Source organism: Pan troglodytes, chromosome 21, assembly GCF_028858775.2.
Source record: "Pan troglodytes isolate AG18354 chromosome 21, NHGRI_mPanTro3-v2.0_pri, whole genome shotgun sequence".
In the NCBI taxonomy this organism is placed as follows: Eukaryota; Metazoa; Chordata; class Mammalia; order Primates; family Hominidae; genus Pan; species Pan troglodytes.
Window position 1 is genome coordinate 58,114,099 of NC_072419.2, and position 144,179 is coordinate 58,258,277.

General features: G+C 45.2%; 1 long non-coding RNA gene and 2 other non-coding genes across 3 annotated transcripts; 2 read left to right on the forward strand and 1 right to left on the reverse strand.

The window, feature by feature from the left end:
* Positions 1–13,334: 13,334 nt before the first annotated feature.
* Positions 13,335–43,948, reverse strand: LOC104003621 (uncharacterized). The gene is made up of 3 exons (XR_676303.3): positions 43,860–43,948; positions 23,790–23,854; positions 13,335–15,511 (listed from the first exon to the last, which is right to left on the reverse strand). It is a non-coding gene; the product is annotated as an uncharacterized LOC104003621 (long non-coding RNA).
* Positions 43,949–83,314: 39,366 nt separating this feature from the next.
* Positions 83,315–83,417, forward strand: LOC112206550 (U6 spliceosomal RNA). Its single transcript, XR_002940974.1, has one exon. It is a non-coding gene; the product is annotated as a U6 spliceosomal RNA (small nuclear RNA).
* A 2,574-nt stretch (positions 83,418–85,991) lies between these two features.
* LOC112206567 (U7 small nuclear RNA) lies at positions 85,992–86,053 on the forward strand. Its single transcript, XR_002940986.1, has one exon. It is a non-coding gene; the product is annotated as a U7 small nuclear RNA (small nuclear RNA).
* Positions 86,054–144,179: the final 58,126 nt, after the last annotated feature.

The following is a 144,179-nucleotide window of genomic DNA, read 5'->3' on the forward strand; positions in this document are numbered from 1 at the left end:
TCTCTTTCTTCTTTCTTTTCTTTCTTCTTTCTTTTCTCTTTCTTTCCTTCTTTTCTTTTTCTCTTCCTTCCTTCTTTTCCTTCCTTCCTTCCCTCCTTCTTCTCTCTCTCCTTCCCTCCTTCCTTCTTTTCTTTGTTCCTTCTTTCCTTCCTTCTCTCCTTCCCTCTTTTCTTTTCTTCTTTTCTTTTCTTTCTTTTCTTTTTCTTGAGATGGAGTTTCACTCTCATTGCCCAGACTGGAGTGCAATGGCGTGATCTCGGCTCACTGCAACCTCTGCCTGCCGGGTTCAAGCGATTCTCCTGCCTCAGCCTCCCGAGTAGCTGGGATTACAAGCCTGTGCCACCACGCCCAGCTAATTTTGTTTTTTTGTTTTTTTTTTTTTTTGAGACAGAGTCTCTCTCTCTGTTGCCCAGGTTGCAGTGCAGTGGTGCCATCTCGGCTCACTGCAAGCTCCGCCTCCTGGGTTCACACCATTCTCCTGCCTCAGCTAATTTTGTATTTTTAGTAGAGACGGGGTTTCACCATGTTGGTCAGGCTGGTCTTGAAGTCCTGTCCTTGGGTAATCTGCCGACCTTGACCTCCCAAAGTGCTGGAATTACAGGCGTGAGTGGACTATTTCTTCATTTTTCTTAAAATTATATATATATATATTTAAATAAATAATTATATATATATTTAAATAAATATTTATATATTTAAATAAATATTTATATATATTTAAATAAATATATATATATATATTTTTTTTTCAGAGGGATTTGCTCTGTTGCTCAGGTTGGAGTGGTGCGATCATGGCTCACGGCAGCCTCCGCCTCCCAGGCTCAAGCAATCCTCCATCCTTAGCCTCCTGAGTAGCTGGGACTACAGGTGCACAACACCACACCTGGCTAATTTTTTTATTTTTTGTAGAGACAGGGTCTCGCTATGTTGCTCAGGCTGGTCTTGAACTCCTGGCCTCAAGTGGTCCTCTTGCCAAAGTCCTGGGATGACAGGCATGAGGTTCGGCACCTGGCTATGGTCATGCATTTGAAGGGAAACCAGTTAGCTGTGGTAGTGCTTTTTTTTTTCCCCTCAGACATTTTCAGTGGTACCTGTCCAGGTGCAGAATGGACTAAGAGTTGGATTGAAAAGGAATGAGGTTTAGCCAAGCAAGTATGACAGAGAATAAAAGAACAGGGGCACTGAGGCTGAATGTGGGGGATTACAATGATGGACCCTAGACTCAAAGCCTGGTAAGAGAGGCAGAGCAGGAGGAAGTGAAGAGGAGTAAAACAGGTTTGTGAGCATGGAGGTTGGGGGAAAATCAAGGGATTATTGGACTTGGGGTCCCAAAGGGACAAAGCCAGAAAGATTTTAGGGGATAGTCGGAGGAAAAGATGCTTGAAATTGAGATGGTGGAGCCGATGTCGTGGCTGGAAAGGATGAGGGTATGGAGCACCTGCTCAGGTGGGGTGGATGACAGGAGCCTCATGGAGAGGAGGACAAGGAGCTGAGCAGCTGAGGTATCAAAGGGTCATCTTACCAAATACTGAAAATGTCAAGAAGTATTGTAGGTGAGCAAGACAGTCGGGTGACAGTGTCTTTAGGAACTGAGGAGCAGGCTCTCGGGTCTGCAGAAGAGGCAATGAGGAGGGGGCATAGACAAGAACAGGTGAGTCTGAGCTTCTGAGTCTCAGCTGAATGCTTTGGGGAGGAAGAATGGATAATTGAGGCCTCAAGAGGCAAGAAACTCACTTAGCCCAACTCCAGTCAGTGCACCAGGGTGACAGAGGGAAACAGAGCCCCTGGAGAGAGCTGGGGGAGAAGCAGTGTCCCCAGGGGAGAACCAAGGGCCAATTAGGGCAAGAACATTCCAAAAAAAAAGTGAGGATAAAGGAGATTTTGCCATGACGAACCAGAAGACACTGAGGAGGTGTTGGGGGCCGGTGACAGGGCTGGGGATTGGGTCAGATAAGAAACAGGTTTATGGGCATGGCGCGGTGGCTCATGCTTGTAATCCCAGCAGTTTGGGAGGCCGAGGTGGGTGGATCACAAGGTCAGGAGTTCAAGACCAGCCTGGCCAATATGGTGAAACCCCATCTCTACTAAAAATACAAAAATTAGCTGGGCGTGGTGATGCGCGCCTGTAATCCCAGCTACTCGGGAGGCTGTGGCAGGAGAATCACTTGAACCCGAGAGGCAGAGGTAGCAGTGAGCCAAGATCACGCCACTGTACTCCAGCCTGGATCCAGCCCAGGCTACAGAGCGAGACTCTGTCTCCAAAAAAAAAAAAAAAAAAACGGGTTTATAGAATTGGTCACGTAGGACCAGACGCTGTCTGAACCACTTTGCTTGTATCTAATCGTTTACCCCATGGGATAATTACTATTATTAACAGATGCATTTTCCAGATGAGAACTTTGAGGTATAGAAAGTAATGACCAAGATTCAGCTATAGAACTAGGCCACCGCCTCAGGACCATACTGGGTGTCAGCCCCTGAGCCAAATCCAGCCCACCACTTGTCTTTGTATGACCTTCGAGCTAACAGTGGGCTTTAGAGATGAACATTTGAATCTATTTGATGATGAACATTTACTTTGAATCCCAGTTAACCAACATGTCATCCCCTCTAAAAGAATTCCATTCTTCTCATTAGTAGACCTATATTAGGAGAAAATTAAATTGTTATTATATTTTGAATTTCATCAATTGCAAATTTGTGAAAATTTGTTTTCTCACTTGTGTACCTACATCATATTCTTGATTGTGCCTCTTGGTCTGTAAAACCTAAAATCTTCCCTTTCCTTCCTTCCTTCCTTCTTTCCTCTCCTTCTTTCCTTTTCTCCTTTCTCTCTTTCTGTCTCTTTCTCTCTTTCTCTCTCTCTTTCTTTCTTTCTTTCTTTCTTTTTTGAGATAGGGTGTCACTCCATCACTCAGGCTGGAGCGCAGTGGCACAAACATGGTTCTGCAGTCTCAACCTCCTGGGCTTAAGCGGTTCTCCTACCTCAGCCTACCATGTAGTGAGACTACAGGCACACTACCATGCCTGGCTACTTTTTTTGTGTGTGTGTGTCTTTTTAGACGGAGTCTCGCTCTGTTGCCCAGGATGCAGTGTAGTGGCACGATCTTGGCTCACTGCAACCTCTGCCTCCCAGGTTCAAACGATTCTCCTGCCTCAGCTTCCTGAGTAGCTGGGACTACAGGCACCCACCTCTACGCCTGGCTAATTTTTGTATTTTTAGTAGAGACGGGGTTTCACGATATTGGCCAGGCTGGTCACAAACTCCTGACCTCAGGTGATCTGCCCGCCTCTGCCTCCCAAAGTGCTGGGATTACAGGTGTGAGCCACTGTGCCTGGCCTAATTTTTTATTTTTATTTTTTTGAGGCAGAGTCTCACTCTGTTGCCCAGGCTGGAATGCGGTGGTGCCATCTCGGCTCACTAGAACCTCCTCCTCCTCCCAGGTTTAAGCCTGATTCTCCTGCCTCAGCCACCCAAGTAGCTGGGATTACAGGTGCACACCACCATGCCAGGCTAATTTTTGTAGTTTTAATAGAGACGGGGTCTCACCATGTTGACCAGGCTGTTCTCAAACTCCTGACCTCAAGTGATCTGTCCACCCTGGCCTCCCAAAGTGCTGGGATTACAGGTGTGAGTCACTGAGCCTGGCCTAATTTTTCTTTTCTCTTTTTTTTTTTTTTTGAAACGGAGTCTCGCTCTGTCACCTAGGGTGGAGTGCAGTGGCACAATCTCGGCTTACTGCAAGCTCCGCCTCCCGGGTTCACGCCATTCCCCTGCCTCAGCCTCCCAAGCAGCTGGGACTACAGGCACCCGCTACCATGCCCGGCTAATTTTTTGTATTTTTTAGTAGAGACGGGGTTTCACCGTGTTAGCGAGGATGTTCTCGATCTCCTAACCTCGTGATCTGCCCACCTCAGCCTCCCAAAGTACTGGGATTACAGGCGTGAGCCAGTGAGCCACCGTGCCGGGCCTGGCCTAATTTTTCTGTAGAGACAATGTCTTACCATGTTGCCAAAGCTGAACTCCTGGGCTCAAGCCATCTTCCCGCCCTGGCCTGCCAAAGTGTTGGTATTACAGGCATGAGCCACCGTGCCCGGCCCCTAAAATATTTCTGTCTGTTCCTTTACAGAAAGAGTGTGCCAACCTCCGTACTATATTCACATATCTCTCAGTGGAGGAAATGCTCAATAAATGTCCGATATTATTGTTGATATTATTATCATCATTGACACCTAATTCACAGGACTTCGAAACAAGCTAACTATGATTCCAGCCCTGTGCTGTCACGCAAAAGATATTAAACAAATGTTGGCTGGGCACAGTGGCTCACACCTATAATCCTAGCAGTTTGGGAGGCTGAAGAGGGTGGATCACCTGAGGTCAGGAGTTCGGGACCAGCCTGGCCAACATGACGAAACCCCGTCTCTACTAAAAATACAAAAGTTAGCCAGGCGTGGTGGCGCATGCCTGTAATCCCAGCTACTCGGGAGGCTGAGGCAGGAGAATCGCTTGAACCCAGGAGGCAGAGGTTGCAGTGAGCCGAGATCGTGCCACTGCACTCCACCCTCGGCGAAAGAGTGAAACTCCATCTCAAAATAAATAAATAAATAACAAAAAACAGAGGTTAGCTATTGAATGAATGAGTGAGTGAATGAATGAGTGGGTAGGTGAAGTGGAGGAGGATGTGAAGTTGGTGGGAGTGAGGGTGCTAGAAATCTCCACATCTTTCACCAAGGCAGAGAGCTTATCGGGGGAGGAGGAGCAGAAGCAGTGAGTTCATTTCCAGAAATGTTGCTGGAGGTGAGTTGACTAGCTCCACATAAACCCTGGGAATGATCACTGAAGCTGGGTAATTTCACCATTGTCCTCAGTATCTGACTCCCGATGGAAAATTCCACAGCTTCACTAAAAGACCTGTATACCTCTGGAATATTTTTATAGGGAACATAAAAGAAATGAATGTGGGATTTGGGGGACTGGGGAGCAGATTCTGAGGAGCTGGTCCTCTGAGAAGAGTTAATCAGGCAAGTCCAGTAATTATCTGGTTCCAGCTACATTTGAAACACTGTGCTGGGTCCCTTATGTAATTGTCCTTCCAACTCTGAGAAGTAATTTTATCATTCCCTTTTCACATATGCAGAAATTGGGATTGAAAGAAGCTGTGCTCCATCCCAGGGCATTGCCTCCTCCAGCACTGGGTCTAGGCTTTGCATCAACCTGTCTACTGCCGGTTGGCCATTTGTGTCTTCATGCTACCCACAGGGCCCTCGAGGCTCTACCTCTGAGATTCAGCAAAGGAGGTCCTGCCTCATGGAGCTCACAGTCCAGGGAGAAAGACAGACAATAAACAAGCAAACAATACACAAATAAAATAGGCCAGGCATGGTGGCCCACACCTGTAATCCCAACACTTTGGAAGGCCGAGACGGGTGGATCACTTGAGGTCAGGAGTTCGAGACCAACCATGGCCAATGTGGCAAAACCCTATCTCTACTAATAATACAAAAAATTAGATGGGACTGGTAGTGAGTGTCTGTAATCCCAGCTACTGGGAGGCAGGAGAATAGCTTCAATCCAGGAGGCAGAAGTTGCAGTGAGCCAAAATTGCGCCATTACAGTCCAGCATGGATGACAGAGCAAGACTATGTCTCTAAAAATAAAATAAAATAATAAAAAAATTGGCTGGACACAGTGGCTCACACCTGTAGCACTTTGGGTGGCCGAAGCAGGCAGATCACCTGATGTCAGGAGTTTGAGACCAGCCTGGCCAGCTTGGTAAAGCCCCAACTCTGCTAAACATACAAAAATTAGCCGGGCATGGTGACACGTATCTGTAATCTCAGCTACTGGGGAGGCTGAGGCATGAGAATCGCTTGAACCTGGGAGGCAGAGGTTGCAGTGAGCCACGATCACACCATTGCATGATCAACTGTCTAGCACTGAGCAACAGGACTAGACTCCATCTCAAAAAAAAAATAAAATAAAATAAGAAATGCAAAATTGTTACAGGCGTTGTAAGGGAATAACAAGATAATAGAATTAGGGAGAGACTGCAGGTGGAGGCCAGATGAGATGTTCATGGGTGCCCCCTTGGAGCAGAGACCTGTAGAGCTACAGGAAGGATGTTCTAGAAAACACCAAGGGCCCTGAGGTAGGAAGGAGCTTTGAGGCATCAAAAATGAAGCTACTGTCCTTGGTGTACAGCCAAGAAAAAAGATGGGAGAAGTTGAGGTTAGGGGTGGGTGGGACCAGATCACAGGGGCCTTGTAGGCCCTGCGTGTGATTTGAATTTCATTCTAAGTGATGGGGGCTTTAAGCTGGGGAGGGAGGTGACCTGATTCACCCTGGAAAAGAGTGCCCTAGATGCTTGTGGAGAAGAAAATGAAGAGGGCGAGATGGAAGGCAACCTGGAGACAGACCTCAAGGATGCCATTCCCTGCCTCACCCCCATCGCTCCCCAGAAGCTTGGGTGAAACCACCTTCCATCTGGTCCTTCCAGTTCCTACCTCTCTAGTTGAGGGGGAGCCTAGCAAGTTGGGGTAGGGCCTGCTATATAATTAGTTAGGCCCAGTGCGAAATGAAAATAAAGACTCCAAGCCGGGCGTGGTGGCTCGCACCTGTAATCCCAGCACTTCGGGAGGCCGAGGAGGGCGGATCACAAGGTCAGGAGATCGAGACCATCCTGGCTAACACGGTGAAACCCCGTCTCTACTAAAAATACAAAATATTAGCCAGGCGTGGTGGCAGGCGCCTGTAGTCCCAGCTACTTGGGAGGCTGAGGCAGGAGAATGGCGGGAACCTGGGAGGCAGAGCTTGCAGTGAGCCGAGATCGTGCCACTGCACTCCAGCCTAGGCGAAAGAGCAAGACTCAGTCTCAAAAAAAAAAAAAAAAAAAAAAGAAATGCAAGATGCTAACAGCAGAGTGTTCAGCCAAGCATGATGCCCTTCTGAGCACAGACCCCATGAAGTTGACCGTGGGGAGAAGACTTTGGACCCAGTGGTTAGGGAGGCTGCTCTGAGAAGGTGACACCTGACCTCCTTCAGAGATCATGGCCTTCTTGGGCCTGGTGCGGTGGCTTACACCTGTAAGCACTTTGGGAGGCCCAGGCAGGAGGATCGCCGGAGGCCAGGAGTTCAAGAGAAGTCTGGGCAATATAGTGAAACCCTTGTCTCTACCACCGTGCCCAGCCTACAAAAAAATTTTTAAAAATATTAACTGGGTATGGTGGTGCATGCTTGTAGTCCCAGCTTCTCGGGAATCTGCAGTGGGAGGATCCACTGACTTCAGGAGTTCAAGGCTATGCTCTCACTGCTGCTCTCCAGCCTGGGTGACAGAGCCAGCCCCTTGTCTTTAAAAAAAAAAAAAAACAGGCTGTGTGCAGTGGCTCACGCCTGTAATCCCAGCAATTTGGGAGGCCAAGGTGGGTGGATCAACTGAGGTCAGGAGTTCGAGATCAGCGTGGCCAACATAGTGAAACCCCATCTCTACTAAAAATACAAAAAATTATCTGAGCGTGGTGGTGGGTGCCTATAATCCTAGCTACTTGGGAGGCTGAGGCAGGAGAAACTCTGGAACCTGGGAGGCGGAGGTTGCAGTGATCCGAGATCGCACCACTGCACTCCAGCCTGGGAGACAGAGTGAGACTCCATCTCAAACAAACAAAAACACAGAGAGAGAGAGAGAGAGAGAGAGATTATGACTGTCTTGGTACCAGCAGATGTTGCTTTGTAATCACCAAGTGGGGAGAGGGGGTGGCAGCCTGTCTTACACACCTGGACCACATTGCCCAACAACACTGCTCCACCCAGTCCGTAAAACCTCCCTCGGTGGCTATCTTCACCTAACATAGACACCTATTCAAAGCATCTGATGAGGTTATGTGCGTGCTACCACTTGGGAAAACGAAACTAAGAGCACTATAGGAACAATGATGAATATCATCATCATCATCATATTTACAAAATGCTTGCATATCACACCTGTAATCCCAGCACTTTGGGAGGCTGAGGCGGCGAATCACCTGAGGTTGGGAGTTCGAGACCAGCCTGACCAACATGGAGAAACCCCATGTCTATTAAAAATACAAAATTAGCCATGCATGGTGGCAGGCACCTGTAATCCTAGCTACTTGGGAGGCTGAGGCAGGAGAATCGCTTAAACCCAGGAGGTGGAGGTTGTGGTGAGCTGAGATCGCGCCATTGCACTCCAGCCTGGGCAACAGGAGCAAAACTCCATCTCAAAAAAAAAAAAAAAAAAATGCTTGTGTAAGTATTTATTATGTTAATACAAAATATTTATTATCAAAAAATAAACAATACATTTTATTGAACCATCATGTATCATCCTTCTTCTTAGTGGAATTCATTGTATAGATACTGTATCTCTTATATTTCTCCTGATAATACTACAAGATTGATCCTTGTCCAACAGATATTTCCTGAACACCTACTATGTGCTGCAAGTACTGAGATCCACAGTGCAATCTGGCAGCCAGGGAGCACCCCCGATCACAGACACTGTGGCCCCGCAGTGGATGGGTGCTTCCATTGCTGGAGCTCACTTTTCCTGCTCTACAAGTACTGAGATCCGCAGTGCAATCCGGCAGCCAGGGAGCACCCCCGATCACAGACACTGTGGCCCCACAGTGGATGGGCACTTCCGTTGCTGGAGCTCACCTTTCCTGCTCTGCAAGTACTGAGATCCACAGTGCAATCCGGCAGCCAGGGAGCACCCCCGATCACAGACACTGTGGCCCCGCAGTGGACGGGCGCTTCCGTTGCTGGAGCTCACTTTTCCTGCTCTGCAAGTACTGAGATCCACAGTGCAATCCGGCAGCCAGGGAGCACCCCCGATCACAGACACTGTGGCCCCGCAGTGGATGGGTGCTTCCGTTGCTGGAGCTCACTTTTCCTGCTCTATTGTTGTCATAGAAGAAAGTTCCATACCCAACATCACATTCTCTACTTATTTGTTTGTCTCTCTTTTCCTCTAGAACTGCAGGAGCTGGGAATTTGAACTGTTTCTCTCACTTCTGGATCCCAGCATTTAGAACAGGGCTCCACTCACAGCAGCCACTATTGCTGAAGAAGCAAATCCCGCGGGATTGCTTGAGAAGGTCATTGGACTTCACAAGAGATGTCTGGGGTGGAGACGGGACTTGGGAAGATGCTGGTTCATGGATGGTGTGGGGGCTGCAGGAGGAGATGCCTGGGGAGAGAGTATCTAGTAAGAAGTGACAATGTTGGTTGGGCACGATGGCTCATGCTTGCAATCCTAGCACTCTGGGAGGCCAAGGTGAGAGGATCACCTGAGGTTAGGAGTTTGAGACCAGCCTGGCCAACATGGTATAACCCCGTCTCTACTAAAAATACAAAAAATTAGCCAGGCGTGGTGGTGGGCGCCTGTAATCCCAGATACTTGGGAGGCTGAGGCAGGAGAATTGCTTGAACCTGGGAGGCGGAGGTTGCAGTGAGCCGAGATCATGCCACTGCACTCCAGCCTGGGCGACAAAGTGAAACTCCATCACACAAAAAAAAGAAGTGACAATGTCCTTGGGTCTGCCTTGGTGCCGCAGGGGAGTGTGGTCATAGGTCGAAGACAGAGAAAGAGCCATTAAGAAATGGGAGTAGGCTGGGCGCAGTGGCTCATACCTGTAATCCCAGCACTTTGGGAGGCCGAGGTGGGTGGATCACCTGAGGTCAGGAGTTCGAGATCAGCCTGACCAATATGGTGAAACTCTGTCTCTACTAAACATACACAAAATTAGCTGGGCATGGTGGCGCATGCCTATAATCCCAGCTACTCAGGAGGCTGAGGCAGGAGAATCACTCGAACCCAGGAGGCAGAGGTTGCAGTGAGCTGAGATGGCGCCATTGCACTCCAGCCTGGGGGACAGAGCAAGACTCCGTCTCAAAAAAAAAAAAAAGAAATGGGAGTAGCCCAAAGGGGTGAGTGATGGTTACCTGAGGGCTCTCTCTGGAAAGCAGGACTTATCCACACTCCTCAGTATCTTGATGCTGCTGAGAGATCAACATCAGGGCTGGGAAAAGGGCTGTTGGATTTGAGAGAAGGGATGAGAGTCAGGAAGCACACTGGGGGGCCGCTTCCAGGGACAGGAGACATCAATGGAGGGGAAATGAGAAATAAGTGGACCTGCACCTTTTGCTAAGGGAGGCTGTTAAGGGAGGAGAGAGACCGGACAGTTGCTAGAGGGATGGTGGCCAAGGGAGGGTTTCGTTTTTGTTTTAAAGATGGGAGAGATTATAAGTGCTGAAGGGAAGGATGAAATTCAGAAGGAAAGCTTGCGTATTCATGGGGGATCAGGAGTAAGGAAGGTTCTGAGGTGGCAGGCAGGGCTAGGAGGCGGCGGGATTGGTTTTTGGAGGGACATCCGTTAACAGGAGGAGAGAAGCTGGGGACCAGGAGCAAAGCCCAAGGCCTTCCCAGGCCCTGGAAACCCTCCGTGCTGGGCCGGTCCCCTGCTGCTTCTCTGGTTTCACTTCCTTTCTCAGCCCTGTTCCCACTTCTGCTCTGGCCCCCTGGCTCCCTGGCTTTTCCCTGAGTCCTCCCACCAGGCTCCTGCCTTTGCCTCACTTTCCTCTCTCCCTAGGATATTTTTGCTGCAGAGATCCACGCGGCTCAGTCCCTCGCTTTATCTGGGTCTCTGCTCTCCTGTCCATCTTTCAGAGCTCTTCCCTGACTACCACATAGGCAACAGTATCCTCCTATTACCTTCCATTCAGACCCTCTCCTTTACCATAGGGCCTTTGCACCGGCTATTCTCCCTGCCTGAAATACTGTGCCTTGCCTGATTATTATTATTATTATTATTTTGAGACAGAGTCTCACTCTGTCACCCAGGCTGGAGTGCAGTAGCACGATCTCAGCTCACTGCGACCTCCACCTGCTGGGTTCAAGTGAGCAAGCATGGCTAATTTTTGTATTTTTAGTAGAGATGGGGTTTCACCATGTTGGCCAGGCTGGTCTCGAACTCCTGACCTCAGGTATCAACCTGCTTCAGCCTCCCAAAGTGCTGGGATTACAGACATCTGCCACCACACCCCCGGCCCCTGATTTTTTGTTTGTTTGTTTTTTTGAGACAGACTCTCCTTCTGTTGTCTAGGCTGGAGTGCAGTGGAGCGATCTTAGCTCACTGCAACCTCTGCCTCCCGGGTTCAAGTGATTCTCCTGCCTCAGTCTCCTAAGTAGTTGAGATTACAGGTGTCCGCCACCATGCCTGGCTAATTTTTGTATTTTTAGTAGAGACAGGGTTTCACCATGTTGGACATGGCTGGTCTTGAACTCCTGACCTCAGGTGAGCTGCCTGCCTTGGCCTCCGAAAGTTCTGGGATTACAGGCATAAGCCACTGCGCCTGGCCTGATTTTTTTTTTTTTTTTTTTTTTTTTTGTAGAGATGGGGTCTTGCTTTGTTGCGTAGGCTGGTCTCGAACTCCTGGGCTGAAGCTATCCTCCCGCCTCAGCCTCCCAAAATGCTGGGATTACGGGAATGAGCCACCAAGACTGGCCCCTTCCCTGATCTTGTTAATGACTCAATCTTCACCCCTAGCTCAAGCATCTGTCTTCAGTCTTGTCTCTTCTTTCTCCCCAACTAGGTCAGGTTCCCTCACACAGGACCCTTGGAGAGCTGGGCACTTCTCCAATAGCATTCGTTGAAGTTACTATTTTTTATCTGTGAGATTGGCTAAGACCTCTTTCTTGCTCCAGACTACAGGTACCATCCAAGCAGAGGCCACATCCATCTTACCCAAATGTGTATTTTCAGTGCCTGCTGGAGTGCCCGGCACCCAACGGGTACCCAGAACTTAGGGTGTTGGGTGTACTCATGGATCAGAACTTCAGTTCAGCCCGAGCTGTAGACCTGAAGACTGAGGCTCAAGATATTCCATCATCAGATATCGAGGGTCGGAGGGTAAAAAAAAGAAAAAGAGCCAGGCGCAGTGGCTCCCGCCTGTAGTCCCAGCACTTTGGGAGGCCGAGGCAGGCAGATCACTTGAGGTCAGGAGTTCCAGACCAGCCTGGACAACACTGTGAAACCCCATCTTTCCCGAAAATACAGAAAAGTCCCAGCTACTCAAGTGGCTGAGGCAGGATAATTGCTTGAACCTGGGAGGTGGAGGTTGCAGTGAGCCGAGATTGTGCCACTGCACTCCAGTCTGGGTGACAGAGTGAGACTCTGTCACGAAAGAAAGAAAGAGAGAAAGAAAAAGAGAGAGAGAGAGAGAGCAAGAGAGAGAGCAAGAGAGAGAGCAAGAGAGAGAGAGCAAGAGAGAGAGCAAGAGAGAGAGAGCAAGAGAGAGAGAGAGAGATCATCGATACTCATTTATCAAATACTCAAACCCGTATCTGTCTACACATGCTATTGACCTAAACTATACTTTTCAAGAATATTCTTCGCTGCCAAGGCTGGAGTGTAGAGGCATGATCTCGTCTCACTGTAACCTCTGCCTCCTGAGTTCAAGCGATTCTCCTGCCTCACCTCCCTAGTAGCTGGGACTACAGGCCTGCACTGCCACACCCAGATAATTTTTGTATTTTTGGTAGAGATGGAGTTTTGTCATGTTGGTCAGGCTGGTCTCAAACTCCTGACCTTAGGTGATCTGCCCGCCTTGGCCTCCCAAAGTGCTGGGATTACAGGCATGAGCCACTGCGCCTGGCTTCAAGAATATTGTTCATTTACAGAGGCATAGAGGTTAAGAGTACCCTCTGAAATTACACAGCCTGGAATTGACTGCTAGCTCTCCCCTCTGCAATCTTTCTGGCACCAGTCATGTTGGTTCAGCTCCCTCTGGGCCTCACTTACCCATCTGTAGAATGGGGATATTAACACCTGCATTGTACATCTATTAGGAGGATGAATGTGATTATCACATGTAAAAGGCTAGAGCCATGCTTGACACATGATACATATTCAAATTCCAGTCAAGCTTCTCTCTTTTTTTTTGAGACGGAGTTTCACTCTGTCACCCAGGCTGGAGTGCAGTGGCACGATCTCGGCTCACTGCAAGCTCTGCCTCCCGGGTTCAGGCCATTCTCCTGCCTCAGCCTCCCGAGTAGCTGGGACTACAGGCGCCTGCAACCAAGCCCGGCTAATTTTTTTTTTGTATTTTTAGTAGAGACGGGGTTTCACCGTGTTAGCCAGGATGGTCTCAATCTCCTGACCTCCTGATCCGCCCGCCTCGGCCTCCCAAAGTGCTGGGATTACAGGCGGGAGCCACCACGCCCGGCCCAGCTTCTCTTTTTGAATGCCAGGCTTTGTGCTAAAACTCTTACTGGTTTTTACACTGAGCCCCCAAAGATTATCAACCTAAATTTCAGGACGCATGTGTTTTTATTAATGTCTCAGAAAAGTCAGATTGGAAGTTGCATGCACAATTCCTGCCAGAACAAAGTACAGCCATCTCTCTGCACTAATGCATTTCCAGCTGGTGGAGTTCAGTTTTTAAAGAGCAGTAAATACTTGCAAGAGACGAACGGCAGGAAGTGAATGAAGGAATAGATACATTTTTAAGATCCACTGACAGCTTGTACATTCTGGAAGCCATGTGGGTCAGGGGGATGAATTTATTGGCTTTAACGTCAGACGCTCTGCAGGCCGTGAGATGTGCCTTTTGTCCTGACGTCAGCTGAGAGCAGATCTTTGGAAGGATTTGCCCATTGAGCACATTTGCTGAAACATCTTGGCTTCATTACATTTATGAGTTTTAAAAGCGTGTAAAATATTTTATGTGGTTCTTGCAAAAGGGTAACAACATAAATAACCTGCAGGGATAGGATGATTTTCAAGAAATGGGGTCAGCCGGCAAGCCAGTGTTCACTCTGTGGACATTCTGAGTGTACAGAATATTAATACTTCATTTGCCCCTCCGGATCCACTCTCCATTTTCTCTTCCCTCCTCTGTGCCCAAGAGGCCGGGCAGTGGGGACCACATCTCCTGGTTCTGTGACATCTGGTTTCTTGCTGGGTTCAGCCAATAAGGAGCAGGAATGGGAGATGGGAGGGCCAAGGTGGGGCTGGGGTATTAACTCCCTGGCTGGCCATGGTCTGGCAGTGGCTGTGTCCCTCTACTGAAACCCACAGCTCCCATGGGGTGGCCTTTTTCCTATGGATCTTGCCATTTTCTGATAACCACTCCCTCCTGCTGCCTTTGGAGGCCTTGGAGAGGGAAGGGCTTTTGGTTGTTGGTAGCCCCGGGGTGCTTCATCAACCCTGCTGATTTCTCTATAACTTGCTTATATCTTGGTAAATACCCCTTTTATTAAACATTCCTCAGCCGGACATGGTGGCATGTGCCTGTAGTCCCAGCACTTTGAGAGGCCGAGGCAGGAGGATCTCTTGAACCTGGGAGGCGGAGGTTGCAGTGAGCCAAGATTGCGCCTCTGCACTCTAGACTGGGCGACAGAGTGAGACTGTCTCTAAAAAAAAAAAACCAAAGAACCCCAAAAGACTCTCCTCAGTTACTCTGCTCAAGTGAGCCTTTTAATTATCTTGGGGACCTTGTATAGGTACAGTTATTATTTTGTTTGTTTGTCTGTTTTGAGACAGAGTCTCACTCTGTTGCCGAGGCTGGAGCGCAGTGGTACAATCTTGGCTCACTGCAACCTCCACCTCCTGGGTTCAAGCAATTCTCCTGCCTTCGCCTCCCAAGTAGCTGGGATTACAGGCATGCACCCCCAAGCCTGGCTAATTTTTGTATTTTTGGTAGAGACGGGGTTTCACCATGTTGGCCAGGCTGGTCTCAAACTCCTGACCTCAAGTGATCCGCCGCCTCGGCCTCCCAAAGTGCTGGGATTGTAGGTGTGAGCCATCATGCCCGACGGGCACAGTTGTTAATATCATGTTAGATTGAAAATCAAAATCTTACAGAAACTTCAGCCTTTATATCACGATGGCTTCCTGTCCCTATGGCAAGGTAATCCTTAAGAGAGAGGCCAAGCTCAAAGCTGTAGCCAAATAATTTAATATCTATGAGGTGACTTTCACATACCTCATACTAAATATGCAAGCCACACATGACCTCTACAATCCAGAAATACCTGTTTTAGCAGCGAAGATAGACTATCTGATGAGAAATCGTACTATGGGAGGAACATGGCTTGGCAATTAAGAGTCTCTATTTGTTTTCTGGGGCTGCTGTAACAGAGAGCCACAGACAGAGCGGCTTACACAGCACAGATGTATTGTCTGAAGGCTCTCTGGGTGCTGTGAGGGAAGGATCTGTGCCAGGCCTCTCTCCTTGGCTCGTAGATGACCGTCTTCTCCCTGTGACTCTGCCGTCATCTTCCCTCTATGTCTGTCTGTCTCTGTGTCCACATTTCTCCCACAGGTCACCAGTCCTATTGGAATAGGGTCTCGGTAAAGACCCTATTTCCAAGTAGAAACACATTCTGAGGTGCTGGGTCTCAGAGCTCCAACATCTCCTTTTTGGGAGGATACAATTCAACGCAGAGCAGAGGCCGACATCCATGAGTTTAAATCCAGGTTGTGTCACCTTGGGCAAATTATTTATTTATTTATTTATTCATTTTTGAGTCTCGCTCTGTCACCCAGGCTGGAGGGCAATGGCGTGCTCTCAGCTCACTGCAACCTCCGCCTCCTGGGTTCAAGTGATTCTCCTGCCTCAGCCTCCTGAGTAGCTGGGATTACAGGCACCCGCCACCACGCCTGGCTAATTTTTGTATTTTTTAGTGGAGACGGGGTTTCACCATATTGACCAGACTGGTCTCAAACTCCTGACCTCAGGTGATCTGCCTGCCTCAGCTTCCCAAAGTGCTGGGATTACAGGCGTGAACCACCATGCCCGGCCACCTTGGGCAAATTATTTAAACTGCTCAGTGTTTGTGTTTCATCACCTAGAAAATGGGGATAGCCTGGGCTTGGTGGCTCGCACATGTAATCCAGCACCTCGGGAGGCAGAGGCAGGAGAATCACTTGAACCCAGGAGGCAGAAGTTGCAGTGAGCTGAGATTGGGCCACTATACTCCAGCCTGGGCTACAGAGCGAGACTCCATCTCAAAAAAAAAAAGCCAGGCATGGTGGTATGTGCCTGTAGTTCCAGCTACTTAGGAGGCTGAGGCTGGAGGATTGCTTGAGCCTGTGTGGTCAAGCTGCAGTGAGCTGTGATGGTGCCACTACACTCCAGCCTGGGCAACAGAGCAAGACCTATCTAAAATATAAAGTAAAATAAAATAGGGATAATATTTTTACAATCACTTTGCAGGATACTGTGAAATAAGGGGTGGGAGACTGCTTAAAAAGTGCCTGGCATAGGCAGGGCGCGGTGGCTCATGCCTGTAATCCCAGCACTTTGGGAGGCTGAGGTGGGTGGATCATGAGGTCAGGAGATAGAGACCATCCTGGCTAACACAGTGAAACCCCGTCTCTACTAAAAATACAAAAAATTAGCTGGGCGTGGTGGTGGGCACCTGTAGTCCCAGCTACTCAGGAGACTGAGGCAGGAGAATGGCGTGAACCCGGGAGGCGGAGCTTGCAGTGAGCCGAGACTGCGCCACTGCACTCCAGACTGGGCGACAGAGTGTCAAACAAACACAAAAACGTGCCTGGCGTGTGGCAAATGTTGTCGGTGTGGGCTTTCGCTATTATTAACCTGAAGTGTTGTACTTTCACATAACAACTCCATTGAGTGTCTTCAGGCATCTCAAACTTCCCCGTCCAGTTGGCTCGTTTTCCAATCCTACCCATCTTGGAAAATGGCACCCTCACCAGCCCAGTTGCTCAAGCTGTCCATGATCCTTCTCATCATTGCCACTTTCACTCCACCAGTGAACCTGCTGTATGCCCCTCCAAGGACACGCTGCATTCTGAATTCATTGCTTCTCTTCATCTCATTAGTTAGATCTGATGAGACGGCCCTGCCATCCTCTCTTGGACACTCTCTTGAACAAAGCAGTAACCTCTTAGCTTGTTTTCCCGCTTTCACTGCACCCCTTCTAGAGATCATCCTCTGTACAGGAGCCAAGGGATCTTTAAAAACATGGATCCCGGCCGGGCGTGGTGGCTCACGTCTGCAATCCCAGCACTTTGGGAGGCCGAGGAGGGCAGATCTCTTAAGGTCAGGAGTTCGAGACCAGCCTGGCCAATATGGTGAAACCCTGTCTGTACTAAAAATACAAAAATTAGCCAAGTGTGGTGGCGGGCGCCTATAGTCTCAGCTACTTGGGAGGCTGAGGCAGGAGAATCGCTTGAACCTGGGAGGCTGAGGTTGCAGCAAGCAGAGATCACACCACTGCACTCCAGCCTGGGCAACAGAGCGAGACTCCATCTCAAAAACAAACAAACAAACAAAAACAAAACATGGATCCCATCATGTCTTTTCCTGCGTAAGGCTCTGGATGGCTTTCCATTGAAACTAGAACAAAATCTACACATCTTTGTTCTAAGGCCCTCTTCCAAGGCCCTAATGATCTGGTCTCTGCCTGCCTCTCCAATGTGACTTCCTACCATTCTCCCCTGGATCACTAGATTTTAGTTACATGGGTCTTCCTGCTTTTCCTCCAATATAACAAGCAGATCCAGCTTCAGTGCCTGTGCACTTGCTGTTCTCCGGGCTTGGAATACCCTTCCAAGAACTTTCTCCCTCACTTCATTCAGGTCTTTGCTCAAATGTTACCTCTTCAAGGAGGTCTTCCTTGCCCACCATTTTTTGTTTGTTTGTTTGTTTTCTTTTTTTTTTTGAGACAGAGTCTTGCTCTGTCACCTAGGCTGGAGTGCAGTGATGCGATCTCGGCCCACTGCAACCTCTGCCTCCCAGGTTCAAGCAATTCCTGTGCCTCAGCCTCCCGAGCAGCTGGAACGACAGGAGACACAAGCCACCATGCCCAGCTAACTTTTGTGTTTTTAGTAGAGACAGGGTTTTGCCATGTTGCCCACTCTGGTCTCAAACTCCTGAACTCAAGCAATCTGCTCACCTCAGCCTCCTAAAGTGCTGGGATTATAGGCATGAGCCACCGTGCCTGGCCGAGATTCCCTATTTCTTTTTTTTTTTTTTTTTGAGATGGACTCTTGCTCTGTTGCTCAGGCTGGAGTGCAGTGGTGTGATCTCAGCTCACTCCAACCTCCACCTCCCGGGTTCAAGCGATTCTCCTGCCTCAGCCCCCTGAGTAGCTGGGACTATAAGCGCATGCCACCACACCCGGCTAATTTTTGTATTTTTAGTAGAGATGGGGTTTCACCATGTTGGCCAGGATGGTCTCGATCTCCTGACCTTGTGATCCACCTGCCTTGGCCTCCCAAAGTGCTGGGATCACAGGCGTGAGCCACTGCACCCGGCCAGCTCTTAATTGCATTATTTTATATTACCATTCTCACAGCATTAAGCACCCTCAGCAGTTCTATTTACGCACTTCTTTGTTTTGCTTACGGTCCACCTCTACCAACAGAATGTAATTGATCTGATAGTTGAGAGGTCTCCCATGCTCACTGCTGAATCCCCATCACCTAGAACAGTGCCTGGCACTTAATAGGCATCTAGTAAATCTTTGCGGGGGCAGGATGGGAAGCAAACACAAAATGATATGTGGTTCTCTTCTCTCTTTTCTGCCCCCTCTCCAAACAAAACCACCAGCAGAGGAAAGAAACAAAAAGTCTATGAGTTGTCAAGATTTCTGCTTTGGGGCACAGTGGTCATGCCCGTGATCCCAGCTTTTTGGGAGGCTGAGTTGGGATGATCATCTGAGCCTAGTTGTTTGAGACCAGCCTGGGCAACATAGCAAGACTCCATCTCTAAACAAAAATTTTTTTTTTTTTTTGAGACAAGGTCTTGCTCTGCCACCTGCATTGGAGTGCAGTGGCACTATCATAGCTCACTGCACCCTCAACCTCCGAGGCTCAAGTGATCCTCTTACCTTAGCCTCCCAAGTAGCTTGGACTACCGGCGTGCACTACCACACCTGGCTAATTTTTTTGTAGTGACGAGGTTTCGCCATATTAACCAGGCTGGTCTTGAACTCCTGGCCTCAAGTGATCCTTCCTTCTTGGCTTCCCAAAGTGCTGGGATTATAGGTGTGAACCACCATACCTGATTCTACAAAATTTTTTTAAAAAAGTTGGCCAGGCATGGTGGCGCATGCCTGTAGTTCCAGCGAGGTGAGGTGGGACCATTGCTTGAGCCCAGGAGTTGGAAACTGCAGTGAGCTTTGATCCTGCCACTGTCTGGGCAACAGCATGAGACTCTGTTTCTAGAAAAACAAAACAAAACAAAACAAAAAAAGATTCCCGCTTTGGAACAATGGCTAGGGGCTGGGAATCTAGGATGGATCCAGAGTGGGCAAGTCTTGGCTTCTTATAACTGCAGAATCCCACGATGGATGTGTGGGTGGGCTGGGGTAACAGATCTACTCAGGTTGGGGGCTGGGGGTATCGCGAGGTGTTTAAGCCTGTCAATAAAAAAAGTGACCGCTGCTTTGTATCTGCAGCTACTCAAGGGAAATAAAGCCGTTTGCTTATAAAGAATTTCCATAAACATTTCTGAGGATGTGTATTAGGGGTAATCTTGGGATGTGCATTAAACTAAACAGGGTAGTATAAACACAGGAACAGGCTGAAAGGGGGAGAATAAATGGCCCAGGTTTGCCCTGGCCCGATGGCCTTAGGCAACTTGTGCAGCCTGCAGAAACCCAGAGACTTCAGTTCATTATTTAAAGAAGGCGGAGACAAAGAGGGAAAACCAAACGCAGCCCTCCCATGGGTAGATAGATTCTTGAACAACCTCTGGAATTAAGCTTTTTTTTTTCTCTCCTCCTGGTGTTCAATGCTTTGGATTCCTGAAGTTATCTATGTTGAAATACTCGAGAGATGGTAAGGAGAACAGGAACAGGTAGCTTTGGGAGGCACGTGCTCTGGGCTAGGCATAGTTCTTTTTTTTGGGGGGGGCGGGGGAGGGAGTCTCGCTCTGTCGCCCAGGCTGGAGTGCAGTGGCGCGATCTCGGCTCACTGCAACCTCCACCTCCCGGGTTCAAGCAATTCTCCCTTCTCAGCCTCCAGAGTAGCTGGGACTACAGGCACCTGCCACCACGCCCAGCTAATTTTTTTGTATTTTTAATAGAGACTGGGTTTCACTGTGTTAGCCAGGATGGTCTCGATCTCCTGACCTCATGACCCACCCGCCTCGGCCTCCCAAAGTGCTGAGATTACAGGCGTGAGCCACCGTGCCCGGCTGCCTAGGCACAGTTCTAAAAGCTGCGTGTGCACGATCTCATTTCATCCTCCCGGTACCACTTTGGGGAAGGTAACACTATTGCCTCCACTTTGCAGAAGAGGAAACTGAGGCAGAGAGAAGGGTGATGACTTGCTGAAGGATACAGAGCTCATTACAGTGGAGGTTCAGGGTCTGAGCTCTAGAAAAGATGCTCCACCCTATGAAGGAAAAGGTTCATTGGTATTATCTATCTATCTATATATTTTTTTCTGGGATGGAGTCTCACTCTGTTGCCCAGGCTGGAGTGCAGTAGTGCGATCTCAGCTCACTGCAAACTCTGCCTCCCGGGTTTAAGCTATTCTCCTGCCTCAGCCTCCTGAGTAGCTGGGATTACAGGTGTGTGCCACCACACCTGGCTAATTTTTGTATTTTTAGTAGAGACGTGGTTTCACCATGTTGGCCAGGCTGGTCTCAAACTCCTGACCTCAGGCCTAAATCACGCCCGGCCTAAATCATTTGAATTTGCTAACTCATTCATGTGTTGATAATATAAATAAATAATTTTTAAAGTGTCCCCTTGCGCAAACCAATGATGAAAGCAGGCCATGAATAGAGGCAGGTGATCAGCTCCGCTCTGTGCCCCGGAGTACCCTCAAAATAAACCCCAAGGCTCAGGACCAAATATAGATGATGACAGGCTAGGCGGTGGCTCACACACAAAAAATCAGAGGTGGATAAGAATCTATATCTGCACCTGCCAGGAGCCAGGTCGAGGAGGATTAAGAGTTGGGGGAGACTTTCCACTGTGCCCATTCTTTCTACATTTTGGGTCATATGAATGTATTATTTTTTCCAAAGTTGAATTATTATTTTTGTTTTGTTTGTTTTGTTTTTTTGAGGCGGAGTTTCACTCTTGTTGCCCAAGCTGGAGTGCTATGGCACGATCTCGGCTCACCGCAACCTCCGTCTCCCAGGTTCAAGCAATTCTCCTGCCTCAGCCTCCCAAAGTGCTGGGATTACAGGTGTGAGTCACCGCATTCAGCCTGAATTATTTTTTAAAAACTTTGATAGGATATAAATGAAACAAAAAATTTTTTTTTTTTGAGATGGAGTCTTACTCTGTCACCCAGCCTGGAGTGCAGTAGTTCAATCTTGGTTCACTGCAAGCTCCGCCTCTCGGGTTCACGCCATTCTCCTGTCTCAGCCTCCCAAGTAGCTGGGACTACAGGCACCCTCCACCCCGCCCGGCTAATTTTTTGTATTTTTTTAGTAGAGACGGGGTTTCACCGTGTTAGCCAGGATGGTCTCGATCTCCTGACGTCGTGATCCGCCCACCTCGGCCTCCCAAAGTGCTGGGATTACAGGCGTGAGCCACTGCGCCCGGACTAATAATTTTTTTAAATAAAAAATATGAAACTGGCCCGGGCACGGTGGCTCATGCCTGTAATCCCAGCACTTTGAGGGGCCGAGGTGAGTGGATTACCTGAGGTCAGGAGTTCGAGACCAGCCTGACCAACATGGTGAAACCCTGTCTCTTCTAAAAATACAAAATTAGCTGGGCGTGGTGGCGCATGCCTGTAATCCCACCTATTTGGGAGGCTGAGGAAGGAGAATCGCTTGAATCCAGGATCTGGAGGTTGCAGTGAGCCGAGATCACGCCATTGCACTCCAGCCTAAGCAATGAAGAGCGAAACTCTGTCTCAAAAAAAAAAAAAACAACAACAAACAAACAAAACAAAACAAAACAAAAAACTGAAAAGGTTTCAGAAATGCAAAGGCAACATGTCCCAAAGTATTAAAATGGTACAACCTTGCTTTTGACGTGAAGGTCAGTTACAGAACGAAATTAGCCAGCAAGCAGGTGAGAGCAGAGATTAAAATGGTAATGAAGATGGCCATTCCACAGCCTTTTCTAACTACATGGAAATTATCTTCCTTGACAGTAGCCAGCCTGTGCTTACTACATTCTCTCTCTCTCTCTTTCTCTCTTTCTCCTCCCACCTGCTTGCCATGACCTATTTCATAGTCCTGGCACGTGTGAAATGCCTGCCAAGAACTGCAGAAGACAGAGACACAGTGCTCCAAAAAGGTTGAATGGCAACTTTATCATGGACATTTTGGTGATTACAATATCTACATTTCCTGGGGGGTCTCAGAATCACAGAAATTATTTCAAGTTAGTCCGAGGCTGCTCAAAGCTGACGTCAAAACATCTGAGAGAAAAGGTTAAGTAAAAAATCTGGTTGTTTCTATAAAACTGGACTCATTCGTTCAACGGCTATGTACTGAATACCTACCACGTACCAGACCACGCTGAGGACCAGCCAGAGGCAAGGCAGGCACCTCAGGCACAAAAGGCAAGAAGGCCTCACTCTCTGTCGCTGCTACACCTGCAAAACCCCTAGCGTAAGGTTCCCTTTGCATTTCCTGCCCGTGGTGCCTGCCTGGCCTCATCCTAGTGCCTATTCCATACCAGACGCTGTTCTAAGCACTGACGCTGCAGCAGTGAACAAAACAAAAAGAAGCTGGACAAATGCTCAAGTCTCCACATTTCAGAATTGGATATTTTGGTGCTGAATTGACTGTGTTAAGAAACAGAGGTTGGCTGGATACAGTGGCTCATGTGCGTAATCCCAGCGCTATGAGAGGCTGAAGCGAGAGGATGGCTTGAGCCCAGGAGTTTTGAGACCAACCTGGACAACACAGTGAAATCCCAGCTTTACAAAAAATATGAAAATTAGCTGGGCATGGTGGTACACGCCTGTAGTCCCAGCTACTCGGAAGGCTGAGGTGGGAAGATCACCTGAGCCTGAGGAGGTTGAGGCTGCAGTGAGTTGAGATTGTGCCACTGCACTCCGCCTGGGCAACAGAGTGAGACTCTGTCTCAAAAAAAAGAAACAGGTCAGACGCGGTGGCTCACGCCTGTAATCCCAGCACTTTGGGAGGCTGAGGCGGGTGGATCACCTGAGGTCAGGAGTTCGAGACCAGCCTGACCAACATATTGAAACCCCGTCTCTACTAAAAATACAAAAATTAGCCAGGCGTGGTGGCACACGCCTGTAATCCCAGCTACTTGGGAGGCCGAGGAAGGAGAATCACTTGAACCTGGGAAGCGGAGGTTGCAGTGAGCTGGGATCATGCCACTACACTCCAGCCAGGGCAACAAGAGCGAAACTCCATCTCGGGAAAAAAAAAAAAAAAGAAACAGAGGTCTTTGCCCACTCTTCAGCTTGGAGTTACTAAGTGATCTCAGTCTTGCTTCAGTTGACTTCTTACTCTGCATCCCCAGGTAGCCCTTTGTTGTTCAGGACTAGCTTGGACAATGGAAAGCCCCATCTTCTGAGTGCTCCCCAATGTCTGGGGCTATAGATAGATTGACCAATGCAATCTATGTCATGCCCCATGAGGTGGGACCAGTGATTCTCACCACTTTCCAAACTGAGGTCACAGTTGGTCTGAAAGCTGGGAGGGTTCACCCATAGAGAAAACTGGCCAAGACAAGATTCAGATCTGGCGTGGGTCCGAGAGACTCCTGCAAGGGTGTACTCTAGCACTCCACACATTACTTAAGGTTGGTTGAGCTCTGAGGTACAGATATATGTTGGCGACTTACTGAAGGCTGCAAAGCTCATTAAGATCAGGGGTCCAGGGTCTGAGCTCTTCAAAAGATGTTCCACCCTAGGAAGGAAAACGCTCATTGTTATCATCATTGACGTTTGGTCACTTGGGGTTTATTTTTAGGAAACTCCTAAAAATAATGTGTTTTAGGACACACAGTGAAACTGATCATGTGTCTCCATTCATGGCCTGCTTTCATCATTGGTTTGTGCATGAAGACACTTCTAAAATTATTTATTCATATTATCAATATATAGATATATTAGCCATTGCTTCTCCCTGTCAAGTATAAGACCTGACAAGACTATCATCCCCGAGGTGACCCCCGAAGTGCTATCATTACTCACCATCCTACCCTCTGGCCCAGCTGCAAAGAATGGGTCTAGCTTAGCTTTCTGATCCTTTCTGCCATCCCAACCCAATCTGCTCTGATTCGTCACTTCCTCCCTAAGCATCCTCACCAAAGCCCTTCAGCACCAGTGTCAGCAACAACAGCCAATATGCCCTGGGTCTTCCTTCCTGTGCTCTTTCAAATAACAAGATTATTACTGGACTGCCTATTATATGCCAGGCCCTGTGATTGGCACTGGAATGCAACAATAAGCAAAAACAGACATGGTACCCATCTTCATTTAGCCCACAGTCTAGTGGAGGGAGGTGGACATCAGTTAAATAATCACCCCCAAGTACGCAGAAAGATCTTATTGCACACTATGATAATGGATATGGAGAAAAAGTGCCAGGCACCACCACCAGGAGTTGGAACTGGTCCAGGAGGGCTTCTCTGAGGAAGGGACCTTGGACCTGAAACCTGTAGGATGGGGCAACTGGGTAAAGTGGGCAGAGATAGCCTCTGGGCAGAGGGTTGAGCAGTGACACTGGAGAGGAAGCCAGAGGCCCACTTGGGAAAGACCTTGAGATGGATCAGAGGCAGGTGATGGGGGGCATCCACGGGGTCTTACTCTGAGCATTCATGGGATTCAGTTTGGGTGCAATGCAGTCGCTGCCGGCTACAGTTGGAGAACTCACTGGAGGGAGGTGAGAGTGCATGGGAAGACCAGTGAGGAAGCTCCTGCCCGTCTACAGGTGATGGACGATCGGGATAGTGGGGTGGTAGCGAGGTGCAAACAAATGGACTCATGATGTACTTGGAGATTTGGTGATGGAGTGCACGAGGGATAAGGAGCAGAGTGAGGGGTCCCTGACCTCCTGCTCGAGCAAATAGAGCAACAGTAGATCCTCAGGTGATCTTCACAAATTCAAACCATCCTTCCCTCCCTTGCACAGGCAAGAAACAACATTGAAGTATCTACATTGAAGACAGAACTTTGTGTTCCTATTTGTTTTTCTCTATGCTAATTAAAATGCCCTTTGTAATGGCCGGGCATGGTGGCTCACACCTGTAATCCCAGCACTTTGGGAGGCCGAGGCAGGCAGATCACCTGAGGTCAGGAGTTTGAGACCAGCCTGACCAATATGATGAAACCCCGTCTCTACTGAAAATACAAAAATTGGCCGGGCACGGTGGCTCACGCCTGTAATCCCAACACTTTGGGGGGCTGAGGTGGGTGGATCACCTGAGGTCAGGAGTTCAGGACCAGCCTGGCCAACATGGTGAAACCCCATCTCTACTAAAAATACAAAAAAATTAGCCAGGCGTGGTGGCAGGCGCCTGAAATCCCAGCTACTGGGTGGGTGGGGGGCTGAGGCAGGAGAATTGCTTGAACCCGGGAAGGGGAGGTTGCAGTGAGCCGAGATTGCGCCATTGCACTCCAGCTTGGGGGACAAAAGCAAGATGCTGTCTCAAAAAAAAAAAAAAAAGTACAAAAATTACCCGGGCATGGTGGCATGTGCCTGTAACCCCAGCTACTCGGGAGGCTGAGACAGGAGAATTGCTTGAACCCGGGAGGCAGAAGTTGCAGTGAGCCCAGATCGTGCCATTGCACTCCAGCCTGGGCGACAAGAAAGAAACTCTGTCTCAAAAATATATACATAAAAACAAAACTAATCACCCTTTGTAAATCAATCCAGAGGAAACTTTTCCTTTTTTTGCCAATGAAATTATGTCGAGAAACCTGAATCTCATCTCTTTTGTCTTCATGTCTGTTACATTCTCAAAAGACACACTATTGCTCAGTGTCAGGGTAGGATAATGAGCTGATCAGAAACAATTTTCATGTCATTTGAAGCTTAATTTCATTAGCAAATAAAAACTGTTTGAAATACCACCATTGGTCCTCTAAAGTTGATTTAATCAATTTAGGAAGGTCTCAGCTTCTCAGGTTGAAAATCGATTAAAGTGATTTTTCCTTCATAAAAGTTTATAGCTCTGCAGGCACACACAGACTCCTTAGACTTGCAAAGCCACATCCATATTATTTTCCAGAATGATCGTTACCGAAAAAAAGTGAGTTGCAGAGCAATAAGTAGATATGATCTCGTTTATGTATAAACAAAACAAAGCAGTGACAAAAGCTAAAACTGAAAATCACTCCAAATTCAGCAGCATTGGCATCACAGTGGAGCTTGCTAAAAATGGGGAATCTCGGCCGGGCGCAGTGGCTCACGCCTGTAAATCCCAGCACTTTGGGAGGCCGAGGCGCGTGGATCATGAGGTCAGGAGATCAAGACCATTCTGGCTAACACGGTGAAACCCCGTCTCTACTAAAAATACAAAAAATTAGCCGGGCGTGGTGGCGGGCGCCTGCAGTCCCAGCTACTCGGGAGGCTGAGGCAGGAGAATGGCGTGAACCCGGGAGGCGGAGCTTGCGGTGAGCCGAGATCGTGCCACTGCACTCCAGCCTGGGCGACAGCGAGACTCCATCTCAAAAAAAAAAAAGAAATGGGGAATCTCAGATCCTACCCAAGACCCATTGAATCATTTTAACAAAATCAACAGCTGATTCTTCAGCACATTGAAGTCTGACAAGCACTGCTGTAACAGTTCTTTTTCTTTTCTTTTCTTTTTAAGACAGGTTCTCACTCTGTCACCCAGGCTGGAGATCACAGTCCACCACAGCCTCCTGGGCTCACGCAATCCTCCTGCCTCAGCCTCCCGAGCAGCTGGGACTATAGGTGCATGCTATCATACCCAGCTAATTTTTTTCTTTCTTTTCTTTTCTTCCTTTTTATTTTTATTTTTATTTATTTTTTATTTTTTGTAGATACAAGGTCTCACTATATGGCCCAGGCTGGTCTCAAACTCCTGGACTCAAGCAATCCTTCCACCTCAGCCTCCCAAAGGGCTGGGATTATAGGCGTGAGCCACCACACCCAGCCTATATTTATATTTCTACACACACACAAACACTTGTGTGTGTTATATATGTAGATAAATATATTATCTATGTATCTAATATATCTATTATCCTAGACATACATAGATATGTGTATATGAATAGAAATATAAATGCATAGAAAGGTCTGGACTAAACTGCTCACGGTGGTTAATTTTGAGAAGTTTGGATTTCAAAGTGAATGTGGTGGTGAATAGTAAGTGGGAAATTCAAAGGGGGCTTTCACATTTTACCAGATATACCAGATAACCTAGATTTACTGATCTAGGCGCCCACCACCACGCCCGGCTAATTTTTTTTGTATTTTTCAGTAGAGACGGGGTTTCACCGTGTTTGCCAGGATGGTCTCCATCTCCTAACCTCATGATCTGCCCGCGTCTGCCTCCCAAAGTGCTGGGATTACAGGTGTGAGCCACCATGCCCGGCCAGACAGAACTGCTTAATGCATTACTTGGGTAATTTAAATTTAAATATTAAGATAGTATAAAGCTGAGGACCTAAAAAACTAATCTTACAAATAACACGGACATCTCAAGTCCCTCCTCTCTTTGACCTACCAATTCCTCCTGGGGGGAGGTGCCCTCAGAATTACTCACACATGTGAGAAATGATGTGCAACCGAGATAATTCACAGGAGCACTGTTTGTAATAGCCCAATATTGAAGACAACTTAAAGGCCCATCATAGCCCGGGCACGGTGGCTCACGCCTGTAATCCCAGCACTTTGGGAGGCCCAGGCAGGCGGATCACTTTAGGTCAGGAGTTTGATACCAGCCTGGCCAACATGGTGAAACCCCGTCTCTACTAAAGACACAAAAATTAGCTGGGTGTGGTAGCGCATGCCTGTAATCCCAGCTACTTGGGAGGCTGAGAGAGGAGAATCGCTTGAACCTGGGAGGTGGAGGTTGCAGTGATCCAAGATCGCATCACAGCACTCCAGCCTGGGTGACAGAGAAAGACTGTCTCAAAAACAGTAAAGGCCCATCATTTGGGAATTGGTTAAATAGAATAAAGGACATTTACAGCGTAACACTATACAGTCATAGAAAAGAGAGATCAAAGGGCTGGGCGTGGTGGCTCATGCCTGTAATCCCAGCACTTTGGGATGCTGAGGTGGCAGGATCACCTGAGGTTAGGAGTTTGAGACCAGCCTGGCCAACATGGTGAAACCCCGTCTCTACTAAAAACACAAAAATTAGCCGGGGGTGGTGGCACACATCTGTAATCCCAGCTACTCAGGAGGCTGATGCAGGAGAATCACTTAAACCTGGGAGATGGAGGTTGCAGTGAGCCGAGATCGCGCCACTGCACTCCAGCCTGGGTGACAGAGCGATACTCTTGTTTCAAAAAAAAAAAAAAAAAAAAAACAAGATCAAGCTCTATATGTGTTGAGATGGAACAATGGCCAAGAGCAATGGTTCATGCAAGGACAAAGGTGCTGAGCCATCTGGATGATATGTTGACAACTGTGTAGAAAGGGAGCGGGGAGTGGAATACATATTTATATTTGGTTGTATATGCACAGTGTAGCTCTGAGTATCATATTATACAACATAAAGGAGTAGTGGTTGACTATGAGAAGGGGAACAAATGGGTGGCTGTGGGACAGTGGTTAAGGGACTTTTCACCATTTGTTAAACTTGGTGATTATTTGAAGCACTTGGATGCATTACCTATTCAAAATCTTACTAAAACAAGAACAAAACAAACAAACAGAAGCTTCTAGGATTCTTTTATTTCTCTGAGAATCCTTACTCCTGGGAACTACATCTGGAGAACTCATTGTGAGCCCAATAACACAGGGGCTTGGTTTCCCATGAAAAGAAGGCTGCCTTTCAAGGAAGGAGAGGGACATTCTCCATCCTGAGGGGACACCCCCCACACACCCCATGCTTCCTTTATTGCCATTTCGTCCTTTGCTGCTCTTATTTGATGTGGCTCAGCTTTTTTTTTTTTCTTAAAGTTCCCACCAGTTCTCTTTAAAGACAGCACCAAAACTAAAACTAAAAACCAATTTAATTTTACTTTTAAAGCACTCCCCCCCTTTTTTTTTTAATTTTTACAATAATGAAGATCTTATTCTAGGATGAAAGTAACGAATAGGAAAGAGCTGTTTATTCTTCCTTCTTCCCACCCCTGAATATTGAAGTAAAACTAAATAACAATGAAAGTGACTAGGAACAGCAGACAAGGGGAAATATGTCAGAATGAGAACATCTCATGTCATCTCCAGGGCTGGGGGAGAAACATCTTTCCTGGTACAAGGTCCCAGTACCGAAGAAATACAATTTTTCAAAAAGTTCTGTAAGTGATACATGCTCGTTACAAAAAATATCTACCATTTTCAAAGCTTAGAAGGCAGAAACTCCTTGTTAGTTGGTAATTTCTTTATCTCTCTCATGCTTTCCTGATATCTGAATTACGCTTGAGAAAAAGAGGAAAATAAAACAAGACAGAAAATAATGCTTCCTTAGGTAAATACAATCAGCTAAGAAAGGCTTCCAAGAAGAAGCATAATTCACTGAGTCCCAGTTTATTGAGAGAATCCCCAAACAAACGACTTTTGTGAAGGGATCAGTCTCAGCCACCATAACTTAGCATACAATAGGATGGCTTAATAAAAGAGGTTTCCAAAGGCCAAGATGGTTATCAAAGATCTCCCAAGGAGAGAGGGAGAAGAAGAGACAGAGAGAAAAAGAGAGAGAGAAAGAGGGAAGGAATAACCTTCTGGAATGTTCCCAACTATCTTTCCAGTTAGCATTCATGAATACGTGAAAGGTTTCATATCACTTGGAGTCCCACCCATTTTTCAAAATAGGAAGCTTCTGCTATTTTCTTCTGGATCCGTTATTGGGTCAAGAGAAGTCTCTGCCTCTTGTCCAGGACATTTGGATATTTCTTATTTGTTACTTACTTATTTATGAGATAGGGTCTCACTGTGTCGCCCAGGCTGGAGTGTAGTGGCACAACCATGGCTCACTGCAGCCTCGACCTCCCAGGTTCAAGTGATTCTCCCGTCCCAGCCTCCTGAGTAGCTAGGACGACAGGCACCATTGCACTTGGCTAATTTTAAAATATTTTTTAGAGATGGGGTCTTGCTATGTTGCCCAGCCTGCTCTCAAACTCCTGGCCTCAAGTGATCCTCCCCCACCTTGGCTTCCCAAAGTGCTCAGATTGCAGGTGTAAGCCACCCACTGCACCTGGCCTAGATTTGTAAGTTTATATAATTACTTTTCAATGAATGTTTTAATGAATGTCGCAATGAATGTCTCCCTCTTTACCTTAGATGACTGGGTGAAATAAACAACTCCTCAAATTTTGTTATGTTATTCTGCCATATTATATCACGTATGACCTATATTGTTATATTATATTACATATGTATGTCTATACATATGTTTCTGTGTATGTAGATGTTTATACATACAGCATATTAAATCCATAAAGCTTTTCGACAAAGGTGAAAGGTTGTAGGCTTCACAAACTTAAATAATGTAGGTTGTAGAGTCAGAGCAACTTCTGGTTGTCCCAGTGAACTTGGATAAGTGACTTAACCTGACTGGGCCTCCATGTCCTCCTGGCAAGTAGGGGTGGTAACCGCCCATATGGAGGGGGTTCCACAAGATAAATTTGGAAAGACATAGGCAAGTGGCACAAAGCAACGGTAGCTGTGGTTGTCCCCTCCGGACAGTGGTTATTAAAAAGACTTATAGGTTGGGCGCGGTGGCTCCTGCCTATAATCCCAGCACTTTGGGAGGCCAAAGCGGGCAGATCACTTGAGGTCAGGAGATCCAGACCAGCCCGGCCAACATGGTGAAACCCCGTCTCTACTAGAAATACAAAAATTACTGAGTATGGTGGCGCAAGCCTGTAGTCCCAACCTACTCAGGAGGCTGAGGCATGAGAATTGCTTGAACCCAGGAGGCAGAGGTTGCAGTGGGCCAAGATGGCGCCACTGTACTCCACCCTGGCAACAGAGTGAGACCTTGTCTCAAAAAAAAAAAAAAAAAAAAAAAAGATGTATGTTCCCAGCTTTAGGAGACTAACTTGGGGGCTGTGCAAACACAGGCTACTCTATTCAAATTCTGGATTTCTTTAAAAAACAAAACCACAAACACCAAAATACTCTGATAGTGCTTCAAAACCTCAAACTGGCCAGTGTGTGGCTCATGCCTGTAATCTAGCACTCTGGGAGGCTGAGGCAGGTGGATTGCTTGAGCCCAGAAGTTTGAGACCAGCCTGGGCCACATGGTGAAACCCCATCTCTACAAAAATGATAAAAGTTAGCCAGGCGTGGTGACTGTGGGCCTGTAGTCCCAGCTACTCAGGAGGCTGAGGTGGAAGGATCACCAGAGCCCAGGAGGTCAAGGCTGCAGTAAGCCAAGATCATGAGATCATGCCACTGCACACCAGCTTGGGTGACAGAATAAGACCCTGCCTCAAAAAAAAAAAAAAAAAGCCCTCAAATTCAGTGGTCTCAAAATTTAGAGTATATTCAGCTATTCAGCAAAAAAGAGAAAAGAATAAAATTCTTACTTGAGGCCGGGCATGGTGGCTCACGCCTGTAATCCCAACACTTTGGGAGGCCGAGGTAGGTGGATCACTTGAGGTCAGGAATTCGAGACTAGCCTGACCAACATTGTAAAACCCCATATCTACTAAAACTACAAACTTAGCCAGGAATGGTGGCACATGCCTGTAATCCCAGCTACTTGGGAGGCTGAGGCAGGAGAATCGCTTGAACCCAGGAGGCAGAGGTTGCAGTGAGCTGAGATAGCGCCACTGTACTCCAGCCTGGGTGACAGAGTGTGTGAAACTCCATCTCAAAAAAAAAAAAAAGAAGATTATGGTGAGCATTGCAATGACTGTGCGCACACTAAAGACCACTGAATTGGTCACTTTCGATAGGTAAATTGAGTATGAAGTATATCTCATTAAAGCTGTTATGAAACACATTTTAAGGCCGGGCGTGGTGGCTCACGCCTGTAATCCCAGCACTTTGGGAGGCTGAGGGATCACCTGAGGTCGGGAGTTCCAGACCAGCCTGACCAACATGGAGAAATACAAAATTACCCTGGGGTGGTGGCACATGCCTGTAATCCCAGCTACTCGGGAGGCTGAGGCAGGAGAATCACTTGAAACTGGGAGGCGAAGGTTACCGTGAGCCGAGATCGTGCCATTGCACTCTAGCCTGGGCAACAAGAGCGAGACTCCGTCTCAAAAAAAAAAAAAAAAAAAAAGTAAGAAACACATTTTAGTGCACTTTCATATGCCCTGGGCACGCTTGTTTAAAATGCAGGCTTGTACACTTTCTTCAAGGGATTTTGCTTGGAGAGACCATTCTGATGCCACCAGGGGCCTTTCAAAGCTTTGAGAAACACCGCAGGAGGCCTGACCCAAGTCTTATCCACCATCTAGACATCCACTGTGCCTGATGTTCCATCCTGAACACCTTGTTTTGTCCATCCTTTCTGAAATTTTATGTCCAGGTTGCTATCATTGCTTTATTTTACAGGGGAGGAAATGGAAGTGGTATAAAACAAAACAGCGAAGCTCAGGGCTGTGGCTTCAGCGGGCCTGGAAATGGGCAGATGGGGACTATAGGTCAAGTGTGTTCTCCTGCAGCCCACACCTGATCACTGCAGTTCTTTTTTTTTTTTTTTTTTTTTTTGAGACACAGCCTCACTTTGTCACCCATGCTGGAGCGCAGTGGCACGATCTCAGCTCACTGCAAGCTCCGCCTCCCAGGTTCACATGCCATTCTCCTGCCTCAGCCTCCCGAGTAGCTGGGACTACGGGCACCCACCACCATGCTAGGCTAATTTTTTTGTATTTTTAGTAGAGACAGGGTTTCACTGTGTTAGCCAGGACGGTCTCGATCTCCTGACCTCGTGATCCGCCTGTCTCGGCCTCCCAAAGTGCTGGGATTACAGGCGTGAGCCACCGCGGCCGGCCTGGTCACTGAAGTTCTAGCGGCACCTAGGAATGTGGTTGACACAGGCTTTTCTTGCTGTGGTGGGCCTTACTATATACGACACCTAATATAGTAAAATACGACCATATTTCACATTCAGTTAAACAAATGTGTGTAATTTTTGAAATGTTCTGAAATGTGCAATTACTAATTTTGCTCAGATAGAATATTTTGCTCTTGTGATTTTTTTTTTTTTTTTTGAGATGGAGTCCCGCTCTGTCGCCCAGGCTGGAGTGCAGTGGCGCGTTTTCGGCTCACTGCAACCTCCGCCTCCCAGGTTCAAGTGATTCTCCTGCCTCAGCCTCCCAAGTAGCTGGGTTTACAGGTGTGTGCGATCACACCTGGCTAATTTTTGTATTTTTAGTAGGGATAGGGTTTCACCATATTGGCCAGGCTGGTCTTGAACTCCTGACCTCAGGTGATCCACCCGCCTCGGCCTCCCAAAGTGCTGGGATTACAGGAGTGAGCCACCACACCCAGCTTGCTCTTGTGATCTAAAGACCTCTAAAAACCACCAGTTGCAGATGCCAGTTAGTACAATGTAACAATTTGTAGCCATTTGTGAATTCTCTGTATATATTTTATCACTTATTAAATTTTTATTTAATTTTTAGAGAGGAAGGGTCTCGCTCTGTCACACAGACTAGAGTGCAGTGGGGTGATCATAGTTCATTGCAGTCTCAAACTCATAGGCTCAGGCAGCTTCTCACCTCTGCCTCCCAAGTAACTAGGACTACAGGCATGCACCACCACACCAAGCTAATTTTTCAATTTTTTGTAGAGGCAGGGTTTTGTCATGTTGCGCAGGCTGGCCTCCAACTCCTGGCCTCAAGTCATCCTCCTGCCTTGGCCTCCCAACATGTTGGGATTACAGGCATGAGCCACTGCATCAGCCTCTGTCTATTTTTAAATTTGTTTTGGTAAGCCAGGATTTGATATTTTTCTTTGGTTCTTGCAAAGCTCTTGCGTCGTTGGATCTAGTACCGCAGCACCCTGTAAAAATATCCCTGAAAGTGTAGGCAAAGTCATGCTCGGTTTTGTGGTGGACGTGATCCCACTTGTTGTCTGGTTTCATTCACTATTTATCTCAAAGCGCATTTCTGATTTCTCTACTTCATTCTGTCCACTGTAGCCTGAGGAGGTGGAGGTGGGGCTCTGAAGATGGCTGAGAGGTGGGGACTGTGTCCAGGTGTGTCTAGTAATCTGAATATTTCTTAATCTTCCACTGTATGCAAATACTTTACTGAGCTACATGATAGGAAGAAATATAAAACAAAACCCCTTTAGAAGATTGCAAATGAATACTGTAGAAGAAGCTAGCAGGCATGTATAAGAAAAGATTCTTGACCTCAGGCATTATAAGAAAAATGCAAATATAATTAGTATATCTTTTTTTTCCTTATCAGATCAACAGATATCCAACCTTTTGATAATGCCGTCTTTGCAGGGTGTGGGGAATCAGGCTCTGACATACACTGCCAAGAGGGTGGGAGTTAAAAATGCTTTAGTCTCCTTGGGAGTATTTGGAAACATAAACTAAAATAGAAACTGTACACATTCCTTTTTTTTTTCTTTTGAGACAGGGTCTCGCTCTATCGCCCAGGCTGGAGTGCAGTGGCACGATCAGCTCACTGCAACCTTCACCTCCTGGGTTCAAGTGATTCTCATGCCTCAGGCTCCAGAGTAGCTGGGGCTACAGGCACGCGCCACCATGCCCAGCTAATTTTTTTTTTGTTGTTGTATTTTTATGAGAGACGGGGTTTCGCCATGTTGGCCAGGCTGGTCTTGAACTCTCAAGGGATCCACCTGCCTTGGCGTCTCAAAGTGCCGGGATTATAAGCATGAACCACCATGCCCGACTGAGATGTACATACTCTTTGACCTAACAATTATTCTACTGGAAATTTATCCTATAGACCCCCACTCAGGAATATATGATAAGTGATGTACGTATAAGGAAATACATTGCAACATTGTATGTAAAAGCTAAGTAATAGAAACAACCCAAATGTCCATTAGAGGAAGCTGTCAAAATAAGTTATGGTCATCTATGATATGGCATTGTATTTCTGCAGCTGGAGGCAGCTGTGTTTGAACTGATATTCTGTGAGAGATAGACTGAAATTAAAAACACAAGCTGGGGCCAGGTGCGGTGGCTCACGCCTGTAATCCCAGCATGGGAGGCTGAGGTGGTTGGATCACCTTGAGGTCAGGAGTTTGAGACCAGCCTGACCAACGTGGTGAAACCCCGTCTCTACTAAAAATATAAAAATAACCCGGACGTGGTGGCACATGCCTGTAATCCCAGCTACTTGGGAGGCTGAGGCAGGAGAATAGCTTGAATCCGGAAGGCAGAGGTTGCAGTGAGCCAAGATCATGCCATTGCACTCTAGCCTGGGAGACAAGAGTGAAGAGTGAAACTTTGTCTCAAAAAAGAAAGAAAAACACAAGCTGCCAGACTGTTTTGGATGCTACCAACTGAGTAGGAAAAAATATTAGGTTGAACCATGTGAAAGTACCAATATGAGACCATTTTTGACATATAAACACGACAGTTTCATGTACTTCAATGTCATATATAGGTATGTAGGGTTTTTTTCGTTTTTTTTTTTTTTTTTTTACTTTTTATTTTGAAGCGAAGATTCACATATTTTTTAGTTTTGCTTTTTTTTTTTTTTTGAGACGGAGTCTCGCTCTATTGCCCAGGCTGGAGTGCAGTGGTGTGACCTCAGCTCACTGCAAGCTCTGCCTCCCGGGTTCACGCCATTCTCCTGCCTCAGCCTCCCGAGTAGCTGGGACTACAGGCGCCTGCCACCACGCCTGGCTAATTTTTTGTATTTTTAGTAGAGACGGAGTTTCACCGTGTTAGCCAGGATGGTCTTGATCTCCTGACCTCGTGATCCACCCGCCTCAGCCTCACAAAGTGCTGGGTTTACAGGTGTGAGCCACCTCGCCGTGCCCGGCCTCACGTGTACTTTTAAGAAATAATAGATACTGTGTAAACTTTACCCAGTTCTCCTAATGGAAACCTCTTACAAAACTTTAGTACAGTATCATAACCAGGATGTTGACATTGATACATTCAAGATACAGAACATTTCCATTATCATAAAGATTCCTCATGTTATACTTTTATAGCCACACCCACTTCCCTCCAGGCCTAACCCCTCCTTCATCCCTGGCAACCACTAATCTGTTCTACATTTCTATAGTTTTGTCATTTCAAGAATGTTACATAAATGGAGTCATATAGTATATAATCTTTTGAGATCAGCTTTTTCTCTGTATTTATTTATTTTTTGAGATAGGGTCTCGCTCTGTCACTCAGACGGCAGTACAGTGGCACTATCTGGGCTCACTACAGCCTCCGACTCCTGAGCTCAATCAATCCTCCCACCTCAGCCTCCTGAGTAGCTGGGGCTATAGGTATGTGCCACCATGCCCGGAGATTTTTTTTTTTTTTTTGAGACAGGGTCTCATTCTGTCACCCAGGCTGGAGTGCAGTGGTGCGATCTTGGCTCACTGCAACCTCTGCCTCCCGGGTTCAAGTGATTCTCCTGCCTCAGCCTCCCAAGTAGTTGGGATTACAGGCACCTGCCACTGTGCCTGGCTAATTTTTGTATTTTTAGTAGAGACGGGGTTTCACCATGTTGGCCAGGCTGGTCTCAAATTCCTGACCTCAGGTGATCCGCCCATCTCAGCCTCCCAAAGTGCTGGGATTACAGGCATGAGCCACTGCTCCCAGCTGAACACAGTTTTTATTTCTCTGTGATAAGTGCCCGGGAGTGCAACTGCTGGGTCATGTGGTACTGCATGTTTAGTTTTTTTTTTTAACAAACTGACAGTTTTCCAGAGTGGCTGTAACACATGACATTACCTCCAGAAATGCATGGGTGCTATGTACAGAGTGGTAAAAAAAAAATCTCTGTCGCCAAACCATCTGAACTCTACTGAAAGTGGGGTGGGTGTGAACAAATGAACAAAATCTACATTGTATTAGACAAGGATAAGTGCTTTGGAGAGAATGAGGCAGCCACTGGGGGTGGGGTCTGCAAGGGTCTGGATGGATCAACTGCAGTGGTGAAAAGGGAAGGCTTTGGAGGGAAAGTGACACCTGAAGATAGAATAAATGTGTTATTGTGGAATGCAATGCTGCTCCACTGCCCCCCCACACCATTTTTTTTTCAATGCCTTGAAAAGACTTAATCCAGCCGAACTCTCTTCTCGCCTGCTTTCTTTTTTTTTTTTTTTTGAGACAGAGTTTCGCTCTGTCACCCAAGCTGGAGTGCAGTGGCACAATCTCAGCTCACTGCAACCTCTGCCTCCTGGGTTCAAGTGATTATCCTGCCTCAGCCTCCTGAGTAACTGGGATTACAGGTGCATGCCACCACGCTCAGCTAATTTTTTGTATTTTTAGTAGAGACAGGGTTTCACCATGTTGGTCAGGCTGATCTTGAACTCCTGACCTGAAGTGATCCACCCGCCTTGGCCTCCCAAAGTGCTGGGATTACAGACATGAGCCACTGTGCCTGGCTTGATTTTAGATTCCCATCTGATGTTCTCTATAACTTTGATGACTCCCCAAACAAAGGCTCCCAAACACACTCTGAGGCTTATGGTAATGAATTTAAATAAGCCAGCATGTGTACTGGGTGTAGCACATGTCCAGAAGCAGGAAACCCTCACTGTATAAGATGCTGTTCTGTCAGGAACATTGTAACATTACTGCTGCTGATATTATCATTTTCATATCCCAGAATGGGAATGGTTTCTTGCCATCCTCAGACAGAGTTGCCTCATCTTGATGACAGTGGTAGGATGAGTAATAATTATCTACCATTGTCTAACTTAGATATCAAGCACTTTGCACCTATTCTTATTGGGTGCTCAAAGAAACCTCAGGAGGATTATGCTATCAGTATAACTCCCTTTTTATAGCTAAGGCCATAAAGGCTCTGAGTGGCGAAGTGGCCCATGAGGGTCTCAGAGCAATAATGGGGAAGAATGAGATTTTGAATCCTAAAGCACTAGAGGAAATGTTCTTCAACTCTGCCTCAGAGGTGTCCTGGAAAATCAGACCGGAAGAGTATTCACCAAATTTAGTATTTGTGCTGCAACGATTGGAAATCCATAAGTAAAAGAATGAAAGTGGACTTTTCCCTCACACCATATGCAAAAATTAATTTGAAATGAATCAATAACCTAAACAGAAGAGCTAAAGCCATAACACTCTTAGGAGAAAACACAGGAGGAAATTTTCATGAACTTGGAATTGGCAATGGGTTCTTAGATATGAACACACAAAACATGAGCAACAAAATAAAAAACAAAGCACAAGGAACAAAAGGAAATAAATTGGACTTCATTAATTTCTTTTCTTTTTTTTTTTTGAGGCAGAGTCTTACTGCTATCTCAGCTCACTACAACCTCCGTTCCCCAGGTTCAAGCAATTCTCCTGCCTCAGCCTCCCAAGTAGCTGAGAATACAGCTGTGCACCACCACACCCGGTTTCACCATGTTGGCCAGGGTGGTCTCAAACTCCTGACCTCAAGTGATCGTCCCACCTTGGCCTCCCAAAGTGCTGGGATTACAGAAGTGAGCCACCACACCCGGCCGGGACTTCATTAAATTTAAAAACTTTTGTACATCAAAGGACATTATCAAGGAAGGAAAAAGACAACTCACAGAATGGGAGAAAACATTCACAAATCAATCATAAATCTGATAAGGGTCTGGGATCTAAATTTTTTTTGTAGCCACCACGCCTGGCTAATTTTTGTGTTTTTAGTAGAGATGATGTTTCACTATGTTGGCCAGGCTGGTCTTGAACTCCTGATCTCAGGTGATCCAACCACTTCGGCCTCCCAAAGTGCTGGGATTACAGGTGTGAGCCACCACTCCCAGCCTGGGATCTAAAATTTGTAAGGCATTCTTGCAAAGCAACAAGACAAACAACTCAGTCAAAATATGGGCAAAGGACTTGAATAGATATTTTCTTCCAAAGAAGATGTACAAAAGGCCAGAAAGCACATGACAAGATGCTCAGCATCATTAGTCACTAGAGAATGCACTTCAAAATCACAAGGCATCATTTCACATCCACTAGGATGGTTATTATCAACAAAACCAAACAAAACACAAAAACAAACCCAGGCCGGGTATGGTGGCTCATGCCTGTAATCCCAGCTCTTTGGGAGGCCAAGGTGGTTGGATCACCTGAGGTCAGGGGTTTGAGACCAGCCTGGCCAACGTGGCAAAACCCCATCTCTACTAAAACTACAAAAATTAGCCAGGCATGATGGCACACGCCTGTAATCCCAGCTACCCAGGAGGCTGAGGCAGGAGAATAGATTGAACCCGGGAGGCGGAGGTTGCAGTGAGCCAAGATTGCTCCACTGCACTTTTGCCTGTGCGACAGTGAGACTCCATCTCAAAAACAAACAAACAGGCCAGGCGCGGTGGCTCATGCCTATAATCCCAGCACTTTGGGAGGTCAAGGCAGGTGGATCACAAGGTCAGAAGACTGAGATCATCCTGGCCAACACGGTGAAACCCCGTCTGTACTAAAAATACAAAAATTAGCCTAGCTTGGTGTTACACACCTCTAGTCCCAGCTACTCAGGAGGCTGAGGCAGGAGAATCACTTGAACCCAGGAGGCAGTGGTTATAGTGAGCCGAGATCGAGATCGCGCTACTGCACTCCAGCCTGGGCGATAGAGCAAGACTCCATCTCAAAAAAATAAACAAACAAAAAAACCAAAAAATAAGAAAACAGGCATTCAAATACACGTACATACGTGTTCAGAGTAGCACTATGCACAATAGCCAAAAGGTGTAAATATCCCAAATGTCCATCAACTGGTGAGTGCAGAAATGAAATGAAGTACTGTATAAGTTCTGTTGTACAACAGACTATTATTCAGCCATAAAATGGAATGAGATACTGATACGTGCTACAATGTGGATGAGCCTTGAAAAGATTACAGTAAGTAAAAGAAGCCAGACACAAAAAGCCACATTTGATTTTGTTGATAAGAAATAGGAATCTGAATCTGTTCACGTTAACCAGAATAGGCAAAGCCATAGCGAGATGCCGATTGGTGGTTGCCAGGTCCTGGGGGCTAGGGTAGAACTGGGGAGCAACTGCCTACTGGCTACAGAGTTTCCATTTGGGGTGATGAAAATGTTTCGGTGCTGGACGGAGGTGGTGATAACACAATGCCGTGAATATACTAAATGCTCCTGAATTGGTCACTTTAAAATGGTTAATTTTATGTTATGTGAATTTCATGTCAATTTTTTTTTTTTTTTTTTTTTTGAGACAGAGTTTCACGCTTGTTGCCCAGGCTGGAGTGCAGTGGTGCGATCTCGGCTCACCACAACCTCCGCCTCCTGGGTTCAAGCGATTTTCCTGCCTCAGCCTCCTGAGTAGCTGGGATTACAGGCATGCGCCACCATGCCCAGCCAATTTTGTATTTTTAGTAGAGACAGGGTTTCTCCATGTTGGTTAGGCTGGTCTCGAACTCCCGACCTTAGGTGATCTGCCCGCCTCGGCCTCCCAAAGTGCTGGGATTACAGGCATGAGCCACCGCACCCGGCTTCATGTCAATTTTTAAATTTCACGTTTGATTCCAGGGGTTGGGAGTTTGCTGCCCCTCATCATGGAGTTTGCTGTAGCCAGTGCAGGGGTGAAAAGGGAAGAGCAAAACAGGCAGATCTTGTTTAGGAGAGATACTGCAATTTATCTGATGCTGATCTTTTAAGTCACTTCTGGTGCCAAAGAGCACTGGACTTGGAGCCTGAAGAACTGAGACTTCCCGACATTTGGCCTTAAGCAAGCCTGAGCTTAGACTTTCTGAGCTTTTCCCGATGTTTTGTGTTGGGCAGCCCCATTTCCCTGGACAGCTGCAGGGATGGAGGGAAGTGATGGATGTATGCATGTGGGCTTGTTCCTTCCTTCTCTATTCCACAGGCTGTCAGTGTACAGGTATGTTTGCACACAAGAAAGATGTTGGTCCTGGGGTCTCAGAGGCACCAAAGAACGGGCCAGCTTTGTCCAATTCATCCAAAATCCAGTCAGTGGGGTAAAGAGGAAGCCATCACACCAGGCCTTTGCCAACAAAGCAGACAGGCTGCCCAGCCCAGGAGCTGCCCACTCTTACTCGCCTGTTGGTTTGAGCAGATGCAGCCATGACAGCAGGGTTACAAAGGCCACCCCAGCCAGGCCACCACCCTCCACCAGGGCTCTGCCAGGATGGATTGAACCCTGGCCCTCATGTGTTACTTGATGACAGCAAGATACCTGATAAGAAACTGTTTGGATGTCACAGAGAACACATTTTAACAGCCCAGAGAGGTGGGATTATCACAGAGTGGTGTAAAAGTAGCAAAATTATTTCGGATAAACCATGAAGGAATTTTATTACCCAGTGCAGTTATAAATCAAGTTCTCTGTAAATGCAATAAAACAATTGTTTAGTCTGCATGATTCATACCACAAACCTCAGGATTCTTGGTTTTGATCTTATTGCCGCAATAAACTGTCTAGACAGCAATTAACAAACTGTTTTTCCTTCAGATGTTTGGAGTGCTGGTACAGCGGGAATCGGCACTTAGAAATTCAGGGGCTTCTTCCTGGCTCCTATTAATTATCAGGTTGGGTGAGTGGGAAAAGCCCAGAATCTTCTCAGAATTAGCCTTCTGGAAGTGTCCTTCCCCTGTGAATGCGCCACTTCACCACATAATATTCACTTATAACTGGCAGGAAATCCAAATGTACAGATTTTCTTAAACCTTGGCCTGTCACTTTAGAGAGAAGTGAGCAGAATTAACTTTTTTTTTTTTTTTTTTTTTTTGGAGACAGTCTTGCTCTGTTGCCCAGGCTGGAGTACAATGGCATGATCTTGGCTCACTGCAACCTCCACCTCCTGAGTTCAAGTGATTCTCCTGTCTTAGCCTCCCAAGTAGCTGGGATTACAGGCATGCACCACCATGCCCTGCTAATTTTGTATTTTTAGTAGAAACAGGGTTTCATCATGTTGGTCAGGCTGGTCTCGAACTCCTGACTTCATGTGATCCACCTGCCTTGGCCTCCCAAAGTGCTGGGATTACAGGCATGAGCCACCATGCCACGCCTGGCCTAGCTTTTGTATATCCTTGGAGCAAAATTTATATACAGATAAGTCATTTCTTCATGTATTCATTCATTTATTCAGCATTAGGGTATAATAGTTTAGAACACTCACTCAGGAGTCTAATTGACTTTCGTGCCATTTCAGGTATATGATTTCACCTTCCTGAAGCTTATTTTGCATATGTTGAAAGTCATGGGGGGAAATTAAATGAAATTATCTGTGTAAATTGCCTGGAACATAATAAGAGCTCAAAACTATTCACTATTATTGTCTATCATCCATCATCTGTCCATCCACGTATTCACCATCCCTCTATCTAGCCATCCATCCACCCACCTATCCATCCATTCCTTCACCCTTCCTTTCTTCCTTCCATCATTTATTCACCTATCTATCCATTCTTCCTTTTTTTCTTTCCTTCCTTCCAACATTTATCCATCCATCCATCCATCCATCCATCCACCCACCCACCCACCCGTCCTTCCATCCCTCCCTCCACCTGTCCATTTATCTACACACTCACTCATTCATTCCTTCTTTGCCTGGTACTCTATGCCAGATTGTTGAGATTATAAAAACAAATAAGATATATCCCGACTTCATGGAGATCCCAGTTTAGATGGAAAGACAGCATTAGGTCACTGGCTGCAGGGGGCATCTGATCCTGAAGGACATAGTGAGAGAAAACCTGGGGAAGTGTTTAGTTTCTGGTCTAGCCCTGGTGATTTAAGACGATATGTGAGACGCACTCACCTCCCAGGGCTTCTGATGGCTCAGAGCTCAGTGGATGAACGTGGCTTCATCCACACAGTCAGTTACAGGGTGAGACTACACATTTGGCAAATGCCCCAAACAAACAAACAAACAAAATAATTTGGGTTCAAGGTAACAGTAAATCACACTCTTCAAACCTAAATGTTCTTCTCTAGGCTTCTTCCCACCTTTTCTTCCCTTCTTTCTGCCAACTCCTTCTCCTCCATTTTGCGTCAGACACCATGTGCATTGGGAGGATGTTGCTAGGTCACAGTGGGGACACTTGCTCTATTTACAGAGAAAACAGGGCTCCTCAGATTCACAGGGTTTGCAAAGGAAAGCCCTCCCAGAAAGGAATTCCAGCCTTCCCTTCTGAGGCTGGTGCAGCAGGGCTGGGGGCTGCAGGAACAGACCAGAGAAAGTGACTCAGAATTCCCTTCGGCTACAGTACGATTGCGAGAACCATTTTAAGTATGAGCTGTGGCTCCCCTCTCCCTTTTTCCTCAGCCTCCAGGGAGCTGCCATTTAAAAAATCTTGGCCTGGCCAGGGGCAGTAGCTCATGCCTGTAATCCCAGCACTTTGGGAGGCTGAGGTGGGCGGATCACCTGAGGTCGGGAGTTTGAGACCAGCCTGACCCCTGACCAACATGGAGAAACCCCGTCTCTGCTAAAAATACAAAATTAGCTGGAGGCTGAGGTAGGAGAATCGATTGAACCCGGGAGGCAGAGGTTGTAGTGAGCTGAGATCACGCCATTGCACTCCAGCCTGGGCAACAAGAGCAAAACTCCATCTCAAAAAAAAAAAAAAAAAAAAAAAAGAAAGTAAGTAATCCATTTCTTTCTCATGTACCAACATGCAGATAGAAGCAGTCCAGGATGGGTAGAGCAGCTCCTTTGGTAGAACCCACCTCCATTGCGCTGCCATGCCTGGCACGTTGCTCCCATCCCCATGGTCCAAGGGTCCTCTCCTCCACATCCCCATCCAGCCAGCAGAAAGGGGAGACAATGAAGGGAAGGCACACCCCAGAAGGATGTGCCTCCAAGGCCTCTCACATCACTGGAATGCTCTCCACATAGCCTAGGATTTAGTCACGAGGCCGCACAGGGGAGTTGAGCTCTTTGTTCTGGTTGGCCATGTGTCCATGTCTATTACTACACAAAAGTGGGGATGGCCATGGAGGGAGAACCAGCAAACTCTTTCATACCCTCCTATGGCCTTGATCCATCCAGTGGGTAGATTTCTGAGCCCCTCGCTTTCTCACTGCCTCTTCTGCTGGGAGCATGACTCCCGGGCTGCAGAAGGACAGGCTGGTGCATTGAGAGTCTTTAGGCTTTGCTTGAATTGCAAACGCTCTGGTTTTCTGGCAAGACGGAGGTAGGTCCCTGGGCAGAAGTGTCAGAAGACCTGGGGTTGCCTCTGAACCTCACTGTTTCTGGGTCTGAGACCTTGGACTCAGAAATGAAAAAAACCTCTGAACCTCAGTGAAATGGGGGAAAAAATAAATGACTTCCATAGAGTTATTGGGAAGACCAAATTGCATTACCAAATACATTCTGAAAAGGTAAAAGTTCTCCAAATGATTGTGTGTTTTATCATCTCCACCACCACCATTTTTCTTTTTCTATTTTTTTTTTTTTTTGAGACAGAGTCTTGCTCTGTTGCCCAGGCTGGAGTGCAATAGCGCGATCTCGGCTCACTGCAAGCTCCGCCTCCCGGGTTCACCCCATTCTCCTGCCTCAGCCTCCCGAGTAGCTGGGACTACAGGCACCCACCACCACGCCTGGCTAATTTTTGTATTTTTAGTAGAGACGGGGTTTCACCATGTTAGCCAGGATGGTCTTGATCTCCTGACCTCGTGATCCACCTGCCTCGGCCTCCCAAAGTGCTGGGATTACAGGCGTGAGCCACCGCGCACGGCCCATTTTTCTTTTTTCTTTATGCATGTATGTAGCTGAATTTGTGTAAGTACAATGGATCCATGATGAGAGTCTATTTATTGAATTTTTTTTTTTTCAGATGGAGTCTCACTCTGTCACCCAGGGTAGAGTGTAGTGGTGTGATCTTGGCTCACTGCAACTTCCGCCTCCTGGGCTCAAGTGATTCTCCTGACTCCCAAGTAGCTGGGATTACAGGCACCCACCGCCACGCCCGGCTAATTCTTGTGTTTTTAGTAGAGATGGGGTTTCGCCATGTTGGCCAGGCCGGTCTCGAACTCATGACCTTAAGTGATCCGCCCGCCTCCCAAAGTGCTGGGATTACAGGCGTGAGCCACTGCGCCTTGCCTAATTATAGAAATTGTATTTGGAGAGAAAGGTATAGTCTTTCTCTAAGCATTTCCGACATTACATTCTTTCAAAGCAACGCGAACAACTTCTGAAGGTACTGGTCTGGGCTCCAGGCTCAGATCTGGGTGGGGGAAGATTCTATGAACAGGTCCTGGTCAGGTTTGGGGGAGGCCCATGAGCAGGTCTTCTCACCAGAAGCAATATCCCCAGGAAACCAACCCACAGAATAGAAATTGAAAGAGCAAAAAGGCTTCCTTTTCTAAGAAAGGCCATGATGTCTCCAGGAATAGCATAAATATCCCCTGCAGGGCTTATCCCAGAAAAGAACATTCAGACGGGCCTCTGAGTTGCTCTGCACCCCCAGCAGATGCCCTGCTCCAAATGGTCTCTCGTGTCTCCAGCTCTCCACCCAGGCTCTACCTGGAAGGCTCTTCTCTGACTTGTCCTCACACAGCCCCTTCAACTGAGCCACAGTGACTTCCCCCATAGGCATCCTGGTGAGTCCTGGTGGGGTATTGTAGACCCCACCAGGGGTCTTTAAATGACCTTTAAAATGAGTTCAGGCCAGGCACGGTGGCTCCCACCTGTAATCCCAGCACTTTGGGAGGCGAAGGCAGGCGGATCACCTGAGGTCAGGAGTTCAAGACCAGCTTGACCAACATGGCGTTTCTACTAAAAATACAGAAGTTAGCCGGGTGTGGTGGTGCATACCTGTAATCCCAGCTACTCGGGAGGCTGAAGCAGGAGAATCACTTGAACCTGGGAGGCAGAGATTGCAGTGAGCCAAGACTGGCCACTACACTCCAGCCTGGGTTACAGAGCGAGACTCTGTCTCAAAGAAAAAAAAAGTCAGTTCAAACTTTGCGATTCAACAACTGGGTGACTCTCCGGAGTCAATGAATTCGCCAATCCACGGATACTGATGAGCTTGACCTGAGCTGCTTGGGAAGCTGAGCTGCAGTGAATACGATGCAGCAGATGGAGCCAACGCTGCAAAGCAGAGCTGCAGGCAACACGGAGTTCCCGGGACTCCCTCAAAATCCTCCCCTTTATCTACACTGGCTTCCGCAGACCCGCGGGCAACATAGAGAGTGCTTGGGACTCCCTCAAAATTCTCTCCTTTGTCTACGCTGGCTCCCACGACAGGGTCTCAACCCTGGTTGTACTTGAGAATCAGCAGGGAAACTTCTAACAGTTCTGATGCCTGAGTCATGCCCACAGATCAATTATATCAGAAACCCCGTAGCTGGGACCTGGGCATAAGTATTTTAAAGCTCCCCAGGTGATTCCAAAGTCCAGCCAAGGTAGACATCCACTGCTCTGGGGAACTTGTCCATCCCACAGGTAGAAGGCCCCATCTGTGACCACTTTTCTGAGGTCCAGACTTGCCAATTTATTTTCTCAACATCACCATTTCACTGCCTAAGAGACAACTCATCTTGCCAGAGTAAAGTGGATTGTCCCCTCCACACCTGCTTCTCTTCTCGCCAGGGTCCCCCAGCTGTTTCAGGGCAAAAACTGAACACCTTCTGATTCTTTTCTTTGTCTCACAACCCATAGCCAATTTTTTTTGGAATTCTCATCAGCTATAATGTCAAAATATATCCCCATTCTAATCTCTGCTCCCCACCTCCCCTGCTAGCCTGAAGATCCCCTATTCTTCTTTTGAATCCTTCTAGTTTGGTCTCTGCCAACAGCTCATGTAAAATCTATGAAAAAAAATGAAGCTCCGGGTTGGGTGTGGTGGCTCATGTCTGTAATCTCAGAACTTGTTGTTGTTGTTGCTGTTGTTTTGAGACTGAGTCTTGTTCTGTCGCCCAGGCTGGAGTGCAGTGGTGAAATCTCGGCTCACTGCAACCTCCACCTCCCAGGTTCAAGCAATTTTCCTGCCTCAGCCTCGTGAGTAGCTGAGACTACAGGCGCGTGCCACCACGCCCAGCTAATTTTTTCTTTTTTTTGTATGTTTAGTAGAAGCGAGGTTTTACCATGTTGGCCAGGCTGGTCTTGAACTACTGACCTCAAGTAATCTGCCTGCCTCGGCCTCCCAAAGTGCTGGGATTACAGGCGTGAGCCACCACACCCGGCCAATCCCAGTACTTTGGAAGGCTGAGGTGGGAGGATTGCTTGAGCCCAGGAGATGGAGGCTGCAGTGAGCCATGATTGTGCCACTGCACTCCAGTCTGGGCAACAGAGCAAAACCCTGTTTCCAGAAAACAAACAAGCCCAAAAACTCAGCATGAAAAGATGCTCAGCTCATTAGCCATTGGGGAAATTCAATTAAAACCAAAAGAAGGGCCGAGCACGGTGGCTCATACCTGTAATCCCAGCACTTTGGGAGGCTGATATGGGTGAGTCACCTGAGGCCAGGAGTTCAAGACTAGCCTGGCCAATTTGATGAAACCCCATCTCTACTAAAAATAAAAAAATTAGCCGAGTGTGGTGATGCGCGCCTGTAATCCCAGCTGCTCGGGAGGCTGAGGCAGGAGAATTGCTTGAACCTGGAAGACAGAGATTGCAGTGAGCCGAAATTCCACCACTGCACTCCAGCCTGGGTGAAAGAGCGAGACTCCATCTCAAAAAAAAAAAAAAGATATGTTGAGATACACAAATACCATTGTGTTACAATTGTCCACATCATTCAGGGCAATAACATGTTGTACATGTTTGTAGCCTAGGAGCAATAGGCCATATATAGCCTAGGTGTGTAGACTCACTCCATAATGTACCCATAATAATGAAATGCCATAATGTACCAACAGGAGAACAGATGAACAAATTATAGTATGTTTATACAATGAAATACTACTCAGCAGCCGGGCGCGGTGGCTCATGCCTGTAATCCCAGCACTTTGGGGGGCCGAGGCGGGCGGATCACGAGGTCAGGATATCGAGACCATCCTGGCTAACACAGTGAAACCCCGTCTCTACTAAAAATACAAAAATTAGCCGGGCATGGTGGCGGGGCGCTTGTAGTCCCAGCTACTTGGGAGGCTGAGGCAGGAGAATGGGGTGAACCCGAGAGGCGGAGCTTGCAGTGAGCCGAGATCACGCCACTGCACTCCAGCCTGGGTGACAGAGCAAGACTTTGTCTCAAAAAGAAAAAAAAAACAAAAAACTACTATGCAGCATACAAGAAATGAATTACTGACACAAGCAGCAACGTCAATAAATCTTATAGACATTCCTCTGAGCAAAAGAAGCTGGGTAAACTTTATGAATGCATTTATAAGAGGTTCTAGAAAAAATGATTCAAGGGTGATATGTTAGAATATGGCTCCTAGCTAGTGGGATGGTCAGGGGATTGACTGGATTGATTGAAAAGGAGCATGAGGGAGCCTTCTGGAGTGATGGAAAGGATTTTTATCTTGTTTTGGGTGGTGATTACAGGTGTCCAAAGTTACTGAACTCACTTAAGAGCTGTAAGTCTTGGCTGGGCATGGTGGCTCGTGCCTGTAATCCCAGCACTTTGGGAGGCTGAGGTAGGTGGATCACCTGAGGTCAGGAGTTCAAGAGCAGCCTGGCCAACATGATGAAACCCTGTCTTTACTAAAAAAAAAAAAAAAACTACAAAAATTAGCTGGGCATGGTGGTACATGCCTGTAGTCCCAGCTACTTGGGAGGCTGAGGCAGGAGAATTGCTTGAACCTGGGAGGCGGAGGTTGCCCACTGCAGCCTGGGCCACAGAGCAAGACTCCATCTCAAAAAAAAAGAAAAAAAAAAAGGAACTGTAAGTCTTACTGCATGTAAATCATACCTTAAAAAGTAATTTGGGGGCCAGGCGCGGTGGTGCATGACTATAATTCCAGAACTTTTGGAGGCCAAGGCAGGCAGATCACTTGAGACCAGGAATTTGAGACTAGGCTGGGCAACATGGCAAAACTCTGTCTCTATAAAAAATACAAAAATTAGCTGGGTTTGGTGGTACACACCAGTAGTCCCAGCTACTTGGGAGGCTGAGGTGGGAGGATTGCTTGAGCCCAGGAAGTTGAGGCTACAGTGAGCCATGAGTGCACCACTGCACTCCAGCCTGGATGACAAAACAAGACCTTGTCTCAAAAAAAAAAAAAGAAAAAAAAACTCAGAGTCCCACAAACCTCTGCTCAAACTCCCCCTACCCTCACCCCCAACCTTTAGGACAAAATCTGGAGCACCCACTCTGGTCTTCAGAGCCCTGCATGAACTGCCCTTTTTTCCCTCCTTGGCAGTGTCTACAACCACCCTTCCCTTTGCTCTTTTTTTTTAGACAGAGTCTCACTCTAACACCCAGGCTGGAGTGCAGTGGTGCCATCTCAGCTCACTACAACCTCTGCCTCCCAGGTTCAAGCGATTCTCCTGCCTTAGCCTCCATGTAGCTGGGATTACAGGCATGTACCATCGCTCCCGGCTAATTTTTTGTATTTTTAGTAGAGACGGGGTTTCACCATGTTGGTTATGCTGGCCTTGAGCTCCTGACTTCAAATGATCTGCCTGCCTCAGCCTCCCAAAGTGCTGGGATTACAGGCGTGAGCCACCGTGCCCGGCTGACTTTTCTTTATAGAATGCCTGCCGGTGTATACATCACTAAGCAATCATTCTTTTAGTTCTCACACACTTTTTGGAAACACCATGCATTCTTTTGTACTTAGGGGCTTTGCTTTAATATTATGTTCCTGAGATTCATCCAGGACCACTATTAATTTTCATAGTTGTGTTCTAATCTATGATGATCACGTAATTTAGTCACCCATTTTCTTGGGAAGGGGCATTTAGGTTGTATCCAGATTTTTGCTGTTACTCACAATGCTGCCAAGAGCATTGTTGTACATGGCTCCTGGGACAAGTATGCCAGAAATGTTTAGGATATTTATCTATGAATGAAATTGCTTGGTCAGAGGGTATGTGCGTTTTCAGCTGTATCTGATATTTCAAAGCTATTTTTTAAGGTGGTTGTACCAACTACACTTTTCACCAACTGTGTAAAAGACTTTCCTTTTTGTCCTATATCCTTATCAGTACTGGGTGCCCTTAAATTTATTAATTTTTGCCAATCTTGCGGTTTTAATTTGCATTGTCTCAATCATTAATAAGGTTAATCATCACTTTATATATTGGGCATTTATCAAAAAATAAAGCTGTGTATTTTTAGATGGGAACGAATGCACAGAAAAAGATCTAAAACCGTGATTCTAAGAAGGGGAGTGGAAAAGGAGGGGTGGGATGTGAACACTTTGTTCTGTGTGATCTTCACATTTTTACAACAAAAATTATTTAATATGCTTATAAAATTAATATAAAAATGGCCAGGCATGGTGGCTAATGCCTGTAGTCTCAGAACTTTAGGAGGCCCTGGGTGGGCGAAATCACTTGAGGCCAGGAGTTCGAGACCAGCCTGGCCAACATGGCAAAACCCCATCTCTACTAAAAACACGCACACAAAAAAATCAGCCGGGGGTGGTGGTGCACACCTGCAGTCCCGGCTACTTGGGAGGCTGAGGCAGGAGAATTGCTGGAACCCAGGAAGTCAAGGTTGCAGTGAGGCAAGATCATGCCACTGCACTCCAGCTTGGATGACAGAATGAGACTCTGTCTCAAAATACAGAAAAAACTGGCTGGGCGCGGTGGCTCATGCCTGCAATCCCAGCACTTTGGGAGGCTGAGGTGGGCAGATCACAAGGTCAGGAGATCGAGACCATCCTGGTGAACACGGTGAAACCCCATCTCTACTAAAAATACAAAAAATTAGCCAGGCGTGGTGGGCGCCTGTAATCCCAGCTACTTGGGAGGCTGAAGCAGGAGAATCACCTGAACCTGGGAGGCGGAATTTGCAGTGAGCTGAGATCATGCTACTGCACTCCAGCCTGGGAGACGGAGCGAGACTCCATCCCCCCCGCAAAAAAAAAGAAAAAATTGATATAAAAATTAAGCAAGATATAGATCAGTACGCATCATTAATTTTTTATTAAAAAAATTATATGTAAACACACACATACATGCATTGCTTTATATGTGTGTGTGTATGTGTGTGTATAGAAGAAGGCCTGAACTAATTTTCTCAGAGTTTTTAAGGGTGGTTTTCTGTGTGGAGGTGGGGATGCAACTGTGCAGTGGTGGAGTTAAGGAGGGTAGGGGTAGTAGGGGGCGGTATATAATTGTTCCTTTTTAATTTTATGCACCTTTTAAATTGGATATTTTCTTCAGTCTTTAAAACAAAATTCACTAGTTCTGCGATTTAACATTTTTATGTTATTTTACAAAAATCTTTCTGATATTTCCTTCATTCTCAATATCCAAATTTTCTTTTTTTTTCTTGAGACAGAATCTTGCTCTGTTGCCCAGGCTGGACTGCAGTGGCACGATCTCGACTCACTGCAAGCTGTGCGTCCCGGATTCATGCCTTTCTCCTGCCTCAGCCTCCTGAGTAGCTGGGACTACAGGCGCCCGCCACCACACCTGGCTAATTTTTTTTGTATTTTTAGTAGAGACGGGGTTTCCCTGTGTTAGCCAGGATGGTCTCGATCTCCTGACCTCGTGATCCACCTGCCTCGGCCTCCCAAAGTGCTGGGATTACAGGCATGAGCCACTGCGCCCAGCCTAAATATCCAAATTTTCTGTGGACTATCACAGGTATAAAGTAAAGTGCCCCATCCCCACACCCACCATGTCCAAAAAAAAAAAGAAAAGAGTAAACAAGTTTCCAGTGACCTGGACTATACCTAACTCCGCCTCAGTTGGTAACTCTGATGTGAACAGCACACATCAGAACATAGGGCCACCACTGAGATATAGGTGGCAAAATTCCCTTTATCATAAACATGTACAATGATTACATATCCATAATAATTAGAAATAAAAACATTTTTAAAGGTAAAGCTAAGCAGAAAAATTAAAAATAAAGGTTCCTTTATGTTCTTGAGATCTGAAAAGGAAATTATATGTTCAGTCTTTACAATACCTTTTATTATAAATCTGTTTATGAGTTTAAAACTATGCTGTCCAATATGTAGCCACTAGCCATATGTGGCTATTTAAATTTAAATTGACTGAAATTAAATAACATTAAAAATTCAGTTCCTTAGTCACATGGGCCCACTATTTCAAGGGTCCAACAGTTACTTTGGGCTAGTTGCTATTGTATTATATAATGCAGATTAAAAATATTTATACCAATGTGGAAAGTTCTGATGGACAGTACTGGATTAAAACCTTATACAGATACTATTCTTGTTTACCACCATGTGAGAAGGTTTTTACCACGGGAAGGAATTCTTGTTTGTTTGTTTTTTTGTTTTTTTGTTTTTTAAATTGAGGTAGGGTCTTGCTCTGTTGCCCAGGTTGGAGTACAGTGGCACAATCACAGCTCACTTCAGCCTCGACCTCCAGGTCTCAAGTGATCCTCCCACCTCAGTCTCCCAAGTAGCTGGAACTACAGGTACCTGCCACTACACTCAGCTAATTTTTTTTATTTTTTGTAGAAATGGGATCTTACTATGTTGCCCAGGCTGGTATGGAACTCCTGGGCTCAAGTGATCCTCCTGCCTCAGCGTCCCAAAGTGCTGGGATTACAGGTGTGAGCCATCATTCCTTGGGCCATTCTTGTATTTTAAGTACTCAGAGACATCCAGGAAAGGTAACCGAGTGGGTAACTCCAGCACTTCGGAGAGTGCCTAGTGTGTGATTCTAAGCTCATCACTCCAGGGACCCAGCACCCAATTCCAGCTGTGTCTTTCCTCCATTTAAATCACCCCCTGTGGATCCTATTAAGTATTCTCCCATTCTGGTCAAACTGGTTTATGAAACTACTATTTGAGAAGTCCAGTCTTGCAGGCCGATGGGACCCTGCCTTTGTGTGGCCGTAATAAGGTTATTTATGAGGGCTGGAGCCGATTCTCTTGATTCTCCGGGAAGATGAAAGGTTTGGTGGTAAAGGAAAGCAGAAGCTTGGGGAGCAGGTTTCTCCTTATAGCAATGACTCTCCAGATAGGATAAATCACCCAGGACCATTAAACCTTCAAGAAGAGTGCTCGTAAACCTCCACTGGAAACTCACAAAGCATCTTCTCTCTTGGAGCAGCCTATGTGGAGAGGGACTCGCCTCTTTTTCCAAACCACCAGCCAGTCACAGATTAACCCTGCTGCCATCTCTGCCCAGGACACTGAAGCAGAAAATCACTTTCTTTTTTTTTTTTTGAGACAGAGTCTCACTCCGTCACCCAGGCTGGAGTGCAGTGGCGCGATCTCGGCTCACTGCAACCTCCACCTCCCGGGTTCAAGCGATTCTCCTGCCTCAGCCTCCCGAGTAGCTGGGATTACAGGCACCCGCCACCATGCCCAGCTAATTTTTTGTATTTTTAGTAGAGATGGGGTTTCACCATATTGGCCAGGATGGTCTCAATCTCTTGACCTCATGATCCGCCCGCACTGGCCTCTCAAAGTGCTGGGATTACAGGCGTGAGCCACTGCGCCCAGCCGAAAATCACTTTCAAAGTCATCCTTTCAGGTGGCCAACTGTCCCTGTTTGTGTGAGATGAAAGGGTTTCCTGGGACAAGAGATCAGGAAAGTCCCAAGCAAGTCTGGATGAACTGGTCACTCTATTTCCTCCGTACCTTGGGGGCAAGCAATGCCTGCGACTCAACAGGACAAAAACATTTGTTCATATTTAGCTCCCATTTATGAGGCTCTGCAATGTGTCAGGTGCTGGGCAAAGTCAGTGCTTTACCTGACATGTCTCGTTTCATCTTAACAACCAAATGAGCTTGGTGTTATTATTATCCCCATTTGACAGGTGAGGAAACCGAGGCTCAGAAAGCTAAAGTGACTTGTCCAAGGTCACACCTTAAATGGTGTCTGTGTCTCCATAGCTCATGCTCTGAACTGCTCCTCTAATTCTTCCTCATCTTTCCTTTTTTTTTTTTTTTTTTGAGATGGAGTCTCGCTCTGTTGCCCAGGCTGGAGGGCAGTGGTGCGATCTCGGCTCACTGCAACTTCCACTTATGGGGTGCAAGCGATTCTTGTGCCTTAGCCTCCAGAGTAGCTGGGATTACAGGTGTGCACCACCACATTCGGCTAATTTTTGGATTTTTATTTGTAATTTTTTTTGAGTTGGAGTCTCACTTTATTGGCCAGGAGTACAGTGGCACAATCTTGGTTCACGGCAACCTCCATCTCCTGGGTTCAAGCGATCCTCCTGCCTTAGCCTCCTAACTGAGCTTACCAGGCGCGCGCCACCACGCCCGGCTAATTTTTGTATTTTTAGTAGAGATAGGGTTTCACCATGTTGGCCAGGCTGGTCTCAAACTCCTGACCTCAAGTGATCTGCCCGCCTCAGCCTCCCAAAGTGCTGGGATTACAGGCGTGAGCTACCGTGCCCAGCCTGTATTTTTAGTAGAGACGGAATTTCGCCATATTGCCCAGGCTGGTCTCAAACTCCTGAACTCAAGCGATCCACCCGCCTCGGCCTCCCAAAGTGCTGGGATTACAGTGTGAGCCACTGCACCTGGCCTTCATCTTTCTTAATCTGCCTTGGATTTCTGGGGTTCCAGAAGCTTCCCACAAAAAGAGTCATTGGAGATACTTATATTGTTAACCAACGGGGTAGGAGAATGACTTGCAGCTGAACTTTATTTGCACGTTAAAAAGTCAAGTCTAATTTTCTAAAACTATCTGGACTCTTTCACTGGCAAATGCCGAGTTGGAAGGAAAGTCCATAAATCACTCACAGACCTACATTGGCCGTGGCTATATGCAAACCCAGTACTGCTGGTCTGGCTACCTGGGAGCACCAGGCATAGGATGGGGTGAGATTTCCCCACCAAATTCAGGGCATATCAGAGCTCAGAGTACCTGCACCCAAAGGGAAATACCCCAAACACTGGCTTCAGGAAAGTTCTCATTAGATAGACACAAGAAAGTTTTGCCCTAATTCTCAGTATTGGCTAACAGATCACTTTTATTGAGGGATTACTATGTGCCAGGCAATGCCTGTTTTCATCCACTTCTCATGTCCAATTATCTGCGAAATAGATAAGATTATTATCCCAGCCCAGAGATGAGGAAACTGAGGTGTGGAGAGCTGGCGAGATTGATCTAGACCAGTGGTTCTCAAGCAGGGGAGGGTTTGCCCTCCATGCACATTTGCCACTATCTGGATACATTTTTGATCATCACAACCTGGGATGGGGTTGCTGCTGGCATCTAGTGAATAGAGGCCAGGGATGCTGCTCCACATTCTACACTGCACAGAACGGCCTCCCTCTACCCCAGTAAAAAAAATTACGTGGCCCCAAATGCCGATAGCTCTGAGGTTGAGAAACTCTTGTCTAAATCAAGAAAAGGGTGGCAACTCCTGGGGAACCCTTCACTCCAGAGTTTGAGGGGCTCACATGCCTAGCAAGGGGTAGAGCAGTGATTAGATCCCACTTGCTTTTACCTTCCTATGCACTGGAGAAGGATTACTGAAAGGTCAGTTCAAGAGGGTATGAACTTGTTGTGTGAAGCTAGAACAGTGCTGGGCACAAATAGGTGCCCAGTAAATATTTGTTGAATGAATGAATGAATACTAAGTATTAATACCACTTATTGAGGGCTTTCTGTCAATGAACACACCAAGTATATTGCCAGCATCATCTCATTTGATTCTTGGAGTAGACCCCAGAGGCAGGTACCACTCCCCACAGTCTTATTTTACAGAGTAAGAGACAGAGAGGGCCGGGCGCGGTGGCTCACGCCTGTAATCCCAGCCCTTCGGGAGGCCAAGACGGGTGGATCACGAGGTCAGGAGACCAAGACCATCCTGGTTAACATGGTGAAATCCCTTCTCTACTAAAAATACAAAAAAATTAGCTGGGCATGGTGGTGGGCACCTGTAGTCCCAGCTACTCCGGAGGCTGAGGCAGGAGAATGGTGTGAACCCAGGAGGCGGAGCTTGCGGTGAGCCGAGATCATGCCACTGCACTCCAGTCTGGGTGATAGAGTGAGACTCTGTCTCAAAAAAAAAAAAAAAAGAGACAGAGAGAAGAGGTCTCATGCCAGAGTCATACAGCTTGGCCAGTGACTGAGGTTTTCCATTCAGGGTGGTCCAAGTTTAACTTCCAATTACATTGCCTCATACCAGAATCTCTGGAAACAAGAATAATTTCCAGGGCTTACATCATGTAGCAACTTTTTTTTTTTTTTTTTTTTTTTTTTTAGACAGAGTCTCACTCTGTCTCCCAGGCTGGAGTGCAATCTCAGCTCACTGCAACCTCTTCCTCCCAGGTTCATGCCATTCTCCTACCTCCGCCTCCCAAGTAGCTGGGACTACAGGTGCTCACCACCATGTCCAGCTAATTTTTTTGTATTTTTTTAGTAGAGACAGGGTTTCACCGTGTTAGCCAGGATGGTCTCAGTCTCCTGACCTCATGATCTGCCCGCCTTGGCCTCCTAAAGTGCTGGGATTACAGGCATGAGCCACCGTGCCCGGCCCACATGTAGTAACTTTTTTCACTGTTCCAGGTTTTATAAATATATCCCCTTTTTCAGCACTTGCTCTCGCTTACCTTTTTTCTTTTGTAGGCAGGGTCTCCCTTTGTCACTCAGGCTGGAGTGCAGTGGTGCGATCATGGCTCAACCTCCTGGGTTCAAGTGATCCTCCCGCCTCAGGCTCCCAAGTAGCTGGGACTATATATGTGTGACACCACACCCGGCTAATTTTTTAATTTTTTGTACAGACAGGGTCTCACTATGTTGCCCTGGCTGGGTTCAAATTCCTGGGCTTAAGCTATCTCTGCCACCTCAGCCTCACAAAGTGCTGAGATTACAGGCATGAGCCACTGCACCCAGGCAGCCCCTTTCTAAAAAAATAAAATGGGCCGGGCGTGGTGGCTCACACCTGTAATCCCAGCACTTTGGGAGGCCGAGGAGGGTGGATCATGAGGTCAAGAGACCGAGACCATCCAGGCCAACATGGTGAAACCCCATCTCTACTAAAAATACAAAAATTAGCTGGGCGTGGTGGCGGGTGCCTGTAGTCCAGCTACTTCAGAGGCTGAGGCAGGAGAATCGCTTGAACCTGGGAGGCGGAGGCTGCAGTGAGCTAAGCTCATGCCACTGCACTCCAGCCTGGCGACAGAGTGAGACTCTGTCTCAAACAAACAAACAAACAAAAACGAGTTTTACACTATTCTATAAATAAAAGGGTTTCAGGGTTAGCCATGAAAGGCCCCAGTGACAAAGTTGTAATGTGATCAGAAATGAAAAGCTCAAAAAAAGATTTCAGTTGGTGATGAAACAAGGCAAGGATTATGAATCTCACAGGCGTTTCCTTTCTCCAGAAACTGAAGGCACCTTTGCCAGGAGAAAAAGGCAGTTTCCATGGCAGGGACCCAGCCTTGACTTCCCCAGGATCTGTCCACATGAACGTTGTAATGAGTCCACCCGAGATGGGGACTCTCCATTGTATTTCCATTTTATGACATCTTTTTATATTTCACAGGAGAGGATTCTGAATAAAAATGAGCCCAGCTTTTAGGGCTGTTTTTTATTATCAGCATTTGGTAAAAAACATCCTTAATGAGGTGTTAAGAGTCATCCTGCATCCTATTGTGGAGAGGCCTGGGAGCTCATAAACCCCTGAAAAGCCACAGGGTAATTTATAATCCTTGATGCCACCCCTTCCTGACACAAGCGCTTCAGAGGGAGCATCTTTAGTTCTCAGGCACTTCCTGTAATTTACACGCCCAAGCTGCTTCGACCACAATCTGAATTCAACCTTATTAAATAAAGTTCAGCCCAGGATTCTTCTTGCCAAGCTGTTCACCTCTGAGAAACTCTGGCCAGCCTGCCTGAAATTAGTTAGAGTTTCCGTTGAGTTTGGACTGAAGGTGTGGCTCTAGAAAGTGTTCACATTTCTCTCCTTACTGGTGAGGAATTTAACAGTTATGGTTCTGGGGAAAAACAATAACATAACAACAACAACAACAACAAAAACCACTTTTGCTTCTCTGCAAGAAGAGGAGTTTCTTGATACTGTGATGTTTTACTCATAAGTTCATATCCTTTCTGAAATAGACTTCAATTAAGACTGAGGGTGTCCTAAGCCCCAGAATGATATACTACTTCATTGATAAAAAAATACTGCCACTTATATAAGGGATCTAAAAGAGCCAGATTCATAGAATCAAAGTGTGGAATGGTGGTTGCCAGGGGGTTGTGGGAGAGGGCAATAGGGAATTACCAATCAGCCAATAATCAATGGGCATAAGGTTTCAGTTATGCAACAGGAATAAGTTCTAGAGATCTGCTGTATGACATTTAACCTAGAGTCAACGACAGTGGATTATACACTGAAAAATTTGTTAAGAGGGCCAGCCTTGTATGGCTGGGAGCAGTGGCTCATGGCTGTAATCCCAGCACTTTGGGAGGCCAAGGCGGGCGCATCACCTGAGGTCAGGAGTTCGAGACCAGCCTAACCAACATGGAGAAACCCCGTCTCTACTAAAAATACAAAAAAATTAGCCAGGCGTGGTGGCGCATGCCTGTAATCCCAGCTACTCGGGAGGCTGAGGCAGGAGAATCGCTTGAACCCAGGAGGTGGAGGTTGTAGTGAGCCGAGATCGCGCCACTACACTCCAGCCTGGGCAACAAGAGCGAAACTCCGTCTCAAAAAAAAAAAAAGAAGGGCCAGCCTTGGTGGGTCACACCTGTAATCCGAGCACCTTAAGAGCCCAAGGCGGAAGGATTCCTTGAGCCCAGGAGTTCGAGGTCAGCCTCGGCAATATAGTGAGACCCTGCCTCTATTTTTCATTTAAAAAAAAACCAAAATTTGTTAAAAGTGTATATCTCATGATAAGTGTTCCTCTCAATCAAATAAAATAAAACGACCGCCACAAACCAGACTTTGTGATGGCGACAAATATCTCAGGTTTAATCTTGAAATCTATAAATTGAAGAATAAAGAAAATAATTTAATCCTTTCCTTTATATCCTTTTTTGTTTGTTTGTTTTTGTTTGAGATGGAGTTTTGCTCTTGTTGCCCAGGCTGGAGTGCCATGGTGCGATTTCAGCTCACTGCGACCTCCACCTCCCAGGTTCAAGCAATTCTCCTGCCTCAGCCTCCCCAGTAGCTGGGATTACAGGCATGTATCACCACACCCGGCTAATTTTGTATTTTTAGTAGAGACGGGGTTTCACCATGCTGGTCAGGCTGGTCTCGAACTCCTGACCTGAAGTGATCCACTCACCTTGGCCTCCCAAAGTGCAGGGATTATAGACATTAGCCACGGTGCCTGGCCCTTTCCTTTATACTTTATATCCTTATTTGGGGATCTCTTTTTTATTTTTTATTTTTTTAAGAAAAGTACACATGACATGGTATATATTGACCCTTCCTGACTTTATTCAATTAAATATTATAATTGACTATTAGATGGTTATTTCTTTATTGCTATTAATTTTTTTTTTTTTTGAGACAGTCTCTCTCTATTGCCCAGGCTGGAGTGCAGTGGCGCAATCTCGGCTCACTGCAAGCTCCGCCTCCCTGGTTCACACCATTCTCCTGCCTTAGCTTCCCGAGTAGTTGGGACTACAGGTGCCCGCCACCACGCCCGGCTAATTTTGGTATTTTTAGTAGAGACGGGGTTTCACCTTGTTAGCCAGGATGGTCTTGATCTCCTGACCTTGTGATCTGCCTGCTTCAGCCTCCCAAAGTGCTGGGATTATAGGCGTGAGCCACTGCGCCCGGCCTATTGCTATTAAATTTTAACATCAGCATTTCACATAGTCCCTATTTGGCTTTCATAGTTCCTGTTGACTGAATATCATTTATATTTAACTTGAAAAATAGATATTTATATTTCACTTGTGTGGACATAGTTGAAAAAGTGTAGGAATTATAGATTTTATCATGCAACATTTTATGTTGTTTCCAGCCTCTGAACGAATAAATAATTTATATGTGCAATGTATATGTTTGGTTCCTAGGTCCTCTGGGGAGGCATTGTAGGGGAAAAACCCACAAAACCTGGTGTTGGAGGGTCAGGGTTCAAGTTCTGTTCTTAGCAATAATGTGATCTTGAGGCCATCAATCATTGTTTCTGACCCCACATGTCCTTATTAGTAAAGTGAAACTGATAATACATATGCCACTGCATTGTTAAATTATTATAATAATAATTATTATTATTATTTGAGACAGAGTCTCACTCTGTCACCTAGGCTTGAGTACAGTGGCGCAATCTTGCCTCACTGCAATCTCCGCCTCCCGGGTTCAAGCGATTCTCCTGCCTTGAGTAGCTGGGATTATAGGTGCATGCCACCACGCCCAGGTAATTTTTGTATTTTTAGCAGAGACAGGGTTTCAGGGTTTCACCATGTTGGTCAGGCTGGTCTCGAACTTCTGACCTCGTGATCCGCCCGCCTCGGCCTCCCAAAGTGCTGGGATTACAGGCATGAGCCATCCCGCCCGGACTGTTAAATTAGTATTTATTTTCTTTTTCCTTTTTTTGAGACGGAGTCTCACTCTGACGCCCAGGCTGGAGTGCAATGGTGCGATCTCGGTTCACTGCAACCTCCGCCTCCTGGGTTCAAGCAATTCTCCTGCCTCAGCCTCCCGAGTAGCTGGGACTACAGGTGCACACCGCCACACCTGGCTAATTTTTTTCTATTTTAGTAGAGACAGGGTTCACCATGTTGCCCAGGATGGTCTGGAATTCCTGAGCTGAGGCAATCCACCCTTCTCAGCCTCCCAAAGTGCTGGGATTACAGGTGTGAGCCACCATGCCTGGCCCTTCTTTTTTTTTTCTGAGACGAATTCTTGCTCTGTCACCCAGGCTAGAGTGCAGTGGCGGATCTCGGTTTACTGAAACCCCCGCCTCCCAGGTTCAAGCAATTCTCCAGCCTCAGCCTCCTGAGTACCTGGGATTACAGGCATGTGCCATCACGCCTAGCTAATTTTTGTATTTTTAGTAGAGACGGGGTTTTACCATGTTGGCCAGGCTGGTCTTGAACTCCTGACATTGTGATTTGCCCACCTCGGCCTCCCAAAGTGCTGGGATTACAGGCATGAGCCACCATGCCTGGCCTATTTATTTTCATTATAATTGACAGTTATTTAATTAAGTATAAACTTTTAGCTACGTGTTGTGAATGTGTGTTATGTCACTTGACTAACCTATAAAGTGTGAACAGTTATTAGCATCACAGGTGAGGTTCTTGAGCCTCAGAGAGGTTAAGTGACTTGCCCATGGTCACACAGCCTGAAAGTGGCAAACCTGGGATATGAACCTAGGAACATATGACTGCAAAAACAGTACCCCAAGTCATTTGACGTGAAGCTGCCTTTTGATGATGTAAATGAGATTGACTGCGACTTGTAAAGCTGTCTGTAAATGCCTAGTTAAGAGAGATATGGCCAAGACATCAGAAATTTTGAGCAGAAGAAGGTTCTAGGAATCAACTAATTAAATAACGTGATTTTAGAATGATGAGGCCGAGAGTCTACCTTGGGTCAGAAACTAAGATAGAGATGTCAGATGAGAAGACAGATGCCCAGCTGCACCCTGGGCTCCCTGTAGTGCTGTGTTTAGGTTCTCAGACCCGGGAGTCAGAGCCTGGGCTCAATATTGAGCTCCGGTTCATACTAGCTGTGTACCTTGGACAAGATATGTAAATTCTCTATACCTTAGTTTCTGCATCTCTAAAATGGGATAGCTAAGAGTAATTACAGGCTGGGTGCAGTGGCTCATGCCTGTAATTCCAGCACTTTGAGAGGCCAAGATGGATGGATCACACGAGGCCAGGAGTTTGAGACTAGCATGGCCAACATGGAGAAACCCCATCTCTACTAAAAATACAAAAATTAGCCGGGCTGGTGGTGCATGTCTGTGATTCCAGCTACTTGGGAGCCTGAGGCAGAAGAATTGCTTGAACCTAGGAGGCAGAGGTTGCAGTGAGCTGAGATTGCACTGCTGTACGCAAGCCTGGGTGACAGAGCAAGACTCTGTCTTCGGAAAAAAAAAAAAGGTGTAACTATAGAAAGATTAAACAAGTTTAAAATGTGTGACATGCTTAAAATAGTGGTAATTTATAAATGTATCATTATTCTGGCCACCACTGATCGTCTTTAAAACTGCACCATTCCTATTTGATGAGCTGAACATACAAAAACATCCATGGATACCATTATCATCTTTATCTCTTGCGAAACAGCAAATGATGAATAAATCTGTACAATTCATTTTTCTTTTTTTCTTTCTTTTTTTTTTTGAGATGGAGTCTCACTCCGTCGCCCAGGCTGCAGTGCAGTGGCGCGATCTCAGCTCACTGCAACCTCCGCCTCCCGGGTTCAAGCAATTCTCCTGCCTCAGCCTCCTGAGTAGCCGGTACCACAGGTGTGCACCACCATGCTCGGCTAATTTTTGTATTTTTAGTAGAGATGGGATTTCACCATGTTGGCCAGGATGGTCTTGATCTCCTGACCTTCTGATCCGCCCGCCTTGGCCTCCCAAAGTGCAGGGATTCCAAGTGTGAGCCACCATGCCCGGCCTGTACAATTCATTTTTCTAAGCCACTAATCTGATCAATTATTTCACTGCCTTGATTAACACTTTTCCATGAAGTATTTACAAGTCACATATCTGATAAGTATCCAAAATATGAAAACAACTCTCACCACTTGACAATTGTATTAATTGTTTTTAAGACAAAAAATCCAATTAAAACACGGGGGAAAAAATGGAATAGACATTTCCCCAAAGTACATATACAAATGGCCAAAATGTACATGAAAAGATGCTCAGGATCATTAGTCATTAGCGAAATGCAAATCATAACTGCAATGTGATGCCACCTGAGACCCTGTAGGGTGGCTATAATAAAAAATATGGAGAGTAACAAGTGTTGGCAAAGATGGAGAGAAATTGGAACTCTCATACATTGTTGGTGGGAGTATAAGTGGTACAGCTGCTTTTGAAAAATCTGGTAGTTTCTTAAAATATTAAACATAATTTTCATTTGATCCAGAAGTTCTACTCCTAGGTATATATTTGAGAGAATTAAAAACATATGTCTACAAAGAAACTGTTTTTTTGTTTTTTGTTTTTTGTTTTTTGTTTTTTTTTAGACAGGGTCTTGCTCTGTTGCTCAGGCTGAAATACAGTGGTGTGATCTTGGTTCACTGTAGCCTCTTCCTCCAGGGTTCACACAATTCTCGTGCCCCAGCCTCCCAAATAGCTGGGATTACAGGCATGTGCCACCATACATGGCTAATTTTTTTTTTTTTGCATTTTTAGTGGACATGGGGTTTCACCATGTTGGCCTGGCTGGTCTGAAACTCCTGGCCTCAAGAGGTCTACCCACCTTGGCCTCCCAAAGTGCTGGGAGCCACTGTGCCTGGCCCTCTACACAGAAATGTGTATACAAATGTTTATAGCAGCATTATTCCTAAACTCCAAAAAGTAGAAATAACGTAAATGTCCATTGACTGATGAACTGATAAACAAAATATGCTCTACCTATACAACGGAATATTATTCAGCTGTAAAAAGGGAAGAAGTAGATCACTGGCACAGAATAGAGAGCCCAGAAGTAAACCTTCATGTATATGGGCCAATGATCTTTGACAAGGGTGCCAAAACTGCACAAGGGGAAAAGGATTGCCTCTTCAACAAATGGTGTTGGGAAAATTGGATATCTACACGCAAAGAACTAAAGACATACCCTTTTCTTCTTGTGCCATATACAGAAATTAATTCAAAATGGATTAGGAACCAGGGCTTTGTGTGGTGTCTCACGCCTGTAATCCCCTCACTGTGGGAGACCCAGGCAGGAGGATTGCTTGAGGCCAGGAGTTTGAGGCCAGTCTGAGCAACATAGCAAGACCACATGTCTACAAAAATAATAATTGTAAAAAAGATTAAAAACCTAAACATAAGACCTGAGATTATAAAACTTCTAGAAGGAAATATACTGGGGCGGGGCGGAGTGGCTCATGGCTATAATCCCTGCACTTTGGGAGGCCAAGGAAGGCGGATCACTGGAGGTCAGGAGTTCAAGACCAGCCTGGCCAACATGGTGAAACCCCGTCTCCACTAAAAATACAAAAATTAGCTGGGCATGGTGGTGGGTGCCTGTAATCCCAGGTACTCAGGAGGCTGAAGCAGGTAGAATTGCTTGAGCCTGGGAGGCAGAGGTTGCAGTGAGCCGAGATCCTGCCACTGCACTCCGGCCTGGGCAACAAGAGCGAAACTCTGTCTCAAAAAACAAAACAAAACAACACAAAAACAGAAAACAAATATTGGCAAGAAATTGGTACCCTTAGATACTGTTGGTGGGAGTGAAAAATGGTGTAGCCACCATGGAAAACAGTATAGTGGTTCCTCAAAAAATTTAAAATAATTGGCTGGGCGCAGTGGCTCACACCTGTAATCTCAACACTTTGGGACACTGAGACGGGCAGATCACCTGAGGTCAGGAGTTTGAGCCTGGACAACATGGTGAAACCCCGTATCTACTAAAAATACAAAAATTAGCCAGAAATGGTGGTGCGTGCCGGTAATCCCAGCTACTCTGGAGACTGAGGCAGGAGAATTGTTTGAACCCGGGAGTTTACAGTGAGCTGAGATCGCACCACTGCAACCCCAGCTTGGGTGACAGAGCAAGACTTCATCTCAAAATAATTAATTATTAAATTAATTAATGACCATAAAAAACTATCACCTGATTCGGCAATCCCACTTCTGGGTATATATCCAAAAGAATTGAAAACAAGATCTCAGAGAGAGATTTGCAACATGTTCATTGCGGCACTATTGACAATAGTCAAGATGTAGAAGCAACCAAAATGCCCACTGGATGAATGGATAAAGAAAATGTGGGCCAGGTTCGGGGGCTCGCACCTGTAATCCCAGCACTTTGGGAGGCTGAGGCAGGCAGATCACTTGAGGTCAGGAGTTTGAGACCAGCCTGGCCAACATGGTGAAATGCCGCCTCCATTAAAAATACAAAAATTAGCCCGGCATGGTGGTGTGCGCCTGTGGTCCCAGCTACTCAGGAAGCTAAGGCAGGAGAATACGATGAACCCAGGAGGCGGAAGTTGCAGTGAGCTGAGATCGCGCCACTGCACTCCAGCCTGGGTGACACAGCAAGACTTCGTCTCAAAAAATAAATAAAAATAAAATAATAAATAAATACACCCAGAAAAGGCACTTGTTGATAGAATGAGAGCTGCAATTAGAAGGTAGCATATTGGCTTGTCCATGTTGGGCGCTGCTCTGTGCACATCTGCAAACGACCTTAAGAGCACCAGAAGCACTAATTTGGGGGTTACAAATAAATTTCAGTGAGTAGGTGAATTTGAAAATATGCAGGCCTCAATTAATGAGGATCACTGTCTTTTGAAGACCATTATTGCATAAGTGCATTTGGAAAAGCCAGCCTCATTCTGATGAAAAACCGTGGGAGTATTGCTGGAGAAATGTTAGAGTCGAAATTTTTCCCGATTTGCAGCTGAGAGTCTCCTAACTGATCCAGAATCCCAGATTTCACCAAGAATCATGAATGAAAGGGAGTGTTTTCCATAGCATTTGGGAGACAGAGATTTCACACCCCCAAGATGAGTCACAACTGATTATTGAGGGATTCTCTGTGGCTAGGATATTTCAGCCAAGAGTTGAAGAATGCAGAAGTCCTTCTTCCTCCGTACAGGAGAGCCCATCTTATTATTTCCCTCTCTCTTGTTCCTAAGACATGGCTGTTTACTCTTTTATTTTTGAGACACAGTTTCACTCTGTCGCACAGGCTGGAGTGCAGTGGCATGATCTTGGCTCACTGCAATCTCCGCTTCCCGGGTTCAAGTCATTCTGCCATTCTCATGCCTCAGCCTCCTGAGTGACTAGGAATTACAGGTGTATGCCACCACGCCTGGCTAAGTTTTGTATTTTTAGTAGATACGGAGTTTCACCATGTTGGCCAGGCTGGTTTTGAACTCCTGACCTCAAGTAATCTGCCTGCTTTGGCCTCCCAAAGTGCTAGGATTACAGGCGTGAGCCATCACACCTGGCTGGTTTCGCTGTTTAAAAACCGATTCTGGGCCAGGCGCGGTGGCTCACGCCTGTAATCCAAGCACTTTGGGAGGCCGAGGCCGGCGGATCATCTGAGGTCAGGAGTTCGAGACCAGCCTGACCAACACGGAGAAACCCTGTCTCTACTAAAAATACAAAATTAGCCGGGCGTGGTGGGGCATGCCTGTAATCCCAGCTACTCAGGAAGGCTGAGGCAGGAGAATTGCTTGAACCCAGGAGGCGGAGGCCAGGAGGCAGAGGTTGCGGTGAGTCGAGATCATGCCTCCGCACTCCATTCTGGGCAACAAGAGTGAAACTCGGTCTCAAGGAAAAAAAAAAAAAGAATCTGCTGGATGCGGTGGCTCACACCTGTAATCCCAGCACTTTGGGAGGCCGAGTTGGGTGGATCATGAGGTCAGGAGTTTGAGACCAGCCTGGCCAGCATGGTGAAACCCCGTCTCTACTAAAAATACAAAAAATTAGCTGGGCATAGTGGCACACGCCTGTAGTCCCAGCTACTCGGGAGGCTGAGGCAGGACAATTGCTTGAACCCAGCAGGTGGAAGTTGCAGTGAGCCGAGATCGTGCCACTGCACTCCAGCCTGGGTGACAGACTGAGCATCTGTCTCAAAAAAAAAAAAAAAAAAAAAAAACAACAACAAAAACCAATTCTAACATGCTTTTGGTTCCAGAGCGCTCTGGAAAACTCAAATAAGTCACTACAGTTAATATAATAGTAGATCCAGTTTCCATTTGGCTGCCTGGGTTCTAATCTGAGCTCTATTCTAGCTGTGCAATGTTGAACCAGCTTATGTGCCTCAGTTTCCCTTGTCTGTAAAAATGTAAAATTTTTGCAGTAGATGTAAAAATCATTGTGAAGATTGGTGGGCTTTTTGAGGAAGATGCAGTTACAGGTACTGCGAAGCGGTGGTCTGCCTGCTCCTGATCCTGCCTCACCGCTGTGGGCTCTCAAGGAACAAGTCGGTCAGGAAGCCACACGCTGCAGCCATGGCTTTTATCTGTTTATTGATTTTTAGAGCTGGGGGTCTCACTGTGTTGCCCAAGATGGTCTGAAACTCTTGGGCTCAAGCGATCCTCCTGCCTTGGCCGCCTGAATTGCTGGGACTACAGGGGTGAGACACTGTGCTCAGCTCAAAATGTATTAAGAGCAGGCGTTGTGGACCTCGTGAGGCAATTCACATTGCCATTTTAAGCTGCATATTTAAATCTAAGCTGTCCACTAGGCTTTGGAGAGGCATTTCCTGAATGTCTGTTCTAAAGGAGCAACTCTTCCAGCCCTCTTGTTCTGTGGCAGATAACCCTGATCATGACTGGCAATGACTTTCTTTCAATTTATATTTTGGTTTGTCCTCATCACTAGAAATGAAAACCTCATAAAAACAGGGACTTTATTGCTCCTGTTCATCTATATATCCCCAGGACAGTGCCAGGCACATAGTAGATGCTCAATAAGTATGTGTTGACTGAATAAACGAATGAATAACAGAATTTGGTGCCTGACTCCCAAGCCCTTGTACTTAACACAAGGCTGTGCTTCTTCTCACACCCTTCTTTGTGTGGTAGTGGGTTTGGTCATGACTTAGAGCAGCATCATCCAATATGGTAGCCACTAGCCACATGTGGCAATTTAAATTTAACTTTAAAGTAGTGAAAGTTAAATAAAGTTAAAAACCCAGCTCCCCAGGCATGCTAGTATATTTCCAGTGCTCAGTACCTACATGTGACAAATGGCTAGTGGAGAGTTCCCATATAGAACATTTCAATTGTCACAGAAAGTTCCATTAACGGAGTTGATTGAGATCAGTGGTTCTCAACTGGAGAAGATTTTGCCTCCCAAGGGGCATTTGGCAATGTCTGGAAACCTTTCTAGTTATCACAGCTTGGAAGATGCACCTGACATCCAGTGGGTAGAGGCCAGGGATGCTGCTAAACATGCTACAACACACAGGACGGCTTCACACTAGAGAAGTATTTGGCCCAAAATGTCAGCAGTACTGAGGCTGAGAAACATGGTTTACAGGAAGGCACTTGGGTGACAGTTTTCTCTCTATGACCAGAATGCTAAATTCCTCAGGACCTGGATGGGTTAATTTGCAATTAAAAGCCTGATAAGGACTCTTCAGTGTATGTGGCATGGTGTCTAGTTTCCTCGCTTGAATTCCTGGAATTCCTCCTGATATTTTGAATAGGATATTAAAATCCAGAAATCATTGCCCAACTGTGTTTTCAAGTGTCCACACTTCCCTGTGAGACTCATTCAATGGGATTCACAACACTCAGACCAAAAGGCATTTCTAAGGCTAGATTGTTCTAGATCAAGTCTCTGTAAGACACAGTCCCGGCCAAGCCTGCCCATGAACAGAATGGCTTTTATATATTTCTTTAATTGGATGAGAAACAATCAAAAGAAGGCCAGATGAGGTGGCTCATGCCTGTAATCCCAGAACTTTGGGAGGCCAAGGCAGGCGGATCACCTGAGGTCAGGGGTTCGAGCGAGCCCAGCCTGGCCAACATGGCGAAAACCCATCTCTACTAAAAATACAAAAATTAGCCGGGCATGGTGGTGCACACTGTAGTCCCAACTACTCAGGAGGCTGAGGCAGGAGAATTGTTTGAACCCGGGAGGTGGAGGTTGCAGTGAGCTAAGATCGCACCACTGCACTCCAGCCTGGGTGATGAGGCAAGACTCAGTCTCAAAAAAAAAAAAAAAAAAAAAGAAACAATTAAAAGAAGAATATTTTATGACACATGAAAATTATATAAAATTCAAATTTCACTGTCCACAAAGAAAAGTTCTTTGGAACAGTCACCACCATAATTTATATAAAAGTATTGCCCAGGGCTGCTTTCGTGTTGTTGAGTGGTCCCACCACAGAAGCCACAGGGTCTGCAAAGCTGAAAATATTCACCACCTGCCCTTTTACAGAAAGACTTTGCTAATTCCTGCTCTAGATACTGAAGACCTTACTGAATTTTTTCTTTCCTTCCCTCCCCCTACCCATTTGTTCTTTTATTTTCTTAAGATCAAAATTATCCTGATAATTTGCAGGTGTAGACACAGAGCAAATGACCAAATGGACTTTCTTCGGGAAGCCGAGGGCGGAGGGGATTAGCTTCCATGCAGGGGCGTTCATGTGAAAGATTCCTCTTAGATGAATTTAGGGAACAAAGACCCCGTGGTCAATGATTTCTGTGGGTCTGAAAGCAAAAGACTGGCTGAGTTCTTTTGTCAGTTTTGCAGCACAGATCATACAGTTACTGAATACTCCCCTCCACAGTAGTATTCTTTTAACGCTTCACTCCATGACCTCACAAAAATAATTGCTGGGAAGCAAATTTACTTCGCCCTCTGCCTTTATTTGCTGACCAAGGGGCTCAGCCGATAGCCGTATTGTTGATGGAAATGCAAAAGGGGGTGGAGGGAAGGAGAAAGAATACAATTTGGCCAGGGAAGATGGATATATTGAAAGGATTCGAGGATTTGTCCTTGCTTTATAATTGGAGTCAGGATTTTCCTTCAAGTTACCCTGCACAGACTGGAAGGAAACCTCTCCAGGCTCCTCCACCCCCATGGCCTGTTATACTCTTTCTCAACAAATTGAAATCTGGCTTTTAAATCCTTGTCATTTTTATGATTATATGATTATAGCGAACATTACAACTTGTCCAGTGAATGGACTTTTTAAAAAAAATTTTTTTTTTTTTTTTTGTAGCGAGCATCAGGCTATGTTGACCAGGCTGGTCTTGAACTCCTGGTCTCAAGTAATCCTCTTGCCTTGGTCTCACTTTTTCAAATTCTGAGAATGTCTTTATTCAGAAAGAAAGTAAAAACTGATTTAAAATGATTTGTATGCATTGGGAGCAGTTGGGATTTGATTTTTTTTTCTCTCTAAGTCTACAGGAGTTTTCACCGATGGCTTTCAATTCTTTGGAATTTCTGGAAATGGAAGCTCGCATCTTGGAAGTAAACCTACAAACAACCTTATATTGTCCCATAACCTCATTTTAGAAAACAGACCACTCTGATTACTGTGGGGATTACCTGGAGTGATCTGGGATTCCCTTGGCAGGAACAAAGTGGAAAGATTTTCCGGCCCTTTAATTTGTAAAACGAAAACCTGTGTTGGCTGCTACTGGTAGAAAAATAAAAAATTAATACACCCAAAGTAAAAGTTAGCAAGGATAACTGCCAGGCCAGACACAGTTTGTTATAAGCCCCGCAGTGTGCAATATTGAAAGTGGTTTCCTTCCCCCAGTACTTAGGCATCCAATCAGTCAAACCATCTGATAACTGCTTATCTCCTCTAATGCGACTGAGATGTGTTTGATGACTCTTTGCATTTCAATCGTAAAGCTCACCTTAGGTAAGCACCTTGAGGAGAAAAAAGAAATTCACAAGTCTCAGCTTTTGCATTCATGGAATTTTCTTTTCACAATGGAAGGAAAGTTAAGCTGGTGCCCGTTAGGGGGAGGGGTGCAGAGGTGGTTGAAGATCTTTGAAAGGGAGGGGCGCAGTGTTCAGTTTGTGTGTAGTGCACACACACATACACACACATACACAAAGGTAAAACACTTCATTTGGGTTAAATGGTTGAGAAACAATCCAAAGAAGAATATTTTATGATGCATAAAAAGATATGAAATTCCCATTTCAGTGTCCATTAAGAAAGCTTTATTGGAATGTAGCTTCTTGTCTCAGGAGCCAAAATAGTAAAGCAAAGCAAAGCAATCCCGAGAGAGGGGGAAGATGAAAGATGAACTGGCCACTCTATGCTTCATTTTTAGCTACCTGAGGACACAGGAAAAATAGACAATGTGTATAAGGAAAGATTTCCAGGATTTTGGTAACCATAACTTGGCATGTCTGACTCCCTGCACCCACAGTGCTTTTTATAATCCTCTACCCAGCAATCTTCTGTGAAATGGGGAAGAAGCGGGGCACCTCTCTCATAGGAGTAAAAGGTTGATAGATAGGCACATGTTTATTCTAGCCTGGCACACAGTACATGCTCAGAAAATCTTAGCTGTTATTCTTATCGGGGTGGTTATTGTTTTGTTTTGTTTTGAGATGGCGTCTCGCTCTGTTGCCCAGGCTGGAGTGCAAGGCATGATCTCAGCTCACTGCAACCTCCGCCTCCCGGGTTCAAGCGATTCTCCTGCCTCAACCACTCGAGTAGCTGGGACTACAGGCGCCCGCCACCACGCCCGGCTAATTTTTATACTTTTAATAGAGACGGGGTTTCACCATGTTGGCCAGGATGGTCTCGATCTATTGACCTTGTGATCCACCCACCTTGGCCTCCCAAAGTGCTGGGATTACAGGCGTAAGCCACTGCGCCCGGCGTGGTTATTGTTAACAGCAGTTGCTCTTGTACTTTTCCATCTCCTATTGTTGGAGAAGTATTAGATTGGTGCAAAAGTAATTATAGTTTCTGCCTTACTTTATTTTTATTTTTATTTTTTTTATTTTTTATTTTTGAGATGGAGTCTTGCTCTGTCACCCAGGCTGGAGTGCAGTGGTGTGATTTCGGCTCACTACAACCTCTGCCTTCTGGGTTCAAGAGATCCTCCTGCCTCAGTCTCCCCAGTAGCTGGGATTACAGGCACTGCAACTTCTGCCTCCTGGGTTCAAGAGATCCTCCTGCCTCAGTCTCCCCAGTAGCTGGGATTACAGGCGCCCACAACCAAGGCTGGCTAATTTTTGTATTTTTAGTAGAGACAGGATTTCACCACGTTGGCCAGGCTGGTCTTGAATTCCTGACCTCAGGTGATCCACCCGCCTTGGCCTCACAAAGTGCTGGGATTACAGGTGTGAGCCACTGTCCCCGACCACTTTTTTGCCTTACTTTTAATGGCAATTTATAGTTGGTTGGTGCAAAAGTAATTTCTGCAATTACTTAGTATAACTTCAACTTGGTTATAACTCAGTATAACTTCATTTGGCAGCAGCTTGGCAGTATTCGCCAAACTTTAAACATACACTTTCACCCAGCAACTCAGTTTATAGGAGTTCTTCCTATGGATCAATTCCCTCTTCATATGCCAATCAGAATTCATATTTTTGTTTTGAATTCCAAACCACGTGCATGTATTATTGTTTTAGTTTTGTGTTATCAGGATATACATATTTAGGATTATGTCACTTGGTGAATTGACTCCATTATCATATTGAAATGTCCCATTTTATCCCTGGAAATATTTCTCAAATTGAAATCTATTTTATCTGAAATTAATGCAGCCAATCCACTTTATTAGGCTTTGTGTTTGCATGGAGTATCTTTTTCAATCCTTTACTTCTAATCTACCTGGTCTTTATATTTAAAGCGGGGTTTCAGGCTGGGTGCGATGGCTTATGCCCATAATTCCACAACTTTGGGAAGCTGAAGCAGGCGGATCACGTGAGGTCAGGAGTTTGAGACCAGCCTGGCCAACATGGTGAAACCCCTTCTCTGCTAAAAACACAAAAATTAGCTGGGCATGCTGGCGCACGCCTGTAATCCCAGCTACTTGGAAGGCTGAGGCAGGAGAATCACTTGAACCCAAGAGGCAGAGGTTGCAGTGAACTGAGACTGTGCCACTGCACTCCAGCCTAAGAAACAGTGTGAGACTCCACCTCAAAAAAATAAGAAATAAGAAATAAAGCAGAGTTTCTTAGAGACAGCATATGGTTGGGTCTTGCTCTTTTACAAAACCAACAACTTCTGACTTGAATTGGAATATTTAGATGATTTACCCTTATAGGAATTTTTTATATGGTTGAACTTAAATTTACCATCTTGCTCTTTATTTTTTATTGTCCTATTTGTAGTCTATTCTTTTTCCTTCTTTTTGCCTGGCTCCCTTTGGAATGAGTTATTTTTTAGGATTCCATTTTATTTCCATGACTGGTTTATTAGCTATATCTTGTTTTTTTTTTTTTTGGTTGCTCTAAGGTATAAAGTATGCATCTTCAGCTTATCACAATGTACCATCAAATGATAACAGTTCACATATAATATAAAAATCTTGTAGCAATATACTTCCCTCTCCCCATGTATTTTGCACTGTATTTGTCATAGATTTGATTACTACTTATGTTATAAACTCTGAAATATTTGTTTTTTTTTTCTTGCTTTAGAGTCAATTGTCTTTTTTTTTTTTTTTTTTTTTCGAGATGGAGTCTCGCTCTGTCTCCCAGGCTGGAGAGCAGTGGCGTGATCTCAGCTCACTGCATCCTCAGCATCCTGGTTCAAGCGATTCTTCTGCCTCAGCCTCCTGAGTAGCTGGGACTACAGGCATGTGCCACCACGCCCAGCTAATTTTTGTATTTTTAGTAGAGACGGGGTTTCACCATGTTGGCCGGGCTGGTCTTGAACTCCTGACCTCGTGATCCACCCGCCTCAGCCTCCCAAAGTGCTGGGATTACAGGCATGAGCCATTGCGCCCAGCCAATTCTCTTCTTCATAGATAAAATTTTAATTTTAGAACAGTTTTAGGTTTACAGAAAAATTGAAAAGATTGTACTAAGAGTTACCATATACCCTAAACACAGTTTTCCCTGTTATTAACATCTTACATTAGCATGGCACATTTGTTTTAATCAGTTAAACTATTAGCCAAACATTATTATTTTATTATTATTATTATTTTAGAGACGGAGTCTTGCTCTGTCACCCAGGCTGGAGTGCAGTGGTGCGATTCTGGCTCACTGCAACCTCCACCTACAAGGTTCAATTGATTCTCCTGCCTCAGCCTCCTCAGTAGCTGGGACTACAGGCGCCCACCACCACACCCAGCTAATTTTGTGTATTTTTAGTAGAGACAAGGGTTCACCATGTTGGCCAGGCTGGTCTCGAACTTCTGACCTCAAGTGATTCACTCGCCTTGGCCTTGCAAAGTACTGGGATTACAGGTGTGAGCCACTGCACCCAGCCAATTTTTGTATTTTTAGTAGAGATGGGGTTTTACCATGTTGGCCAGGCTGGTCTTGAATTCCTGACCTCAAGTGATTCACCCAGCTTGGCCCCCCAAAGTGCTGGGATTACAGGCATGAGCCACCTCACCCGGCTAATTTTTGTATTTTTAGTAGAGATGGGGTTTTACCATGTTGGCCATGAGTCAGTCTCAAACTCCTGACTTCAGGTGATCCACCCACCTTGGCCTCTCAAAGTGCTGGGATTACAGGTGTGAGCCACTGCGCCCGGCCAGCCATACATTATTGTTAATTCAATTGCATAGTGTATTCAGGTTTCCTTGGTTTTTACCTAATGTCCTTTTACTGCGTTAGGATCCTATCTAAACCACCACACTACATTTAGTTCTAATGTCTCTTTAGGTTACACTTAGCTGTCATAGTTTCTTAGACTACCCTTGTTTTGAAAACCTAGTTTCTTAGACTACCCTTGTTTTGACAACCTCGACAGTTTTGAGGAGCTTTGGGCAAATATGCTGTAGAATGTCCCTCAATTGAATGGCTTGAACCCGGGAGGCGGAGGTTGCCTTGAGCTGAAATCCTGCCATTCACTCCAGCCTGAGCGACAGAGCGAGATTCTGCCTCAAAAAAAAAAAAAAAAAAAAAAAAAAAAGAAGGTCCCTCAATTTGGATTTATTTGTTGTTAAATGTTTGTGGAAGGAAAACCACAGAGGTAAAGCCATTCTCATCACATTAGATCAAAGGTACATTCTATCAACACGACTTATCATTGTTGATGTTAACTTGGATCTCCTGGCTGAGCTAGTATTTGTTTACTGTAAAGAAAATCTTTAGCTCTGTGTTTATGAGCTCATGTCTACCTTCAGAACCAAAACTGCAGAGACGGAAAAGTAGTTTGCCCAAATCCCCAAGAACCATATACTTTGGATAACGACAAAATTTAGAGTTATTCTGGCACAGGTACCTCTCCAAGTCACCCTCACTCTCCTCACCAGTTCCATACTACCTTGCTCCTCCAGCCAACTCGGTCATCAGAAAGTACTTATTTATTTATTCATTTGTTTAGGGTCTGTGACCTTGCAATGACACATTCTCTATGTCTCTGCATCAGGCTTCTCTTCAACTCCCTGAGCTTCAGCTAGTTCCTCTTACCTCCTCCGTCCTTCCTGAGTGCTGGGATGATGGGTGTTGGAAAAGGACTTTGAAAGCCGTATATACAGTACTATACAAAAATGAGTCATCGTTATAAATGTAAGCTCTGCTGTCGCCTGCCATCTCTCCATATCTCCCTTCCTCTCCCCTCCACGCTCTTGCTAGAACGTAGGATATAGACATCCAATGGTACTTCCTCCCAATATGTGTCTTCAAACTCAGAGCTCTAGTCCGTGGGTCCCAACTTTTTTGGCACCAGGGACTGGTTTTGTGTAAGACAATTTTTCCATGGATGGGATGGGTTGGGGGAAATGGTTTTGGAATAGAAACTGTTCCACCTCAGATCATCAGGCATTAAATTCTCATAAGAAGCGTGCACCCTAGATCCCTCCCATGCGCACTTCAGAATAGGGTTCCCGCTCCTATGAGAATCTAATGCCTAGAGAGATCTGACTGGAGGTGGAGCCCCCGCGGCAACGCTCGCCCGCCTGCCACTCCCTTCCTGCCCTGTGGCCTGGTTCCTAACAGGCCATAGCCCAGTACCTGTCCACGGCCTGGGGGTTGGGGACCCCTGCTCTAGCCCATAAGACTAAGCCCTTTGTATGGTCTAAATGTTTCCTCCAAAATTCATGTGTTGAAACTTAATGGCCAGAGTGACAGTATTAAGAGGTGGGGCCTTTGGAGGTAATTAAGTCATGAGATTAGAGCCCTTGTAGAGGGGATTTGGCCCCTTATAAAAGGGCCTGCTGGGTGCAGTGGCTCACACCTATAATCCCAGCACTTTAGAAGGTCTAGGAGGGAGGATCACTTGAGCCTAGAAGTTTGAGACCAGACTGGGTTACATAGTGAGACTCTGTCTCTACAAAACACTTAAAAATTAGCTAGGTGTGGTGGTGCATTCCCACAGTCCCAGCTACTCGGGAGGTTGAGGTGAGAGGATTGCTTGAGCTCCGGAGGTAGAGGCTGCAGTGAGCTGTGATCGCACCACTGCACCTGGCACCAACATTTAATTTTTAAAAAGTATTCATTTAGTATGAATTTTAGACTTAAGAAGAGCTGCAAAAATGGTACAGAGTCCTCTTGTATCCTCACCTTCCTTCTTCTATTGCTAACAGTCTGCATACTTATAGAGTACAATGACCAAGAACAGAAAATTTCAACACTGGTACATTATTATCATTACTACTACTACTACAGACCTCATTTAAATTTCATTGCTGCTCTCCTCAATGTCTCTTTTGTGTTCCATGATCCCTCCCAGGGTTCCACACTGGATGTGATTGATTGTTCTTTGTCTTTAGTGTCTTCCAGCCTGTGCCAGTTTTCTTTCCTTGTGGGGTTTTTTTTTTTTTTTTTTGAGACAGAGTCTTGCTCTGTCTCCCAGGCTGGAGTACAGCAGCACTATCTAAGCTCACTGCAACCTCCGCCTCCAAGGTTCAAGCGACTCTTATGCCTCAGCCTCCCGAGTAGATGGAATTACAGGCACCCACCACCACACCCGGCTAATTTTTGTATTTTTAGTAGAGACCAGGTTTCACCATGTTGGCCAGGCTGGTCTTGAACACCTGACTTCAAGCGATCCACCCACCTTGGCCTCCCAAAGTGCTGGGATTACAGGCATGAGCCATCACACCCAGCCAAGAATTATCTTTCAAAACAATTTATTGATATATTTGGTACATGTAACCCTCCACTTTTTTTTTTTTTTTTCTTTTGAGATAGGGTCCTGCTATGCTGCCTAGGCTGGAGTGCAGTGGCTATTCACATAGTGCATTACGACCTTGAACTCCTAGACTCAAGCAATCCTCCTCTCTCAGCCTCCTGAGTAGCCGGGACTAGAGGAATGTGCTACCATGCCCAGCTGAGACTTTGTTTTGAAGCCAATTTTTTAAATTATATGTAATTTTTTACTTTCTTTATATTTCATTCTTTATTTTTTATTTTTTGACACAGAGTCTTGCTCTGTCGCCCAGGCTTTGCCTCAGTATCCCTAGTGACTGAGATTACAGGTGTGTGCCACTACGCCCAGCTCTAATTTTTTACTTTCTCCAGTGGTTTCAAAACCAAACCTCCAGTTCAAATGCAACTTTAAAAATTATACTGCTACAACTTATGGATATTAAAATTACCCAAAGCTACAAACTATTTTCCTTTCTTTTACCCTATATTGACATATAATCAGACATACTGACCAATGAGAACATCTTCCTTCAGTCTCAGGTCCTGAAGAACAAAGGTTCTATTTTAACAACTGAAAATTTGAATCGAGTTTTGTAGCTTTTTTTTTTTTTTTTTTTTGTGAGACGGAGTCTTGCTCTGTCACCCAGGCTGGACTGCAGTGGCGCGATCTCCACTCAATGCAAGCTCCGCCTCCCGGGTTCACGCCATTCTCCTGCCTCAGCCTCCGGAGTAGCTGGGACTATAGGCGCCTGCCACCACGCCCGGCTAATTTTTTGTATTTTTAGTAGAGACGGGGTTTCACCGTGTTAGCCAGGATGGTCTTGATCTCCTGACCTCGTGATCCGCCCGCCTCGGCCTCCCAAAGTGCTGGGATTACAGGCGTGAGCCACCGCGCCCAGCTGAGTTTGTAGTTTTTTACTGAGTATTTTCAATTCTGGGACTTCATTCTGGAGAGTCATGTCATAAGCAAGCCAATTTTTTTACGTGAGGATGTGTTTTGCAGCTTTGCTTGCAACTGTGAAAATTGGAAATAAACTCAATGTCCATCAGTAGGGAAGTGATTAATTATATTGTATATCCACATGGAAAAGTGAGGGACTAATTAAAAAAAAAAAAAAATGGCCAGGCGTGGTGGCTCACGCCTCTAATCCCAGCACTTTGGGAGGCTGAGGCGGGTGGATCACCTGAGGTCAGGAGTTCGAGACCAGCCTGGCCAACATGGTGAAACCCCATCTCCACTAAAAACACAAAAATTAGCCAGGTGGTGGTGCACACCTGTAATCCCAGCTACTTGGGAGGCTGAGGCAGGACAATCACTTGAACCCAGGAGGCAAAGGTTGCAGTGAGCTGAGATTGGGCCACTGCACTCCAGCCTGGGTGATGGAGTAAGACTCCAACTCAAAAAAAAAAAAAAAAAAAAAATGAGGCAGAAAGTTTATGTAATGACATAGAAAGTTATGTAGACCAGTGCTAGAAAGTGCTACCCAATAGAACTTTCTGCAATGATGGAATGTTCTATGCTGTGCTGTCCAATACAGTAGCCACTAGTCACATGTAGTACTTGAAATGTGGCAAGTGCAATGGAGAAACTGAGTGTGTAATGTAACTAAAGTAATTATTTATTTTATGTTATTCATTAATTTATTTTTAGAGACAGGGTCTTGCAATCTTGCCCAGGCTGGTCTTGAACTTCTGGCCTCGAGGAATTCTCCTTCCTCAGCCTCCCAAGAAGCTGGGATGTTAGGTGTGTGCCACTGCACCCCAATATTTATTTGAATTTAAATTCCCACATGTGGCCTGTGATATTGTACTGGACCTCACATATTTTAAATGTCTTTTGAGGACAGGCTAGTTGAAAAATGAAGAGTATTATTCCTCTAAAAGATAATAAATAATATATGTTAATTTAGAAATTTTTAAAAGTCAGACAGAAAATACACTGAACTAGTAATAGTGGGTTTCCCTGAGATATGCTGAAGACTTTTTTTTTTTTTTTTTTTTTTTGAGACAGAGTCTCCTTTTGTTTCCGAGGCTAGAGTGCAGTGGCAGGATCTCGGCTCCCTGCAACCTCTGCCTCCTGGGGTCAAGTGATTCTCCTGCCTCTGCTTCCCGAGTAGCTGGGACTACAGGCGTGCGCCACCATGCCCGGCCAATTTTTGTATTTTTAGTAGAGACAGGGTTTCACCATATTGGCCAGGCTGGTCTTGAACTCCTGACCTTGTGATCCACCCACCTCAGCCTCCCAAAGTGCTGGGATTATAGGTATGAGCCACTGTGCCTGGCCATGTTGAAGACTTTTAATACCATATATTCATACAGTATTTGAATTTTTAAATAAGGAACATAATTTGTTTTGAAATAAACACTACAAAATAAAGTCAAACTCTGAAATTCTAAATTGCTTCAAGTTAAATGAACCGAGAGCGTGGTTGGAGGAGAAACCTGAGAGAATCTTCTGGAAGAATTACCAGAATTTCATGTACTCTGAGGAAGATGCTGGGGCTGACAGGTTTGAAGCCACCAGGTGGGGTTAACAGGGTACCATAGGGGCTCTTAGGAGGTGGGTTTAGGAAACAATTTTCTTTTTTATTTTTTTTACGATGGAGTTTCACTCTTGTTGCCCAGGCTGGAGTGCAATGGTGCAATCTCAGCTCACCACAACCTCTGCATCCTGGGTTCAAGTGATTCTCCTGCCTCTGCTTCCTGAGTAGCTGGGATTACAGGCATGTGCCACCATGCCTGGCTAATTTTGTATTTATAGTAGAGATGGGGTTTCTCCATGTTGGTCAGGCTGGTCTCGAGCTCCTGACCTCAGGTGATCCGCCCACCTCGGCCGCCCAAAGTGCTGGGATTACAGGTGTGAGCCACCACGCCCAGCCTAGGAAACAATTTTCATAGAGACAAAGAAAGCTGAACTCTACTGCTCTGCTCCTCTGGTGGGTTGCAAATTCTAGTATAGTGTCTTCTTACTGTATCCCAGTGCTTAGCACAATGACTAGCACAGAATCACTGTGCAGTAGACAGGAATGAAAGCCTGACAAGATGCTTCAAAGCCTTCATTACTGGGAATTCAGCATCCAAGTTTAAACATGGTCTCTGTTGGTACCAAAGCGCACCCAGGTTTTAAGTATTTTAAAAGAGTGCCCAAAATATAATGGAAAGAGGCCGATACTTTCTTTTGCTAGGCCCTCCCTGCCAAGTCTAATAAACTGATAGATGTAAATTAGCATTGGGAGGATGGGCATTGTGGGGAAGGACAGAAATCTCTCTTTGCCTTCAGGAAGTTGCAATTAGGTAGATTGACATTGTGGGATAGAGGTAGGGGTGAGGATAACAGATTTTTTTTTTTTTTTTTTTTTTTTTTTTTGAGATGGAGTCTTGTTCTGTCAAGCAGGCTGGAGTGCAGTGGCGTGATCTCGGCTCACTGCAGCCTCCGCCTCCTGGGTTCAAGTGATTCTCCTGCCTCAGCCTCCTGAGTAGCTGGGATTACAGGCAGTGCCACCACACCCAGCTAATTTTTGTTGTTGTTGTATTTTTAGTAGAGACAGGATTTCCCCAGGCTGGTCTCGAACTCCCGACCTCAAGTGATCCACCTGCCTTGGCCTCCCAAAGTGCTGGGATTACAGGTGTGAGCCACTGCACCCGGCCTGAGGATAACATAGATCTAAAGCCCCTTGATGTGGAGAGTTTTTTCTTAAACTTTAAAGGTAACGGTATTCTCCACACTAGCAGGCGCAGAGGAATTTCAGGGAGTGCTCTGATTAGTGTAGTGTGATTTCTTGTTCATCCCTGAACCATGAGGAAGGCAGTGTTGATGGTAGGGGCGTGGAATACAGGTCTCTGATTGGCTGAATTGGGTGGGTAGATGGGGCGTGTGCAGTAAGGCAACATGATTGACAGCTTCCCCATGCCCTAGTGGAGTCAGGAAGAAGTTCCCTAAAGGTAGTGGGATGGCTGATGGAGGAAAAATTTTGCCGGGAAGACGAGAGCAATGTGCCGCACAGCTCCAGGGGCCGCCATTCTCACAGAATCACACAGATATGTACATCCTTCTTCCTTGCTTAAAATTCCCAAACTGCACCTCAGCTGCCCAGTATTAATACAGTAAAACAGACTTACCCATCCCTATGGGAGTCACCTCAGCCTCAGAGGCACCCCTGTCTCCATCCCATTATCTCTGGATGACGTGGCTTCTGCTGATTTAGTCAGGATGTGGCTTCTCAGGAGCTAGTAGCCTGTGGCCAAAGGATACACTTATTTACCCCTAAATTATACACTCCTATTATATCCACAATTATGTACTCCACACAGTATATGGTGGTCCAGTGTATAAATATGGAGGCATAACCAGATAATTGGAATCTAATCATTCTACAAATATTAACTAGGGCCCCACCACATGTTGGACCTTTGTTTTTCTCTCTCTAGGTCTCAATTTCCTCATCTATGAAATGAACATAATGCCGTTTGAGGATTCAGAGGCAGTACACATCAAATGTTTAACACAAGTACCTGGCACCCAGCACACACTCAATAAACAATAGTTGTGCTGGGCATGGTGGATCACGCCTGTCATCCTATGGGAGGCCGAGGTAGGTGGATCACTTGAGCCCAGGGTCTCACTATGTTGTCCAGCCTAGGAGACTAGCCTGGGCAACATAGTGAGACACTGTCTCTACAAAAAGTACAAAACATTAGCCAAGTGTGGTGTCTGCCTGTATCCTAGCTACTTGGGAGGCTGAGATAGGAGGATTGCTTAAGCCGAGGAGCTTGAGGCTGCAGTGAGCTATGATCACACCACTGCACTCCAGCCTGAGCCACAGAGCAAGACTGTCTCAAAACAAAAACAAAAAACTAAAAAAAAACCCCACAGCTGTTATTAGTGTTCCACCATGCCTGGTGACCCTCAGTTATGTAGTTACTGAGTTTTTTGTTTTTATTTTTTTTGAGACAGTCTCTCTCTGTGATCCATGTTGGAGTGCCGTGGCACAATCTTGGCTCACTGCAACCTCTGCCTCCCGATTCAAGCAATTCTCCCGCCTCAGCCTCCTGAGTAGCTGGGATTACAAGCACGTGCCACCATGCCTGGCTAATTTTTATATTTTTAGTAGAGACAGGGTTTCACCATGTTGGTCAGGCTGGTCTCAAACTCCTGACCTCGTGATCCACCTGCATCGGCCTCCCAAAGCCCTGGGATTACAGGCATGAGCCACAGCGCCCGGCCTGAGTTTTAAGTATGTTACATTATATGTAGGATGCCAAGAAAATAAGACATACTTCTTTCCCTTCCGGAAAAAGCAGGCCATTTGGGAAGGCAAGTCTCTCACTTGTATAGATCAGAGATAATCCCAAGAAGTGGGTGCCAAGGCACTCCTAGATAAGCTGCCCCTGCTCCTAGAAACCTGATTGGTTGCAGTGAAGGCCAGTTGGGAAAGCAACCCTATTGTATGCCCTCAGCTATGGAGTCCTCACAGTCACGGTCACAGGGTATTGCTTCATTAAGCTTCTCTGCTCTTCTTCTCCATGAATAGACTGTCTCTCCATCAATCCAATTCTTTGTGTGTGTGTGTGTGTGTGTGTGTGTGTGTGTGTGTGTGTGTGTGTGTGTTTGAAATGGAGTTTCCCTCTTGTTGCCCAGGCTGGAGTTCGGTGGCATGATCTCGGCTCACTGCAACCTCTGCCTCCCAGGTTCAAGTAATTCTCCTGCCTCTGCCTCCTGAGTAGCTGGAATTATAGGCGCCCGCCACTATGCCCAGCTAATTCTTTGTATTTTTATTAATTTTGAGATCAAGTCTCTCTGTCACCCAGGCTGGAGTGCAATGCCACGGTCTCAGCCCACTGCAACCTCCTCCTACTGGGTTCAAGCAATTCTCCTGCCTCAGCCTCCTGAGTAGCTGGGATTACAGGTGCCCACGACCGCGCCCAGCTGATTTTTGTATTTTTAGTAGAGACAGGGTTTCACCATGTTGGCCAGGCTGGTCTCAAACTCCTGACCTTGTGATCCGCCCACCTCGGCCTCCCAAAGTGCTGAGATTACAGGCCTGAGCCACTGCGCCCAGCCTAATTTTTTGTATTTTTAGTAGAGACAGGATTTCATCATGTTGGCCAGGCTGGTCTCAAATTCCTGACCTCAGGTGATCTGCCTGCCTCAGCCTCCCAAAGTGCTGGGATTACAGGTGTGAGCCACCGTGCCTGGCCTCTCAATCCAATTCTTTGGATTCCCAGCAAACAGTTTGATTGTTTTCAAAATCTATCAGAGATGAATACATGGTAATTGACTCATTCAAAAATATATATTGACTGCTGGCTTCACCAGCACATATGCCAAAAACTGGAACGATACAGAGATTAGCATGGCCCCTGAGCAAGGGTGACTGGCAAATTCACAAAGCGTTTCATATGTGTATATATATTGAGCACCTACTATGCATTACACATGCCTATAAGCAAAAGGGAGGCAGGAGTGAGCAAGGCAGATATTGACTTTTTGTTTTTTGTTTTTTTTTCAAGATGGAGTCTTGTTCTGTCATCCAGGCTGGAGTGCAGTGGTATGATCCGGGCTCACTGCAACCTCTGCCTCCCAAGTTCAAATGATTCTTCTGTCTCAGTCTCCCAAGTAGAATGGGATTACAGGCACGCACCACCACACCCGGGTAATTCTTGTATTCTTAGTAGAGACGGGGTTTCACCATGTTGGCCTGGCTGGTCTTGAACTCTTGACCTCGTGGTTCGCCTGCCTCGGCCTCCCAGAGTGCTGGGATTACAGGTGTGAGCCACCGCACCCGGCCCCAGATATTGACATTTTGATGGGAAAGAAGGACAACAAACAGAAATAGATACACAATCTTTCAGGAAATGATAGAGCTCTAAAGAAAAAGAAAGCAAGGTAAGGGGGAGCATAGGGACTTAAAAATATGTCTGCAAATTCCTTGACACTCCTCCCTGCAGAGGATGAAGCTAGTTTCCTTCTCCTTGAGCATGGGCAGATCTGCATGCCCACATCTAGTGAACAGAATACAGCCGAGTGATGTAATGTCGCTTCTGAGGGTCCGTTTTTGCCCAGCTCTCTTTCTGTCTCTTGGGATGCTTGCCCTTGGAATCCAGCCACCATGTTGAGGGAAGCCCAAGCCACAAGGAAGCCACATTAGAGGTTCTGAGTGAGTGACAGCCTCAGCTGCACTTGGGTGACAAAGAGCATGTGATCTGTCCTCAGCCTCTGACTCTTTTTTGTTTTTGTTTTTTTGAGGTGGAGTTTTGCTTTTTGCCCAGGCTGGAGTGCAATGGCACGATCTCAGCTCACTGCAACCTCCACCTCCCGGGTTCAAGCGATTCTCCTGACTCAGCCTCCCGAGTAGCTGGGATTACAGGGGCGCACCATTATGCCCCGCTAATTTTTGTATTTTTAGTAGAGACAGGGGTTTTGCCCTGTTGGCCAGGCTGGTCTTGAACTCCTGACCTCAGGTGATCCGCCTGCCCTGGCCTCCCAAAGTGGTGGGATTACAGGCGTGAGCCACCGTGCCCAGCCTAGCCTCTGACTCTTAACAGCTGTAGTCCCAATAATTGTGGACGGAGAAAGCTGTCTCCACTATGCCCTTTCTGAATTCCTGGCTCAAAGAAGCCAGGTGAAATGATAAATCATGATTATTGTTTTAAGCCATTCATCTGGGGGATAATCTTTTACACAGTAAGGAATAGTTAATAAAGGGGAGAGGGCGGGGCATGGTGACTCACGCCTGTAATCCCAGCACTTTGGGAGGCCAAGGCAGGCTGCTCCCTTGAGGTCAGGAGTTTGCGACCAGCCTGGCCCACATGGTGAAACCCTGTCTCTACTAAAAATACAAAAATTAGCTGGGCATGGTGGTGGGTGCCTACAGTCCCAGCTACTTGGGAGGCTGAGACAGGAGAGTCGCTTCAGCCCAACAGGCGGAGGCTGCAGTGAGCTGAGATCCCACCATTGTACTCCAGCGTGGGTGACAGAATGAAACTCTGTCTCAAAATAAATAAATAAATAAATAAAAGATAAAGGGGCGAGAGACTGAGGTGGAAGGTGGTAGGAGAGTGAGTGCTAATTAAACAGGGTGGTCACGGCAGACCTTTCTGATGAGGGGATATCTGAGCAGAGACCTGGATGAAGTGGGGCAGCAAGTGACGTGGATACAGGGCAGAAGCTTTCAAGGGGAGAGAAGGGCCAGGGCAAAGGCCCTGGTGCAGGAGTGCGCTTGTGGTTCAGTACAGGGGCCAGTATGGCTGGAGCAATATGGAAGAGAAACACAGTGGCAGGAAATAAGATTAAAAAAGGGGGTGAGGAGAAATTGCAGGCTATGTAGACCTTTGCAGGGAATTGAGCAGAGAATGCTGCAATATGATCTCAGCTGAAGTTAAGGCTACTTCGGCTGCTGTACAGAAAAATAGCGGTTTGTGAAAGCATGGAAGGAGGGAGAAGCCAGCTGGGAGGCTACAATGGTTGTCCAGGTGAGACATGGACGGTGGCCAGCACTAGTGAGGTGGAGGAAGTGAGAGGTGGTCAGAATATGGATATATTCAAGGTAATGCTGATTGGACTCACTTTTTGATAGAAGCAGGGTATCAGAGAAGCAGAGGCTGGCAGAGCGGATGAGCTCTAGGCGGGACTCAACGTGTGGACCGTAGACCAGCAGCATCAGCAGCATCTGCATCACGTATGAGAAATGAAGACTCTCGGGCGCTGCCTCTACCTACTGAATTTTAGCAAGACTACCAGGTGTTCCCCATGCACATCAAACTTTGAGAAATGCTATTCTAGGTTGCTCTCAAGTCTGGCTGCAGATTTGAAACACCTGGCAAGCTTTTAAGACACGTACCAACGCTAGGTCTGGAGGTGGAGGGGCTGTGTTTGTTGGTATTCATATTTTTTAGCTCCTCAAGTGACCCTCATCTAATCCTTGGATCCCCATCCAGCCTTTCCACAAACTCTATTGGTTCTGACCTTAAAATATATCCCAGTGTTACAGCTCTTTTAGAATTTGTCTAGCAGGCTTTCCGGTTTTTGCCGGAAAGCCCCTCTCACGCTTAAAATAATAATAATAATAAAATAAAATATATCTTAAGTCTCACGCCTGCAATCCCAGCACTTTGGGAGGCTGAGGCGGGGCAGATCACTTGAGGTCAGGAGTTCGAGACCAGCCTGGCCAATGTGGTGAAACCCCATCTCTCCTAAAAATACAAAAATTAGCAGGGTATGGTGGTGGGCACCTGTAGTCCCAGCTACTCAGGAGGCTGAGGCAGGAGAATTGCTTGAACCTGGGAGGCAGAGGTTGCGGTGAGCTGAGATCGTACCACGGCATTCCAGCCTGGGTGACAGAGTGAGACTGACTCAAAAAAAAAAAAAAAAAAAAGAGATGAGGTCTTGCTATGTTGACCAGGCTGGTCTCGAATTCCTAGCCTCAAGTGATTCTGCTGCCTCAGCCTCCTGAGTAGATGGGACTACAGTTGTGAGCCACAGTGCCTGGCTCCCACCCTCATTTATGTTATTTTTGGATTGAGTTTTCCTTTTGATGTAGTTTTTTGTTTGCTTGTTTGTTTTGAGACAGGGTCTCACTCTGCCACCCAGGCTGGAGTGCAATGGTGTGATCTCAGCTCATTGTAACCTCGGCTTACTGCAACCTCCGCCTCCTGGGTTCAAGTGATTCTCCTGCCTCAGCCTCCCAAGTAGCTGGGATTACAGGCGTGCACCACCATGCCCAACTAATTTTGGTATTTTTTGGTAGAGACTGGGTTTCACCATTTTGGCCAAGCTGGTCTCAAACTCCTGGCCTCAAGTGATCTGCCCACCTCAGCCTCCCAGAGCCTGGGATTACAGGCGTGAGCTGACGTGTTTTAACTCATCTATCAATTTGTGTTACTATCAGGAGGCACACCAGTTCCAGCACTCTGAAGAGCTGCCATGGGACACCCTTTTTATAACCACACCATCCTTCTACACCTAAGTGAAGATCTGGTGCTGGGATTACAAGGGGAGGATGAGTGAACTCAGGTGTGATGATTGAAGACTTGTGGGCAAAGAGACCCAGCAGGTCAAGATAGAGACATTTTTCCAACCTCCATCTAGAACTCAATGAGGATAGCAAATACATTTCATCTGATTGTGCTCACTCCACCCAACTGCCTGGCAGGCTGGATTGTGAAGGCCTCTAAGGCATATCAGGGCTCAGCTGAAGAGTGTAATGGTTGATTAGTGATGCCTCTTGTGGACACAGGCCAATGGGAGGGGGTGCCTGTGCTGGAGAGTGTTGTTAGTGTCGGGGCTGATTGTCTACCAAGAGGGCGGGGGAACGCCCTAGGGGAATGGGACAGAAAGCCGAAATCAGACACCCATACATATTTTTTTTGTTTTTGAGATGGAGTTTCGCTCTTGTTGCCCAGGGTGGAGTGCAGTGGTGCAATCTCGGCTCACTGCAACCTCTGCCTCCTGGGTTCAAGCAATTCTCCTGCCTCAGCCTCCTGAGTAGCTGGGATTAACAGGCACTCGCCACCACTAATTTTTGTATTTTTAGTAGAGACGGGGTTTCGCCATGTTGGCCAGGCTGGTCTTGAACTCCTGACCTCGGGTGATCTGCCCACCTCAGCCTCCCAAAGTGCTGGGATTACAGGTGTGAGCCACCACCCCTGGCCCAATATATATTGGATATTAGATCTGAGATACTCCATCTTTGGAATGTTTATACCATCTGCCTTTAGTTGTGCTCAGTAACAAGAATCATGACTTCCTTATAAATGCATAAAATCTCAGGGAGACAGAGAATTATGTCTGTGTGAGGATTTACAGTAGTGCTTAAAAATCCAGGATTGATTACAAGCTATCCCAGATGGCTTCAAACACAACAATACTGAAAGGAAGCAAGTTTATCATCAAAGAGAAAACTAGGAAGCAACTGTGGGAAATCACAGTTTGTCTAGATAAGAGAAGTCTACAAAGAGACAGCAGGAGGCATTTGAACTGTTTTGTATTCTTATTGTAGTGGTGGTTACACAACTCTGAAAGTATGTTAAAACTCATAGAACGTACATACATATATAAAGTCAATAATTAAAAAATCTAAAATCTATTTAGCCATGAAATATGATGCTATAGAACTTGGTTTGCTGCTGGGCATGGTGGCTCATGCCTATAATCCCGGCACTTTGGGAGGCCGAGGTGAGTGGATCATGAGGTCAGGAGTTCAAGACCAGCCTGGCCAACATAGTGAAACCCTGTCTCTACTAAAAATACAAAAATTAGCCAGGTGTGGTGGCGCATGCCTGTAGTTCCAGCTACTCGAGAGGCTGAGGCAGGAGAATCTCTTGAACCTGGGAGGCGGAGGTTGTGGTGAGCCGAGATCATGCCACTGTACCCCAGCCTGGGCAACAGAGCCAAAAAAAAAAAAAAAACATAAAAAAGTTGGTTTGCCAAAATGTGGTACACACAGAGCTTGTGGTACACACAGAGCTGGTTGTACACAAGATGATATAAGACGAAACGTAGATGAACATTTGAATTGTATAGTTACGTATTTGCATTAATTCATATTAGAAGAATGTCTAGTTTATCAAGCCTATAACTTCAAAAAGACAATTATATAAGGTTAGGCTAAGTAGAAATTTGAGTTGCTTTAAAGGAAAATATAAAGTAAATAATTATACAGGTTTTATGCATGTAGACAAGATTTTTGATCGGGGTATAGGAATAAAGTTATTTGTCTGAAAATCCTACCTTGACTGAGTGTGGTGGCTCATGCTTGTAATCCCAGAATTTGTGGGGGGCGGCCAAGACAGGAGGATTGCTTGACCCCAGGAATTTGAGGCCAGCCCTGGCAACACAGTGAGACCCTGTCTCTACAAAAAAAATAGAAAAATTAGCCAGGCATGGTGGCGCGTGCCTGTGGTCCCTGATACTCCAGAGGACGTGGTAGGAGGATGGCTTCAGCCCAGGAATTTGAGGCTGCAGTGAGCTACAACTGTGCTACTGCACTCCAGCTTGGGTGACAGAGTGAGACCCAATCTCAAAAAAAAAAAAAAAAAAAAGTCCTACTGTTATAGAGTTTATAATCTAGCAAGTGCAGAAAAACAGGGATATTAAAAGATTATGTAATAATTTTAAAAATCAGTTACCAACGCATAACACTGTGAATGTATTTAATGCCAGTAAACTGTACACTTTAAAATGGTCGAAATGCTAAAATTTATGTTATATATATTTTAACATGATAAAAACCCAATTTCCAAACATATATTAAAAATGATGCCATGCCCGGGTACAGTGGCTTACACCTGTAATCCCAGGACTTTGGGAGGCTGAGGCAGGTGGATCGCCTGAGGTCAGGAGTTCGAGACCAGCCTGATCAACATGGAGAAATTTTGTCTCTACTAAAAATACAAAAATTAGCCGGGTGTGGTGGTGCATGTCTGTAATCCCAGCTACACAGGAGGCTGAGGCAGGAGAATTGCTTAAACCCGGGAGGCGGAGGTTGCAGCCATTGTACTTCAGATTGGGAAATCATGCCATTGCACTCCAGACTGGGCAACAAGAGTGAAACTCAGACTCAAAAAAAAAAAAAAAAAAAAAAGATGCCATTTTTGTAAAAGACATGCACATGTCTTTCTTATGCATAGGAAATTGGAAGGATGGATAGCTACTTTTATACATAGGAAATTGGATAGAAAGATAATACTGGTGGCTGGGCATGGTGGCTCATGCCTGTAATCCCAGCACTTTGGGAGGCCAAGGCAGGCAGATCATGAGGTCAGGAGATCCAGACCATCCTGGCTAACATGGTGAAACCCCGTCTCTACTAAAAAAATACAAAAAAATTAGCCAGGCATGGTGGCGGGCGCCTGTGGTCCCAGCTACACGGGAGGCTGAGGCAGCAGAATGCATGAACCCGGGAGGTGGAGCTTGCAGTGAGCCGAGATCGCGCCACTGCACTCCAGCCTGGGCGACAGAGCGAGACTCCGTCTCAAAAAAAAAAAAAAGAAAAAGAAAAAAGAAAAGAAAGATAATACTTGTTATTTTTGGATAAGATTCTGACTGATTTTTTTTTTTTTTTTTTTTTTTTGAGACAGAATTTTGTTCTTGTTGCCCAGGCTCCAGTGCAATGGCGCAATCTGGGCTCACTACAATCTCTGCCTCCCGGGTTCAAGTGATTCTCCTGCCTCAGCCTCCCAAGTAGCTGGGATTACAGGAATGTGCCAACATGCCCAGCTAATTTTTTGTATTTTTAGTAGTCATGGGGTTTCACTGTGTTGGCCAGGCTGGTCTCGAACTCCTGACCTCGGGCCATCCACCCGACTCAGCATCCCAAAGTGCTGGGATTACAGGCGTGAGCCATCATTGAGTGATTTTTATTGTTTATTTACCTTGTCCAACATCTTATAGAATACATACGTATTAATTTACAATAAGGTTTTATTTAAGAGGCTTTTTTTTTTTTTTTGGAGACAGAGTTTCACTCTGTTGCCCAGGTTGGAGGCAGTAGTGCAATTCTCGGCTCACTGCAACCTCTGCCTCCCAGGTTCAAGTGATTCTTGTGCCTCAACCTCCCGAGTAGCTGGGATTACAGGCATGCACCACCACACCCAGTTAATTTTTGTATTTTTAGTAGAGACGGGGTTTTGCCATGTTGGCCAGGCTTGTCTCGAACTCCTGGCCTCAAGCAATCCACCCGCCTTGGCTTCCCAAAGTGCTGGGATTACAGGCATGAGCCACTGTGCCCCGCCGACGTTTCTGTGATTTTTTACTGAATGGCCAAAAAAAGGAGGGAAGGAGGGAGGGGTATCCTGGGGAGGTCAACAGAAATAAAACCAAAATAAGATTTGAAAAAAGGAAACCACTAAAAATGCAATGTGGCATCTTAGATCCTAGAACAGGAACAAGACATTAGTGGAAAAATTAGTAAAATCCAAATAAAGTCTAGAGGTCAGTTAACGGTATTTTACTAATGTTCATTTCTCAGTTACCGTGGTATGTAAGATGTCAAAATCTGGGGAAATTGAGTAGAGAGTATGTGTGAACTCTTAATACAATGTCTTTGTAACTTTTTGGTGAAATTAAAATTACTCCAAAACAAGAAATGTATTTTAAAAATTTAAGTTTAGAGGTTGGAATCATCTTCTTCCTCTTCAGTTTACATTACTGTCATTAGCAATAGCCACCAATGACTAATGGCTAACTTTGGAATTTCCACAAATAGCAGAAGAAAACCATTTGGGATAGGCAACTATTGAAAAGTTACATTTAGATAGTCCCAAAACAAAAGAGAGAGATTTGCAAATTCAGAGGTGATTTTCTGTTTTCTTTTTTTTCTTAGCGTTCTATAAAAGTTCAGTGACTACTTTTAGAAATTCTCCTTTGGATATCCTTAGCTTCCAGGGCTGGATCCAGCACCCTCTAGCCTTCTGTGACTCAATCCATGCATATAGATTAGGGGCCAGATACTCTACTTGCATTTCCAGAAATATGAGGGGGGAGTACTTCCCAAGGAGAGGATGTAGTCTCTTTGAAATTTGACCCTTTAAAAGTTGGGCTGCTGGACATTAATAAGGAAGAATTGAAAGTGCAGATCAATAAGACTTGCTGAAAATAAAACACACATTAGCATAGAGTGTTCTCCCTATAACCAAGATTAATGCCTTTTTAAACCAAACCAGAGCACAAAGGTATATCTTTGAGGCTAATTGCCGCTAGCAGATTGCAGAGAGAAAGAAAGACAGGCTTGGGGGCAGGGGCTGGTGGACAAAACCCAATTGCAGAACTCCTAAGAGCAGGAGTGAAATGAAATAACCCCTTGAGTTATGCAGAGAATTTAACCAGCGCTGGGCTCGGTTTTATTGGGCATGCATTTGAAATTTAAATACGTTCTGGGGACAATGCCTTTTTACAGCATAGCCAGGAGCTTGCCAAATAGGAGCACAGCAAGTTTATTAACAAGAGGACATGATCAAACATAAAATAGCAGGCTAAGGACTCCTTTTCTTGTACAGCCACGCTGAAAAGACTTCTGTGGAATTCCAATCCTGCTCTCGACACACCCCTTGTCTAGGACTGTATTTACTCAAACAGCCACCCTCATTTCCTTTTAAAATTTATTTGTCATTAGCCATTACTCACTGCAAAGCCACTTTTTTGAGATTTTAATATCCCTTTTAATAAGGCACTATTTTTTGAAAACTACAATACCAATATTTTTGTTGGTGCAGTGTTTTTTGGTATTTGAAAAACTATGAAATCAGAAGAACTTATGGCTTGAGATAGTCCCAGATGCATAAATACCCTAAATCAAACGGGCACTTGTTTGGAACGCTTTCTAAGGATGTTCCTCACCCATCTAAAACCCTTCCGACATATCGCATCATGGTTAAGCAGGTAGAATCTAGAATATGATTGTCTGGGTGTAAACCCAGGCCTCCTCCACCTTGGCCTTGGGCAGGTTCCTTAACCTTTCTGTACCTGATGTCCTCATTTCTAAAATGGGGCTAATAATAGTCCCCACCTCATAGGGTTGTTTTAAGGGTATACATGTGTGTATACATACGCGTGTACACATATTGCATATGTATATATTGCACATGTAATTGTGTGTGTGTGTTTATATATAGATGTGTGTGTGTGTGTATTTATATATAGATGTGTGGGTGTGTGTATATTGTACTTCCAGGAGAATTCTCAATAAATGGGAGCTGTGGTTGTTTTAGCTTTTTATTGTATTATGGCTGTGAGGCAGAGCTTGTGTTCCTGTGTTTTTTCCCCAGGGGTGGTTTGGCCATGGAAATGAACGGGGTGGCAGGTGATGCTGGGGAGACCAAGGAAAGCAGGAAGAGTGAGGTTGGGAGCAAGAGAAAAGAAGGACGGGAGGTCCAGTCTCAGCTCCTTGCCCTTCTCCTGCCATCTCACTAGCCTCTTACCCCAGGCTTAGTCTCTCAGCTCTTCCCTTTGTTTTCTCCTGAGTTGATCCATTTTCTTAAAGTCTGACTGTCTTTCCTAACAATGTATTAGAAAATAAATAATAAGGCCAGGTGCAGTGGCTCATGCCTATAATCCCAGCGCTTTGGGAGGGCGAGGCGGGCGGATCACATGCAGTCAGGAGTTCAAGACCAGCCTGACTAACATGGTGAAACCCCGTCTCTACTAAGAATACACAAATTAGCCGGGCATAGTGGCGGGCACCTGTAATCCCAGCTACTCAGGAGGCTGAGGCAGCAGAATCGCTTGAACCCCGGAGGCAGAGGTTGCAGTGAACTGAGATCGTGCCATTGCACTCCAGCCTGGGCGACAGAGCAAAACTCTGTCTAAATAAATAAATAAATACATAAATAAATAAGCAAGCTAGCTGTGGTGGTGCGTGCCTGGAGTCCCAGCTACTCAGCAGCTGAGGTAGAAGAATTGCTTGAACCCAGGAGGCGGAGGTGGCAGTGAGCTGAGATTGCACCACTGCACTCCAGCCTGGGTGACAGAAGAGACTCCATTTCAAAACAAACAAACAAAAAAACCCCACCAAACTCCTGGTCAACCTCGAATCTGCATTCTTACAGGATTCACCTGCTTGGCTCCTGGCAACTCTATCCCACCACTGGCAAAACAATGGACAAACAAATAAACAAAAAAACAGGAGATTTCTTTGACTTTTCGATTTCTCTGCTTTCCCATCCAACCCGCCATCCATCTTCACCTTTAAAACAGATTCGGAATCAGAACCTTCTCTCCATCCCCACTGCTCCCATCGTGGTCCAAATCGGGACGTGGTGCTAACTCCCCAGCTGCCTCCTGCCCCATGCCCTGTTCTTCACACAGCAGGCCGAGTGATGCCACGGAAGTGCAGGCTGGACTACGTAGCTCACGTGCAGTCTCAGCTGACGCCCGAATCCCCACAATCTCTGCCTCCCTTGACTCCTGACCACAGCTACCCTACTTTCTCCCCCTGGCTGGCTCCTCCAGCCACACCAGCCTCCTTACTGCTCCACGAGTCCCCCAGGAGGCTCTGCCTTTGGACCTTGGCACTGGCTGTGCCCTCGGTCTGGGGCAATTCCCCCATATTCCATGCCCCTCTCCTCCCTTGCTCTGTCCTTCCTTCAAATCACCTTCGCTGGGGTGAGGTGGCTCATGCCTGTAATCTCAGCACTTTGGGAGGCCAAGGTGGGCAGATCACTTGAGGTCAGGAGTTCAAGACCAGCCTGGACAACATGGTGAAACCCCGTCTCTACTAACAATACAAAAAATAACTGGGCGTGGTGGCGCGCACCTGTAATCCCAGCTATTTGGGAGGCTGAGGTGGGAGAATCGCTTGAACACAGGAGGCAGAGGTTGCAGTGAGCCGAGATCACGCCATTGCACGCCAGCCTGGGCAATAGAGTGAGACTCAAGTCTAAAAAAATAAAAAATAAAAAAAAAATCACCTTCTCTGTGACCTTCACTGACCTCTGGATATAAAATGACAATCCTTACCCATCAGCACTGGTTCCTCTCTCTACTTTTTTTTAAATCCATAGCATTTACCACTATCTAACACATTATACATTTTACTTAGATAATTTTGTTGATTATCTATCTCCTTTCCCTTACCGCCCCCCAGCCCCCACCCCATGTGAGCACCACGAGATTAGGGGCTTTCTTCATTCATTGCTCTATCTCCTGTCTGGAATAATGTCTAGCACATGGCAGAGCTCAAGCATTATTTGCTGAATGATTTAATATCTGTCTACTTGACTACTACCATCTATTCGAATACTCAAAGTCAGGGGCTGTACATGTTTGTGCTTACTCCAATGGCTGGTGCATGGCAGTCGTCCAGTACATTTTGTTGGGTGACTATACATGGGCTTTGTAGGGCATCTGCTTCCTTCTCTGCAATAGGAGAAATGGGGAGTGCTGATTAGAAAGTCTGCCGGGCGCGGTGGCTCACGCCTGTAATCCCAACACTTTGGGAGGCCGAGACAGGTGGATCACCTGAGGTCAGAAGTTCAAGACCAGCCTGACTAACATGGTGAAACTCCGTTTCTACTAAAAATGCAAAATTAGCCAGGCGTGGTGGCACATGCCTGTAATCCCAGCTACTCGGGAGGCTGAGGCAGGAGAATCGCTTGAATCTGAGAGGTGGAGGTTGAGGTGAGAGAGATCACGCCATTGCACTCCAGCCTGGGCAATGAGAGCGAAACTCCGTCTCAAAAAAAAAAAAAAATTAAATTAAAAAAAAAATAGTAAGCCCAATCCTGCCTATGGGGGCAGCTTTCCCTTGGCCCCAGTATGGCGGCTTTTGCCTGTAATCTTAGCACATTGGGAGGACAAGGCAAGAGGACAGGTGAGGCCAGGAGTTTGAGACCAGTCTGAGCAACATAGTGAGACTCTGTCTCTGCAAAAAAATAAAAAAATAAAAATTAGCCAGGTATGGTGGTGTGCACCTATAGTTCCAGCTACTTAGGAGGCTGAGGTGGGAGGATCGCTTGAGTCCAAGTGTTCGAGGCTGTAGTGAGCTGTGATGGCATCTTTGTACTCCACCCTGGGTGACAGAGTGAGACCCTGTCTCAAAAAAAAAGAAAAAAAAAAGAAAGAGAGAAAGAGCTTTGTTTCCTGCATAACAAACCACCTCAACACTTAATGGCTTAATACAACCACCTATGTATCTCATAATTGTGCAGGCTGGTGAGGCAGGTCTTCCGGTGTGGGGCGGCTCAGCTGATCTCTTCAAATCAAATAATCCTCCCAGTCAACACAGATTAAAATTGAAACCCCTGGCAAGCAGAGGGCTTTTGTATTGAAGGAGGAAAACTCACCATCCCACAAAAGGTTGGCATGAAATTAAGGTGACAAGGGAAAAAAGGGCCATGAGCTACTGGCCAAATAATTCAGCTTAATCTCCAGGAAATGATTGTCATAGCCTTAGGAAGGTACATGTGCAGATCTGGAGAACCCTGGCTGAAAGAGCCAGGCGGCCTCGGAAACAAATTCATATTGCATGCGACATGCCCAAGGGCAGCGGGCTCTGGCTTCAATCATGACTATATTACAGGAATGGAAATGACGAATGGGTTTGGGAGTGGCAGACATCTAACGATGATTACAGAGAACAGGAACTGCAAAATTAGGATGCACCCACAGTCACTTTTTTTTTTTTTTTCAGAGACAGGATCTTGTTCTGTCGCCCAGCGTGGAGTAGCATAATCATAGCTCACTGCAGCCTTGAACTCCTATGCTCAAGTGATCCTCCTGCCTCAGCATCCCAAAATGCTGGGATTACAAGCGTGCACCACTATGCCTGGCTAATTTATTTTATTTCATTTTTTGTAGAAATTGAGTCTTGTTTTGTTGCCCCGGCTGATCACAGTTACTTTTGAGTATATATAATCAGTGGCTATCAGGAACACAAGAGGCCCAGTTACTTCCATTTCTTGAGATTCTCTGTATATTAAAAAATTTAAAAGGGGATATTCTGTGTGATTTATTATCAAAACTGTGTGATATGTTAAATGTGTACAGTTTTAAATCATAACTTTTAACAAACCCCCCAAAAAGGCAAAACAAAACAAAACAAAAAAACCCTAAAAAAAAATGCAACATAATTGTGCTAGTCAAAGATAATATATATATATATTTTTGAGATGGAGTCTCGCTCTCGCGACCAGGCTGGAGTGCAGTGGCACAACCTTGGGTCACTGAAACCTCCACCCCCTGGGTTCAAGTGATTCTTGTGCCACAGCCTCCCGAGTAGCTGGGATTACAGCATACACCACCACGCGCAGCTAAATTTTGGACTTTTAGTAGAGACAGGGTTTCACCATGTTGCCAGGCTGGTCTCGAACTCCTGACCTCAAGTGCCTGCCTCGGCCTCCCAAAGTACTAAGATTACAAGCGTGAGCCACCGCGCCTGGCCAGCCAAACATAGTTTTAAGAAACATTAATTCATTTGTGCTGTACACTGTGGTCCAGTGATGACACCCATGTTTAAAATTGTACAAAATCTTCCTGATGATGAAATATTGTACAGAGCAACTGGCCTGAGCTCTTCAAAAAGTTAATGTTGGGCCAGGCACTGTGGCTTATACCTGTAATCCCAGCACTGTGGTTTATGCCTGTAATCCCAGCACCGTGGGAGGCCAAAGCAGGAGGACTGCTTGGGTCCAGGAGTTCAAGACCAGCCTGGGCAATATAGTGAGACCTTGTCTGGCTTCCTTAATTTAGTATAATGTTTTTGAAGTTTCTCTTTATTGTGTCACAGAATTCCAGCCAGGCAAGGTAGTTTATGCCTATAATCCCAGTGCTGTGTGAGGCCGAGGCAGGAGGATCGCTTAAGCCCAGAAGTTCGAGATCAGCCTGGATAACATAGCAAAACCCCATCTCTACCAAAAATTAATTTAAAAAATTAACTGAAAAAAAAAAAAAAAAGCCAGGCATGGTGGCACACGCCTGTGGTCCATGTGGGAGCCTGAAGTGGGAGGATTGCTTGAGCCCAGGAGGTGGAGGCTGCAGTGGGCTGTGATCACACCACTGCACTCCAGCCTGGGCACAAGAGAGACCCTGTCTCAAAAAAACAAAAAAAAGAAAAGTTAATGTCATTGAAAAAAAAAAAAAAAGCAGGGTGGCAGGAAGAGCTGCTCTAGATTTTATTTTTATTTATTATTATTTTTTGAGACAGAGTCTCGCTCTGTCACCCAGGCTGGAGTGCAGTGGCGTGACCTTGGCTCATTGCAACCTCTGCCTTCCAGGTTCAAGTAATTCTCCTGCCTCAGCCTCCTGAGTAGCTGGGACTATAGGCGTGCTCACCATGCCCAGCTAACTTTTGTATTTTTAGTAGAGATGGGGTTTCACTATGTTGGCCAGGCTGATCTCGAACTCCCGACCTCAGGTGATCCTCTTGCCTTGGCCTCCCAAAGTGCTGGGATTACAGACGTGAGCCACTATGCCCTGCCTGGTCTAGATTTTAAAAGAGATACAGGACAGCCAGGCGCGGTGGCTCACACCTGTAATCCCAGCACTTTGGGAGGCTGAGCCAGGTAGATCACCTGAGGTTTGGAGTTCGAGACCAGCCTGACCAACATGGAGAAACCCTATCTCTAATAAATATACAAAAATTAGCCAGGTGTGGCAGTACATGCCTGTAATCCCAGCTACTCAGGAGGCTGAGGCAGGAGAATTGCTTGAACCTGGGAGGCAGAGGTTGTGGTGAGCTGAGATTGCGCCATTGCACTCCAGCCTGGGCAACAAGAGTGAAATTCCATCTCAAAAAAAAAAAAAGAGAGAGAGAGAGAGACAGGGCATATAACAACCACATGCAACGTGTGGGCCTTGATTAGATCCTGCTTTGAATAAACCAGCTATAAAAGATATTTCTGGGAAAAATGCAGTTGTTTTAAAAAGTCCTCCCTATTGTTTTGGAGATACAGCCTGAGAGATCTAGTGACAAACATTCATAAAGTCTATAATGTGAAATCTTCAAGGGAAAAATAAATGATTAATGAAGCAAATACGGCAGCATGTGAACCATGATCCTATCTAGGCAATGGGTGCATGCATAGAGATAGAAACTGCTGTCTGTGCTTTTCTACATGCTTGAGAATTTTCATAATAAAAAGTGAAAATAGAACACAGAACACTCAGGAGCTTAGGATAAGCATTAAGTACTGTATGTACTTAATATAGTCATCTGTATTATAAATGAGAGTGATTAGAAGATAACAGGAATATTTTGAGGAGAAAAAAAGGGCATGAGGAATGTCATCTTCCCATCTTCTTACCAGTGTTTCTCTGTGACTCTGAGGATGACCTCATGTGGAGATAATGTCAAAAGTCCACACTTTAGACCCTGCATCTGAAGACAGGGTCAAATGGCTTCCTTGATCTCCCTGTGATAGGATGGGGTGGCTATTGTCTTTTTCTTCCTTCATTTTGCCCTCCCGGTGATTCTATCAAAACTGAGATATTAGAATGACCCGACGGGCCCACCCAACTTCTTATAAGCACTCTGTTTACTTTCCAAAATGGAAGAGAGAAGGTGACTTTGGAGATAAGGAAAGAAGCTGATTAACCAGTTAAACCATTTCTGTTAGTTCAGTGATCAAATTTCACTGTATTATTTCCAATGTGAATAGTTAACTTCCCAGTGCAGTCGTATATAAAGAAGATAAGTTCAGATAGTAAATGACCATAGTTATATTCCCCTAGCCAGCTCCCCACCCCTCTCTGATCAGAAATCAGTTTCCTGATTGCCCTCTGAAACTTAGTATTAGAATCTAGAAGACACTGTTGGCCACAAACGCACGTCACAGTAGCAGACGCTGGATTAATTTTATTTTTGATGAAGGAATTCCTGAAGAACCAAAGTGCATGGATGCAACGTTTTGCAGCCTTCTACACAGTGAAATACCTTAGCATAGCATCAAACCACGGCAGCTTGTCACTCAGATCTGGGATTCATGGTTATCTGGAACTGACTCAGATCCCAAAATGCAAACAGTATTTTGAAACGCCAAAAAATTCCAAAAAGCTTTTAAGATAGGTCCCATTCTCAAACTCACTCAAACTCATCTGTGGAGAAAAGAATCCATGGCTACGGGAGCTGACAACAAAATTAATTGCTTTCAATTTTTATAAAAGTTCTCAAGGAACTTCAAGAGCTGATGCAGGTGGGTGGAATTAAACATTAGCAAGAAGAGCTATATTGATTAAAAATCTAAATGTCTGACCTATCTCTTTATCTGGTTTCAGTGGGCTGGCAGGGCGGCTCTGTCAATCAAGATAGACCTAACGTAACAATACCATTTATAAACACATAAAAATTCATAGAATGCACGTCTACACTTTTCTCTGTAGAATTAAAAAAAAAAATTCAATAAATTTTTTTTGAGAAGGAGTCTCGCTCTGTCACCCAGGCTGGAGTGCAGTGGTGCCATCTCAGCTCACTGCAACCTCCACCTCCTGCATTCAAGCAATTCTCTTGCCTCAGCCTCCTGAGTAGCTGGGATTACAGGCACGTGCCACCATGCCCGGCTAATTTTTGTATTTTTAGTAGAGACGGGGTTTCATCATGTTGGCCAGGATGGTCTCTATCTCTTGACCTTGTGATCTGCCCACCTCAGCCTCCAAAAGTGCTGGGATTACAGGCGTGAGCCACCACACCTGGCATGAATTTGTTTTTTAAGGGACACAAGGAAAGTTAATAGTTACTAGCCTAATATTGCATTCCCTGCATATGAAATCTTTATTCTGCTAATGTAAAATTCAAACATAGCAGAAGCAGAAGGAAAATCATGTCATAGAAGCAATTCTTTCAGCACAGTTAAAAGTTGGGAATCAATGAATACTGCAGACTCCTGCCATGTAGCAGTTAATACCAGAGGGTGGCAAACTGAGGCCCTTGGGCCAATTCTGTCTTTGCAAATAAAGTTTCCCCGAGAAACAGCCAAGCCCTTTCCCTATGGATTGTCTGTGGGGGCTTTTGTGCTGCAAAGACAAGAGTTGAGTAGTTTAGGCAAAGACCACTTGATCTGCAACGCCTCACGTATTTACTATCTGGCCTTTACTAAAAACTGTGTTAATAACATGAATGTTGGAGTCAGGCAGGTCCAGATTGGGGATCCAGCTCTGTTCAGCTGTATGTCCTTGAGCACATTCCTCAAGATTTTCAAATCTCAGTCTTCCTACCTATTAAATGGGAGTAATAAGAAAAATAATAGCTAAATCTACTGAATGTTTACAATGTGCCCAGCACTGTTCAAGGTGCTTTGAATGCAGTAACTCATTTAAACTCACAGCAACCCTATGAAGAACACACTATGCTTGCCCGGGCATGGTGGCTCACGCCTGGAATCCCAGCACTTTGGGAGGCTGAGGTGGGTGGATCACCTGAGGTCAGAAGTTCGAGACCAGCCCGGCCAACATGGTGAAACCCTGTCTCTACTAAAAACATAAAAATTAGCCGTGGTGGCACACACCTGTAATCCCAGCTACTCAGGAGGCTGAGGCATGAGAATCGCTTGAACCCAGGAGGTGGAGGTTGCAGTGAGCCGAGATCACGCCACTGCACTCCAGCCTGGGTGACAGAGCAAGACTCCGTCTTTTTTTTTTTTTTGGGTAGGGGGATGGAGTCTCGCTCTGTCACACAGGCTGGAGTGCAATGGCATGGTCTCAGCTCACTGCAACCTCCGCCTCCTGGATTCAAGCAATTTTCCTGCCTCAACCTCCCAAGTAGCTGGGACTACAGGTGCGTGCCGCCACACCCGGCTAATATTTGTAGAGACGGGGTTTCACTATGTTGACTAGGCTGGTCTCAAACTCCTGACCTTGCGATCCTCCCACCTTAGCCTCCCAAAGTGCTGGGATTACAGGCATGAGCCACTGTGCCCAGTGAGACTCTGTCTTAAAAAAAAAAAAAGATATTACTATGCTTGTCCCCATTTTAAAGGTGAGAAGACAGGCTCAGAGAGCTGAAGTAACTTATCTAGAGTCCCACAGCCAGGAAGTGGTAGAGCTACAACCTCATCTGGTAATTATAAGTGTAAAGTGAGATTAGGCCTGCAGGAAACATGCTCTAACTGGGGCCTGTAATATAGCAAGCTTTCAAAAAATTAGATCTGCTTGCACGTGGTGGTGCATGCCTGCAGTCTCAGCTACACTGGAGGATTGCTTGAGCCCAGGGGTTTGAGGCTGCAATGCGCTATGATCACACTGGGCAACATGGCAAGACCCCATCTCTAAAAAAGTAAAAAGAAACAAAATAAATTATATCTGTTGCTATTACTAATTTGGAACATAAGCCATCAGAAATTAATAAATGAGTGGGAACCTGAGCTGACCCTTCAAATCTTGACTTCATAGCATGTTTATTTAACTGACATCTTCAGGGGGGCAGCTACCATGTCAAAATGGTGTTTGTTGTTCTGGGGAAGGTGATAGATTACGCAGAGTTTGCTTTCCTTGGTCTCTGGATTAATTGTCAGTTTTTTAAACAGGATTTTGACACGCTAAGATCTCCCAGAAAGTATGCCATTAAACTGAAGAAGAAGAAAAACAAGAAACCTCATAGAGGTGAGACTAGAAGCTGAGTGTGTACATTTTACCACCGCAGTTTGCTGGTCACTTATGGTCAGTTGGTTCACATACAAACCACAACAAACACATGCATATAATGAAATAAATTGGCTTCTTGAACCGTTTTACTTTCTTTATAACTTAAAAATACATAAGTCGCATGTTGTTGGAGAAAGTGCAGATATAAACAACAGGAAATAGAAAAATAATCACCCATAATCCTACCTTGAAATAACCATCTTTTTTTTTTTTTTTTTTTTTTGAGATGTAGTCTTGCTCTGTTGCCCAGGCTGGAGTGCAGTGGTGCAATCTGGGCTCACTGCAACCTCCGCCTTCCAGTTTCAAGCGATTCTCCTGTCTCAGCCTCCCAAGTAGCTGGGACTACAGCCACGCGCCACCACGCTCAGCTAATTTGTTGTATTTTTTAGTAGAGACGGCGTTTCACCATGTTGGCCAGGATGGTCTCGATCTCTTGACCTCATGATCCGCCCATCTCAGCCTCCTAAAGTGCTGGGATTACAGGCGTGAGCCACCGTGCCCGGCTGAAATAACCATCTTTAACCCACGCTGGGGATCTAGTTTTGTTTAAATATGGGTTTGGTTTTGTTTGTTTGTTTGTTTCCTCCACTGCAGGAATGGTTTCAATGGATCACAATGTAAAGCATTTAAATAAATGATGGTAACTCACTGGAAACAGTGATGATCCGAGAGGCAGACTGAGAGATCTCCAGCCTCTATGTTGTATATTTCTGGACTCTTTCACCAAAAGTACTTTTTTTCACCAAGTCTAACTCTGTTTAAGATGAGAAAAAAACCTAATAAGGATCCATTTTCGAGTTAAAAATGTAATGATTAGAATGAATTTGGAGCAAATATTTAAATTGCCAATATCAGTTCCAAATGTCTTTCTTTAGTCGGCAGAGCAGCCCACATACACATTTGAGTATGTATTTTCATGGACATCTGGAAAGACCTGTCATTAGCTAAGTATCCCCCAATGAGATGGAGCAGTCAGATGGTGTCCACGTGCCTCTAAAACAACTTGTCAATTCAATAAGAAAAAAAAAAAATCCCAATCCAACCATGTAGTCAATTTAGGGCCAAATTATCAGTCAACCATTTGTCATGTAATCCAAACAAATGGTCACCTAAGTAAATCTACATTTTAATTAGTTATGCTTATATCACATAGATACTGTCAGGCAAGACTTTCGGTAGCAAAACAAAAGACCATGAAATTTGCAAGGAGGTATTTCCAATCGATCCTCCGTAAGACCCACTCAGGGGTGAACACACGGGTTTGTATTCATCTTAGGCCGTGATTATTGGAAGAAAGAAGAAATTAAATATCTATAGGTTGGCCAGACAAGGTAGCTCATACTTGTAATCCCAGCACTTTGGAAGGCCGAGGTGGGTGGATCACCTGAGGTCAGGAGTTCGAGACCAGCCTGGCCAACATGGTGAAACCCTGTCTCTACTAAAAATACAAAAATTAGTCAGGCGTGGTGGTGCATGTCTGTAATCCCAGCTGCTCGGGAGGCTGAGGCAGGAAAATCACTTGAACCCCAGAGGCGGAAGTTGCAGTGAGCAGAGATCGCGTGATTGCACTCCAGTCTCAGCGACAAGAGTGAAACTCTGTCTCAAAAACAACAACAACAACAACAACAAAACCCAAAAACAACAAACAAAATTAGCCGGGCGAGGTGGCGCATGCCTGTAATCCCAGCTACTTGGGAGGCTGAGGCAAGGAGAATCGCTTGAACCCAAGAGGCAGAGGGTGAGGTGAGCCGAGATCGCGCCACTGCACTCCAGCCTGGGCGACAGTGCAAGACTCTGTCTCAAAAAAAAAAAAAAAAAAAAAAAAAAGATCTCTTGATGAGGTGCTCAGGTAAGAACTGCCCTGGTGTAAGGTCTCTGAGTTGGGATCCCAGCTCTGCCATTTACTAGCTCTGTGTGGCTGGGCAATTTACTCATCTTCTCTGGGCTTCAGTTTCTCTCTCTGTAAACTGGGGAGTATAATAGTATCCATCTCATAAGCTTATTGTGCACACTGGAGTAAGTCACCTACATAATGCCCTTAGAAGGGTGTGATTTAAATCCAACAAGCTCAGAAAACCAAACTTTAAAAAACTACTTTGATAGCCAAAGCTCATCTGATCTGAACTCATTTGCTGGCAAAACTTGAGCTGAATCGGCACAAGAGAATTTCTATGAATATCCATAGTTTTTGCTGCAGAAATATCAATGTGTTTGATGGTGCTATGTAGACCCCTACTGACATATGGTATAAGCACTGTATTATCTAAGTGGAAACACGTTGAATTCCAAAATTCATGGCATTAATGAACATGTATTTCTCTTGCTATAAATATGACTTTTTTCTTTAGTTGAGTTTCCAACTAATGATTTCATCTGATCCTCATGAGTCAGGTAAGGCAGGCATGATGACCTCCTGCTTAATAAATGGAGAAATTGAGGCACAGATTCCCAACTTGTCAGGCAACTTGTCCAGACTCCAAAACAAACATGACTAACCCAGTTAAGGAACATGCCTATCAACACTGCAGGATCCCCAGGAATTAGTAGCAAGGGTATTGTCATCGGCTATTAAAAAAAAAATAAATTAAATTAGCCAGGCCTGGTGGCACATACCTTAAGTCCCAGCTACTCTAGTCCCAGCTGGAGGCTGAGGTGGGAGGATCACTTGAGCCTGGGAGGTAGAGGTTGCAGTGAGCTAAGATTGCACCACTGCACTCCAGCCTTGGTGACAGAGTGAGACCCTATCTCAAACAAACAAACAAACAAACAAAAAACACAACAACAACTTATTTATTTATTTATTTAGAGATGGAATCTTGCTCTGTCGCCAGGCTGAAGTGCAGTGGTACCATCTCGGCTCACTGCAACCTCCGCCTCCCGGGTTCAAGCAATTCTCCTGCCTCAGCCTCCCAAGTAGCTGGGACTACAGGCGCATGCTGCCACGCCAGGCTTTTTTTTTTTTTTTTTTTTTTTGTATTTTAGTAGAGACAGGGTTTCACCATGTTGCCCAGGCTGTTCTCGAACTCCTGAACTCGGCAATCCGCCCGCCTCGGCCTCCCAAAGTGCTAGGATTACAAGTGTGAGCCGCCGCGCCCGGCCAATAAATTTAAATGTTAGGGTTAAAATCAAGGTGGTAAGAGTCAGCGAAACACACTATAGATTCTATTTCCTCTCAGAGTCTTGGTAAAAATGAGTAGCAGCAGCGGTCATAATGATCAAAGCCATTATTTACTGAGCACTTGCTATGGGCCAGGCATGTGTGTGATCTCATTTAACAGAAGGTAGCTTCTATTATTATCCCCATTTTACAGAGGAGAAAACTGAGGCCCAGGCAGGTTAAGGAGGATACACAAGGCTGTAGAGTTAGTAAATGGCAGAGTGAGGATTTGAACCTGGTGCTATCTGGCAAGGCAGAACCTCTGTCAACTAATTCTTTGCCTCCATAAGCTTCTCCGTATTCAGAGTTTTATCCTTTTTTGCTGAAATCACATTTCATTCCACTGACCTTTTCAAAGGCTTTTGTCTAAAAGGTTAGAAGTAATTCCACTTCTGGGAACTGATTCTCAGAAATATTCAGAGATATGAATACAGATTTATGTTCAAAGGTATTTAGCATGACATTATTTATAGTAGTCTAAAAAAACAGTGTGAGATTAAATGGTGAACATTGTACATTTCTTATAAGAAAATATTATGTAATCATAAAAACAGAATTGTTGAGGCCTGGCATGGTGGCTCACACCTGCAATCCCAGCACTGTGGGAGGCTGAGGTGAGATCGCTTGAGGCCAGGAGTTTGAGAATAGCCTGGGCAACATAGCAAGACTTGGTTTCTACAAAAAATAAAAATAAAAAATTAGCCAGGCATGGTGGCAAGCACCTGTAGTTCTAGCTACTCAGGAGGCTGAGGTGGGAGGATTGCCTGAGGCCAGGAGTTCGAGGCTTCAGTGAGCTGTGATCGTGCTACTGCACTCTAGCCTGGGCAACAGAGAACGGCCCTGTCTCTAAAAATAAATAAATAGGCTACTCTGGGCACACTGCCCATAGGGTAGCCCTGCTCTTTTACTCTTAATTTTTAAGGAGCAGTTAAATATAAATAAATAAATAAAAAATAAATAGAATTGTTAAATAGCTTAGTATTCTAAGGAGATGTTCATAATATATGGTGAGCTTTTAAAAAGGGATACAGGCTGGGCACAGTGGCTCACGCCTGTAATCCCAGCACTTTGGGAGGCCAAGGCGGGCAGATCACCTGAGGTCAGGAGTTTGAGACCAGCCTGGCCAACATGGTGAAACCCTGTCTCTACTAAAAATACAAAATTTGCGGCTGGGTGCAGTGGCTCACACCTGTAATCCCAGCACTTCGGGAGGCCAAGGCAGGCGGATCACGGGGTCAGGAGATCTAGACTATCCTAGCTAACACGGTGAAACCCCATCTCTACTAGCCGGGCGTGGTGGCGGGCGCCTGTAATCTCAGCTACTTGGGAGGCTGAGGCAGGAGAATTGCTTGAACCCGGAAGGCAGAAGTTGCAGTGAGCCGAGACTGAGCCATTGCACTCCAGCCTGGGCAAAAAGAGCAAAACTCTGTCTCAAAACAAAAAACAAACAAATAAAAACAAACAAACAAACAGGATACAAGGCCAGGTGTGGTGGCTCACACCTGTAATCCCAGCACTTTGGGAGGCTGAAGTGGGCAGATCACTTGAGGTCAGGGGATTGAGGCCAGCTTGGCCAACATGGTGAAACCTCGTCTCTACTAAAAATATAAAAATTAGTCAGACGTGCTTGCCTGAACCCAGGAGGCAAAGGTTGCAGTGAGTCAAGATCGTACCACTGCACTCCAGCCTGGGCAACAGAGTGAGACTCTGTCTCAAAAAAGGCAATTCAGTCTTTTAGCAAGAATGGTTGCTTGAGGAGTTGAGGACGTTACCTTTTGGCCCACAAAGTCTAAAATTTTTTTTTGTTTGTTTTTGTTTTTGAGATGGAGTCTCACTCTGATGCCCAGGATGGAGTGCAGTGGCGCAATCTTGGCTCACTGCAACCTCTACCTCCCGGGTTCAAGTGATTCTCCTGCCTCAGCCTCCCGAGTAGCTGGGACTACAGGCGTGGGCCACCATGCCCAGCTAATTTTTGTATTTATAGTAGAGACGGGGTTTCACCATATTGGTTAGACTTGTCTTTAACTCCTGACCTCGTGATCTGCCCACCTTGGCCTCCCAAAGTGCTGGGATTACAGGTATGAGCCACCGCACCCAGCCCATGAAGTCTAAAATATTTACTCTCTGGGCCTTGATGGAAAAAAGTTTGCTGACCCCTGGTATTTAACAAACAAACCAAACACCTCTTGTGGCTACATTGGGCCCACTCAAATAACCCAGGATATCTCATTCAGTTGATTAGCAATCTTAATCCCAACTGCAACCTCAATCCCGCCTTGCTGTGTAACATAACCTTGTCCCAGGTTCCTTATACATGGGAGAGGAAGGCAGGGGAGTCCGTGTCAGAGGGATGCGGCCTGAGAGACTCCACCGTCATTGTTGGCCCTGAAGGTGGACAGGGCCATGAGCCGGGGCAGGCAGGCAGCCTCTAACAGCCGGAAAAGGGAACGAAAGGAATTCTCCACTACAGCCTCCACAAGGGACCGTCCTGCCAACGCCTTGATTGCAGTCCGTGAGACCCCTTTGGACTTTTGATCTCCAGAACTGGTAAGATAATAAATTTATGGTGTTGGAAGCCACCTGTCTGTGGTAATTTGTTACAAAAGCAACAGGAAGCAGATACAGCTCTGGCGAATTCAGGAAGTGAGTAATGGTAGAGAGTGGAGAAATCAGGAAAAATGTCATCAAAGTCAAATTAATTATTCGGTGGAATATGGGACTGTAATTCCATTCATTCGTTCAAGCATTAATTCATTCAACAAATACTTATTGGGACACTAGGCCTGGTGCAGTGGCTCATGCCTGTAATCCCGGCACCTTGGAAGGCAGAAGGGGGTGGATCACCTGAGGTCAGGAGTTAGAGACCAGCCTGGCCAACATGGTGAAACCCTGCCTCTACTAAAAATACAAAAATTCACACACACCTGTAATGTGATGGCACACGCCTGTAATCCCAGGTACTGGTGAGGCTGAGGCAGGAGAATCGCTTGAACCCAGGAGGCAGAGGTTTCAGTGAGCCAAGATTGCGCCACTGCCCTCCAGCCTGGGTGACAGAGTGAGACTCTGTCTCAAAAAACAAACAAACAACAACAAAAAAACCTCCAAAAAACCAAAATACTTATTGGGACACTTAACTTTGTGCAAAGACTTCAGCTAGGTTTCCGGGATCTGATGGTGAAGGGGACAGGCTAGCCTGATCCCATCCCCATGGTGCCTAGAGTCCCGTGTGGGAGGAAGACAGTTGAAGAGTTAACCAGGGGATTAGTACAAGGTGATGAGGTGATGAGGGGGAGTGGGGGGGAGGGGGTCTCCTGAGGAAGTGATAATGATGCCCAGATCTGGAAGACGGCTGTGCTGGCCAGGGAGAGGGTAGGGCAGGATTACAGGAAGTGGGGGCCTGCAGGGAGAGGACAGCAGGGGGTACCCTGAGGGCCTGGGTTATATCCCTTCACCCTCTATCTGGGGCTTGGAGCATAGTGGGTCCTCAGGGGAGTTAGAAGTAAGGAGAAAAGACATGAAGGAGGGAAGGAAGTGGAAATGAGGAGGGGAAGAAGGAAGTGAGAGAGAGGGAAGGGAAGAGGGAGAAAGGAGGGAAGAAGGAAAAAAGAAGGGAGAAAGAAAGGAAGGAAGAAAGCCGGGTGCTGTGGCTCACTCCTGTAATCTCAGCATGTTGGGAGACTGAGGTGGGCGGATCACCGAGGTAGGAGTTCGAGGCCAGCCTGGCCAACATATAGTGAAACCCCATCTCAACTAAAAAAATACAAAAATTAGGCCGGATGCAGTGCCTCACGGCTGTAATCCCAGCACTTTGGGGAGGCCGAGGCAGGCGGATCACCTGAGGTTCAAGACCAGCCTGGCCAACAGGGCAAAACCCTGTCTCTACTAAAAGTACAAAATCAGTCGGGCGTGGTGGCGGGCACCTGTAATCCCAGCTACTCAGGAGGCTGAGGCAGGAGAATTGCTTGAACCCAGGAGGTGGACGTTGCAGTGAGCTGAGATTGCGCCACTGCACTCCAGCCTGGGCGACAAGAGTGAGATTCTGTCTCAAAAAACAAAACAAACAAACAAAAACCAAAAATTAGCAGGGTGTGGTGGCACACGCCTGTAGTCCCAGCTACTTGGGAAGCTGAGGCAGGAGAATCATTTGAATCCCGGAGGCAGAGGTTTCAGTGAGCCAAGATTGAGTCACTGCACTCCAGCCTGAGCGACAGAGCAAGACTCCATCTCTAAAGAAAAAAAAAAAAAGGAAGGAAGAAAAGGCAGGAAGGGAGGAAGGGAGGAAGGGAATAAGGGGGGAAAAGACACATTTAACCTAACTAAGGAAGAACTGGATACATGTTGCTATCATCTGATACACACTCCATCTCCATCTGTGTTGACCAAATAGATTTTTACCCCAGTTTTGAGAGCTCCAAGTCTCCAGGATAAGCTGTCCCCACCCACAGTCTGTGAGCCTCGGCCTTAAGGGAAGAGGCTCACTGCACCTTTCTCGCTTTCCCATGACTTAGGGCCCTCCACGGGGAGCGGCTGCAGCCATCACAATGCCTCATCCTGCCATTAGTCATATTTCTGATCTGCTATTCTATGAAATGCCCAGAAAAGGCAATTTTTTTTTTTTTTTTTTTTTTTTTTTTGAGACAGGGTCTCATTCTGTCATCCAAGCTGGAGTGCAGTGGTGTGATCACGGCTCACTGCAGCCTGGACCTTTCAAGCTCAAGCGTTCCTCCCACCTCAGCCTTCCCCGCCTGCCCACCCCAGTAGCTGGGACTACAGGTGTGTGCCACCACACCCGGCTAATTTTCATATTTTTTCATAGAGATGGGGTTTCACTATGTTGCCCAGGCTGGTCTCGAACTCCTAGGTTCAAAAAATCTGCCCACCTTGGTCTCCCAAAGTGCTGGGATTACAGGCATAAGCCACCACGCCTGGCTGAAAAGGCAAATCCACAGAGACATAGAGTGGATGAATGGTTGCCAGGGGCTGGGGGTGGGAACAAGAAGGACAGAAATGAGAGAACCTTATTAGCATGATGAAAATGTTTCCAAAACTGAGTTATGAAACTAATTGCATAATTCCGTGCATATACTTAAAAAATCATTGACCTGTGCACAAAAAAATGGGTGAATTTTATGGTATGTAAATTATACCACAATAAAATTGTTTTTAAAAATTCAATTTAAACACAAAATTTCCTGGTTTGCCTAATCCAAAATTTATTTATTTATTTATTTTGAGACAGTGTCTTGCTCTGTCGCTTAGAGTGGAGTGCAGTGGTACAAGCATAGCTCACTGCAGCCTTGACCTCCCGGGCTCAAGCAATCCTCCCACATCAGCCTCCCAAGTAGCTGGGACTACAAGCGCATGCCACCACGCTCGGCTAATTTTTGTATTTTTTGTAGAGACAGGGTTTTGCCATGTTGCCCAGGTTTGTCTTGAACTCCTGGGCTCAAGCGATCCTTCTGCCTCAGCCTCCCAAAATGCTGGGATTACAGGTGTGTGCCACCATGCCTGGCAAATTTAGTTTCTAAAATGGTCACAGGAATGATCTGAGTTAACATAGCATTCATTCATTCATTCAGTCGTTCACGCCACAAATATTTATTGAGCATCAACTATATGCCACACATAGTTCTAAGTAGCAGAGAAACAATAGACAACAGTCTCCCACTCTTCTGCTGCCTTTTGGTACTGACAGGACCCTTGTGATTACATTGGGCCCACTCAGAACATCCAAGATAATCCCTATATTTTAAGGTCAGCTGATTAACAACCTTAATTCTATTTGCTTCCTTAATTTCCCTTTGCCACGTAATATAACATATTTATAGTTGCCAGTGATTAGGATGTACACAATCTCTAGGGGGCCACTATTCTGTCTACCCCACTCGCTGTTTTGATAGCCTATAGACACAGCTGTGTCTCCACATCCCATAATTGTGGATTCTTTACAGATATTATTTTATGGAGTCTCATAAGGATCCTAAAATGTGTATGCCATGATCTCAACTTTGCATATGAAGAGCATGAGGCTCAGAGAAGTAAACTGAGTTTCCCAGGATCACACAGATACAGTGTCAGGGTTGGGGATTAAGCCCAAGTCTGTGGGGATCCAAAGTCTGTGAGTTTCCAACAGGCTAAGCTTGGCTACGTCATGTTTGCAGAATGATCTCTTCCATGTACTGGCTGCACTAGAACAGACAGACACCTCAGTTAATTCAATGGCTCAGCCACGTGGACTTAACTTGTGGAGAAAAGTATAAAGGCAGGGCAACCCTCTGGAGACCTCAGTTCAAATCCCACCTCAGGGAAATGACATCAGCTCTTTGGGCCTCAGCCAGCTTCTCATGGGGATGCTAAATCATCCAGGAAAGCTCTGAGTCATTTGTACAAGAAAGATTTTAAGCTCCTCTATGTGCCAGACTCCATTCTAGAAATTTCCACAACGCTCCATAAAAGCAGGATAAAATCACTCTTTTTTATTTGAACCATGCAGATAATTTTGCCATCAAGTTATGTTCATGATAAAAACCATGGCCAAAGCTACCACGGGTTTACTGTGTGCCAGGGACCCAGCTCTGGGCTTTGCAAATATGGACAGTTCTGAATCACGACTCACTCTAATAGCTGGACTTCAAAAGAAACAGCAAACTTCATTCCCCTTATTCAAGTGTGGATATTCCCTTAATGAAATCCCAAATTAAGATCCAAATAGCTGGTGATCATAAGAAGAACCACCATCCTTACTGTGGGGCGAGAGGCTTCTGGCGGGACACTAATTCTCCTCATTTCCCTTCCTGGAGTGAAGCCTTTGATCTTTCAGTTCACAGATGACAGGGCTGCCTACCAATCACCAGGAATTGCTGAAGTGCCTTTCTGTCTTGCTGAGTACGAAGGTGTGCAGACACTCAGAGCCGCCTTGCTCATGATCCGATTTTATGAGCATTGAACTGTGAGTTTGGAAGCAGATTGATCTGCTTTTTTGAAGTCAAAGCTGTTTGCCTTTGCCGTGTACTCATTGGAAAGGGAGAAAGGGAACTAGGAATGTTGATGATTGAGTATTTTTTCTGGGGAATGACTCCTGCCTAAAATCTAGGAAGCCTCTCCTTGTGCGAGGAGGTCATTGCTGGGACTCACCATTTGGTGTGTGTGTTGCTTCTCAGAATGAATTTTATGACAACAACAACAATAACAACAACTGATTTTTAGAAGTTTGGGGAACTTGATAACTAAGTGAAGATGAAAGGAAAAAGCTGAGATTTGTGCCCAGCAAATAGTCTTTCCGTGATTTTTGGAAAACAATCTCAGTCTTTTAGTCTAGCCTCTGCATTTGGTGGTGTTGGGAGGGACAGCTAGCATGAAAAGCTATTAACTCAAGAGTACTTAGAAAATGAATTTTAAGGCCAGGCGCAGTGGCTCACACCTGTAATCCCAGCACTTTGGGAGGCCAAGGTGCGCGGATCATGAGGTCAGGAGTTCGAGACCAGCCTGGCCAATATGGCGAAACCCCGTCTCTACTAAAAATACAAAAATTAGCCGTGGCAGCGCACGCCTGTAGTCCCAGCTACTCGGGAGGCTGAGGCAGGAGAAACTCGGGAGGAGGAGGTTGCAGTGGGCCAAGATTGCGCCACTGCACTCCAGCTTGGGCAACAGAGCAAGACTCTGTTGCAAAAAATAAAAATAAAAATACAAAAATTAGCCAGGCGTCGTGGTGCATGCCTGTAATCCCAGCTACCCAGGAGGCTGAGGCAGGAGAATCGCTGGAACCTGGGAGGCGGAGGCTGCAGTGAGCCGAGATCGCGCCACTGCACTCCAGCCTGGGTGACAGAGAGAGACTCCGTCTCAAAAAAAGAGAAAAATCTGGAAGCAATCTGTTCATTAATAAGTCCATCGTTAATTAGTTGACTTCTCAGTTCTTCAATATCCCCATCTGTAGAACAAAGATATTCAGAATACTTATTGGCTGATGATGAGGACTAAACTAGTTAATGTGCAGACAGCGTTTAGAACAAGGCTGGCACAGAGTAAGTTCTCAATACTCTTTGCTATTATATATTATTACAACTCGATATTAGAAATGAACATAAAAAAAGACAAGTTGATCTATATGTACTGAAATGTTCGTATTTATGGTTAAGGAAAAAACCCAATAAATGGCAGAATATGTTGAATATGGTTGATCACATTTGTGCTTTTCAAGCAAGGCTGTGCCTGTGACTTGTATTTACTATGTAGGTTTATTTGTATATAGAACATTTCAGGAAGGATACACAAAAATTGGTGGTTATAAAGGAATTTCTGTCTAGACTCTAGAGAGTTAATGTTAAAACACAGCAATCTGTCTACATTATTTCAAAAGACATCTGTCGACTGCCAACAATTCTAATTTATGGTTTATGGCACATATAGAAATGGAGCAATTTGAGTCACAACTGTCTAATATGGCTTTGTTTGAAACTAGTGGGTACGATTAATCTATGATTTGAACTAGTGACAAAAAGCACTCATAATATATGTTTTAAGAAAAAAGCCATATGGCTCTGCTGGCCGAAAACCTTTTTTATTTTTTTTGGAGACAGAGTCTCGCTCTGTCGCCCAGGCTGGAGTGCAGTAGCACAGTGTCGGCTCACTGCAATCTCCGCCTCCTGGGTTTAAGTAATTCTTGTGCTTCAGCCTCTCGAGTAGCTGGGACTACAGGCATGTGTCACCGTGCCCAGCTAATTTTTTATTTCTGTTTTTTGTATTTTAGTAGAGATGGGATTTCACCATGTTGCCCAGGCTGGTCTCCTACACCTGAGCTCAGGCAATCTGCTCACCTCTTCCTCCCAAAGTGTTGGGATTACAGGCGTGAGCCACCTTACCCGATTGGAAAACCATTAATTTTGAAAATGATTGCTATCAATAAAGTGTCCCTTTTTGGAATAAAAAGCTATGAAACCTCCAGGCTTCATTTTAAATTATCTTCGGAGTCAAATACTAGAAACAAATTAATGGCAGAAATTCAGGGAAATATTTTGGCGTCAGATTCTATAGGATTAATTAAAAGTTGATATCAGGCAGTTATTGCTTAAATGTCGTCTTTTATGCAAACAACATAATTGCAAAAATGAGCAGAGCCTTATGTTTGATTTTCTCTGCACATACTGTCATTCAGGTTCATACTTGTCGAGCATTCATCCATGCTTACTAAATATTTTTTAATTGTGTAAAACCTGGGTCATTTTACAGATCTGTTTCCGGGTCTGAGTGGTTAATATGTCGCCATAGATCTTTCTCTCCCTGACCAAATTCTGCTACTTTTCTGAAATGTCTTTTAAATGTTGTTCATTGCAAGGTTATTATCTTTAATGAAAAAATGCCTGCTGAGCGGACTACAAACCATTTGGTTCCCTCCTGTCAGGGGAGGAAAAGAATAACATTGAACAAGGCTGAAGGTTTTTATTATCACATCGTAAATGAGCAAATGGCATCTGTCAATACAAAGTGACTCAGAGGTGCATGGAAAAAGAAGCTGTATGGGGAAGCTGTCGAGTGACAACACGGATTTTTATTAACCTCCTGGTCCAGCATCTCTTTTCCTATTTTATTTTGCCTCATTCACTTTGCAACATAATAACGCTATAAAAACACTCAAACAGGAAGCTGATCACCATTAAAAACTGCAGGACCGCCTTGCTACTGAGCAACAGCAAAGAGTTTGGATCATAGACTATCTTTAGGGTTTTAGACGTAAGTGTGCCGACATGGGTGTATTTTCACATGCAGCCCCTGCCTGCTTTGGGTCTTTTTGAGAAGATATTTCTTTCCAAGAATAACACAGCCTGTTTGCCTAAGTGTTAATTCTCACAAAGTTTTCATATTTGGGTCATAAACATCCTTCACGACACTGGTAAAATGGCCAAGGTGTTTATGGGCTGCAAGAAATGTTTATGCCAATGCATAAAAGCAGAAATGGAACCGTTCACATCAGACCTGAAATGAGCTGCCCTGGAGTGGGGGAAGGGGAGCCAGAAGCCCACCCCCTACCCCCAACGACCCCCCAATGATTTCGCTGGAAGTTGTTAAGGTGGATGTCTCATAAAAATGTTTTGTAAATGTTAACAGCGATTCAAGCTTAAGCAGGTGTGGGGGCAGTGAACCCTGGGAGGACAATGGGAAGAGGGACCAGAAGTCCTGCCCACTCTGAGGGGAAGCAAGTGCTTTCCCTTATGCCCAGGGCAGGGCATGGAGGAGGCCTGGGCACAGAGTGCCAGAAAATGCCAAGGCTCAAGTTCTGAAATTCTGACAGTTGGGGCCCACCATGTTGTTCAATGAAATTTAAAGGCTGGGTATGAATTGGGTGATGACTTCCATGAGAAGTCAATAGCTACAGTGCAGATGTTTTAGTGTCCTAAAGACAGTGACAATATAGTAGATCTAAATATGTTTTGACACAAAGATTTCCACAATTTTTTTTTTTAATAGAGACGGGGATTTGCTATGTTGACCAGGTGGTCTCAAACTCCTGGCCTCAAGCAACCCTCCTCCCTTGGCCTCCCAAAGTGCTGAGATTACAGGCATGAGCCACTACGCTTGGCCTCTTCCACAATTTTTTTTTTTTTTTGAGACGGAGTCTCGCTCTGTTGCCCAGGCTGGAGTGCAGTGGTGCTATCTCGGCTGACTGCAAACTCCGTCTCCCAGGTTCACACCATTCTCCTGCCTCAGTCTCCTGAGTAGCTGGGACTACAGGCACCCGACACCACGCCCGGCTAATTTTTTTTTTTTTTTTTTTTTTGTATTTTTAGTAGAGATGGAGTTTCACCATGTTAGCCAGGATGGTCTCGATCTCCTGACCTAGTGATCCACCCGCCTCGGCCTCCCAAAGTTCTGGGATTACAGGCGTGAACTACCGCACCTGGCCCACAATTTTTTTTTTAAAGCAAATTTTAGCCAGGCACAGTAGCTATATTCCTCAGCTACTCAGGAGGCTGAGATGGGAGGATTGCTTTAGCCCAGAAGTTGGAAGCCAGTCTGGGCAACACAGAAAGACCCCATCTCAAAAAATAAAAAATTTCCAGCTTAGAAGATCCTTTATTGTTGTTTTAAAAAATAGCATCTACACAGAGAAAATAACCTGGGGAAAACAGCCCAAACATCACAATGGGTTTGAATGTTCTCTACTTTATATTTCTGTGTTAATTGTTGTTTTTTAAAGGTTATGTAGAGATAAAATGTCATAGATCTATGTGTAAGGACATTAAAAAAAGTGCGGCTAGGCGCGGTGGCTCATGCTTGTAATCCCAGCACTTTCGGAGGCCGAGGAGGGTGGATCATGAGGTCAGGAGTTCGAGACCAGCCTGGCCAGCATGGTGAAGCCCCATCTCTACTAAAAATACAAACGATTAACCAGGCGTGGTGGTGTGCACCTGTAGTCCCAGCTACTCAGGAGGCTGAGGCAGGAGAATTCCTTGAATCCAGCAGGTGGAGGTTGCAGTGAGCTGAGATCGTGCCATTGCACTCCAGCCTGAGTGACAGAGCAAGACTCGTCTCAAAAAAAAAAAAAAAATGTGAGTGCATCCGATTATGGCCTGTAGCCTTGTTGACTGTATTGTGTCATTGTCTGTTGCCTGGTTTTGATAATGTCACTGTGGAGAGCAGCTGGGTGATGAGTAAATAGGACTTACTGTACTATTTTTACATTTCTGTGATCTAAAAATTACTTCAAAATAAAAAGTTACAATAGGGCATCTATTAGTTTGTAAGTGAAATAATAAAGAAAAACAAAGTAAAGTGAGTCATAAAATAGATGCCCACAACATATTGTTGAAATTTAAAGATGCAGATGGCAGAGCAGAATGACTACACAAAACATACCCAGCAAAATGGTGCACAAATATGCTCAGAGAAGTGTATGGTTGGAGGTTGCCAAATCTAATAGTGGTGATCAGTAGACAGAAGTGTCCACTTTTTGGGGGTACCTTTTTTTTTTTTTTGAGACAAGGTATGGCTCTGTCGCCTAGGCTGGAGTGCAGTGGCAAAATCACGCCTCACTGCAACCTCTGCTTCCTGGGCTCAAGCGATCCTCCTGCCTCAGCCTCCTGAGTAGCTGGGAATATAGGAGCCCACCACCATGCCCAGCTAATTTTTGTATTTTTAGTAGAGACAGGGTTTCACCATGTTGGTCAGGCTGGTCTCGAACTCCTGACCTCAAGTGATCCGCCTGCCTTGGTCTCCCAAAGTACTGGGATTACAGGAGTGAGCCACTGGGCCTAACCATGCATTTAAAAAAAAAATTTTTTTAATTTGTTTTGAGATAGGGTCTCACTCCACTGCCTGTTTGTAGTAGGCACTGCTGAAGTGTAGCAGTGGTACTTAAATTTTTTTTTTTTTTTTTTTTTTTTGACACAGAGTCTTGCTCTGTCACCCAGGCTGGAGTGCAATGGCACCATCTCGGCTCACTGCAACCTCCACCTCCAGGATTCTAAGCGATTCTCTTGCCTCAGCCTCCCAAGTAGCTGGGATTACAGGCATGTGCCACCACGCCCAGCTAATTTTTGTATTTTTAGTAGAGACGGGGTTTTGTCATGTTGGCCAGGCTGGTCTTGAACTCCTGACCTCAGGTGATCCACCCGCCTCAGCCTCCCAAAGTGCTGGGATTATAGGCATGAGCCACCGCACCTGGCCCTTAATTTTCTTTTTTTTTTTTTTTTTGAGATGGAGTCTCGCTCCATCGCCCAGGCTGGAGTGCAGTGGCGCGATCTCAGCTCACTGCAACCTCCGCCTCCTGGGTTCAAGCGATTCTCCTGCCTCAGCCTCCAGAGTAGCTGGGATTACAGGTGACTGCCACCACGCCCAGCTAATTTTTGTATTTTTAGTAGAGTCGGGGTGTCACCGTGTTGGCCAGGCTGGTCTCAAACTCCTGACCTTGTGATCTGCCTGCCTCGGCCTCCCAAAGTGCTAGAATTACAAGTGTGAACCACTGCGCCCAGCAATTTTTTTTTAAAGAAATTATGACTATACAAATGCATAGTCAGCTTTTTAAAAAAATTAAGTACATGTATAAATACGTGTGTATGCGTATAGTTAAACCTCCGAATAGCACAAAGTGTTTGCAATAACAAATACTGTTAAACACATCAGCTAGTTTCTTTTTAATAAAGGGAAATGTCATCATTAATAAACTGGAAATCTCTTTGGCAGCTCTTCCAAATTCTACTTTCCATCTTCCCTCTTCAGAGACAACCATTATCAAGACGGTATGTGTACCTTTCAATCTGTTCCTTATATTTTATTATGCATATAAGAATTCAGGCAGGGCGAGGTGGCTCATGCCTGAAATCCCACCACTTTGGGAGGCTGAGGCGGGTGGATCACAAGGTCAGGAGATCGAGACCATCCTGGCTAACACAGTGAAACCCCGTCTCTACTAAAAATACAAAAAAATTAGCCGGGTATGGTGGCGGGTGCCTGTAGTCCCAGCTACTTGGGAGGCTGAGGCAAGAGAATGGCGTGAGCCCAGGAGGTGGAGGTTGCAGTGAGCCGAGATCACACCACTGCACTCCAGCCTGGGTGACAGAGAGAGACTCTGTCTCAATAACAACAACAACAACAAAAGAATTCAAATTAATTCATACTTTTTTTTAATTGTATGATTGGTATTTTACATATCGTTCTTCAACTTGCTTTCCAAATTTGCCATTATATTTTTGGGATCTATTCATGTTGATTCATACATCTCCTGTTGAGAGCTGTTTTTCTATAAAGGGCCAGAGTAAATATTTTGGGCTTTGTGAGCCATATGGTCCCCGTTCACTCTGCCACACCCTAATGCTATAGCTGAGAGGTGGTCATAGCAGTACGTAAATGAATGATGTGGCTGTGTTCCAGTAAAATTGAACACTAAAATTTGATTTTCATAGAATTTTACATATTATGAATATTCTTCTTCGGTCCTTTCAAAATTATTCAAAAAATGTAAACATCATTCTTAGCCCATGAGCTGTACAAAATCAGGCAATGGGTCACTTTTGGCTCACTGTTTGCTGACCCCTGCTCTAGTGCATTAATTTGAACAGCTGTAGAGGGTTCCACTATGTCTATACCCATTTCATGTGTCCATTCCCCTACAGAGAGATATTTAGGTTGTTTCCTTTTTTATTGCTGTTGCGAAATGGAGCCCTTAAGCAAGTCTTCTTACATCATGTGTCTTATTTAATAGAAACAATAAATGCATTTCATGAATGAGTGAAAAGGCAATATTGTGTCAATACCATCTGTGTCCTTTTGAAAAATAGATGCTTGCCAAAGATGCCTATGGAAGAATTGGTACAAGAATTAATGCTTTTTAAAAGCTCCAGATGAATCAAATTATTGCCCACAGTACTTACATTTTCTTCCTCTCTAGCAAGTGTTTAGGGGCTCCATTTAATGAGATTTGGGTGCGGTAGGAGTGCTGGCTCCGAGCCGGTGCCAGCAGTGGATGGCGGTTGATCATAGTGCTAAGTGCTTTAAATCCAAGTCTCACCACAGCCCTGTAGAATCAGGGCTGTTTTTAGCCCCATTTTTCAGATGAGCAAGATCGACGGGCAGGAGTAGAAGTCTCAGTGGCTAAGTATGGCAGGAAAGAGAAACGGGATACAGAAGTTTACAACGCCTGGTAGAGCAAGAGGCTCTCATGAAATTATACGGACTGTGGTCGGTTGAATAACGGCCCCCAAAGATATCCGTGCCCTAGTCGCTGAAACCTGTGAATATTTTACACAGCCAAAGGGACTTTGCAGATACGATTAAAGCTTTTTTTTTTTTTTTTTTTTTTTGAGATGGACTCTCTCTCTGTCGCCTAGGCTGGAGTGCAGTGGCCTGATCTCGGCTCACTGCAACCTCAGTCTCCTGAGTTGAAGCGATTCTCCTGCCTCAGCCTCTCGAGTAGCTGGGATTACAAGTGTGCGACACCACGCCTGGCTAATTTTTGTATTTTTAGTAGAGACGGGGTTTTACCATATTGGCCAGGCTGGTCTGGAACTCCTGACCTCAAATGATCCACCCACTTCGGTCTCCCAAAGTGCTGGTTATAGTTGTGAACCACCACACCCAGCCAAATTAAGGCTCTTAAAATGGAAAGATCATCCTGGATTACACGGGTGGACCCAAGGTAATCAAAAGTACTTACTTATAAGAGGGAGGCAGGTAGGTCAAAGGAGGAGAGAGGGGATGCACCAGCAGAAGGAGCGGTCGGGTGACGTGAGAAGGGTTTCAGGAGCAAGGGATGCAGCCGGAAAGCCGGGAGAAGGAAAGGAAGTAGACTTTCCATTCCCGACTCCCCAAGGAACCAGCCCTGCCAACACCTTGACATGCATCCCGTGAGACTAATTTAGGACTTCTGCCCTCCAGAACTGTAAGAATAAATTTGTGGGCCGGGCGCGGTGGCTCACGCCTGTAGTCTCCGCACTTTGGGAGGCTGAGGTGGGCGGATCATGAGGTCAGGAGATCGAGACCATCCTCGCTAACACGGTGAAACCCCGTCTCTACTAAAAACACACACAAAAAAGTTAGCCTGGCGTGGTGTTGGGTGCCTGTAGTCCCAGCTACTTGGGAGGCTGAGGCAGGAGAATGGCGTGAACCCGGGAGGTGGCGGAGCTTGCAGTGAGCGGAGATCGCACCACTGCACTCCAGCCTCCGTCTCAAAAAAAATAAATAGATAAATTTGTGTTGTTAGCGCCTCAGATTTTTTTTTTTTTTAATTTTTTTGAGAGGGAGTCTCGCTCTGTCGCCCAGGCTGGAGTGCAGTGGCGTGATCTCGGCTCACTGCAAGCTCCGCCACCTCCCAGGTTCACGCCATTCTCCTGCCTCAGCCTCCTGAGTAGCTGGGACTACAGGCGGCCGCCACCATGCCCGGCTAATTTTTTTGTATTTTTAGTAGAGACAGGGTTTCACCGTGTTTGCCAGGATGCTCTCGATCTGTTGATCTAGTGATCTGCCCGCCTCGGCCTCCCAAAGTGCTGGGATTACAGGCATGAGCCACCGCGCCCGGCCAGCCCCCCAGTTTTAAGTTCGTGGTAATGTTGCAGCAGTAAGAGGGAATTAACGCCGGGCCTGTGAGTGAGCTAGGGAGAAAAGTGAAAGGGGACCTTAATAAACAGTGCTACTGGGCTGGGGGTGGTGGCTCATACCTGTAATTCCAGCACTTTGGGAGGTCGAGGCAGGAGGCTTGCTTGGGCCCAGCAGTTCAAGACCAGCCTGGGTAACATAGTGGGCGGGACCCCTGTCGCTGCAAAAACTTATTTAAAAATTAGCTGGGTGTGGTGGCACGTACATATAGTCCCAGTTACTTGAGAGGCTGAGGTGGGAGGATTGTTGGATCGCAAGAGATCAAGGCTGCAGTGAGCTATGATTGTACCACTGCACTCCAGCCTGGGTGACAGTGCAAGATCTCATCCATAAAAATAAAACAATAAAAATAGTGCTAATCACTTTAAATGGACTCCTCTTAATTTTTTTTAGATAGAGGAAAAAATCAGAATTCCTTCTGTTGCTTGATTGTGCTTCTTTAAATAAGTCTCCTTGCATTGCCTGGGCTGCATAGAGCCACTGTTTTGTTTTTGGATTTTGCAGTTGTTCATGGACTGTGACTGTGGGAACAGAGTTGCTGAATCCACTCACAGAATGGGAAACTATGACACAGGCAGATCCATGCTTCCCTAAGGAACCAGAGTCTGAAGCTGTGTTCATTCACATCATGAGATCTCACCCTCGGCCAGGCACGGTGACTCATGCCTATAATCTCAGCACTTTGGGAGGCCGAGGCAGATGGATCACCTGAGGTCAGGAGTTTGAGACCAGCTTGGCCAACTTGGCGAGACCTTGTCTCTACTGAAAATACAAAGATTAGCTGGGTGTGGTGGCATGTGCCTGTAGTCCCAGCTACTCAGGAGGCTGATGCAGGAGGATCGCTTAAACCTGGGAGGCAGAGGTTGCAGTGAGTTGAGATCTCGCCACTGTACTCCAGCCTGGGCAACAGCCTGGGCAAAAGAAAAAAAAAAAAGGAAAAACAGAAATCTCACCTTCACTGTTATGTTAATGAATACAGAGTCCAACTTATAGTCTGTAGTGAGACAAGAACAAAAATTGGGAAATTGTGTAGGTAGAATATGGCAAAAGTAAAATATAAATGGAACATAAATATAAATATGTATAGTTACTTCTTTTTAAAAAATAATTTTACACAAATAACTCTTGTAGACAAATTTTAAAATACAGATTTTAAAAAAGAAAAATAAATGTTCTTGTTACAATATAGAACAGATAACTACTGTTGGCCTAAATACACAAGTATTTTCACAAAAAAATGATCATACTGCATAAACCATCTTGTGACTTCTTGGTGTTCTAAATCACCATGTACATCTTTCCATGCCAATAAGCAAGTTTTCTTTCTTTTTTTTTTGTTTGAGATGGAGTCTCACTATGTCTCCCAGGCTGGAGTGCAGTGGCACGATCTCAGCTCACTGCAACCTCTGCCTCCAGGTTCAAGCCATTCTCCTGCCTCAGCCTCCCAAGTAGCGGGGATTCCAGGCATGTGCCACCACGCCCAGCAAATATTTTTTAAATTTTTTTTTTATTTTTTAGTAGAGACGGGGTTTCACTGTGTTAGCCAGGATGGTCTTGATCTCCTGACCTCGTGATCTGCCCACCTCAGCCTCCCAAAGTGCTGGGATTACAGGCATGAGCCACTGCACCTGGCTAAGCAAGTTTTCTTTCTTTCTTTTTTTTTTTTTTTGAGATGGAATCTTGCTCTGTCGTCCAGGCTGGAGTGCAATGCCGTGATCTTGGCTCACTGCAAGCTCCGCCTCCCTGGTTCACGTCATTCTCCTGCCTCAGCCTCCCGAGTAGCTGGGATTACAGGCGCCCACCACTACGCCCAGCTAATTTTTTGTATTTTTAGTAAAGATGGGGTTTCACCGTGTTAGCCAGGATGGTCTTGATCTCCTGACCTCGTGATCCGCCCGCCTGGGCCTCCCAAAGTGCTAGGATTACAGGCATAAGCCACCGCGCCCGGCAGCAAGTTTTCTTAAAAGTATTTCCCAGAGTGGTTTCCAAAGAATGTTAACAGGTATTACAGTAAGTTCTAGGATGAGATTATCTTGAAGATCCTAGGGTAGAGGCAGTTGGGGAACATTGTTGCAAGATACTTTGATAATGAGAGACAAACAGATGGAGCTAAGAGGGGAGGAATAATAGAAGGGTCCAAGTGATCTGGCCATGGAAACCCTCTCTCATTTTCTTTTTATCTTATTTTATTTTATTTTTTATTTTTGAGACAGGGTCTTGCTCTGTTGCCCAAGCTGGAGTGCAGCGGCACGATCACAGCTCACTGCAGCCTCAGCCTCCTGGACTCAAGCAATCCTTCCACTTCAGCCCTCCTGGTAGCTGGGACTACAGGGGTGCACCACCTTGCCCGACTAATTTTTTTTTTTTTTTTTTGAGATGGAGTTTTGCTCGTCACCCAGGCTGGAGTGCAATAGCGCGATCTTGTCTCACTGCATCCTCTGCCTCCTGGGTTCAAGCGATTCTCCTGCCTCACCTCCTGAGTAGCTGGGATTACAGGCGCCCACCACCATGCCTGGCTCATTTTTGTAGTTTTAGTAGAAATGGGGTTTCACCACGTTGGTCAGGCTGGTCTCCAACTCCTGACCTCAGGGGATCCACCTGCCTCAGCCTCCCAAAGTTCTGAGATTACAGGCGTGAGCCACCCCGCCCGGTCCTGGCTAATTTTTGTATTTTGTTTAGAGACAATGTTTTGCCATGTAGCCCAGACTGGTCTCAAACTCTTGGGCTCGAGCTATCTGCCCACCTTGGCCTCCCAAAGTGCTGGGATTACAGGCGTGAGCCACTGTATCTGGCCTTCATTTTTAATTGAGGAGAAATTTACAAAACATAAAATTAACTATTTTAAAGTGAACAATTCAGTGGTATTTAGTACTTTCACTATGGTATGCAACCAACACCTCTGTTTAGTTCCAAAATATTTTCATCACTCCACAATAACCCTTATCCTGGGATCATGAATGCCTCACTCTTCCTGGTGTTTGTTGAATGAATACATAGAAGCATGGTTTAAGGCAATAGCAACAATTTCTTCAACTGTAATCTGTAGGACTACGTATCTAGAAGAACAGGAAAGGCCAAGATGTAAATCCACACTCCGCGATAACCCGACAGTCCTCTCTCAAACCCCAGAAAAGGAAAAAAAATCCGCTACAATTTGTTACTACCATAGCCCAAACAAACAATATATTTATTCAATGTATTTAAGCTTAAGAAGAGGCTTTTTTTTCCCAAAGCATTTTGGCAGGTTATAAAGATTTGAACATTTAACTCACTAATCATCTCCATCTCTTAAATGGCTAGAAAGGTTATCTTATCTTGTATCTTTCTGTTTGGAACCTTAAGAAAAAAAAGTGAACTCTTTCGGCTGGGCATAGTGGCTCATGCCTGTAATCCCAGCACTTTGTGAGGCCGAGGCAGGTGGATCACTTGAGGTCAGGGGTTCGAGACCAGCCTGGCCAACATGGCAAAACCCCGTCTCTACTAAAAACACAAAAATCAGTCAGGCATGGTGATGGGCACCTGTAATCCCAGCTACTGGGGAGGCTGAGGTAGGAGAATTGTTTGAACCCGGGAAGCAGAGGTTGCAGTGAGCCAAAATTGTGTCACTGCACTCCAGCCTAGATGACGAGAGCGAAACTCCATCTCAAAAAAAAAACCAAAAACCAAAAAACAAACAAACAAAAAACCCTCTTTCTTCCCTAGCAGGAAGTCAAAAGATTAAATTCTATAATTGATGCTCAACAGCCAGGAGCGTAAATGTACTATTTAGATTTCGGGAGTAAAAGTGGAAAAAAATACAACCAGCAAGAGTTAAAAGTCGTTTCCTGAGAGGAGTAGGCCTGGGGGTGGGACAGGGCAGTCTTAGTTTTCATTATTACCCCTTCTGCAGTTGATTAATTTTTAACCACCAGCAAGGGATTCTTTCATTTAAAATTGTTCTTAAAAGAAATATAGGCTGGGCGCGGTGGTTTACACCTGTAATCCCAGCACTTTGGGAGGCCAGGGTGGGCGGATCACGAGGTCAGGAGTTCAAGACCAGCCTGGCCAGCCAGCATGGTGAAACCCTGTCTCTACTAAAAAAATACAAAAAATTAGTTGGGCATGGTGGCATGCGCCTGTAATCCCAGCTACTCGGGAGGCTGAGGCAGGAGAATTGGTTGAACCTGGGAGACTTGGGAGGCTGAGGCAGGAGAATTGCTTGAACCTGGGAGACAGAGGGGGTCGCAGTGGGCTGAGATCATGCCACTGCACTCCAGCCTGGCGACAGAACGAGACTCCGTCTCAAAAAAAAACAAAAAACAAAAAACAAAAAAAAACAACCAAACAGAAAAAAACCTTAAGGCAAAGTACTACAAAATGAAAATAAAATAATATGTATTTGGGGACCTTTAAAAAAAAAAAAATCCTGGTGGTTGGGCCACACCCTGGACTGATAAAGTCTGAATCTCTGGGGATGGGATGCAGCCATTAGCATAATTTTTTAAAGTTCTCCAGATGACTCTAAAGTCATCTGGTTGAAAACCAGCACTTTAGAGACCCTGGAAGGTTTCTTTTAGTGTTAACTTTCTGTAATCTATAGAGTAATTTCCTGTCTCTGCAAAAATAGCTCCAAGGCATTTGGGGTGGTTTCTAACCTATTTTCTAAATAATTAAAGTAATGATTTAAAAAATACAATATTACAGTAGAATGCGGGAAATACCATTTGTCATAAGGAGACCAACAGCTTTCTCTGTGCATACATGTGAGGGTATCACATATTTGGGGTGTAGGTGACCACTGGTAGCCTGTATTTTTTTTAAGACAGAGTCTCATTCTGTTGCCAAGGCTGGGGTGTGGTGGTGCGATCTCAGCTCACTGCAACATCGACCTCTCGGGCTCAAGAGATCCTCCCACCTCAGTCCCCCCTCCATGAGGAGTAGCTTTTTATTTGTATTTTTTGTAGAGACAGGGTTTCATCATGTTGCTCAGGGTGGGTAGCCTGTATTTTTATAATTTTATTTAACCTATTGAGTTTAATTAAATTCCCTTTCACCCTACTCCACACTCCGTGACTTCAAAGAGAGGGTATGGTCAGTTCAGCTCTACAGAGGAGAAGAGAACATTCTGAATGTTTCAGTATCTTGGGGAAGCTGGAATGTTAGGATATTTTAGCTACAAATAACACAAACCCAACTCAGCAGGGCTTGAACAATAAGGTCATTGATTAACCGTCTCTCAAGGAGTTTGGCGTTAGGATGTCTCCAGGGTGGTGATTTAGTAGTTAATTTGGGAGCCAAGATTTTTATTTTTTTTAATTTTTTTGAGACAGAGTCTGGTTCTGTCTCCCAGGCTGGAGTGCAGTGGCACGATCTCGGCTCACTGCAACCTCCGCCTCTTGGGTTCAAGCGATTCTCGTGCCTCGGCCTCCCTAGTAGCTGGAATTACAGGTGCCTACCACCACGCCTGGCTAATTTTTGTATTTTTAGTGGAGATAGGGTTTTACCATGTTGGCCAGGCTGGTCTTGAACTCCTGACCTCAAGTGATTGGACCGCCTTGGCCTCCAAAGTGCTGGGATTACAGGTGTGAGCCACCGCGCCCCACGGAAGAGCCAGGATTTTTCCTTCCTTTCATTCTCCTGTGCTCAGCTTGTTTTCTCTGGCTGCCTCTCATCATGGCCCCAAGATGGCTGCAGAGTTGTAGAAGTCACAGGGAGATGGCAGTGTCCAGAGGCAAAAAGAAAAGTCCCAGCCTTCTGTCCCTTTTTAAGGGCGAAGAAAACCTTCCCTGAAGGCCTCTCAACCACTCTCCCTCATATCTTGTTGGTCAAAGTTGCACCACATACCTATTCCTAACTCACAACTTGGCAAGAAATTGAGATTGCCCTGGTGGGCTCACATCCAAGGGAACATGGGGGGTGTGTGTGTGTGTGTGTGTGTGTGTGTGTGTGTGTGTGTACATGCTCACATATCTAACATTAATATAAAAGACATTTTATTCCAGTGTATTCTGATTTGGTTAGTAGTTCCTGTTTCCTTTGGCAATCTTACATTAGTGAGCTAAACATCAAAGTGTACACATACGTATACTTCTGTGTGGCCATAGTAATTTATAAGATAACAATTTTAAAATTATATATAATGAAGCCAATTATATTTGGGCATTTAGCATGTGATAAAAATTGCCTTTTAAAAAGAGTAGGGGGTGGCCGGGCACGGTGGCTGACGCCTGTAATCCCAGCACTTTGGGAGGCCGAGGCGGGTGGATCACTTGAGGTCAGGAGTTCAAGACCAGCCAGACCAATACAGTGAAACCCTGTCTCTACTAAAAATACAAAAATTAGCCAGGTGTGCCAGCAGGCACCTGTAATCCCAGCTACTCGGGAGGCTGAGGCAGCAGAATCGCTTGAACCTGGGAGGCAGAGTTTGCAGTGAGCTGAGATCACGCCATTGCACTCCAGCCTGGTCGAAAAAGCTAGACTCTGTCTCAAAAACAAACAAACAAAAGTGAGTAAGGGGGAAAGATGAATTATACCATAAATGGTATTGGGATAACTTAGTGGCTGTCTAGAAAAACTATAAACTTAGAGCTACATTTCAAAGCATACCCAAGGATGAATTTCAAAAGGATAAAAAATTTCATTGCAAACAAACAAATTATAAAAGCACTAGAAGAAGCTATCAGAATGTTGAAATAATCTTGAAGAGGGGGAGATCGTTTTTACTAAGACACATAAATCAGAAGCTATAAAATTAAAACACTTGCATGGCAAAAACTATAATAAGTAAAGTGAAAAGACAAGACGCTTGGAAAAAAATAATCGCAGCTTATATTACTAAGTATTAATTTCCCTATATATAAAGAGTTTCGAAAAATCAATCAGAAAAAGGCCAAGAGTCTGCCAGAAAAACCGAAACAAGGATATATATGATAGTTCACAGAAAAGGGAATACCAGTGGCTTTTAAACATGTGGGAAGTGATTAACCTTCCTTATAATAAGAGATATGCAAAATAGATTATAGGGAGATACTGGTTTTGTTCACTTACTAAATGACAAATGATCAAAAACTTTGATAACATACTATGTGGGCAAGGATGTGGTAACACAGTCATTTTCATATCTATCAAAATTACAAACACATATATGTCCTTTAAACCAGTAACTGTATTTCCAAGAATTTATTGTGCAGACATACTTATACATGTGCAAATATCTAATGTCTTATATGAAAAGTGTTCATCAATGCAGCATTATTCATAGTACCAAAAGATAAAACAACTGTCTGGGTGTGGTGGCGCATGCCTGTAATCCCAGCACTTTGGGAGGCCTGGGTGAGTGGATCAATCACCTGAGGTCAGAAGTTCGAGACCAGCCTGGCCAACATGGTAAAACACCGTTTCTACTAAAAATACAAAAATTAGCCAGGCATGGTGGCGGGTGCCTGTAATCCCAGCTACTCGGGAGACTGAGGCAAGAGAATCGCTTGAACCCAGGAGGCGGAGGTTGCAGTGAACCAAGATCACACCACTGCACTCCAGCCTGGGCGATAGAATGAATCTCCTTGGAAAAAAAAAAAAAATCAAAGCTACAAAAATAAGCTTACTTTATGCTGTGTTTTTAACCAAATGCAAGTCATAATGACAGCCTCTGCATTAGTTCTGAGGATGTCCTTAAGAATGAATAAATATTATTTTTTCTTTTGTTTTGGGAGTTGTTTAATTTTCCCGAGAAACATTGTAGCTCAGCATGTTAAGATAGTCTTGACTTTATATTCAACTTCGTGCTGGATCATAAAGTCAGTTTTTTGTTGTTATTGTTTTGTTTTTGAGATGGAGTCTTGCTCTGTCGCTGAGGCTGGAGTGGATTGGCGTGATCTCGGCTCACTGCAACCTCTGCCTCCCGAGTTCAAGCCATTCTCCTACCTCAGCCTCCTGAGTAGCCTGGCTAATTTCTGTATTTTTAGTAGAGATGGGGTTTCACCATGTTGGCCAGGCTGGCCTGGAACTCCTGACCTCAGGTGATCCTCCCGCCTTGGCCTCCCAAACTGCTGGGATTACAGGCGTGAGTCACCGTGCCCGGCCGCATATGTTTTATTTTGAGGGGACAGAAGCAACTAAAATTTCAACAAAACCAATTCTTTGTGTTGCTCCCTCACTTCTTTCTATTGATCTAATAAACATCACACAGCACAGTGATGGTTGAAGACCAGTGGAAAAGAGAGAAAGTGAAAACTTAACAGGACTTCTTACTTGTACAATTTTTATGTTTGCAAAGATGTGATATGAAATTTCATTTATTGCTGTCAAATATTGACATCTATCTGTGGACACAAAATAATCTTTTTTTTTCCTCCCCCACTGTCTATTTCCCTACCCAACCTTGCATTAAGAAAGCAATTGACAAACTAATGTATGGAAAGCGAATCTTTTGTGCTGTCTATAATGACCAAATCTTCCTTTGGGCTCAGCAAAGCCGTTCAAACAAGAGCTCCGTTGTCCCTTTCAGAAGAGAATAATAGAAAACTTAAATGAAACCTGGAGGTCATTTGACCTCTTAGGAAACGTGGAGGTAGACACCACAGCTCAAAACCCCGGAGCCTGTTAACATGTGACACATTGTACACACTCATATTTTTAGAGGAAAAGATGAGGATTTCTGCTGCCCTGGGAGGTTGTGGAATAATGCTTTCCCCATTTCAGGATTCTGAGCCTGTTTCCACATCAGAGAACCCATCAGATATATTTTATCCAAAACAAAGATAAAACTTGAGTAAAAATAATGATGATAATTATAACAGTAAGCATACCAGCAGCCACCATTTATTGAATGCTTAATATTTCATCCCCACTATGACCCTATGAGGTGGACATGATGATTGTGTCCATTCTATAGATGAACAAACTGAGGTTCAGAAAGGAAAAGCAGCTAATCCAGGAAGTCTTAAAGCTGGTGTTTAGATGTAGACTATTTTGGAAGCTTCTTTCCTAAACATTGTGTTATTCTGTTTCTTGTTTCTCTTTTTTTTTTTTTTTTTTGAGACGGAGTCTCGCCCTGTCACCCAAGCTGGAGTGCAGTGGTGTGATCTCAGCTCACTGCAAACTCTGCCTCCCGGGTTTAAGCGATTCTCTTGCCTCAGCCTCCCAAGTGGCTGGGATTACATGCACCCACCACCCCACCTGCCTAATTTTTGTATTTTTAGTGAGACGGGGTTTCACCATATTGGCCAGGCTGGTCACAAACTCCTGACCTCAGGTGATCTGCCTGCCTCAGCCTCCCAAAGTGCTGGGATTACGGGCGTGAGCCACAGTGCCTGGTCTCTGTTTCTTATCTCTTATAAAATCTTCTGTTGCCTTAAAAAATTAAAAAATTCAGCATGTAGACAGGTATGGTGGCTCAAGCCTGTAATATCAGCATTTCGGGAGGCCAAAGCAGGAGGATCACTTGAGGCCGGAAGTGTGAGACAAGCCTGGGAAACATAGTGAGACCCTGTCTCTACAAAAAATTAGCCAGGCGTGGTGGTGGATGCACCCGTAGTCCCAACTACTTGGGAGGCTGAGGTGGGAAAAATGCTTGAGCCCATGAGTCTGAAGTCATAGTGAGCTATGATTGCACCAGTACACTCAAGCCCAGCCAGAATAACCATGTATTTAATTATATAATAAATGTTACTTAAAATTGTATACTGGTACATAATTTTCACAATTTAACCAAGGAGGTGCAAGATCTGTGCACTATAAAACTATAAAACATTGATGAAAGAAATTAAAGAAGATACAAATAAATGGAATGATAGCCCACGTTCATGGACGGGAAGAATTAATATTTTATTTCTAGAAATTGATCCAGCAGAGATTCTCCACCAGTGAGAACATCAGACATCTCACACCAGGGAGAATATTTGCTGGATCAATTCCTAGAAATAAAACAGCTGCATAAAAGTAAAATATGCATGGTAAATTTTGGCAAATATCGCCAAGTTGCTTGCTCATCAATAGTAGACTGGCCAAAGAAATGACGGTACCTCCTTACTGAAGAACATTATGCAGCCATCATAAGAATGAGGAGGTATTAAAAGTAATTGCAGAAACCACAATTACTTTTGCACCAACCTAATATTAGCTGATATGAATGCCCCCGTCCTATGCAGGTGAATTAAAAAGCAAGGCACAAACTGGTGTTATGGTATTTATCATTGTTAAGGTTTTATAAATGTGCATTATTGCGCAAGGAGTGGCTCTGGAAGGATAAACGAGAAAATGATTAAGCCATTGGCTTCAGGGACGGAAACTGAATGGCTGCTGGGTAATGGGGACAGAAGATAGTCTACTCTTTGGCACTACTTGAATTTTGTAGCATGTGAATGTATAACTTGTTCAACTGAAAAATTCACCCTATAGATTTACAAAATATCAGAACTATCATCTTGCCACCAGCCCAGTTATATGGATGAGAAAACTGAGGCCCAGTAGAGTCAGCTGATGCAGGCCTGGCCCAATGCTCTGCACACTCTGCATCCTGCCCCTAGACATCCTTATGCTTTCTCCTTTGAGGCTCTCAGGAGCTTGGGAGCAGACAGTGTGGCACTGAATACTGGGAAGAAATGCATCCCAAAGGCCATAGAAATCTTTTCTGGGGAGCTGGCTAGAAAGGCTGGGACAGTTTGAATGGCACCAGTGATCACATGGTCAGGAACATCACCCAGAACACAAACAGCCACAGCATCTTTTTTTTTTTTTTTTTTTGACACAGAGTTTCACTCTTGTCACCCAGGCTGGAGTGCAGTGGTGTGATCTCGGCTCACTGCCACCTCCGCCTCCTGGGTTCAAGCTATTGCCCTGCCTCAGCCTCCTGAGTAGCTGTGATTACAGGCACATGCCACCATGCCTGGCTAATTTTTGTATTTTTAGTACAGACGGGGTTTCACCATGTTAGTCAGGCTAGTCTTGAACACCTGACCTCGTGATCCACCTGCCTTGGCCTCCCAAAGTGCTGAGATTATAGGCGTGAGCTACTGCACCCAGCCGCCACAGCACCTTTGTTGGATGACACTCATGTGCCCCATTTATCTCCCTTAATCCTGAATTCAACCCCTTGAGTCAAACTCTATGGCCACCTCCATAGGCTCTGGCACCTTTGGCTCACACCTCGAAAGCCAACAGCCACGGTCTACCACTATGCTCAGCCATCTTTCTCTCTTTAAAAGTCACTGATTGGGGCTGGCCAGTGGCTCACACACGCCTGTAATCCAGCACTTTGGTAGGCCGAGGCGGATGGATCACTTGAGGTCAGGAGTTAGAGACCAGCCTGACCAACATGGTGAAACCCCATCTCTACCAAAAATACAAAATTAGCCGGGCGTGGTGGGAGGCTACTTGGGAGGCTGAGGCAGGAGACTCACTTGAACCTGGGAGGTGGAGCTTGCAGTGAGCTGAGATTGTGCCATTGCACTCCAGCCTGGGCAATAAGAGCGAAACTCTGTCTCAAAAAAAAAAAAAAAAGTCATCGATTGATCTCTTTCTGGCTTAACTGCTATTATTTAGTTGGTGCCACAAGTGCTCATATTCAAGTTTTTATAGCATTACAATTCCTAGATTCTATTTTCAAATATTGATTTGCTTATTTTATTTTATTTTTATTTATTTTTTTTTTTGAGATGGAGTCTTGCTCTGTCCCCCAGGCTGGAGTGCAGTGGCACAATCTTGGCTCACTGCAACCTCCGCCTCCTGGGTTCAGCCATTCTCCTGCCTCAGCCTCCCGAGTAGCTGGGACTACAGGTGCCCACCACCACGCCTGGCTAATTTTTTAAAAAATATTTTTAGTAGAGACGGGGTTTCACCGTGTTAGCCAGGATGGTCTCGATCTCCTGACCTCGTGATCTGCCCGCCTTGGCCTCCCAAAGTGCTGGGATTACAGGCTTGAGCCACCGCGCCCGGCCTTTAATATAATTTTTATGAAGACATTATTTCCACTTCATTGGGCTCTCTAGAATTAGATTGCATAAATACTGTAGTTTTATTTAAATCAAAAGTCAACTGTTATTTAAACCATGACTAAAGCTTGACATGAATAGAGACTTTAAAACAATAAACAATTGCCAGACATGGTGGCACATGCCTGTAGTCTCAGCTACTCAAGAAACTGAGACAGGAGGATCTCCTGAGCCTAGGAGTTCCAGCCCAGCCTGGGCAACATAGTGAGATCCCATCTCTTAAAAAAAAAGATTTGCTTAATTTTTTTTTACTTTTACAATTTTTTCTTTTCTTTTCTTTTGAGATGGAGTCTCGCTCTGTTACCAGGCTGGAGTGCAGTGGCGTGATATCGGCTCCCTGCAACCTCTGCCTCCTGGGTTGAAGCAATTTTCCTGCCTCAGCCTCCCGAGTAGCTGGGACTACAGGCGCGCGTCACCACGCCCAGCTAATTTTTGTATTTTTAGTGGAGATGGGGTTTCACCATGTTGGCCAGGATGGTCTCAATCTCTTGATCTCGTGATCCGCCCACCTTGGCCTCCCAAAGTGCTGGAATTACAGGCATGATCCGCTGTACCTGGCCTTCCTTCTTTTCTTTAAAAAATTTTTTCTGAGACAGAGTCTCACTCTGTCGCCCAGGCTGGAGTGCAGTGGCAGAATCTCGGCTCACTGTAGCCTCCACCTTCTGGGTTCAAGTGATTCTCGTGCCTCAGCCTCCTGAGTAGCTGTGACTACAGGTGTGTGCCCTCATGCCCGGCTAATTTTTGTATTTTTAGTAGAGATGAGGTTTCACCATGTTGGCCAGGCTGGTCTCGAACCCTGGGCTCAAGTGTTCTGTCTGCCTCAGCCCCCCAAAGTGCTGGGATTACAGGCATGAGCCAAAGTGCCTGGCTAGAAAATTGTAAAAGTAACTTAATATCTGCCTCATATACTTTTGTTTTATTTAAAAATGCAACTCCTCAACCACAAATCGAAACAAGAACAACCCTCTGATGACTTCCCTCCCTCTCTCTTTGTACAAAGAAGACTTTCTGCTGTCTGACTCTGACCACCTTGGTCTACTTTATGGAGCTCCAACCCTGCCTTGTTTCCTTCTCAGGCCATCTGTCCTGGTTGGCCTCACTGTTGGAAATGCTCTTCTCAAGATGTTCACGTGGCTGGTTCTTTGTCATTCAGTCTCAGTTCAAATACTCCCTCCTCCAGGAAGCCTTCCCTAACTTCCTAGGTGAAAGTGGTTCCCTTCCCCGAGTCACAATTATGGTTTCTTCAGTGTACTTATTAATGGCCAACACTGTCTCCTTTATTGTTTGCTTATGAATTTAAAGTCTGTTAGCAGCACCTGCAGCTTTTAAAAGCCTCCTTGTCTCTCTCTTTTTTTTTTTTTTTTTGAGGCGGAGTTTTGCTCTTCTTGGCCAGGCTGGAATGCAGTGATGCGATCTCAGCTCAGTGCAACCTCCACCTCTTGGGTTCAAGTGATTCTCCTGCCTCAGCCTCCTTAGTAGCTGAGACTACAGGCATGCGCCACCATGCTGGCTAATTTTTGTATTTTTAGTAGAGACAGGGTTTCGTCATATTGGCCAAGCTGGTCTCGAACCCCTGACCTCAGGTGATCCACCCATCTTGGCCTCCCAGATGCTGGGATTACAGGCGTGAGCCACTGCGCCTGGCCTAATTGTCATTTTCGTTTTTTTGTTGAGACAGAGTTTCTGTCACCCAGGCTGGAATGCAGTGGCACGATCTCAGCTCACTGCAACCTCTGCCTCTTGGGTTCAATTGATTCTCCTGCCTCAGCCTCCCAAGTAGCTGGGACTACAGGTGTGTGCCACCACACCCAGCTAATTTTTTCATTTTTAGTAGAGACGGGGTTTCACCATGTTGGTCAGGCTTGTCTTGAACTCGACCTCAGGTGATCCGTCCAACTTGGCCTCCCAAAGTGCTGAGATTACAGGCATGAGCTACCGTGCCCAGCTCTCAATTGTCACTTTTAGTGCATATTTTCTGGTTGTATAAAAGCTCTCCCATGCAAGAGGGCTGATGTTATAACAGTCGATCATTATACTATCCTGCATTTTCATCAGGTAAAGAAAGCTTTTTATGTTTCCGTGAGAATAGTCAACCCCTTCACAGTGTAGAACCCGAAGACTGGATCTTCTGAGAACATCAGAGAAAGACTGTCCTTGCCATCCATACTGCAAGAAAACTTCAGGATCTTGAACCTTGCGTTCATAATCTCACAAATGAAAAGGGTCCCTCCACGCTCTTGGAACTGTACACCCATTGGAACCTTTAAGGTAAAGCTAACCAAGGAAGTCTCCCCAGAAGAAGATGGCATCCTTGATGTGAACAGCTTTTCCTAAGATCATGGATAAAGACTTCTACTATCATGAGACTTTCATGAATATTTTTTCCTTGTTAATGTCTCTATGGTTTTTGTTTGTTTGTTTGTTTTTAGGCGGAGTCTCGCTCTGTTGCCCAGGCTAGAGTGCAATGGTGCAATCTTGGCTCACTGCAATCTCCACCTCCCTGGTTCAAGTGATTCTCCTGCCTCAGCCTCCCTAGTAGCTGAGACTACAGGCACATGCCACCATGCCCAGCTAATTTTTCTGTATTTTTAGTAGAGACGGGGTTTCACTATGTTGGCCAGGCTGGTCTCGAACTCCTGACCTCAGGATATCCATCTGCCTCAGCCTCCCAAAGTGCTGGGATTACAGGCGTGAGCCATCTCACCAGGCCTAGTTTTAGACTTTTGAACCATGTGGATATACACCCATGAAAAGTTAAATAATAAGGATGTAAGATAATTGTATACTACCTTATAAATATTCTTTTAAAAAATAAACTGGTTAAATTTTTATAAGAAGCCTATCTTTCCAATCTTTGAGACAGCTGACAATAATGATTTTTTTTAATGGGAAAATATGTACATGCCACTGTAAATCAGTTAACTAGGGGGTTGGGGATGAAGAGAGGATGGTTAATGGATACAGCACATAATCAGATAGCAGGAGTAAGTTCTAGTGTTCTATAGCACAGTAGGGTGACTGTAGTTAACAAGAATGTATTGTGTATTTCAAAACAGCCACAAGAAAAGATTTGAAATATTTCCAACACACACACATACAAATAAGTTAACTAGTATGAAAATATTGAAATACCTAATGCCTTTTTTTTTTTTTTTTTTTTTTGAGATGGACTGTTGCTCTGTCACCCAGGGTGGAGTGTAGTGGCACGATCTCAGCTCACTGCAACCTCCACCTCCTGGGTTCAAGCAATTCTCCTGCCTCAGCCTCCCGAGCAGCTGGGATTACAGGTGCACGGCACCATGCCCGGCTAATTTTTGTGTTTTCAGTATAAACGGGTTTTCCACCACGTTCACCAGGCTGGTCTTGAACTCCTGACCTCGTGACCCACCCACCTCGGCCTCCCAAAGTGCTGGGATCACAGGTGTGAGCCACCATGTCTGACCATGCCTCTTCTTTTCCTTAGTCCTTCCATACCTCGGAGATAACTCTTATTAATAGGAGCCCCTCATCTTCCATCCACTCCTCACCACTTTAACCATCTTCATGGTTAGATTACATAACACATGTAGATTTACAATTAACCTTATTTTTAAATTTTTTATTTTTTGAGATGGGGCTTTCGCTACATTGCCCAGGCTGATCTTAAACTCCTGGGCTCAGGCAATCCTCCTGCCTCAGCCTCCTGAGTACCTGGGAAGAGGCATGCACCACTTGAGCCCAGGCAATTTGTCTTTTCAATTGGCAATGCAACTGATGCATTTCCTGTCAGAATATCTGCTCCTTCATTTTATTTTAGTGGTATTTTATCCTTTGCACGTACCATAAATTTTTTTTTTTTTTTTTTTGAGACAGAGTCTCGCTCTGTTGCCCAGGCTGGAGTGCAATGGTGCAATCTCTGCTCACTGCAACCTCTGCCTCCCCGGTTCAAGCAATTCTCCTGCCTCAGCCTCCTGAGTAGCTGAGATTACAGGCATATGCCACCATGCCCAGCTAATTTTTGTATTTTTAGTAGAGACGAGGTTTCACCATGTTGGTCAGGCTAGTCTCGAACTCTTGACCTCATGATCAACCCACCTCGGCCTATCAAACTGCTGGGATTACAGGCATGAGCCACCGCGCCTGGCCACGTACCATAAATTTTTAAGGAAACCTCTCATGGTGACTATTTAGGCATTTCTATTTTTTCTACTATCATAAATAATGTCATAGTATAGATCCCTTTGTATATGTTGATAGGATTTAAACCAGTATCATTTTTTTCTTTTTTTTTTTTTCTTTTTGAGATGGTGTCTCACTCTGTTGCCCAGGCTATAGTGCAGTGGCACCATCTCCCCTCACTACAACCTCCACCTCCCAGGTTCAAGCAATTCTCCTGCCTCAGCCTCCTGAGTAGCTGGGATTATAGGCATGTGCCACCATGCCCAGCTAATTTTTGTGTTTTTAGTAGAGACGGGGTTTCACCATGTTGGCCAGGATGGTCTTGATCTCTTGACCTCAGGTGATCCGCCTGCCTCAGCCTCCCAACGTGCTGGGATTACAGGCATGAGCCGCCGTGCCCAGCCTCATTTTTTAAATTTTATTTATTTTTCGAGACAGAGTCTCGCTCTGTCGCCCAGGCTGGAGTGCAGTGGTGCGATCTTGACTCACTGTAACCTCCACCTCCTGGGTTTAAGCAATTCTCATGCCTCAGCTTGCTGAGTAGACCTGGGATTATAGGCACATGCCACCATGCCCGACTAATTTTTGTATTTTTAATAGAGACAGGGTTTCACCGTGTTGGCCAGGCTGGTCTCCAACTCCTGACCTCAGGTGATCCTCCCACCTAGGCCTCCCAAAGTGCTGGGATTATAGGTATGAGCCACTGTGCCCGGCCTACCACTATCATTTTTATAGTAAAATTAATTTAGTAGGCCTATGCCCTGGGCAAAATTTCTTCACTTCGTTGTTGCTTATTTACCAAACGGGTAAATTTTTCTTATTTTTTATTTTTATTTATTGATTTATTTTTTCTTTTGTTGCTAATCATGTTTTTAAAAAAACTCCAATGCTAGTTTCACAGACTTAAGATTCAGATAACTACTTTTAAAAGAATCCTTGTAAATATTACTTCAGTCGAAGTCAATTTTTAGTCAGTAATAAAACTCAGTTTAGGAACCCAAGAACAAAGGCAGAGCCTCAGAATGAATTTACATGTAACCATTTTCTGAAATCTTACGTCTAAGGAAAAAGTTAGAGACTGACATTTCTAAATCTAATTTATTTTAGGCTTAAGAATATAGATGCATAAGTTTTCCCAGAGACTTAAAGAAATCTTTATTGGATAACAGAGAGAATGAAACAAAAGTAATAAATCACCAGAGAGGACCAGCTCACAAAAATAACTGAACGAAGGCACGTATTGCATCATTGTTGGCAATCGTGAAAAATTTGAAAAACCTTAAATGGCCACTAAAAGAGAAGTGGTTGTATATATCATGATATATCCATCCATGGACTACTATGTATAAATAAAAAAGAATGAGGCGGACTTATATGTATCAGTTTGGAAAGACTGGCAAGTCTAATAGCTGAGTGAGATAAAAGAAGTACATGATTGTCATTATGGTATGACAGCATTAATTAAAAAAAAACCACGGCAATATATGTGTATAGATATGCATTTTTGCATGTATGTGTGTAGATATGTGCATTTATGGATGTAAATTCCTGCAAGAGATACAGAAGACACACACATCCTAGCAAGAGGGGAGTGGCCTAATGTTAGAAACAGAGAAACAGTGAAAGAGACATTTAGATTTACTTTGCAAACTCTCAGTGTCGACTCTTTTACAGATATGCACGGCTGGTGTTATTAAGTATATTTTCAAGCACAAAGGAACCAGAGGTAGATGGTGAAATCAGATGCTTTCAATGGAAACATATTTCATTCTTCTAAAAATAACTTTGGTGATTCGGAATCCATCCTTAATCGTAGCAGCCAGCCCATTTTTGTGGCTCTTTCATTTCCCCCACAAAAAAAAAAAGTGTATAAACACAGCAGGATATAAATGCATGCATCTGGAGAAGATGAACTTTTACACTAGTTCTGCCTTTTCAGCCTTCTAAAATGTGGACCTTACCAATTTCTTTGACCTCCCCCTCCTTTTTTTCCATTCCAATGCATGGCGGTGACAAGGCATTGAATTACCAGTTTGTCACTAACGCCATAGGCTTTATTATTCCTTTGAACAGAAGCTGGGCTTAAAAAGAAAAGTTTTTCTTAATAAGTAGCTGTTCATCCTTTGATATGCACATCTGGATCTGTGGTCTTATCTGCGGCATGCTAATGCTGCTTCCTGCAGATAATGATAAAGGAACAACTCAAAATAACAAAAAAGGAATAAAATGTGCCAGATGCCTAAAAAATAAGGAGGACAATGCAAATAAAAGCAACTGGTTTTTCTATTCTGGAGAATAAACTCTACCCACAATTGAAGTAATCATTTTGGTGGTTACTTGATACACACTTTTTTTTTTAAGAGATTAGGAAGGAAAAAAAAAAGCAAACATCAGCTGACAAGTACTGCCACATTCTGTTAGAAATTAAGAGGGAAATAAACCTAAGTACGCTATAAATCACTTTGGGGTTTAATTTTGCTTCTACCCTGCTACATCGTTTCTTCTGTTTCTTCTTTTTTCTTCATTTGGCTGTGGCTTCAACATTGTTAATTAAAAGCCAAACTGAAAGATTTTGACTCATATTTTTTAGGAATATAAAATATTTCAAATATACAGAAAAGTACCAGGAATACCATAAGGAACATTCGTGTATCTAACATCAGGGTTTAACAATTTTTCCATTTTTCCTTCCTGTTCATTTTTAAAGAATACATTTCCTTCATTCTGAGTTTCTTCAAATGTGATTTTTCTTGATTTCTGTATCACCTTTGTTCACTAAAAGAAGGTGTTCTTCTTATAAAAATATTATTTTCTCAGTTTTAGTTAAGTTTCTCAAAGGAGCTTTCTTTCCCTGCTCTGTGTAAATGGGTCTTGTTTTGAAAGTTAGGTTAGCGTTAAGACGTAAGAGTGAAATTGTTATGTAATACATATATGATTTCTAGATATTATGTATGATTTCTGTCTAGGTGATCTTTGTTCTTTATGACTTCTTTTCACAAGAGGCAACGATAAACCTGCTTTGTCAATACGTGCATAGACCTTCAGTAGTTCTGAGGCTGATTGTAACTGATATTTTAATAGGCAAATAAAAACTTCTGCTTTACATAAATTGCTCTATAAACTGGGAGCTGAGGATTGTGAGGAGGGCGAAAAGGCCATGGTGCCCTCTCTACCGCTGCACAAACCCAGATTGTGTGTGGTTGGGATCCCTTGGTAGCCCAACCAGATAAGAGTCATGAATTGATTCCACATTAGCATGCAGCAGGCATGGGAAAATGATAAACTCCTATTACCACTGTCATGGCAACTGAAAAAATGGCTGCTTTGGGGGGAACAAGGTCCACAGGAGAAGAAAAGCGAAGCCCCGTCTCTTTCTTCTGTTTGACATCTGTTGTTTAACATACAAAATTGTATTATCGTGACGCAAGCGAGTCAGCCAGGGCTAAAGCCTGGCTAGGAATTGTGAAAACCATACTGCCCCAACTCCCATTCCCCTCTCTCTACCATGAGAGTATATAATTTGACCCCGGACATTTTCACGAAGGGCAGTAAATTCCCCTCCCTTTTCATCCCAGGTACAAAAAGCGTGAAGTGCCTTGGGAAGGTGGAATAGAGGGAGGAGGGTCTTTTTGGGGGGTAGTGGAGAAGGGAGACATGCTATCAATTATGAAGCAAAAATAAAGCTCTTCTCCGTTTGCTGTTGCTTTTCTAAATGATTCATTCCTCCCTCCGCCCTTCCCCCAACCTTCCCTCCGGAACATTTTAGATTTTTCTTTTATTTATTTATTTATTTATTTATTTATTTTTGAGACAGAGTCTCACTCTGTCACCCAGGCTGGAGTGCAATGGCCCAGTCTCGGCTCAGTGCAACCTCCGCCTCCCAGGTTCAAGCGATTCTCCTGCCTCAGCCTCCCTAGTATCTGGGATTACAGGCACATGACGGGCTAATTTTTGTATTTTTAGTAGGGATGGGGTTTCACCATGTTGGCCAGGCTGGTCTCAAACTCCTGACCTTGTGATCCGCCCGCCTCAGCCTCCCAAAGTGCTGGGATTACAGGCGTGAGTCATCGCACCCAGCCCTAGATTTTTCTAAAACAGCAATTTGAGCGGGGCTTGTGAACACAGACAAAACATGGGCAGATAGGCTACAAGCAGGGATGGCAGCCTTAGGCGCAGGGCTGAAGGTTGAAAATCCTGATTGCAGGTCATTGAGAAAAGGCTAGAAGGAAACACACCTGAGTGCTAACCAGGAGTTGGACAAGAGGTGGATTTTTATTTCCTTCTTAATATAGCCCTTTTCAAAATGTTTAATAAATTACCTGTGTCAGTCACTCTCATACTCAGCAGAAATATCCAATAAGCTTTCGGAGCTCCAGGAATGGGCCTCAAAGGAGCTTTCAAAGGGTCTCAAAGATCTCAAAGTTTCTCTCAAAGGAGGATTGAGGTGTAGATGCTCAGACAAAAATTCTGTTTGGCAAGTTTCCATATGATCCAAACATATCACTTGAAGCAAATCCTTTGCATATAAATATAAATATATACAAATTTATTTGTATATTATATAAATATTTATATTATATATAATATATAACATATATTATATATTATGTATATATATACATAATATATAATATATATTATATTTATATTTATATTTATATATTATATTTATATATTATATATAGTATATACATATTATAGATTTATATTATATATAAATTTATATATTTCATGAAATTTATATAAATATATAAATATAAACAAATATATATATTTCATGAGGACATTTAAATGAGTGACTTTCAAACACGCTTCGCTCCCCACCTCCCCACAGTTGTGTAACCAGAACAAACCTAGTACCATTTTGGGTTGTTTTCACAACACAGCCTTTAAACAGCTGTGAAAGATTGGGGCCATCCTAAAATGGACTAAATTGTAATTTCCAGTAAGAGTGAGATTAAGCCCCTTGATAGGACAAGATCAGATAAGTGCAAACAAAAGCAAGAACATTTATATAATCAGCCTCGGCCATTAGCAAAGTTAGCATTTTAAGGTGGTAAAACAAAAAGGGAACCTCTTGGCCAAACCCGCACCCCATGTGCAGTTTGGAACTTCCCAGTTTAAAGACTATCATCTTTAAATAGGATCCTATCGAATGGGCAGGCTTTGAGGGGATGCAGAAGCAAAACCAGTGGAAAAGGTCAGAACTGCTCTGTTTGTTTTTCCAAATTGTCAGAGTAAAGTTACAATATGCCACCTGGGTAAGCGTACTAGCTAAATATCCAGATAATGTACACAGTAACCACAGGGATTTCTCGGACAGATTGGAAACGTTGGAGGAGGAATTTGCTTGGGGGAAGGGAACTAGACGAACCTGGGTTAAGCCCTCCCTAAGCATGGAGGGGTTGCTCAGTGCCTGACATGAAAAACGGTCTTATTTTTAATCCTCAGGACATCTCTTTGAGGAAGGTATTATTATTCCCAGAATAATAATAGGGGATGGGGGATGGCTCGTGTGACTTGCCCCTGGCATTTTCCTTCATGGATATTCCCGTATCTGATCATTTCTGCTTCTGTTTGAGCTTTCAGTTTCATCAGCATAATCTTTGTGGGAGGGCGGGAGTTTTACATTTGCAATTCTAGATTTTTCTTTCTGCTGGCGTTCCGGCAGACCACCACTGTTTGTTATATATCTACTTCACATCAAATAAGTCAAGCCGTAGAAAAAGTCCTGGGAGGTTTCCTGGGGTGTGGGTGTGGGGGCCCTGTGATATTTCTCTTTGCAGTTTAAGATTTTGGAAGGCAGAGGGTCTGAGGGGCAAGGGGAGAAAGTCCCCCCAGAGAGCGGTTTCTTTTTTCTTTCTTTTTTTTTTTGGAGATGGAGTTTTGCTCTTGTTGCCCAGGCTGGAGTGCAGCGGCGCGATCTCAGTTCGCTGCAACCTCCACTTCCTGGGTTCAAGCGATTCTCCTGCCTCAGCCTCCCAAGTAGCTGGGATTACAGGCATGCACCACCATGCCTGGCTAATTTTTGTATTTTTAGTAGAGATGGGGTTTCACCATGTTGGCCAGGCTGGTCTTGAACCCTTGACCTCAGGTGATCTGCCCATCTCGGCCTCCCAAAGTGCTGGGATTACAATCATGAGCCATTGCAGCTGGCACAAAGAGCCTTTTCAATTCAAATCCTCACCCACCTTCTCCCTAGTCTTTTCACTGGCTGTCTGGGGGCTCACACCTGCTCTCTGACACTCCCATAATAAAGTTACTCCCAAGGCCAACTATGGATCAGACTCACCTGGTGAATTTTCAGAAAACAGATATTTGCTTTCAATTTACATACAGGCTCAGATCCTGAAGGTCTAGTAATTAGACTCATTGCAAAAGTGCCCTCCCCTGATTCTCAAAATCAGAAATAACTGTGAATGCATAGGAACACATACAAATTTAAAGTTATGAGAATCACTAATACATAGAAAACAATTTCAGGTTTGATTACTGGCCAGGTCCACAGCTCAGCGTAAATGTCACCTGTTTAAAGAGATCTTCACCATCATCTTCCAAATTCTAGCCCTTTTAATAGCATAGAGTGGATATCATTTATCTGTGCATTCATCATTTGCTTCTCCCCAACAGAATGTTAGCTGCCTAAGAGCCAGAGTCTTTTCCACCCTCTTCTTGGTCAAGTTCAAAGTGTCTAGGTTAGTGTCTACACATTGCAGGTTCTCAGTTTCTGCTGG